The sequence below is a fragment of the Ciconia boyciana genome, chromosome 12 (assembly GCF_034638445.1).
Source record: "Ciconia boyciana chromosome 12, ASM3463844v1, whole genome shotgun sequence".
Taxonomy (NCBI): domain Eukaryota; kingdom Metazoa; phylum Chordata; class Aves; order Ciconiiformes; family Ciconiidae; genus Ciconia; species Ciconia boyciana.
This window is the reverse complement of record NC_132945.1, coordinates 2404031-2547039: the sequence shown is the minus strand read 5'-3', so window position 1 is coordinate 2547039 and position 143009 is coordinate 2404031. Positions and strand designations below refer to the sequence as shown.

The 143009-nt window shown below is 45.5% G+C and overlaps 4 protein-coding genes and 1 long non-coding RNA gene across 8 annotated transcripts; 2 read left to right on the top strand and 3 right to left on the bottom strand.

The window, feature by feature from the left end:
* Positions 1–9249: 9249 nt before the first annotated feature.
* Positions 9250–39317, bottom strand: LOC140658682 (sodium/hydrogen exchanger 2-like). The gene is made up of 12 exons (XM_072877368.1): positions 39152–39317; positions 37194–37657; positions 35980–36230; positions 30971–31188; positions 26873–27069; positions 22033–22122; positions 19875–19945; positions 18526–18690; positions 17723–17825; positions 16249–16383; positions 11780–11846; positions 9250–9386 (listed from the first exon to the last, which is right to left on the bottom strand). The coding sequence occupies exons 1-12, from the start codon at positions 39315–39317 to the stop codon at positions 9250–9252; spliced, it is 2064 nt and encodes a 687-aa protein (XP_072733469.1).
* Positions 39318–55115: 15798 nt separating this feature from the next.
* Positions 55116–61188, bottom strand: LOC140658490 (uncharacterized). 3 transcript variants are annotated; one of them, XM_072876984.1, is made up of 4 exons: positions 60548–61188; positions 59819–59973; positions 58540–58643; positions 55116–56605 (listed from the first exon to the last, which is right to left on the bottom strand). In XM_072876984.1, the coding sequence occupies exons 1-4, from the start codon at positions 60548–60550 to the stop codon at positions 55635–55637; spliced, it is 1233 nt and encodes a 410-aa protein (XP_072733085.1). In that variant the 5' UTR covers positions 60551–61188; the 3' UTR covers positions 55116–55634. The 3 variants fall into 3 exon arrangements, with proteins under 3 accessions (XP_072733085.1, XP_072733087.1, XP_072733088.1); XM_072876986.1 differs by having other exon boundaries at positions 60586–61188; XM_072876987.1 differs by having other exon boundaries at positions 60933–61188.
* Positions 61189–64651: 3463 nt separating this feature from the next.
* SH3BGRL (SH3 domain binding glutamate rich protein like) lies at positions 64652–102259 on the bottom strand. Its single transcript, XM_072876666.1, has 4 exons — positions 102048–102259; positions 75079–75264; positions 71687–71767; positions 64652–67511 (listed from the first exon to the last, which is right to left on the bottom strand). The coding sequence occupies exons 1-4, from the start codon at positions 102090–102092 to the stop codon at positions 67479–67481; spliced, it is 345 nt and encodes a 114-aa protein (XP_072732767.1). The 5' UTR covers positions 102093–102259; the 3' UTR covers positions 64652–67478.
* A 9174-nt stretch (positions 102260–111433) lies between these two features.
* LOC140658718 (uncharacterized) lies at positions 111434–114402 on the top strand. Its single transcript, XR_012044831.1, has 3 exons — positions 111434–112009; positions 112373–113177; positions 114190–114402. It is a non-coding gene; the product is annotated as an uncharacterized lncRNA (long non-coding RNA).
* A 741-nt stretch (positions 114403–115143) lies between these two features.
* Positions 115144–124428, top strand: HMGN5 (high mobility group nucleosome binding domain 5). Of its 2 annotated transcripts, XM_072877281.1 has the most exons (6): positions 115144–115415; positions 116778–116807; positions 117371–117400; positions 118337–118387; positions 122389–122532; positions 123841–124428. In XM_072877281.1, exons 1-6 carry the CDS (start codon positions 115401–115403, stop codon positions 123886–123888), a joined length of 318 nt encoding a protein of 105 aa, XP_072733382.1. In that variant the 5' UTR covers positions 115144–115400; the 3' UTR covers positions 123889–124428. The 2 variants fall into 2 exon arrangements, with proteins under 2 accessions (XP_072733382.1, XP_072733381.1); XM_072877280.1 differs by lacking the exon at positions 115144–115415 and having other exon boundaries at positions 116581–116807.
* The last annotated feature ends 18581 nt before the right edge of the window (positions 124429–143009 follow it).

The following is a 143009-nucleotide window of genomic DNA, read 5'->3' as shown; positions in this document are numbered from 1 at the left end:
CAGGTCCACATCTAGCTAGACCAGGAGCATTAAAATGAGGTGTACAGACCAACATACCTAGAGTGCCTTGCTATGCAGTTGTAGAAAGATGTTCTCTCTCCTGCTACCGAAGAGTGGACTATATAGCTTCCATACCCCTCCCACCACCCGAGCCTGCTGTGGAAGAAGTCTCATGGGGACGAGGACATTCCTGCATGGGATTTCATTGCCATTTGGTTCCTAATGTTTTTGTCTTCTGCTGGAGCATCTGCTGTAGATCACTGCCAGGAACAGGATGCCAGACTAGGAAAATTATAATTTCTGTAGGGCAATAACTATATTCCTGTGACATGCCAGGAGGCTGGGGGAGGAAATTGAAATTACAGTGAAAATTCAAGTTCTGATTTTCTAACCTTAGCCTAAGTCATGACCTGTTCTAAAAAGGGGGAGAGATGAAGATATTGACTTCTTTATCCTATGGGATTTTGTGTTGCCAAATTAATTTCCAAATCAATTTAATAGTTAAAGTTAACTGTGAACATATGGGTATCTCGGAGAAACTGCACACTGGTTAGGGAAACTGGAGAGGGTTGGGTAAAATTCTGACTACACTTCTAGCCAACTGTTGAGGCATATGGACTGATGAATATGCTCACCCTTCTTCTATGAGCGCAATAGACTTTAAATTATAATAATTTATTCTATCCTCTGCATTGTCCTTAAATATTGCCGGCTGGGATAGCTTTTAAATAATACATTAGACCTCTCATCCTCACTGTCGCAGGGGCAGAGCTGCTGTTTCTTTAACCTGACCATGGGTGTGTGAGGCATCTGATAGGATCCAGGAAAGAGGTTCCTGCCCAGAAGAGTCCCCTCACTGACACGTGGAGAAAGGAAAGGTGGGCCAGGCTGCAGACTTACCGTCATGCAAGGTCGAAACTCAGCCACAGTCCCCACAGCCCCATTAGTGAGAGCTACAGCAGGGCTGCAAGGGGCAAGAGTGCAAGGAGAGCAGAAGACGTTGTTGCATCTGGCATGGCGGGGCAGGCGGTGGGTGAGCAAGGCAACAGGGAGCTGCAGGACAGGGCCAGTGGGTTGTCTCAAAGGTTAGGTTTACATCTTGGTTGGTCGCTAAAATGGAAGAATGCCATCTGATGTTTGTATAACTGGATGAAAGTCCTCACAGCAGGGCTGAACGCTGCTCTCAGCAGGTAGAAACATCATTGCGTGGCCTTCAGACAGGGAGCAGTGGATGTGCATCTGATGGGCGAGCTGCGGTACAAAGGCCATTTTCAGGGAAGTGAAAATATACATCCTGTCTCTGGCCTGCTTAACCATCCCTTTTCTTCCAAGCAAACTATTTAGTCAGCTAAGGGAGAGGAGAAATCATTCTGACATGATACAGCCTCCCACTGAAAGCCTTGGCGAGCCCATGGGGGAGCAGCCAGCAGCTCCGCTCCTCCCGCGCTCTCTCGGCAGTGCTGCCTGGGAAATGAGCCCTCCTCAGCCCTGTAATTCTCCGTGAATAAACACGCGCTGTCCCTCCTCAGCCACTTACTCGCCCTCCCGCATTTAGCTATCATCTCCGCTGGAAGCAATCCCTGCCACTGCGAGGTGTTTGCATGTAGGTGCTTCCGGCCAACCCGCCCATCACCGTGGCTCTTCCCATTCCTACAGGTATTAACCCTCTCCCAGCCCACCCCTGGGCAGCCCAGCACATCCACTCTTTTCCCATAGTTTCGAACTGCAATACCATACCCATCTCGCAGTCATTTGCTTACTTCGCAGGCAACAATTGCTGCAATGAGATGACTTCTTTGTATTGAACATAAAATGGCTGATTAAATACGAAGTGCAATATATCTATCACTTAATTAATCTTCAATAAGTGTCATTTCAATCAGTTGCCATTTAACTAATATGTAATACTAGTTAAACCTGTCTGAAGTGACAAGGAAAACCAGTTGCCGTCTATTCTTGTGATCTATATCTCAAAGCTGAACACGACTGATGGGGGAGCTTTGGCAATACTTGAAGGAGCTCGGTGAAGACAAGGGTTTGCACACCAGAACTGAGGACTTTTTTTGCAGATTGCACTGCAATTGCATAAAATTAAAATGCAAAGTGGGCACTTGTGTATTTTAAAAAAAAAGGGATTAATGCACACTTCTACATTTATGTGTCTGCTTTTTAGTCAGCTGTATTTGGCATTGCTGTATTTATGCTAATGTGTATTCGCAAGTTAGCGCTGTTTGCCATTTGGAAGGTGTCCTCAGCAATTCTCGGTCCCATTGGCAGGAAAACCCCTGCGTGGCTGCGGCAGAGCAGTGCTGGTGCCCAGCCTTGGCTCTTCACGGGCTGTTATGTGCCCAGCCAAACATGTTCCAAATTCCTAGGCTGTGGAACAGGAATTGAGTTTGCAAGGTCAAAACGTCTCTCCATGCAACAAGCTTTCCCTTCTCCTTGGCCCACCCCCGTGCTCATCACCATCAGGATCTGAAAAATTCCTGGACACGATGGACAATAAGACCGTGCCTGGGGCACTGGCAGCTGCAGGGACGGGGCAGCTGCCCCAGCAGCATGTGGTGGGAAAACCCAGGCTTGCCGGGGACGGCGAACGCACGTGATGGGGGTACGGCCCCCTTACGTTTCCTTCTGTTCAGCTTGGTTCTTTTTTTTAATTAGGCATCAACCCCATTGCATCCAGCCAGCCCGGAAGGTGCTGGCTCCTCACATCAGCAGGCTGTGGGGGCTACCAGAGGAGCAAACTCCTCTAGGCCTGCTCAGCCAGGGTTCACCTAACCTCTGCACCCCCTTGCTTCTCTATTTCCCCGGTGCTTGGGGAAAAAATAGATAAAATTAAAATTCTTGTAATAGGAATGTTTCTTCATATGACTAATAGAAAAAAATAGTTCCTTTACTCTTCAGAAAAAACATCTTTATTAATTATAAGATTCAGACCCATTCTGGTTTCGAAGTGTAAGTTAGTTTTTTGGTTTTCTTTTGTGCAAGCATTTTGTTCATATAGATTTTATACAATGGAATAGACAGCCTTGTTAATAGACAGGACATACATACACTAGAAGAAAAGAAAGGGAAAAAAGAAAGAAAGGGCAAGAAAGCCACCAGTAAATCATTCCAGTCCTCCTCTCTTCCTCTGCAGGTAGAAAGGGCTGGGGATTTTCTGATGCACTAACCAGAAAATGTGGGGTTTAAAAACCAAATAATTTTTGAGGAAGGGCTGGGGTGAGTGAGTATCTCTGGAAAAAAATTTAAGAAAGGTGTTTCTTAATTTTGAATGTTTCATTTCAACATTTTCAAAGAAAAAGATCCATTCTGGAGGGCAAAACACCTTTTGGTATCTATCAAAGAATGAAAGCAATTCTCAAATATCTAAACTGATGTAAAATTTTTAATAAAATGTTTTTTAAATTACGATCGGCTCATCCATATTTTTTCATCTTATCATTTCCTGGGTTGCTTTATGACGTTGCCTTTGCATCTGAACTCTGTGTGGAAATGTTGCCCCTGTGGAAAATGTGTAGAGCGTTGGGGGTCAGACTGCAGACCTGGGGCCACACTATTGACATCCAACATCCAGCACTTGTTATTGGGAGGCCATAAAGAAAACACAGAGGGGCCATAAGGATGGCCCAGTATCTGCCCAGCCTGAGCTCCACAACCCTTTCTGTGTTTGCAACATGTTGTAGGATAGGGGGGGAGAAAACACTAATAAAATTTTTGTATAATACCGTAGAATAAATCCTGAAATCGATAGTAGAGTTTCAATTTCCCTGACATAATGGGATTTCACTCTCCATCTCTCAGCCTCACCAAGGGCTCAAGGAGCCCTGATTTTACTCTTCCAGCAGAGAGGATCTTTAATTTAGAGAAGGGAAGAAATGATTTCCCAGCCAGGAAGAGCAAGCCCTGGTACTGACACTCGCCCCGCTGGCCCCAGGTCCCACAGATGCTCTGCCCGGTCCATCCCAGCCCTCAGCACGAGGTCCGAGAGGCACCTCCAGAAGGTGATGCAGCTCTTGGTTGGCCTGAACGACCATTAGGACCACACTTGTTTCCTCCTCCAAAGCAAGTCTTTGTATGTCAAACAGGCTACCTCAGACACGGGTGCTGGGCAGACCAGGAGCTCCTCTGCCTGTCTCCCCAGCCTGAAGGCAGGTGTTTGTGTGGGGGAGCCGTGGAGGGGAGCAATCATCCCAAACTAGTCTACAGCCTTCTCTCATCACTAGCCAGTGCCTGAGTTAATATAACACCCCTGGAGCACTATAGCTACAGGCTTAGGACCCCCACCCCCCTCCACCCCCCAAAAAAACCCCCACCACCCTGCCAGGCTTTCTAAGCCTATAGAAATGGGTAATGATGTTAGTTGTCCTCTGTAGCTTGCATTGGGATCTCTGGAGCGCTACACCAAAGCTAGGCAGATGTATTAACCGGCCATCACCATGATCCGTGCAAAAGTAAGACACAAATATCATTTAATTACCAAGGAAAACGACCCTCCCTTTCCTCCCTTACCTCTTCTGGTGCCAGCGGGGAGCTGTCCTCAGGGTCCTCTTATCCAGAGAGGACAAACGAGGGTGCCACCACGGACAGCACTAGGACCTAGGTGTAAGGAAAGGGAAGTCATAGCCTGGGCATTTTAGTGACCTTTATTTCCTAATTGACCCTGATAATGTTTTTTCCCTTAAGCTTTTAAACTGAAATTGTGAATCTTCAAAACATACATACTCTAGCAAGGAGTTGGGGCTAGGCAGCTCAGATTTTTCACAGAATCAGTGTTTTACCTTCTGATTGATCAAAGACTCCATCAGCACAGTCTCAGTTATCATTATTTTTTTGTTTTGATCCATGCTCACAGAAAAATTATATATCGTGTAGATAGATGGACATATTTTCACTCTCTCATGCTGAAAACAGAGGATTTCTTGCAGTTTTATAAACAGAGGTGATTTCAGGGCTGCCTTCAGAGCCTTCCCCAAGTCCCTTTGGAGATTGGCATACCTTTCTGCATTGGAGTTTACCCTGACGATCTGTCATGGGATGCTCTGAAAGATGTTCCACATAGTGTTTCCTTAGGTAGATGGGACGAATATTTCTCGGGGGTCTCTGCCTTTACTGTTGTCTCCACAAACCTCAGAACAAGGAGAGCAAAGCCATGCAGACCATGACAAGTGCTACCCAAGTGCTACCAACTTTGCCTTGGAAATGCCACCAACATCCCCGGACAGTTTTGCAAAGAGCAACCCCCCAGTATGAACTGCGTGGGAAGGGAGAGGAATAGATATCCATATTGACATTTGCCCCCTTAATTCTGCATTAAAATTATAATCACCAGTTCATCTCCATCACATGCTCCTTTTTCATCTCTCCCGTCTGCATGTCTCTTGGAAGAAGCACATAAGCCTGGATGTTGAAAGATCCTTAATGTTTCTTATGAGGTTGAATACCCCCAGTACTTGATGTCAGGAGAGAAAAAAGCTCAAATTTGCCTCACCTGCTTCTTAAGTGTTGCCAGTACTTTCCAGAATTAAGCCATTATAATCTCCTTAAGCAGTCGTGAAATAAAACTAAACACAAGTGTGATTTTCTGGTCCAAATAAAAATAAAAAAAAAGTCCACGTGCTGAACACAAATGCTTTTTGGAGTTGCAAGTGCAAGGGAGATTTATAGCCTGATTTTTAAATGCGGCTGCTTGATCTATGTGCCTAGACTTTTCTGATGTAGTTTTTGGGCTCTCGCTTTGCCATTGAGCTACTCCCCATCATTAGCAACTTTTGCCTATTTTAACCTTAACTTTCAAAAGACTCCTATAAACTTCCAGAGTAAACACAGAGCAATAACTCTCTGAACTACTAAAGGAATCAAACTGATGCAATTTATTTCCACAGAACCATGCAATATTCAATGATACACTGAATCCATGTTTTTAACACTTTTTAAAGGACTAAAACCCTGGAAAGAATTAATTAGGCATGCTCTGAAGCCTGAGCATTTACCAGTTTTCCACTCGGTTGTAGAATTTTAAGACCACCAACACTGGATACTGGCAAAGATTATCAAAGGTATTCTGGGCTGAAATACATACTGGTCAGAGGGCTTGGCCACTAAGCAACTGGAAAATACTTCATGAAAGCTTTAGCTGTGCTATTATATTTTGTAAAGAAACTTTAAGAAAAAAGCCATAGTATCTAGAAGGTTAAATTTGGGGCAGAGTGACTCATTGGGAAAGTATGTACTGTACAGAATATTGTCTTCTCTACAGATCAAGCAAATTGTTAATAGAGCAGAGAGGCATTTATGGTCCCAGCAGTGCAAAGCAGGGTTGAAAGGGATTAATGGGCTGGGATCGGCGCAGGATCCAGCCAGTGCATGTGCACAGGGACGCGGGGCTGGCTGGAGCAGCCTCTGCAGCCACGAGCCACCAAGCCGCACACCTGGAGCCGAGCAACATCTGGAATTGCTAGAAGCTGGGAGATCCTGGCATCAAAATGTCTCTTGTTGCGCTAAAGTGAGATGAAAACGTACAATTTTGAAAAAATGCAAGCAAAATGGTTTTTTTCTTTTCTCCACACCAGATAAAATTTCAGTTCCATTTTCTGGAATTGTCCTGATTTTTCCAACCATTTCTGTTGCCTACTACAGTATTACAAAGAAATCTACACATGCCAAAACAGCCACCATTTGATAAGGTCCTTGGTAGCCCATAACAATATTGCAAACAACTCATTTTACATGACGGGAAACTCAAATGGGAAAAAAAAATATCATTATTTAAGTACCCAATGCCCAGAAGCATGATGGATGCTGTACAAGACAAAGAAGGTACAGACATCCAGGTATTTCAGACAAAAGCAAGACAGTTCAGAAGCCAAAAGTAAAAAAAAAAAAAAAAAAAAAAAAGGCAAGAATTGGCCAAGGGATTCACAAAGTTTCTATCTTTGATTTAAAAAAACTTGATTAAAAACTCCTTGGCGAGCAACCTGATTTATTTTCCTTTTTGCTCTCCAGTTACAGAATCAAAAGGACCCCATCTTAGTAAATCTTTCTATAGCTATTTACTGTGCAGAATTTAAGGAGAAATTTTAAACGCTGTGGACATTAAACTGCAGATAAACAGCGGACGTTTCAACCCAGGTAGCCAAGGACCTTCAGATTCAGTATTTTTTTTCCTCTTACTTGTATGCAATTGCTTATGCCAATAAGCAGAGCATTTTTCTCACTCATTACAATGGCTTGCCTCGCTCGTCATCTTGTGATCACTGACCAAGGGTTGCACGGGGCAGAGCTGAACGCACCGCTGTTCAAAGCGGATATGCCGGGCTTGCTGTGCCGGACCGATGACAGCCGGAGAGACACCTCCCCGTGTCACCAGCTACCGCTGACATCATCGTGAGCGCGTTGCGGATGCAAGGCGGTAATAACTCCAAGGTGATCTCATAACACAGCATATTTAATTGAAATAGAAACGTAGTACATTACAATGTATTCATATATGTTGTATATTACAACATATTCCAAGATGGGCAGTTTTTCTAAACAAAGTGTAGACAAATGCACATGACTCCCATGAAAGACAGATTAAACTGAGAAACAAACCAAAATTTTAATAAAGGAACTGAAGACAACAATGGACTTATACTAAAATCAAGAAATATGTACATATATATGTATGTACACACACGAAATACACATATAAGGCTAAAAGGTCACATTTTCATTTGCAAGGAGGTGAATTTCCAGGGATGGGGCAGTGAAGAGTGGCCTTCAAGTCAAAATGAACGACATCAGCTTATGTCAGGACATTGTAAAGGAGTTTGTTCAAATGAAAATGAGACCTCCACGTTTGCTCAAATGAAAATGAGACCTCCACATCATTGCAAAGCAAATACACACAATTTTGTGTCTTTAATTTAAAATGAAAGCCCCAGTATACCAGGCAGCAGTCTCCTAATGGAGTATTTCTGCACACAGGAGATTGGCTCTGGAAGTCCAAAAATATCATGGAGGGGAGTATGCAAATTCCTCCAGTTTCTTTTATTTTTATTTCAGAAAGAGCCACTTGTTCAGATTCAATACTCTTGGATCCTTCAATGCAGAGGAAGAGGAAGAGAAAGAAAAATGTCGACGTTTGCACTGCTAAAACTTACCCTATCAGGTTCAGCTAAGGACAAGAGTTTGAAGGCTTGAACACTTACCTGGAGTTTCAAAGACAATTACCCAAATGTGGAGCTATCTGTCTTCCTCGGGTACTATCCCTGGAGTTTACCTGCATCTGCTCTGCAAAGGGGATCGCACCTTTCCTGGCAGAAGCGCTCCACAGCAGCGAGGTTTTGGGTCCCTCTCTCTGCCGCGTCTTCTAAGGAGACACATCCAAACCTCCTCTGACCCTGCAGCTCTCGCCTATGGCAGCAGAGATCGTCTCAGAGAGTCTTTGCAGGCTCGCTGCAAACAACCAAGCACAAGGCTTGCCCATCTCTTTAAGGGCTGGCACGCTCATCTCCTCGTATCGCCACTGCATCTGGAGCTCCCCCATTTTATTTTTTGAGGTGATCCATTCCTTAAATAAGTTTTTAAAAAATCAGTAAGAATATATTTTCCCCTTTTAATGCAGCTGTAATGAGTTTTCATTAAAAGAACTGCGTCTAGGTGTGGGACAGTCCCTCTGGTAAGACCCAACGCCTTACTTAACTATATGATTTAACTTTGAACATTAATCACATGAAGTCCATAGTCAGGACCCATCAGTTCCTGAGGAGCAGAAGAGATCTTCCGCTGTTTCTGCTGTCTTTCCTGGTGGCATGCTCCATCACCTAATAAAATCCTCCTTGAGATTATAAAGTTTTTCCTAACATATAATCTAAATGCTCCCTGCTGTTTAGTCTATCCCTGCTGAGTAATGAGAAGATCTGATATCTCACCTTATTAAAACATCCTTTCTTGCAGCTGTAGACAGTTTCAGCAATTTTCCCAGGCTGAACAGACTAATTTTTCCTAGCCATTTCTTAGAAATTCTCTCTCAGACATTACCTTGCATTCCTAGTGCTCAGCTGTGCATCTTTTCCCTTCGTTCCCATTAAAAACCCAGCGCTGTGCAGTAAGAGCACACGTTTCGATGCAAAACACTCAGGATATTTTGCCCTGCCCATGCTGTCCTTTCCAATATTCATCTTATTTACATTATCTACATGTAAAGTAGCCATGAAACAGAGTCAGATCCCGCATGGGAAGCCAGCAGCTTCACTTGTGCTTTTACATCTCCAACGTCAGCTCTTTCTCCATTTCCTTCTTCTCACCCCAGGCTGTACTGCTGGGCTGCAGCGGTGGGATGACACACACCGACTTCGACCGGTTCTGTTTCACTTCCCGAACCCTTTCTGCATTCCCCACTGCGGGAACAGAAGAACACCAACTTGTATGAGAAATGATCTCTCTCCTTTGTGGGTCAACAGGAATGAAGAAATACCGAGAGCTACCGAGGTGGCCATTTGCTCATTGGGGATGAGCTATTCCACTGCAAGGATCACTTTTCAATTATAAAACAGAAGACAAAGATCAGTGTTTCAATGGAAGAAAAAGAAAAAAAAAAAAAAAAAGACAATTTAAACCCTATTCCGTACTTTGAAATATGTTACATATCAGGATCAATATCATAATTCTTTTGTCAGTCCCCACCAGCAACTTTGCAGAACAAAAATTCATATCAGTGACTACCTTAAAATAGCTTTTCAGGATGCAGGTGTCCTGCTGGAGAACTTATAATTTCACCTTGCCACATTAAGTGATTTGGGGGGGGGATGTACATGCAATCATGATGGAAGAGTTACAGTCTCCTTCAGCCCTGTCGCCAGGGTATCTCAGGGGCCGTTGGGCTCACATTTTCCCTGGGGCAAAAAAAACCCCACCCAGAAACACTGCTTTTTATCACTTTGCTCTGCTTACACTCATGTTTTCCTTCAGGAAGAACACAGTTTAAACATTTATAATAAACTGTGGATTAAAACAGCTGCATCCCCAGCAGATGTCCATGTCATGAACACACGAATGCCACACAATTGTGTCCCTTCCATCTACTCTTGCAAACCTGTAGTAAGACACCTTTGCGTGGAGAAAGTGCCAGCTATTCTACAGCGCTCCATTTAGCAAGTTTTTAGTTAATTGATTAAAGAAAATTACAAAGGAAGAAAACATTAGAAATAGAAGAACACAAGAAGGTTGAAAGGAAACTTTCTTGCTGCTTAAATATTTTTCCAGTACATGTGTAGTAAAGAAACATTCTGTACGTTAATGTTAGACCCATCCCCTTAAACTATCTCAGCCTCTATTGGGAGGCAAAATGATTTTTTTGTTATTTTCAACAAACACTGAACCTTTTCAATCATCACTTTTACAGACGTGATTGTGCTAAAGGTGTTGTGCCAAGTATTGTAAAAATTCCGTGCTCAGTTGCTCACTGAACATCTCATTGTGGTTCAGAGGCTAAAGTGACTCTGACTACAGTTTTGACCAGCTACACTTTGTGTGAGGCTTCACTGATATTAAACCTTTTTTTTTTTTTTTTTTAAGTGTGAAAACTAAGCTTTCAGTTATCTAAAAACTGAGCTTGGGCTTACAAAAACATGAGGTCTTGAGCCACTGATCTTTCCGTAACAGATATTCAAAACAGGCAGTGCTGTTAATGGGGCACTCGAAATGCATTTTAATAATACTTAGCAAGCAAAAAAAATAGATCGTAATTTTTGGAAAGCATTTGGACACAAACTTCATGTTTTGAAGTATCATTCAATTTTATAAGGTTTTAGTTTATGCATTAGCATCGCCATAGGCAGAATGATCTGCAATTACTGCCAAACACCTTAGTGCTTGGTGGAATATGAAGAACGGTACCCGTTTCAAATGCTTGCCTGGCTGGACATGGGAGACGAGAAAACTCTGTGTAAGTTCACGTACGCCCTTGCAGCACACAGGTAATAAGGAGGCCAAACACCTGGACTGGGACACGCTCCTCACTGCTACGGTTCCCAGCACCACTGCCTGGAGCACCTTGTGCTCCACGTGCACCAGTGCATCCCAGCGCAGGCTGAATCTTGTCTCAGGTCAGGCTGAGATGGGGCACTGGGGCTGGGAAGGCTCTCGGCTCTGCTTGCTCACTCATGGTGCTCATTTAATGATTCTGAAAGGAGGGTGTAGTGAGGTGGGGGTCGGTCTCTTCTCCCAGGTAACAAATGATAGGACGAGAGGAAATGGCCTCCAGTTGTGCCAGGGGAGGTTTTGACTGGATATTAGGAAATTTTACTTCACTGGAAGGGTTGTCCAGCTTTGGACCAGGCTGCCCAGGGCAGTGGTGGAGTCGCCATCCCTGGAGGTATTTAAAAGCCGTTTGGATGAGGTGCTCAGGGACATGGTGTAGTGGTGGGCTTGGCAGTGTTAGGTTTATGGTTGGACTCGATGATCTTAAAGGTCTTTTCCAACCTATACGATTCTGTGATTCTGTGATTTAAGAAGCCCCACTTTGTCCCCCCAGCTGGAGCAATGTCCCTGCTGCCCTGCCTGCTGCCGCCCTGCCTGCAACATACAGCCCAGCTCTTCCTGCTGCTGCCTGCAGCGAGGTAGGGAGGGCAGGAGGCTTTGCCTTGGCTGTCTCCCAAATCCCAGCCCCGCAACAGACATGCCATGGCTGCACATCCTCCCTGTCACCTGCTGGGCCACCCCACAGGGACGGGGCAGGGCGAGCAGGGGAGGTAGGAAGTCACCGCCGGCACCCACCAGCTGCCCAGCTTACCGGTGAAGGAGCGGCACAGCTTGGGCCGCGTGCTGGAGTCGCCCCGCGCTGAGCAGGAGTCATCCTTCTGTGATTAAGGAAGAAAAGTACTTTAATGCATTTATGAAGATTGCTAGCAAGTCTGTTAATGACTCTCCTGCTTCATAAACAAGCCATTTGCAATCCCCAAGGACTCCGTGTCCATTTGTTTTACTTTTGCCAAGAAAAACAAAAAGAACTATTGCTAAAAATAGACCGAATAGATGGCAGGAAATATTTACAGATGCAGATTTGTTTTGAGTTGGTAGAAGAGGTCTGAGCTCTCCAGAACTGATTCGGCAGATAGGATGGGAAGGAGCAGCCCTGGAGCAGGCGAGTGCGGGAGGCAAAGCCCATCCCCAGGACACGGGTGTTTCTCACCTTGGCTGTTCCCCACCTTGGCTGCAGGCCAAGGAGGCAGGTAACGAGCTCGCACTAACGAGCTCCCTGTCCTTTCACTCCAGTGCTAATCTCCACCCTTCAGGGGAAAAAAAAAAAAAAAATCAGGTAGCACAATGCTGCCCGAATTGTTTGGTGCTTCTGTAAACTGGGAATAAGTCTCTTACGCAGCTGTGATTTGGCACCTCGGTCCAGAAACCCAGACTGCCAAAATAACTCTGGACACCTCCCAGCCTGGTTTTCTGTTTTGTTTCGGTTCGTTCTCCTCCCTCCCCTAACGAGGACCGATGCCCTCCATCCCTTGTTCACACTTTTATTGACCATTTTAATAACAATGCCTTCCCGGCTGCAGCAGCAGCGCCCGGCTCCCTGGAAAGCCATTCCCAGGGGCATTTAACGATTCTCAAAGCATGCTCCATGAAAGGGCTCCAACATAATTACCAAAGGCAGTATGTCATTTACGCACATGGCTTACAGGCAGCTCCAAATAAGCTCCTTCTGGGGGAGTGTACTCGTGTTTTGGCAGAAGAAAAGAGGACGAAGTTGCCTGGCTACAGGTGCAAGGATTTTGTGGGTGCTCAGTGGTAAATAAAAGCTATCCTGGGTCTCAGAAACCGCCCTGCCAGGGTACTCCGTGTTGGATCCTTGCCTAAAATAAGGCAAGCCCAAAATCCGGACGGCGTTCAGAGCCAGCGTGATGCGCAGCTCCAGGAAGCAGCAGCATTCGGCAGGAATTTTGTCCTTAGGCAGAGGAAGGCGAACTTTCCGCTGGAAATAGATAGTCTTGGAGTTAATCCTCTGGGCTACGATTCAGATCTGAAGTCACCTCATAGTCTTGCCAAGGTTTTTCTGCCTGGTGTAAATCATTTAACCTGCACCGTTGGCTCGGGAGGGATGAGGATTGTTCTTTTCTTGCTTCTTTTCTCTGCCTTCCCTATTCACTCTCCAGCCTCTCCTTAGCAGGGGCTCCTAATGCAGCCTAAGAGCCATCTCTCACTACTGGAGAAGCAAAGGTAGACACCTAAAGTGCAGTAGACCCCTAAGGCACCTAAAGCCACCCAGGGTAGAGAGAAGAGGTGATTCGTCCTGGCTGAAGCCTGGTGTTGGCCACGGACCGGTGCTTGTCCTGGCGAGGGCACCGGTTTCTCCGCACCGACTGTGGAAGGAGATGGATTGTCCATCAGGCCAGATGAACTTCACTCTTGGCTCCTCCCCAGCCTGGTGGAGCCATGGACCTATAGAAAGATGCTCTTCCATACATACCTCATTTTGTGGTGACTGATACAGGGGGAAAAGACCAACCAGCACCTAATAAATTATGAGATGAATCTAACTGAGCTACAACAGCTTCATATTTTGACAGCAAAGGACTAGGCAACTTCATTAAAAAAGCAAAATATACATGCAGACAGCCAGCGAGCAGAAAAAGCAGTGTTGCTGTACTGAACCAAAGGGATTTTTTAATTATTCACTCAGCTGATAACACCTCACTGATTGAATGTATCGCCAAAGCTTTTCTCAAGTAGCCTGGCAATGGAAGAGGCGCAGGCATTTCACCAGCACCTGAGGGCTTCCAGCAGCCCTTTGCTTGAAGTTTGTTTCACAGATCCTTGATTTCCAGTTGGGTTTGCAAACACAGTTGTAATGCTTCCATCTCGTGGTGAAATGCAGAATAGAAAAACGTGTGGCATGAGAGCGTCTGTTTTTCCTTGCTGACTCAAAACCTGTAAGGCCAAACCCTTCCCTTTGGGACCACAAAAGATGGAGTATCTGACAATTAGAAACCCTCAAACATTAACTAGCTATATTTTTCATTCATCTGTTTTAAACAGGAAAATGCCATTTGCTTGTCAACTTGGCATGAAACTAAACCTGAGTGGCTTAATTTTTTCCCAAAAATTTAAAGTATTGAGCTGCTTTTAATGGACTGAAATCTACTTTTTAGCACAGCGTTCCTTCTTTCTGCTGACAAATTCTGCAATCTGTCCTCCTACAGCGTGAAGTAAGAGTGTTCACCCACCCTCCCACCTCATGTTAATGTTCCAGGGCTCTTGTAGAACATCATCCCATCACTTTTGGGTATCACCTTATTTCTATTCGCAATAAAATGAGGCAGCTATTCTAAAACATTAGCAGATAAGCTGCTGATCACACAAAGCATGCTTGATTTTTCCTTTTGGGTTGCAGAGGGATGCTTCTTGGGCTTAGAATCACCCTTACAGATGTCACTGGAATCAGCTCTCGGTATTTACATCTGCTTCACGTAGACTGGCACAAAGCAAAGGTAGCTGCTGTAAAGAGGTGTGATTAGGACCGACAAATGACTCCTATCAGACAGCAGTATTTAGCATCAAATTGGCATTTTGCATAACCCATAGCAGCATTCGCCACCCCCCGTAGGGCATTAGCCACCATCCACGAGTCAGCATAGAGACAGAGTGAATTCTACTGCTTTCGCAATTTCCTCCAAAAATTTTCTGTCCACTGAAAGACCAGCTGTAAGCATCCAAAGTAACAGGAGAAACAAGGCTTCCCAAAGGTGCTAAATTGCCTACCAAAAGCACCACAGTACCTAACGGGAGCAGCAGAGAAGGGGAAAGCAGGAGCACAAGGGTTAACAATCAAATGTCCTTAAAGTACGTAACATCATGCTCAAAATCAGCCCTAGTTTTGATGTTGTTCTTGTGAAGTTTAATTATACCAAATGTTCTACAGGAATGTGCCATGTTCTTGCCTACCTATTTTGAATTGTAAGTACCAATCAGCATGTAAATGATCAAATTAAATCTTTTAAGTTGTTTGCAAGAGCCGGAACACCTTTCTGTGAATGGAGGGCTGAGAAGCAGCATTTGGTGCGTTACTGCCGTTCTCGGTGGGCTCTTCAATGACTGGCATTTGAACAAAGAAATCCGAGTGGAAGAAAGCCCGCAGCAGTCCCGAGTTCTTGTGCTGTCGTGGAAAATTACTATCTAAATAAAGAAAGATAAATTAATTTGTTTTAAAAGGTCATTCTGTTCTCCTCAGTGATGGAGTCTTGCTGCCCAGATTAGGGACCACAGGGCTCTAGCTCAAGCCAACAAAACTGAAGATTTGGAGAAGTGGGTGAAATTTAGGGATGGCTCCGCAATTACTGCTGCTGATCTGGGGGTTTGGGAGCAAAATACAGGGGGAGGGTTAATTCCTTTTCCTCTAGAGTAAGAGTTACAGAGGATGGGAGGAATTGAAAAGACCAAGCCTGCTCCTCATGCACCATTCCTGGACCATTTCATCTTTCCACAGGGAAACGTTTGCCCAGCTTCTCTCACTGATTTCCAAAGAACTCGGCAAAAGTCTTCACCAGCCACAGACACTGTATTTACCTTGTTTCTCCTCTAATTCAGAACATGAACCAATGTGGAGCTGTGCCAGCAGTAAATTTGGACTTAAAGTGGTTCTCCCAGGAATCTGGTATGCAACACTTCCCTCTATTTTACTTTCTTCAAGTCTGCCCAGAACTGTAGCTGCTTTTAAAAGCAAAAAAACTCACCTCCAGAATAAATAGGAAAGCTCACAATAATGCTTCTGTCCTTCCAAAAGAGTTGGGGGGGGAAAAAACACCGAACAGTTTCAAATATTTACAGTCCATCTGGAGCACTGACAATGGGTCTACCAAATTCCAGCCTTTGACAAAATCTCCCAGAAAAGAAAACATGGGAAAAACAGACCTCTGAATCTACAGACTGAAGCCCAATTATTAACATTTGCCCAGTAAATAACTTTCCTAGCATGGATGGAAGCCTGTATTCACAAAGCACCGAATGGTGCTGCACCCAAGATGCCCCGTTTGTCTTCCAGGAGTTGGGTTGGGTTTTTTTTTTTCCTCGGTATTTCCTACTCATTGGAATGCAATTTAGGACTGAGACACACTTTTTTATAAGGCAACAGGATTCGTCTTTAAAAGGAAATACCACCAGCAATAAACAGCACTATTCCTAGCGCTTGTTATACCTGCATGGGGAAAGCAGCCCATGCATGGTCTCTGCAGGTCCAAAGCCTTCCCCGCTCCCTCTTACCTCCTTCCTGGAGCTGGCCGTGTCGCTTCCACTCACTTCCACCCGCAGGCTCTTGTGCCGGAGGATGAGGATCTCCTTGGCACGCTCCACGGGCTCGGTCTCTCCGGGAAGGGTGTGCCTGTTGTACGCCGGCCCCTGCATGTTGCACCAGAGACCGCTGTCGGAGGTGGGACCATCCCTCCCTCCGCAGCAGCATCCCTTCACTAGTGCCTGCATCTTCAAGGGTCCTTCAACCCCCCTGTGACCACCCTGCCTAGTTATGGGGATAAATGGATCCACCCAAGTATGAGAGGTGGCGATGGAGGGAAAGAGCCAAAGGAGGAAGATGGGAGTTCAAACTCTGCTTCTTTATGCGAAATTGCCCAAGCGCTCACTGAATGACAAGGCTGAGATGCATCTTTATTAAGTCCAGGTGACACACCAACCTCGTGCAACTACTCTGTTCGAGGTGTCTTCAGCCTCAATGCCTCTACTAGCCCTCCAATATTTTATATCAGCCCCACCTTCATATATTAACCACGCAAGCAACAGGAACCATAAAACCTGTTTCAAAAGCCATAAACCAGCTAAAGTTAAATCTCCCACTAACATCACTGGGAGTTGGGATAAGTCTGTCACCACAAGGGTTGAGGCTGGATTTAGGCAGGAGTAAGTGCAAACAGGAGGTATGCCGCCTTCTTCATCCCATTCACCATTTCTATAAGTCTCCTCCCAGCCTTATCTAGTTGCTTCTCTCGGCTCAGCAAGGGGACAGGAGGGGGTGGTTGATCCCTCCGTACTGAGCTGCCCACACCAGCCACATCCCCAAGGACTCAGTATTTTGTGCGTAATCCATAAAACAAAGGCTTAGGTGGATTTTAAGGATAAGGCTCCATGTATCACCATGTGAACAGCAATTAAAAAGCGCAGTCCTGGGTGCTGTGTAAAACCTCAGGCAGATTATTCATGAGTTATTCTGTAAACAGCACATGGTTTCTATGCTATTTACCAGTTGTACCAGTTTCACGGCAAAACTGCCGAGCGGCTTTAAAACCTCTGCAGATTAATTCTCACTCGCACCTCACTGACTGTGCTCTCTTCTATAGGGAAAAAATGCAACGTGAGGATAACGCCATCCCTGCTCTGCGCTGTAGGTAACCAGGAGCTGTTGCAACTGCTGGATCTGCTAACCTGATGCCTGAAGATCCATGTGCTCCTCCTTTCTCCTTTCTGGGTCTGGGTACTGATGCCTAAAATACTTCATGAAATTATAGGCTGACTGGGTGAACCTTTCAAAAGCTGTCATGCTGCAAACAGAAATGTGCCACTGACTTGGAAACTGGATCTGGCTTCACACAGCCAACTATTCTCTGCTCACAAAGAGACATCATTAGTAATTATGTAAATATTCATAACATCTGCTCAGGCTGTTAGGATAACTGAGATAACTTTTGTTATTGGACATCTAAAATACAGATTGAGGGGAGAGTTATACCGTTCTCCTTATTCGGTACAGGTTCCTTGCCAATATTTCCTGTATATTTTCCAGGACATCCGGATTCAGAGTATCCTCCAATTTTTTGTTGGTTATGATAGTCCTGTCGTTGTTGCTGCAAAGAAAACCAGAACGCCTTATTTTGGAAGACGCAGAGTAGCACCACCAGTGCATCCCCAAAGCCCGGTGTTCACAGCAGCCCGTTCGGATCCCACCACCAGCAGACATGACCAATGGCCAGTCCTTGCAGATGGAGCTCAGTGCAGAAGGGACATTTGGTATTTGCATCAGAGCTGTGCCATCCGTGTGCTCCCTGGTAGATAAAAGAGCTGCGGGGAGCTGTGGCAGAGCAGAACTGTCTGTGAGAGATGAGATGGCCGTTCTGACATGCAAATATTTGACCCTGCTGTCCCAGCCCATGCTCATTCTCGCTGTTGGTTCCTTCAGTACACGTAATGGTGCAAAGCCATCAAAAAAAGGTGCAAGAGCCTCTTCCTCAGAGCATCATTTCTGTGTAACTTCAGGGGGGATACAGGTGACCCTCCACGTACAAGATCAGAAACCATGTTCATCAATGCCAGTAGACTGCTCATCCACCTGATCTTTTTTAATACCCACCTACTAATCTTTAAATAGCATTTATATTGCATTTGTCCAAGCTATGTTGCTCCTTCCCATGGGATAGCCCAACAGGGAAGAGCAGAGGAGGCAGAGAAGTTTGCAAAAGCTTTTCATTACTGTTCCCTCCGGTGGGAGGGTTGGGAGGAGTGCTGGAAAGGGGACGGCCGCAGGGGAGCACTTACAGCAAGGATGGGTGAGACGGCGCATGACCCAGCTGCCCTGCTTCTGCCAGTTCAATGGCATGTTTCCGCTCCAGCTTTTCATAGAGAAGCACGATACTTGATTTTGGCTGGTCGTATTCTCGAAGTAGGATCTTCTGCAGGTATTTGCTGTTGAAATACTCTAATCTGTTTGAGAACAAAACAAGACGGGCTTAGCCTCCTCCCACAACTCCCCAGCACCAAAACGGACCTGAGCAAGCCAGCAGGTTCATAGTCCATGACTGCCCCATATTCCGTTATATTCCATTACCTTCTTTCCAATGGTCCCAGAGGTCAGTCCCTAATTATTTCTGCACTACAGTACATGAGCTAAGATATTAAAACTTTGCCAAATACAATAAAAACTCCCCAAAGTGCCAGATTTATCATGAACTCCACTATAAGCGCTACAAGTACATGCAGTAGCCCCAGGGCATGCAACAGATTTAAACGCTTCCAGATTCCCTCTCAACCATTTCCTCTCACTTTCTGCTCGAATGCAGCACAACCTTCGGGAAAGATCTAGCCAGTCCCAAATACTGACGCTCAAGTTTGGCCCTGGTTAGCTATACACAAACCTGCTTACAAGGAGCCAGGACACTCGTCAGCAGCAACGATTCCCATACCCTCTAGTGGCACTTCCAAGCACTGGCATTCCTAAGAAAATCCCTGCCAGCTGTTTATCAGCTACTGTGAAGTTAGCTGCATCTGTGTCTGCACAGCCAAGGAATTAAACCTGGTAGATTTCTATTAGTACATTTTATGTTATCTGTATTTTAAAAAAGTCTCCTATGTGTACAATCTACCAGAACTTCATGAAAATTGAACACTTTGCTACAGAAATCTGTAGCCATCCTCTATAATTTGTCAGTCCACAACAAGCAGTTGCCCCTCCAAGCGCTGCAAGCTCATGTTTTTAATGTTAATTGTGCACACGCTGGGTTGGGGTCCTCAGCTCCCGCACGGCAGGACAGGCAGGAGGGCACGGGCAGCACTGCTGCAGGCAGGGCAGGCTGAAGCCACACAAGCTGTGTGCTGTGCTGGCATGGCCCTTTCATTTCCAGCACATTTCTTTGGACAAGAAGGAACAAACACAATAGGAGAGGAGAAAGGATTCTTTTTAGAGTGAAGAACAATATGTGACCTGCAAGTGGGGAAGCGCCCCGAGAACCCGGTCCCACCTTGGACAAGGAAAAGCTGCCCCTTCGTCACCTGCCTTGTGCCACGAGGATGAACAAGGCTCAGCTGCCCACAGCGGAAACTTTAGAGAATAGAAACCAGCCTCGTTTTTTTCTACACATGTACACAGTTGTATTTTGTCAAATCCTTACTTGTCTTTCCAGTAATACTGTCCCCAGTGTCCAGATATATCTTCAATGCCAGCCAGCAAATGATCCAAGAACTAAACAGAAGAGAGGATTTTGCTATACACCGGTTGCATGTATTGCATACATGATGAACTCAGTCAGCAAACATCAAAAGCCAGCAGACAAAACAGGAGATGCTTTCAGCTCGGTACACAGCGCCGGTAAACAAGAAGAGGGGATGTCGGGCTAATTCCCCATCCAGTCATCCACACGTATCCCTCGGTTCTGGAGTACAATAAGTGGTTTGGCTGCTTGCTTTCAGGTCTGTGCGAGCAAAGAATAATCGCTGAGGGACATGGATCTGCTCTCTGCGATACGTACAGGATGGCTGATGGCTTGCACATCCTGCGTATTGGGCCTTGATAAGCAGGAAATGCTCATATTGAGGTTTTTTAGGACAATTTGTCTCAGGTGATCAGTATCTTCAGAATATAGATGTAGATAATGTTCAAATGATGCCTCATCTTGAATAATAAATACTGCCTTCCCCCAGACACTTCCACTAAATGAAATCATTGGCCATATCATGCCTTATACAAAACCATTATTATTGTTTAAAATTATATGAAAAATCCCAGACAGGTTGATTTTTCCACCTAGAAGTTAAATCTCTGTAATTTCCCAAATTGTTTTCCCTCCTACTGGCATCTCTAAACCGGGAGGTGTCTCTGCTCTACCACGGTCAATGCCTCTCCACACTCAGGTACCGATGTCCCTGGAGCTTCCTCCAGCTCTGATTTGAAAAAAAGAAAATTATTTTTTGTGGGGTCAGAGACAGAGAAGTTTCAGAGCGGTTCACTCAGCCCTGCAGCCTGGTACAGGTTGAGAGTCCTCACATGGCTATTAGCTGCCGTATGGTCTAGGACCAACAAATGACCTGCCCACTGATCATCGCTCTTGAGAGTGAGAATGTCCCAAGTATCTGGACGGAGAAATAAATTTGAGGAAGAAAGCTGCTTCTGGCTTCTGTGCGCCTGGTTTCCAACTATCTGCATTGTTACTTTCTCTGCTTAATTGGTACACAGCCATTTTCAGCTCACGTTTCCTAATAAACACATTTCCAGAGATGATTTACTATTCATGCACTAACAAAAGAAGAAAGTATTCTCTGTTCATGATAGGAAAAGCCTCTTCAGCCTATTGAACTGTTCTGTTAACCTCAGACAAAGCCCTGTAATACAACCTAATTGTGAGGATGCCAAACAGTTTTTATAAATGTCCTCAGACCTAATGTCTTTATTTCCAGCTACCCAAAAAGAAGACAAAAATATTCCTGAAGGAGCCATACCTACAGAAATGTGACTGGGCATAAACAATTAGATTCGGAAACATAATTTTACACTGGATGCAGGGTAACACTGCATTAAAAATCCCAGGCCACAGCTCCCTCTCAGGTTGTAAGTCTCAGACTGAAGGAGACCTGGTGCAAAGCCTCTCTGATTTGCTCCTCGGTGCACCGACAGCACTGCGGTGGGATCCAGCCAAGCTTCCCTCCAGCAATGCAAAGCCTCAGCTAGGCGTGCAGAGTACCTTGCCTTCTCATGGAGCTGACCCACTCTTTGGAGAAGTCCTCTGTAACTAGAAAGGCCAATGTTTGGATGGTGAGAGCAAGGTGAACTAAATTCCACTTTTGGGTTATGGTGACTTCAGTGGTTCCTTCCAAAACAGTGTTTTCCTTACCCTCCCTTTTCTAAATTTTTTTGCAAAAATATCCACACTGATGGTGGTGAAGTGACTGGTGAACACATGGAAGATCCCAACCCTGAAAGTGACCAAGTCTCATTTGCTTTCTTTCACTCTTTTCAGAGAAGCAGAAAAGTTGGCGTTAGGTTCGAGTATAAACTTTTAGGTGTGACTATCTTTTCCTGTCATGTTTGTGCACCAGCTAGTGCAACACCAGCCGGACCGAGTCAGTGGCTGCTATTCCAATGCAAATAATAACCCATGGTTAGGAAGCTGCATAGGACTTCAAACCTGGAAAGGGACTGACCTGCAGAGGATTCAGGTAAAATTGCCGATCTGTAGAGTCCCTGGAGGTACATCACATTTCACAAGGACCGCAGTGCTATCAGCAAAGCAAATTGGAAAGCTCTGGCTGTGTGTTGATGGATGCATCACTTACCCGAATATGGATCTGCTCTCCCACTGTGGGAGCACTCTCTCTTTTCCTCTTGACAGCTAACAGGTCAACGAGAGGACGGATGGTCATTCCCTGCAGCATAACCACAAACACAAAAATCAGCCTTTCTTCACATCAAGTGTTCTTAGTGTCAACAGGAGCTCACATACAGGCTTCAGGATGGGGGTAGGCAGAGAGGAGAAATGCTCCACGCTCCTCATCTGGCATCTCAAAGACCACAAAAAGTCAACCAATAACTTCAAGGTCAAGCCTGTGGTTTGCTCTTGCTTGTAGCCTACCAGATGGAAAGGGGCTTGAAACATCCAAAGTTCAAATGCCTGAAACGATGATAGTCCTTGAGACCTCACAGCGCGCAGCCTCCGCCAGCATTCTCTGCTAACTTTTTGAGTATTATGTGTCACAGATCATTACTCCAACGATCTTTGATGGCTAGCCAGTGGCTAAGTTTACTAATCAAAGTATCCACCTGGGGGGAAGGGTCAAGGGAAGCGTTTTAATGTCCTTTGAGCCTCGTGAGAGAACTTCTAAAATGCTGCTGTGGTGCGTTTCTTAATCTGGCTTCGGTATGAAATGACTTTTCTAGGACATGTTTACAGCAAAAATGATTGAGTAGTTGATGTTTACGACTTCTGAATGTCACAAATGCTGGCACGGAGGAGAGTTGAACACATTTTTAATTGCAGAAACAATTAATGTGTCATTTTAATAGCTAATAGTAATAAAAAATGCATCACTATTCAGAGTAAACAACATAAAACTCACAAATTCAGAAATAACACATATTACAAAAATTAAGTAGAGACTATGCAATTCCATCTCTTGCCTTCACTGGATAATCAGCTGCATTTGTTTTCATTTTAAAGTGGCATTTTGGAGTTTTGTGACCAGGACTCCCAAATTTAGAAACACCTAAATTTAGAAACACCTGGCCCTTCCTGACCTTGGGAGCATTATGGGAATCCCACGTGTCATTCCAGGCCACATGTCATTTCACAACACACCTGTAGGTCCCCTGTGATGCTCCTCCACCCACCAGGGATAACTCATCTGAAGTGCATCCATCGCATGATGCTGACGGCTCTATCATGGCTCACACAAAGTTTTTCTACCGCCAGCGATCCAGTAGCTAATGGGTCAGCATAGGCAGCAAACAAAAAACCCCACGCCTCTTCACAATTATTGTATTTGCTAACAATTTCATGGAGGAGGTCAGAGGCCAGCAGGCTAAGAGAGTGAGCTTCAAATGGAGAACGTGGTACTTCATTTTTAAACTGCACTGAAAGGCAGAACAATGAGGGCTTTTTGTGACATTCCAGACAAGCCCACAGCTCCTTGGAGGACTTTCTGGTCTACGTGGCACATATCCAGGCCTGCCTGGAAGCACTGAGGGCTTGACAATTGCTCGGTCAACCTTCTCAAAATCATTAACCAGGCTTGTTGTGGGAAGAGCCTTATGCAACTGAGGCCAAAATAGATTAGCTTCCTGGGTTGCGTAATGCACTGATAGACCCATGTACGGACAAGCCCAACTGCTTACACGTTGGTCATTAGTCTGTGTAGCACGAGGCTTTTCAGACAGTGTGGTCAGGATTTCCAAGAAAATGAAGTGGGTCTGTGCTCCAACAAGATGCCTTGCTGGCCCTCACCAGCTTAAAAGGGCCCAAATCATCTCTCCCCTAGTTTCTGTCCTATCTTAACACAGACACCCCCTGCCAAGTCGGTATTGATATCACTGTGAATATAAAGAAAACTTATCGCACAAAATAACAACAACAACAACAGTCCACTATCCACAGAAGTTGGTTTGCAGCCAATATTTCACTTCTCTGCCACCTGAAGTGACATGCACCATGAAAGATGCTGGGATATTAAAAATATTCACTCTTCAATCCTGCATCCACCAACGTGGCTGGCAGCAGTGCCACGGACTTCAGAAGCTGTAGGACTCATTTGCAAACCCAAGTTTCTGCGAAGGTCCATCTTAATACCTGCCTCTGTTATATTTACCTATGTTTCTGTGCTGAGCTACAGCAATATCCTTCTGGTTCGGCTTTTAAGCAAGTTTACCACCCCCACCCGCCCCTTCTCGTGGTGGCCTCAGCTGCACAATACTGCAGGTATCTGGAGCCTGAGCAAAGTCTGTCTTTATAGATGCTATGTTCCCGCTGAATGGCTGAAGGTCAAGGGGTCGCCCCGCCGACACGTACCCACGGGGGACCCTGTTTAACTCTCACCCTTTTGCATGGAGATGACATCACCAGTTGAGCTTTGAGGTTACACAAAAGCCCTTTTCCCGGTCCTGGGAAGGATTTTCCGAAGCCTCGGCAGAATGGAGCTGCTGCCTTAGAACAACCTTTGTCTGAGACTCAAGAGCGTCTCTGCATGAGCGGACGTGCCTAGTGACCGTATCTTTTCAATTTCTGACCCACATTTGCATCTTAAAACTTGTCAACGTCCACCTAAGTACGCTTCCCCCACCCCTGGCCCCTGCTCTCTCCTTTCAGTCTGAAAACTGTGCCCGGTCCAGCTGCCCTGCAGGTCTCAGCTCCGAGCCCATCAGCACGTCACACTTGTTGACCATTTTTTCAGCTCATGATGGACAAGGGGAAGCAGAGAGTGGACAAGGTGGACAAGGGGAAGCAGAGAGTCAACCCCAACCCTCCGCATTGCCCAAGTGCCCAACACCCACACCTGAGGGGTTCAGGGAGGCCACGTGGAAGGAATTTGCTCTCGCAGGGTGATGCTCAGCCATGGGGCAGCTGTCACTGTGACCCACCATCTCCCAAAGCCCCAGCAGCTGCTCTGCTCCCTCCATCCGAGGGCAGGAGGAGGGCAGCCCTGGGTCGGCAGCTCTGCATGGACCTCATGCCCTTGAGCAGGAGCTCCCAGGGAGCTCTTCTGCACGGCATCTTTCCCAGACCCCCATCCCACTTCCTTCAGCCCTATGGAGACCCACTCTTAACTTTTGGGGATAGAGCACACCAGGCAGACATCAGCCTTGCTCACTTCAGGACCAGACGACCCCAATTTTTCCACCACATCCTCCTTTACATGTGACAGCGTTTTCCAGCTGAACTAAAAGGTGTATTTCAGAGAAACCCCCAAAGGACCCTCGCCCTTACAGACTTGCTGCTGGGCAGAGAAGAGCAGGCAGACACATCCAACATCTTCATCCCCAGAAGGCTGCAGGAGTGGTTTCACCACTAGATGTCACAGCAATGCCGAGAGCTGCTGCCTGCCTGCTCCTCCCGAGCAGGGCTTCGCTGCGCCCTGGAGCACAGCAACTCCTCACAACCTCAGCCTGCGCCTAAGGCAGAGGAAACCCTTCTCCATCCTACACCTGGAGCGGTGCTAATTAAGAATCCGTGAGAAATAAAAGCATATTAGTAAGGAGAGCAATACCAGCACCAAGTTCTGCCCCTGCCCCAGCTGCAGGCTGACCAGCCTGGGTCCTTGCCCGCTATGCAACTGCAGGCAGGGGTCAGATGTGGCACCCCCCATATGCTCCCCAGGAGCAGCTCAAGCTGCAGATGCTCCTATAGCTTTTCTATAGGATTGGGCTTTGCAAAAACACCCATGGCAGAAATCAGTCTTTAAAAATAAAAATAAAATAAAATAAAATATAAAAAGTACATTCATGCTTTAAACAGTAAACCCAATATCTCAGAGCAACCAGTGCTGTGAGGGCCCACCTCCCTCTCCTACCCTGGCAGCAGGGGGTTAACACGGCCACGGCCACCCCGGGAAGTGGGCAGGTTGCAATCACTTGCAGAAGCTTTCCCACTGGGTAGGAAACCACCCAAGAATCACTAGGGCAGAAAGAGAAAGCAGGTAGCAACAGGGCTTAGGGATCAGTTATAAAAGAAAAGTTAGAGGCAAATAAATCAAATGTGCTATGACTTTTTTGTTTGCTTCTGATTTTCCTTGCTTTTATAACAAGTAACACACCCAAATTTTTTTTCCCGTGGAAGAGTTAAAGCAATCCCCTTCCTGCTGCATCATCATAAAATAACTGCAGCTGCTTTGCTGCATGAATGTGAAAACATCTCAGACATACATACAAAATATTTTGATAAACAACTAATGACTATTCTTTCTTCAGCTGTTGGATGCCCCAATAAAATGGAACTCATTCTCAGAAAATGTTAAGTCACTCCTTCAAAATTAGGTCCCTTTAAATCGTCCCACTTGTGAACTACCAAAACTGAGATGGCCAAACCACAAACGTCTTTTAAGATTCTTGCTGCCCATGTTCAGAGGGTTTGGAGTATCTCCAGTATCTTCCATCTTCTCACCTTTGGGATCAGGAAAACTGACCTTCATTACTGCATGGCTCAGGTAGCATTTCATTTTGTGACAAGGCCTACAATAACAAGTAGTTCTTACCTTGCTCAAACAGCAAACTAGTTGTAGAGGTTGATTTGTGTCGGCTTTGCTCTCATGTAAAACACATAAAAGCACTCCTTCAGAGAGGAAACCTATGCCAGCATCCTTCTTCACAATTTTCACCACTGCTACTCCAATACGGATGGACCAGATCAAAGATGGGACAAGTTATCATGGAAGATGCTACAGCACATGTTGTAAGTCAACAACTGCTAGTCAACCTCACGAGCGTGTCACACATTCTCACACCTTCTGCCTCTTTCTTTAAAATAAAAATTTTAACTTTTTATATGCCTAACCACTTGTAGGAGGGAAAGTTTTAATGACTGGTAAATCCTTGTATCTTTCTAATGGTTTAGTACTGGTTATTTGTCTGGAAAAAAAAAAAATCATGCTCATTCTTTACATCTGCTGATGACCCCCATATTGTTTTTACCTGTACGAACACGGTGAAGAAGATGACAACAGTTGTTGCTGCAATGAAGAGCTTCTTTCTGGGAAAGTCAGGAAGCAAGAAAACCAAAGAGAAACAAATGGCTCCTCGGAGACCCCCGTACGCTATAATGAACTGGTCTTTGCTGGTGATGGTGTTCACGTGAAATCTGTTCACAAAGAAAGTCAGCACGAGAACCCCTGAAAAGCAGGAAAGAAGATGGGAGCACATCAAACAAAAAGAGCAATTCGATAAAACTCATACTCTTATGATAGATTTTATGATACCAGTAAAACATCACTGAACTGGTAAACACCAATCACGAGGAACTGGCCGGGGCCCAAGGTGGTATGTTCCCAATATGCCACTGGAGAAGGGCTTTTCTTCAAACCTGGTCCAACAGGTTTGCATTTGATTTGTCCAGATAAAAATTAATCCCCAGCACATTTCTGATTTGGGGGGTCACAAACACCATTGACTGGCCACAGTTCGGGGGGTTTGTACGACTATAAAATTTTAGGTAGCTCATCTTGTAGCAAATTCTCTTGTTTTTTAACTCAGCCTTGTGCTTATCACAGTCCACCTGCGAAACAAGAGTTTCCTTCAGAAGGACTCTGAACTCTGCAGGGGAGTTTTAGTGTCATCCCGCTCCCATGACCAGAAAATACCGTTTACCTGGTGACTCAGTGTTCAGCATCAGCTAAATACTGAACAAGCAATAACCACTGGCAACATAGGATGTATTAGCACATTTATTTTGATGGTAGTTAATTAAAGTTTTTAGGGCAAATCTATAGTCATGTGCCAGCCGAAACTTTACTCGTATTATGATACGGAGCCAGATTCTGAGAACTGAACTGAAATATTGACTGATTTATTCTAATTGGCGATAATAAATGCTTGAATTGCTTGGATTATAAATGCTCTCAAGGCAAACGACCAGCAACAATTTAGCCACAAGTTACCCTCCAATTTCCAAAAGTTTCCAAGCAGTAGCTTGGATAAGTAGCTATATTCTGCCTGTGTTAATGTTGTTTCTTCACAAATCTTTCACTCAAAGATTTATACTGTATGAATTCAAGACTACGTAAGGTGACACAGCAGTTGATGTAATTTATAGTCATTTGCAAATACATAAACAGATGCAGAAAGGTACAAGAAGTTGGGCCTTAAATCAGTAAGCCACGATCATAATACCAACGGATATGATAAGCATCTTATTTCCTGAAGATTGATGGCCACGTTGAGAACTGACGACACAGACTGTCATCGGCTTTTGCTAGGAATTAGCTGGATCCACATCACTATTGCTTTTCTACAGGGTGTTTGTAAAAGAAATAAACCTCAGAAATAGTGCACTTGTAACGTACATAGCAAACATCTTCCCGCACATGTACAACTAAAAATATCCGAACTTTGATTGCACATCAGACCAGTTTGAAGAAAACAAAAGGCTGGGGATGGTCAGGAATAGGGGACTCAATTAACTGAACCTTGCAACACCTTCCCCATCTCCGGAGCTCCGTGGAGCTGGTGCCCAGACCAGCAGATGTGAAGTACTTTGGTTTCAAGGTTCTTTGTAACTTAAAAAATAAATAAATAAAATAAAGCTTACCTCAGATCACATCTGCAGCTACTGTAAAGCTCAGGCAGTGCCGATGATTTAAAGGAACAAAATTTACTTCAGCTGATATCCTGGCCTTTGCCTTAATTAATCCTTCCTCATAAATTATTATTAGCATTCCCTAAACTAATTCAAGGCCAGTTTGCTCCATGGGATGACACACAATTAATCATTTTGAACAGAATGTATTTTCTTCTGGAGATACACCTTGACAAAGAGCAGAAGGCAACCTTCCTAGTGCTTGGGTAACAGTAGGATACTAGTGCTGTCATGCAATTAATGTATTTTGCTTTTTAGATCCTTGTAATTCCAATCCTTGTATCAAAGTAATTCCAGGCCCCAGGCTTCAGCAGAATCATTTCTCATTTAAGAGCACTGGGAGGGTCCAATAAAGGACTAGAGTACAGTTTACACACTAATCCCAGCACTGTCAACCCAAAAGTCCCCAATTCCTGCAAGCAAACTCTATGGGTGCCTCCCATTTCTGGATCAGCGCCCTGAGCACGTCCGGAGCTGCTGGACGAGTCTGAGCAGGTCAGGGTCTAACCTCAACCACCACCTCCACAGCAGGAGTTTCCCAGCCCGGCTTCCTGCAGCACCCTGCCTGGCTCGCGTCCTCCCGGCACACCTCCGGCTCTCCAGCAAGGTGCTGCGGAAAAGGGACACCCTACTCAGGATCAGATGTGCAAGACGATTTTCAGCCCTGGTTTGTATGTTCTTATGTAATTCAAGGGGGATTTTTGAACAGAAAGAGGGTTTTCTTTCCTGGCTGCAGCGCTGAGCCCTTCTCTAATAATGCGCTGCATAATTTGAGAATGCAATCAGAAGAGCTGTGTTTAGAGAGCCAGAGGATTTCCGGTGTGTTTTTGTAATGTTACCATGTTCCTTATGTCTTGCAATGAAGACTTTCTGAACCAAAAAAAAGTCAAACTCACTCAAAACTTCTTTTCATTTGAGCAAATAATTTAAGAGAAACCACTTAATCGTAATAAAACATTTGCATGTATGCACAACTGACTAATAAGCATGTTTCCAAGTGCATTTATGGTGCACAGTTACTAAAACAAACCTTGGCATGTATTAACAGCAATAAAAACCATTCTGCTATGTCTTGCTAATCATGGCCTATCCTATTTAAGCAATTTCTTGAAGTGTCTATCAAATTTGAGTTCACTCTGTTTGACTCAGTAGTTTGTAAACATAAATCCTGTTGAATGTTTTTTAGCTTTCAAATTCTTCGCCAAAATGTGTTCTCTGTTGTATTTGCAGCTACAGTTAATATATAGAAACACCCATCAATGAGAAGGGAGGCACTCTGCACTCACTTAGGTGACAGTAACTGCGCACTATAAGAGGCAACGAAGAATCAGCCTCTCTGAACACCAAATCAGCGCAAGATACAACTGGGGACAATGGTAAAACAGTGCATCTATTTTTCTGGTCATTTACAATGCATGAAAATGGGATCCAGAGTATTCTGGGACCAGGACTCAGGTTTTCATTGTAACTGGTCTCCACAAGATTATCTTTAGCCACAATTATCAAGAGTGTATTTTCATGCATAGCTCTCTTCCTCTTGTTATCACTAAGTCTTGGACACTTTTTCACTGTGAGGTTGGTCAAACACTGCAATAAGTTTCCTAGGGAGGTTATAGAGTCTCTGTCCATGGATAATCAAAAGCCATCTGGACACAGTCCTGTCTAGCTGACCCTGCTTAAGCAGGGGGTTAGACCAGATGATCTTGAAAAGTCCCTGCCAACCTCAGCAATTCCCTGATTCTGTGCAATTCTCTCATTCTCAATCCTTATCTGAAGTTCTTGAGTTGGAGCAGAAGCATCCTCACATTTTAGGTCCCAATTCTCATCTACCCTACTAAGCTGGGTAAATGCTCTTCTGTAAAGCAGAACAGCATCTCCAGGGACAGCTGTCTGCAGGTTCCTCCAGTTTCCCATTTAAGGATGCTGCTGTACACAAACTTGTTAAGGAATCAAATCCTTTAAATCTCTGCAATTCAGAATATGCAGTCAGAGGCCCCACGGTTTTACACGGCGCTCTGATCCCAAGCTATGTACTTACAATCTCCCTGCTACTGTGAAGATACCAAGGGACTAAGACACACTGAAATGGAAGAGGAGACCATGGCAATCAAAGAAGGGTCTAAGACAGAGGTATTGATAAAGTAGGTATCACGAGTTAGTTATTTAGCACCAGTGCTGCCTACGGTGAGTGCACAGACTAGGAAATCGCAGTAAAATGCAAGACTTACTACTGAGCAAGCGATGGAGGAGGAGGGAAGCATTGGCTGGGGTGTCCCACTTCAGTCCTTGCATTCACATCTGGAATGACCACACACACAGAGCGAGCAGGAAAGGCTGATGGTGGGGGCAGGAGCATTCTCTCATTTAATGGAATCACATTTTTCACTCCCATAAGTAATAATATATATAAAAAAATAAAATCTATAATTTCACCATACCTAGCGCTCTCCAAATGAGACAGAAAATGACAGTGAAGCAAATGTATGGCCAGTTCCACTCATGATTTTCTCCAATGGTGGAAACTCCAAGAAAGATGAAGATGAGGGTATCACTGACGCTGCTCCACATCTTCATGAAGTATTTAACTGTGGTGTGAGACTTCAGAGAGATGTTGGCCTCCACGTAACGTTTCATGCCCATGGCGCAAGCAATGATGCTGAGAAAATGAAAACGAAACAATAAATTTTTCTACTTAAGCATACAAAATCGACACATTGTCATTTATTTAAAAAAATAGGCTTCTTCAAGTCTTGGATGTCTGCAGACATCTCACTGGGTAGTGATTCGCTTCCTACATCAGTCCAACAATACCAGGAGGACCACCAGGACAGTAAGATACTATATAGGTTGACCAGACTGTCTGAATCTGGTTTTTAACAGATAAACAACTCACCATCTATTGCATTTATCATAGCCATACAGCAATACCTACAATTAACTACACCCAGCTCTTCCCATCACAATACACTGTTTTCTGTTCTTTAACTTTGCCAAACTCTAACCATCTGGGCTGAAGAGTTTCATGCTCAGGAGCCCACACGACCTATTTTGCACGGATGAGAGAAAGACATTTGAGGGAACGGGCGACTTGTTTTCTCAGGATGAGAAATGTGTAAATAGGAGTCCTGTGAGTTTGGCTGATATCTGGTCGCTACAGCAGATTCTTGTAGGACTCAGAATCAGTGTAGTTTAAGAGCAGCCTGGATGCTGTGCTCCTTCACCCAAGGGACCAAAGCTCATCTGAAGTTGGAGAAACTCAAGCATACAACACACCTCACACTGTATATTTCTAAGCCTGACCAGACTTGCACTGTATATTATTTGGGCCCAGTTAGGAAGCCATTGGCTCCATGGAACCAAGAGATAATAAAATGCTCAAGCACACTCAGGAGGACGCACAATGAGCCAAGAAATGCTGTTGCTATTGTCGGAACATCTGACCTCCTCAGGTATCGCATATCCAAGGTCACTTCAGAAGTGTGCAGCACCAATTAAAACTTCCGCCTTGCAATTTTTCATGGATAATTGGTTCTTCAAGTTACAGGGTACATGTGGTTAGCCTAATTCATCAGCTTTTCAAATCAATACATTTTCAGGCCAGCAATCTTAGAAGGTCAAAACAATTGAGCGCTCAAAATGTCGAAGCTCCATTTTTTATATTTTATCCTGGACAGAAATATTTTGTTCTAAACATTGTACCAGCAATAGCAAAACGGCTTCACGTTTCCGAGATCTGATTTCCATCCGTATTTGGTAAGGCCATCCACACGGAGCTTCAGCGCATTAAAAATTCCTTTCACGAGGGACATCATGGTAACTCTCTTTACATTATATCACACACAGACAAGCCCACAAAGAAGTAGATCTTTAGCTTGCAAAAGTGCACCTGGGTCTGGCAGACTGACTTGAAACACCAGCTCTGACCAGGACAGGAATGTGACCCCTATAGATGCAAATAGGTGTTAAGATAGGTGGTGGCCTCTGCAGCACATTCTCCATAACGTATCCTCTCATTAGAATTATTCAGAAAACAGCCATGCAACTACTGCTTTACAGTGAAAACATCACATTTAACTCCAGAATTTCACAAAGGAGATTCTTTGCATTATTTGGGCTTTGATGGAAAAAACCCAGGGTTGGCCCTGACCCCAGCAAACAGGACAGTTCGCAGATGGGCAGAGCTGGCTGTTCTCTGGTTGTGGTTTTACAACCTGTATGAAACCAAAGACGCTGATTCTCCCCTCCACAGCTATTTCTTTATTTCAGGAAGAGACTGTCGGCCATTGCATTGCTGCTCCTAATCTGCACCGCTCTAACAAAGGCAGAGTAAGGGCCACTTTCCTTCTGGCTCACCAGCGAATCGCTAACACATCTTCACTGCCACAACTCTGCATCTATTGTTGGACCAAGACGAAGGAATGAACAACAGCTACATTAATTTCTGCTCTACTTAAAGCACTAAGAAAATCAGCAACACTATTACGGGAAAATATTTACCAGATATTCAGTTGGAACAACAAATGAGAAATTACAAGGAAAAAAGATTTTTTTTTTAAATGAAGATGCACTTCCACCCACTGTGAGTTGCTGATTACTGGGCTTTGCATTCAAACAAAAAAAACCCAGCAAACACACACATTCCTATTTCTTTCATTTAAAAATAATTGTTATTTTGTTTTCCTCATTGCCTTGAAAAAAACATACTTTTTTAAAGGAGAAAGAAACATTTGGGTTTGTCTGAAATTAAAACTGGGCTTCAGGGAGAGGACCTGTAGTAAAGGCACAGGATACGAAAGGTCGGACTGGGAAAAGCCACAATGCTCTTACTGGGGAAAGAGATCCCCTTTTAGCCAGCAGCATGAGACCAAGATTCAAGTACCCTTTTTCATCTAACGTTCTTTGAGTTCCCATCTTTCTTCTCCTAAGAAAATGTACCAATACCAAAAACATTCTGAAATTGGTCTTTTTTGATTTATCCTTTTCAGACTGACCCACTTTGCATAAAGCACTGAGCCAGAAAGAGTAACAGGGATGGAACCACAAGTGAAGGAAAAAAAAAATAATAAAAAAAATCTTCTGTTTCTGTGTCTGCCTCAATAAAGAGTGGATAAAATAGTTCCAGCTAGGAACGAAGAAATCCAACAAATACTTATGGGAAGTCACTTCCAGAGCCGTGGTTTGGGAACACTTCTTGGGAAAAGAATATGGGTTCACACCAGATTCACAGATAGGGAATAAACTTGACCTGTTCTGTCACAGCTTCAAAGATGGGCAAGGGGGGGGGAAAAGAAAGAGAGAAACCAAGCTAAAAAACATTTGCAGAACTGTTTAGCAGATTGGGTTGTGTTCACAGATTTTTTTTTTGGACTATGTAGAATTGATTTTTTTTGGCAATCAATTTATTTTTCAAAGAAACAAACTGCCAAGATCTGCTTCTTATAATACAGTATTCCCTGGTCACAAACGAATGAATTGTTTGAAATCAAGATATATAAAAGAGGCATTTATAATTTGGCAATTATAAGACTGGCAGAGCAGGAATCGGCTGCCTTTGCAGTTGTTTTGCTTTAGAAACAATGCATTATTCAAAAGAATAGAAAATGGGTTCCATAATGGGTACAGTAGACTGTGATTGATAGCAGGAGACACCATTAGGATTGAATGTTTTCTGCTCCGTGATGATTATGCAGCATATTTATTCCACTGTTTTGTCTTACGCTCCTATAAATAGGCTTTCTCTTACCTATTCCCGGAGCTAGAATTGTTTTCAGTAATGCTAGAATATTGCTCCTATTAACCATTCGAGGGAAAAAAATCTGCAAGATATAGGAATGGTTTCTATCCAAAGCAGTATCCTTGGTTTTCAAATAGATCTGCCAGATACTCCTGTGTCTAGCTGGCACCTGACTTAATTTTTTTTATTTTCTTTTTATCTTCATTATTATTGGATTTACAGTTGTTTACACTGTAGCTATCAATGCAGCCTAAGTGCACTGCATAGTCTTTAGGGAAATATTAAATAGGTGGTGGTGATCCTCAGCACCAGCTGACTTAGTTCAGGCAGGAGAACCAAATGCAACAGATATCAGCCCACAGAAACCAGAAGGACTGAATCACTCTGGTTTTCATCTGTCTCTGCTTTCCAAGGTGAGCTTTCTTTGACCATTAGGATTGTTACATCTATTTTTTTCTCAGCACCTGCTCTGCAAGTGAAATGCACGACGTAAGCCCAAAGCTCAGTTACCTCTCTTAAAAGGGAAGGATCTGTCCCAAAATTATTCATTTTATTGAAAGACCTACCCAGTAAAAAGAAAAATAAATTAACTGTATTATCTATAAATTACAATTTGTGAAAGACTGAATTTACAGAAACAAATAGCTTCTCTTTGCTGATCTGAAAAGTTGCATGGGAATACGCGAGGTGGTATCTGATACAGCGCGGGACTCGGCTGCGGGACACAGGCTGTCCTCGTCTGCCCATGTTGCCGTACCCTGGTTGCACAAAAGCTTCGCAGAGTAAACCCTTCAGTGCTCTAAAGTGGTTTTTAGATTGAAGAGTGTATAGGACTGACCGCGCTGTAGTAAATCGCAAGCAGTTTGGGTTTAGTACCTTAGCAACCCTGATCTCCGACGACTTTGGCTGAAATTGGTCAGCAGATTTCAAACGTAACTGGAGACAGAGAGATGATGGATGACACCCTCACTCAGGAGGCCAGACAAACTCATGAGCCGTGTCTGAACAACTTCTGGCAGTAAGTCTGAATCTCCAAAGCAGAGGCTTCCACTAGAGCCCTCCACCCCCGAGCAGCAGGAGTATTCCCAGGCGTCAGCTCTGGCGGGGACACACAACTCCCACCCCATCGCTCTGCTCCCTCACCGTAAGGTCTGTCTCAGCACGCCTTTGGGGCCACCGCCCAAAGCCAGCCGGTACGGAGGGCATGCAGATCAGGAGGAGGGTGCTAGAACAGACGTGCTCTAAACTCAGAGCAAACCTTTCTGAGGATGTGATTAAATACTCCTTGCAGCTCTTCCAGTGTTAGTTTTGACTGGGCCAGACGTGGAAAATAACAAAATATGCCAAGAAAGCCTCTTCTGGCTCTGCCAAACTCTCTAGACATCTCGCTGCTTGAACGTTCAGGGTTTCCAAACGAAAAACATAGAGCTCAAATAAACGTTCCTTAATAACTTACATAAGCCAATCAGCCATCTGAAGCTTGCCCAGCAGTAGTCATCTGGATGGCTTGTGACTTGCAGCGATTACCATTGATGTGTAATGTGTGGAACGGGGTTACACCTCCCAGCTCTTCCACAGGCTTTTACACTCGCTGTTCGCTGCCATATACAGATTTCCAACTAAGCAAACTTACTTTAAAACTTTTTCTGATACTTTTCAGTAAATATAGCCAGAAAGCCTCCCCGGACAGATGAGATGCTGGGACATACTTACGCCACGATCCCTGAAAGGTGAAACATTTCGGCAGTGAGGTAGGAAAGATAGCTGTACAGGAAGACAAAGAGCGGTTCGATGACACGGATATCCTTGGTGAATCGTGTGGTAAAGGCGGCAGTCATCCCAAAAATAAGACCTACTAAAACTCCTCCTAGCCCAACCACAAAGAATTTTCCAACTCCAGCAAAAACATCCACAGTTTTGATGGTTGGCATTTCACAGAAAGATCGAAATAGCTTGTAGAGCACCTGGGTGAAAAATGAAAGAGGAAAAACAGCCGTTAATGAGATGGCCAGACATGGCCATACGTAACATACGTTAACCACACATGACCATACATAGCAATGACACTAAAATAAGCTGCTGGGATTTCTGCCAGCGCAGGGTCAGCATCCTTCTCTGGAGGTCAGGCTCCTACCCGGGGGTGCTGCGGCACTCCCATGCATTTCTATCTCTGTCCTGGTTTCAGCTGAGATAATTTTCTTTATAGCAGCTGGTATGGGGCTACGTTTTGGATTTGTGCTGAAAACAGTGTTGATAACACAGAGATGTTTTAGTTGTTGCTGCACTGGGCAAGGACTTTTCAGCTCCCCATGCTCTGCCAGGTGCAGAAGAAGCTGGGAGGGGGCACAGCCAGGACAGTTGATCCAAAGGGACACTGCCCAAAGGGCTATTCCAGACCACATGGCGTCATGCTCAGCATATAAAGCTGGGGAAGAAGAAGGAAGGCGGGGACGTTCGGAGTGATGGCGTTTGTCTTCCCAAGTCACTGTTACACGTGATGGAGCCGGGCTTTCCTGGAGATGGCTGAACACCTCCCTGCCCATGGGAAGCAGTGTATGAATTCCTTGTTTTGCTTTGCTTGCGTGCGCGGCTTTTACTTTCCCTATTAAACTGTCTTTATCTCAACCCTCGAGTTTTCTCACTTTTACTCTTCTGATTCTCTCCCCCATCCCACCGGGGGGGAGTGAGCGAGCGGCTGCGTGGTGCTTAGTTGCCGGCTGGGGCTAAACCACGACAATCTCCAGACACACACAGAGATGTTCACCTGAAAGCTTCTCAGGACCTCAGGCCAGAGAAGTGGACCAGGAGCCCTCTGCTAGAAGAGGTTGTTGATGCCTTTTCCCTCTGCAGATCTCATGTCCCACCTCTCAGCACCTGCCCATCCTTCCTCTGAACATTAAATACTCAAAATAAAGGCTAGTCCTTACCACCGTCACCGCGTCATTCAGGAGCGATTCGCCAAAGACCAAAATGTGTAGCTTTTCATTGACGTGTATCTCTTCAAAGACCGCTAACACCGCCACGGGATCCACGGCGGCAATCAGGCTGCCGAAGAGGAGGTTGTGGAGCAACGACACGTCCTGCAGGTGAAAGGCTTTCACCTGGCAGATCCCGTACAAGGAAAAGCCGATCCCAAACACGTTCCATACCGTCCCCACGACGGCGTAGAGGAGGATAGTGCCGATGTTCTCAAAAAAGGGACGGCTGGGCATGAAGTACCCTGCATCAAGGACGATGGGTGGCAGCAGGTAGAGGAAAAAGATGTCGCTGTCCATAACAGGCGGTGACTTGTCGTTTAAGCCGTAGATGATTCCCCCCATGATGAGTCCTACAAATATCAATAAACAGCTTTCGGGAACGACAGAAGGCAGCTTGTTATATAGATTAAACCCTGGAAGGGGGTGAATAGGAAAAAAAAAAGTATTATCTCATCAGCCCAAACTGGCTGAAGAGCACCAAACAGCTCCTCGCTGGGGTGAGGAGGCTCCCCGTGCTCCCACCTCCAGCGGGCTACGCTTTGGAGTAGCAGTAATAAACGCGCACAATTAAGGTGAAGTCGCTCAATCAGAAATTGGCTAGAAAATCTGAAAGATTACTGAAAACACCAACCTTTCTAAAATTACTGTTGGTTCAGACTGCATTTCATCATAGCATAAGGTTAAAGATATATTTTTAGGTAATGCACAAATAGAAAACCTAAATAATCTGCATAAATAAAAAGATATTTGGAATTATTTATGACATGATTTAGTTAGCATGCCATCTTCAGCGCTAATGTAAATAGCAACTGCTAATTTTAAACACAATACAGATTCCATACATTAAAAAAAAAAAAATCACAAAAAGCATTCTCATCAATTATAAATGGTGCCACTTTTAATTTTATTTAATCATTAACACTTAAAGCTAAAGGCAACGTTGAAAAAAGTCCAATCAAGCCAGCCTTGTACAACACCCAATGTTAGAGAGAAATGCTGACAACCAATACAAGTACTCGAGGTGAGTTATTAAAAGAAAGAAAGTAATTGAAACAAACCAAACCAGAATAGGAATAATAAGAAAAAAAAATCTGTGATCATTATTATTTCTTCATGAATGTTAACAGAGTTGAGATCTCATCATATAATATGCAGAATAGTGAAACGAAAAGACCATTTCCATCTGAAAGAAATTCTGATCTAAATGAATCTCAGAGACTTCTCCCTTCTGAGGAAAAAAATTAAAAATGCTATAAAATAACTTCTATAGCAGTAATTTAACAGAAGTGATCACAATTCCTGGAGGGAAAAAAAAAAAGAATATATCATTTCCACTTTCCCATGCCCAGTTTTGCAGAAAAAAAGAAAAGATAGGTCCAAGTTATATGAAATATAATTTCTTAGGTGTCGTTATACAGATAACCTCCTTGATGCAGAGAGATTTTATTTTAGGCTGTATAACACCCTGCACATGGAGTGCATTATTCCTTGTGGCTGGCCAGATGCAGTACCCTTTTTGAGGACCAAGGAGTCTTCATTTTAAGATGAAGATGTCAGTGGACAACCTGCACGTCGTGTAGGTGGCAAGCTAATGGAGATGAAGGCACACCGTGGTGTGTACTGCAGTTAAATAAAATTCCTGGAAACCCTGATAGTTTTCCTTCTAATGGCAACACCATGCACAGGTGTGAACTTCTAGATGGAAAACCATCATTTCCAACCTAAAATGCAACTGGGTAGTTATTTTCCGTGCGTGCAGTATGTCTGGCACACAACATGTGCATCCTTAGGACTTGGCCTGTTATCTCAGGCTCTGAGATTGGAGAAGAGGTGAAGCAAAGCCCACCCCTGCCCGCACCATCCCCACGGACACCCCCGTCCTTCCTCGCCCTCTCAAGATGCCTTACCTATTTTGGCCAAGGATGCAAGCATGATCCAGAGGGTGATTTCAAAGGGGACTTGAACATGCTGATAATCCAGAGAGAAAAACGCGTGTTCTGAGGATTCGTTGCCCTGGGCTTCCTTGGCAGCCCAGCTGACGTTCTCCGGGATCACGTCCTCCAGCAGCGGCATCGGTGGGGAGCCTCGCAGGGCTCTGACCCTGGTGGCTTGGAGGACGGGGGAGAGCAAGGACCCAGCTAGGACAGCAGCTGCAGCTCTGCACCCTGGCCTCTGCCCCTCCATCTGCCCTGGAAGCCGTCTGCCGCAGGGATTTGGCTGCTCCCACTCTCCCTGCTGCGGGCCAGCGGTTGGGAGTGCTGCTGGAGACAGCCGGGCTCGCCTCGCCCTCGTCGCATGGGCTGCTGCAAAGAGAGAAGCAGCCGCTCCGCCTCACGCTGGCTCTCCTCCCTGGTCCATTAGTTTCCAGCTGGGAGACCCTGCGGGAGAATCGCACCCTTTGGGACCACGCGCCCGGACAGGCAGAGGCTCCTCCCGCTGATGCTTCCTTGAAGAAACGCTTCATGCGCTCAGACCAACTGCACATCTAGGCATGCTTGAGAAAGAGGCAAACTGCATTTTAGACCTAACTCTTGACATATTTTGCCTTCCAGTCTCTCAGAAACCCTTCTTGGAGGGGGCCAGGAGGAATTCTTCACTGCTGCTGGAGCAGCCAGGCTTTGCTGGAACAGGTCCCACGTGAAACAGCCCCATCCAGAAATGGATCCACCTTACAGTGGACTTCGCCAGTGCCCACAGAGAGAACACGTGGCAGCAACATTACTGATAATCACAGTTTCCATTTGGTAAATCAAGCAGAGCGCCCAGCTTTCTCATGCTAAATACAGAGCTGCAGCGTTGTGCTGGATAGAGGTCACCTGTACTGGAAGAATAAGGTTCAACAGTTGCTTAAAGCTTCTTCCTATAATAAGGGCTAACAGGAAAATTTATCTTCATCTTTCTTCACTACTTGAAAACGGCATCAAAAACTGAGTGAGCTTGCTTAGAAAAGTTGGGGAGACAGAAAAATAAAAAGTTATTTGCAATAGCGTCAGATGTATTAATAATACAGAATAAAAAAAACCATATTGGGCCAAATTCCCCCGTTGTGGAGTTTCACTGAAGTTGATGATGTTTCAACAGGGATGAATGTGGTCCAGAGAACACATGTAATTAAAATACAGAGGCCCCGGGCTGCTGCTAGACTGATCGATGGCCTATTTGTTTCTCTTCAGCTGCCTAAATGACACCAAAATTGGGCTGCCAATAACAAGCTGGTGACCCACTTTGCTGCTGTAAAGTCAGGACCCAACAGCATGCAGCCACAGACCCTGGGTTTCTCAGTGCCACGTGAGCTCCCCGTTTCTCATCTGATTTGTAAAGCAGGAGGAGGATAAACTTTGGGAGACAGGAGAGATGCAGTGATACACTCTAGGAGTGACTTCTCTCTGCTTTACCACGGTTCACTTGAATTTATAGTGTGCCTTTACCACACTTGCTGACTTCAAAGCAAAGCAACACTCCTCTCATTAGAGCGGTCTTCTAGCAAACTAAGCTTTTTAAACTTGGTGCCACTTCTCCCTTTGTATATTTAAACAAAATTGCAGGACAGACACTTGGAGGACAGAAATTCCACAGGGTTTTCCTCCATCTTTGTTCCATAACACAATTCTATAGGGTCTAGGATGGGGAGGAGAGGAAGAGGTGAGGAGACGGGATCCCTTGTTACTCTGAAGGAGGGAGAATACAGTGCTCTTAACAGCAGTTAAGAAGTAATTAAGAAATTACTCAGCCAGAGCTAAGAGCAGTGGAAGCAGTTCTGAGCCTGGGCTTGCATGCCAAGCCATCATATTTCCTCTTTCTGCTGAAATATTTGGTGCTGAACTTGGGAGTTTGAAGACTTGTTCCAGTTCGGTGGCATGGGAAAGGAGTTTTGCCAACGTCCCATTCCCCCCACCCCAAACAATCCATTTTGATTTTTGCTATTCTCAGGAAAAACACAAGAAAATTAATATTTGCTTACATTTACCTTATGCCAAAAATGAAATGTTTGTGTCTTGGACGGAAAAATGATCTGCAGCATGGAGCTCAATAGCACTATCTGGAAAATGCTTTTGTGTGTAGAATCAATATCTATTTGATAATGGAACCAGAAAAAACCAGCAGAGTTGGGACAGTATTTGAGGAAGGTCAACGGAGAGGATAACATTAAAATATGCTCCATTTTTCAAATAAAGTTAATTTATAAAATCAGGACCTTAAGGACTAAGCAACAGTTAGCAGGTGAAGCAAAAAGAGACACATGCGTACTTATTTACCTTAACTGCTCACCAAACCTCCCTGTCCGAACAGAGCAAAACACACCGTGGTTCTTAAGAAAAAGATGTAAAATGTTAAGAGGGGAAAAGAGCCTGAGCCAGTACCCTGTGCAGAGTTTTCAATGAACCCGTTTCCCTCGCTTTCTTCTCTGCTCCCTTCTGTAACGATGGTTGCAACCCTGCAACAAGCCCCCCGCAGACGGATCCGTGCAGCCTCTCTCTGCACACTGGCCTTCATCCTGCAAAGCTTCGAGCACCTCCTCAAACGCTCCCTTGCCCTTCTCAGCCGAATGACTGGTTCGCTGTACCTAGACCTGTGCAAGCATAACGACAGGCTCTCTGCAAATATTTTGGACGCTGTATTTCATCACAGTGAGAACCTTCAAGTTTGATTTTGAAACTCCTCATTTTTCTGTTTTGAATTGTTTTACCCTAAAGTTCTACGTAAATAAGCTTGCTCCTTCCCTTAAATTCTTATATGTATCACTGTTCATTATATATTAGTTATAAATAAACAAAAAGCCAAAGACAAAATGTTTTTCCAAAGTTCTATGATAACAGAATACATGTTGTTCCTCTTGTAATGGCTATTGATATTATTGAACCACTTTTTAATGCGAGTACCATTTGATCATATGTTTATTGGCACGCTTTCATTTTTTTTCTAACGTAATGTGCTTTCTCACATTTTAGGTTTCAGGGCTGGATTCGGATCCCCATAATCTTATTGACGAGTACCTTGCTCCTGCTGGAATGAAGAGGACTATGAGAAGAACGGAGTATTGTGTCATATGGTAACAGCAACCAGAATTCAGGCTCCTGCAATGAAAAGGTTACATCAGATTAATGGTTTTAACTATTGCTATCATACTCTGTAATCAGTTGCAACAAATTATTTTTCTTTACTTACTTTGAGAGTGAAAGGAAAGATGTGCAGTCTTTTCTCTTACCTTCCTGATGTGTAATTACCTCTAAGTATGTTCTAACTTATGCCTTCTCTTTTTTGCTATGAATGCACGTATCACTTCATGAAAAAATAAATATTGTCAATTAAATCCCAATTTCCATCACCTCCTGAAATTCATATATCAACCACTGAAATTTATGCAAGAGAACTCTGAATAAGCTCATGCCTTAAATGGGGGGAAAGAAAAACAATTTGCGGTGCACCTTCTAGCTACGGTACTGCAAAGCCTTTCCATATTATTTGGGCCTCAAATCAGGAAATCATTTAAGTATTTTACTCAATTACAAGTACTCAAAGTTTCACAGTTCATGGTTAATAACATGTGAAATTCTTACGTTGGGTTGGGGCCTCCCAGAACCATCCAGCACAAAGAATCACATTGTATAATCCTCTCAAAAACTTTGCCAGGCTCAAAACTCATCGGACGTCTTCCTCTCACCGCAAAGGGACTGCAGGATTTCCCACTGTTGGGACCCCCGCTGAACTCCACTCTTCAGTGCAACTCAGGTAATCCTAGTAGAATTATTTCTTCTTTCATAGAAGAAAATATACTTCTTCTCTCAGAAGAAAATGCCAGATCTGCGGCATCCCAGGAAAGCAGAGCCCCAGGGCCAGCTGCTGCCAGCAGGGACAGGGCTACCTTTGGCCACAGCAGCTCCACCTGTGGTTTCATCATCTGTGGCAAGAATGAAGAGATTTTCAAATAAATACTTGTGGTGTTTACTGACCTCAGAAAGGCTAAGACTTCTTTTTCTCTTTCTATACTATGAAAGTTTAATATTTCCAGAAATTCTTTCGATGCAGAGGCATTGTGTCCGTTCTCAGTGTGGTTTTGTTTTCTCCTAAAGAGAGAATGCCTTTTGATTGGGCACAGCACCCTAAAGAGACAACCTGATTTCGGAAAATAGCCCACACTTGCCTCTGCTAACTTTCAGACTTTGCAGTCTCCGCAGGACCTCAGCAGGCACTGCGAACGCTCCTCCGCATTCCTCCTAGCTGTTCATCACCCAAACACCCGGCAACACCGCCCGCCCCGCGGCCACCGAGCCACGGCCACTGAGCCACAGCTCCCGGCAGCGCAGCAGGGATGCTCTCCCCTACACCAGCAATCCTTCAAACGTAAGCTGCCCTTCTGCACCTTCTTTCCAAAAGTGATTTTGGCTCCGACGGCGTTACCACTCCTGGCAGACCTGGGACAAGTCTAGTTCTGTAAATCCCCCAACTCTTCAAAATCCATGAGTAGATCCTAATCCCTTACCTACCCTACACCCGCTTCCAAGACTTTTTGACTCTGACGCTATAGGCATGATATAGCAATCAATTTTTCAGCTCATACACTTTTCAGAAGACAAATGATTTCTGCACCTTTCCCCCCAGGGAACACTTACCTTCTGACCACAGGCAGCCCCAGAAGTAACGCAGTGGATTATCCCTGTGGGAGCTCTCACCTTCCTCTGAGGAAACCCTTCAGTGTGCCATGCTGGATTCTATGAATTTTATTTAGAGATCACCCAGATGATGTTTGGGATCACCCAGATGATGTTTTAGTGTTATCACCTTTCTTCCCCCCGCCCTTTTTGAAGTAAACCTTTTTTCCAGCTTACCCTAAAAAACCTTCCTTTTTGCACAAAGCAGCCAACAGATTTCGTTAAAAGCATCCTGCTCCACAAGCAAATTAATATCCAGGAGCCTCTCCAGAAAAGCTAAACCAGGAGGGCAGTTTGATTCCCTCTCCACCCCAAGCAAAAATTCAGATATACATCCTCACGGAGCTGGTTCTGTGCTGTAATGAATACAGCTCTCCCACTGAAGCTGTGGGACACACGTAGAAAAGCTCTTAAAAAGTTACCCGTACACTCCATCTAATCAGCTCGTTGTGAAAAGATAAAATATAAGCGTTAATGAGATCTGCATTTGGTATGTAAATATGAGTTTTCCCCATCAGAGCGTCCATTTGTTTACATGAGTAGTCTAAAATTTGAAGGAGAAAGCCGTTCTCATTTATGAAGGTGCAAAATCTCTTCTTCCCCCATCAGAATGGAAATTGCTCATATTTTCACATACAATCACCTTATTTTTCAGCTTCTCCTCCTCATTGCCTGCATTTTCCATTACATTTTAATATGGACAGCGAAGACCACGCATAAAATACTGCTCTTCTTTCTGAAGAAGCAGGGACAGGAGGGCATGTATTTCCATCCATACGCAAGCTCGCGAGCAAACACAGAAAACACGTAAAGCAGACAAGCAGTTTAGCAAGATTTAATCGGAACTGAAATTAAGACCAAGCCCTTCAACACACTTCCCTTGCTGGGAAGCATTGCACTTGCAGCTTTGCTGGACAGCAGGAATGGAAAATCCCTTAAAATTGAAAGCCACAGCATGGGTTTTTCTCAGTATATCGCAGGCCGTGAATATATTGAGAAACTAACTTTGCGTTGCAGCGAGCTGGATGAATTGATGTGCTGCTTAACTCGTGTGCACCCCACAGAGCCCAGGCAGGAATGCATGTTTAATTTAACATCAGGGACTTCATTCAAAAATCTGGCTTTAACAAGAATTTGAACAGAACTACAGTGAGGAAATTTGGTATTAATAAGAAATGAGTAAAGAAGAATAAATCAGAAGAGTAAGACATTCTCTGTACCCGCACACTCTCTCATCATCAGGAAGCTGCAGAAAACATATACAGTGCTAGATGCAAATTTTGTGGTTCATTGCTTAACTTTTCGCCAACTTGAAAATCACCGATTTGTCACTGATACCTTGCCTAAATGGAGAGAGTTTGACAAATAGCCCCTCCCGTATCAACATGAGGAAGATCCAAAAGATCCATATTCTCCTTGCCTTGCACCCACTCTTTTTCCATACAGCTTCCACATAGTTTCCATACTGCTGTCATCGCAGGCAGCAACCTGGTTACGCTCCCTGCGATGCAGCATTCGGGCGGCAGACTTGCAAACTGACTGCATTACAGCTTTACATTTAACAACTGCCTAATGAACATGGTCTTAAAGAATTCCTATAGGGCAATTCCAGGCTGAGTACAGCTTTAATCATTTTGGCACTGACTTCTGTTTGGATTCTGCTTTTGTCAATAACAGCTTGAGCACTTTGAGCAATTATTGCTTAAATGACTTGTAAACTAAATGGCCTTTAATATTTTTCTTCATCATTATAACCGGAGAAGCCTGTAACTGTGGCCTCAATAAAACAACTAATATCGTCCTTTTTAGTAATCTAGAAACTATTTTTCTAATTTAAACTGCAAACTTTTAATTCCCAGAGACACATCCAGAACACACACAATTGCAAATCAGTTTCATATTCAAGTGGTGGTATGAGATTTCTCCCATTAAATAATACTTTTAATACTCATTATTTTTTAGATGATCAAATTAGAGTCAAGTCCTTAAATCTCTGCAGAAAATCTCTAGGTCACGGTGCTGTACGGGGGGTCAGTCTAAGAGATTCAGAGGCCGAGTCCAACCAGAAGCAGCACAGTCCCCTTGAATCAACCAGGACATGGAAGTTAATTAGGAGCCCTCATTAATTAGGAGCCCAAACCAGTAGGACTTCAAGGATCCTTCAAACCCTCCTCATGAGAGCACAGCTGAAGGTTTTTCCTGCTCTGGCCTTGAGCATTACACATAACAAGACTGGAAGGTGTTTCATGGTGTGAGGAACAAACTCTTGCAGGAACCTGTCCTGGTAGGATCAGCATAGGCCGTGCCCATGGGTCACGCCAACGTTTTCGCAAAGCTCCATCCTTTCTTCAGCTGTGGTCTGGCTGCTGGGAAGAGTGAGGGATATCAGTTGCTTCCTCTCCGTTGCTGCTCTTGGTGCTTTCCCTCATGCTCACACACGGCCTCAGCTGCAGGGGAGGATGGAAGAAATTATTCTCGTTCACCATTTTCTGCCAGTTTACTCAACTCTTCCTGTCCCCTGACCAAACTGCTGACCACCCACTGGGAAAATACACAAGCCTGGACAAACCAAACGCTGAATATTACTGTTGTCATTGTGCCTCGTCATGATAGTTCTGTAATCCCCAAATAAAGCAAGAGCCAAAGAGGAAAACGAACCCTGGGAATCAGCAGAAGAGATTACAGCAGGCAAACTGCAGTGCCAGCTGCATGAAAACTTATGACTGTAAAATGTCGTGTAATAAAGTTGTAGTGGATCCAATACACATGAGCACAGTATTTCTTCACCTCAGACAGAGGTGTGAGCACATCCTGCCTCCTGAAGATTGAATATTTACTAGTGTTATCACAGATATTTTAATTCAGGGTCTTCAACTCAGCGTGGAGGTCAGCTCCCATCTGTTGGCTCACCAAGCACCACGCTGCTCTCTCTGGACACCCACCCGCTGGTCCCACGCACCGCAGCGTGCTCCAAGGTAGGCTGGAGATGCACCATTAGGAGAGGTCTACTTTTTCTGAAGTCCTTTATCTACTGAATGGAGCCTTTGGTTTCTTTTTTGGAAGAAACATAAGCAGGTGGCTACTTCCTAGGATGTATTTGTTATATATAAAAATATTCAATATATCTGCCCGAAACCCGTTTCAGTGCAATGGCATCGCCTACGATCAGTGACCTGTACATCATGTCTAGTAGCTGGGCTCGAGTGGTGAATGGCTAGCAAAGGGAAACGGAGTTGTGTCGGCTTCCTTTCTGAGCATTCAAACACCACCAGTGCAGATATCCAAGCATATTATCTTACAGTTTAACTTGCACAATTTTTGCATATGCAACACGAAAATGTCTATTTTCTGTTCCAGGAAAGGTTTTTTGTAATTCAACTCACAGAAAAGCGGAATAAGAATGAACAGACTCTGTTAATTTAAAATTTCAAGCCAAGATTTTTTGGAAATTAGTTTGCAGTTCCTTGTTCCATCAAGTTCACAAATGTTATTCATTTGAAACAAATCAGTAAAATAGTTTACGTACACAAAAAGTATGAGAGCAAGTATGAGTCTGGGTTTTCTCTCACTCTTCTTTGTTAACTTTGTTACATCTCAGAGTAGTAATTAATTATTGAATCACCAACTTTATAGGGTTGAGCAATGGACAGAGCAACTAAATAAATGGTCATTGTGTTTTACCAATTTGGCACTGGAAAGCAGAAGTGTGTAGTCACTACAGATGGGGAATGAGAACAAAAATAGCAATGCAGCATATTAAGAAATTATATTATTGCACAACACAAGAAATTTTTTGAGGAGCATCGAGGACTCCTAAATAGTAAGTCAGAGCTTACACGTCAGCAATATTCCGTGAGTGCATTTCTGTCACAGGGAACTCTAAGCATACGCTGTGCCTTAGAACTTGGGAAACCTACGTGGGGCTTCCTACAGCTGGGTAGGGTAGGACCTGCGAGTTTGCAGAAAAGCCTAATACAAAAGCATGAGAAGTGAATTAGAGCCATACCCTGGCTCTTAATGTAAAGCGAAGAACTTCAGCTTCGATGAATAAAACTCCACATTCACAGCAAAGCTAGGGTTTCCAGTCCTCTGTAAATGGCAGAGAGAAATTACAGCTCGCAGCTCTCTTTGGGGTTAATTCAACTGCAGCGACGCTACCAAAATAAACACGTAAGCCAGCGTCGGCTAACTTGCCAGCACTGCTGACGGACGGAGCAAACAGAGTTCCACAGAGTTCAGAGCCACAGATTTCAATTTTACATAACTGGAGCTGTATTTAGGAAGATGCTGTTTCCACTTACCCTCAAGGAGAAGCAGCGTTACTGAGACATGGAAAAGGCCTGCGAGTCTTAGGGCTTCTTCTGTGGTTGGTTTTGCAGACACAGCTCTTCTGGTCTCCTGCAGTTCTCATTCACCAGGTGAAGTTCCTCAGCCCCTTGCTCACCTATCTTTCAGCACTTAAGCAAACATCAATAAATAAAGCCCCCAGAAAAGGGACAAGATGCCAGATTGTTTCCAAGAATTGGTGATTTAACAAGATCCTAACAGCAGTGCCATATGTTCTCCCTGAAAGAGGGCCCAAAACAAGCATCCCAAGCACAATAAAGTCCTGATAGACATAATCCACAAAAGAGCCCCAGCACATTCTGGGCAAGTTTCAGTAATTCAGCTCCGGACAGCCCTGCTGCCGATCGATGCACAAACCCCCGCCGGCTTGCTCCACTCCGTCAAATAGTCCTCCAGCCTTTTTGCCTCCCCCAGACCACAGCCCTCAAGTGAAGGGGGAATATCCGCGGTCCCTCCGTGGGACAGGACGGCAGAAGGTCTTTGGCCTCTTGGGATTCATAGGTCAATACTAAACACTTTTATTTCCACTTAGAAGCCCGCAGGCAGCCAGGACGTAATACGTGGTAGTGGCAGAGTTTGTTAGCAGCTGGGCACTCATTTACCAAGCGGCTGCTGACCCACGCAGGTGATTTATATTCCCAATAGATTGATGGGGTTATCACAAATAAATTAACTCAAAGGAGAAGCAGGCAGGAATTAAGTGGTGAGCTTCTTCTGGTAAAGAAAAAGCAAATTAGGTTAATTAAAATCAAACAGCTACATTTTTGTAAAGCTGTATGTAAACCAGGAGCAAAACAGAAGAAGATCAGAAGTGCAATTTCATATATAAACTAGTGGAGAGAAAGCTGGATTCCACCTTTCTAGATTTTAACCTGCAGAATAAAAGAACATCAATTGATGGAAGCTGTTATTCTGTGCACCTGGGCATCTGTTTTTGTGGGAAATAATCCTCCCTCCAAAGAGAGCTGGGCTTTGAGATTTATTTGCAAAATGGTTGTAAACCTCTGAACTAAAAGGTACTAAAGGAAACCACCACTAGATATCATCATTTGACTATTTAATAGATATCAGAAAAATTGTTAGTGTTGACCTGGCACGTAAAAATCCCTATTAAACACCCAGGCAGATTAAGTCACCTTCTATAGGGGCTTATATCCCACAACAGATAACAGGCTGGGGAATGACATCCTAACTATAGGTCTCAGTTAACTGGGTAGATTTAACTAAAGAGCCCAGCTTATTCCAGGGTCCTGGTCCCAGTACCTGGCGAATATTTCTCTGTGGGAACACGGAATGAGAACTGGAAATGAAAGCAAAAATTCCCTGCCGGTATTTCTCCTCCAATTTCAGATTTTCTGGCACGTGGATAAGCATAACTGCCAGCCCAAATTTGGCCTTGTGTCTGACCTGTAAAATGTGGCACTGCTTTCATTTGTAATAAAATACATCTGCTGTCCTTCAGCAGTCTGGAAAAGCACACCTTTTAAGTGATTTTCCCTATGTAATTTGAGTTCACTGAGCCATTTTTCCTGCTAGTGAAAACGGGCACGGCTCCAGTGCAGCTGATGGAGTTTTACTCACTTAAATTCAGAATGGGGCTCGGTATCTTTCAAACATAAATAAATCCAAAGCATGTCATGGATTGAAACATGTCAATTAAAATAAAATTGAACTAAAAATAGTATCTAAGTGAATAACAAATCTGTCTCATCTTCCCAGAAATCACCAGATTTTGCTCGTAAAATGTATTCTGCAGCAACACCGCAGATATCTTTCTTCCTACAAAGAGAAGTGAATTTTGAGAAGCTATTTAAATTTTGGATTAAACCAGAGTAACAAATGCTGGGTGGAAAAAGTACATAGACAATACTTTACCGTGGGCAAAACTGCATAGCATCAATAACGAAACATAGTCTGTGGTACTATAAGTTGACAACGTGCATTTATCTACATCTTCATTTGCACTGCTACAACATGCATTATTGTGCTAAGCAGCTAGATAAATTAGCTGAAAATTCATTTTCCCTTTCCCTCCTCCAAACTGTTCATTTATTAAAATTCTAAAAACTAAGTCATCTTATGTTTTTCTATTAGAAAAACAAAACCCCAAAGCATGCCTGCGATAAAGTCATGTATTATCCTTACAGGCGCTAGACATAGCCTTGCTTCACCTGCATCCATAATACGGCTGCTTTCAGTATAGCTGCTATCACGAATTATACAACACGCTCCTCGCCTCCGTCAGGTTGTAATACAGGCTATAATTATCATAAGGGCTACAGATAACAAGCTTTTCCTCATAACACTGCTTGTTGTGTTTTCTTTTCATTCTAACATTTCCATTATAGCTAAAATTGTCCACATATTTGATAAGGCTAATTCAAAAAGGGGCTCTGAAACCAGTCCTGAAAAGGTAGGGGATGGACACAGCTTCACAGTAACCTCACACTGTGCCAAATACAGAATATTCATTTCCATACTCTCTTCTGCCACTCCATTTCTTTACCAGTGATGGGAGAAGCAGGGCCATCAGGGTTTCTCCCACTGTAGCAGATGACGATGCTCAGGAGCTTCTGCTGCTTCTGGTAACATCAATATTGAAACCGCAGTTGACTTTAATATCTAGGGCTAGGATTCTGAGGTTAGCAGGAGAAAAGAACAGGTCTCCTCTAACGCATTTCTCAGGGCTGGGAAGGATAGAAAGACGACCAGAGTCCGGACCTCAGCTTTAAACTCTGACTTCCACACTTCCTGAGGAAGAACCTTGTGCAATTAACTTCTCCAAGACTTTGGTTAGAACTATAAATGCATCCCAGGGGAAATCAAAGGCTAGGGCAAGGCAGCACAAATGCCACAGAGCACTTTTTTCTACAGTTAATTGCGAACCCTTTGGTTACTGATGCCCTTTGGAATATTTTTCCTCTCACCCTCGGTTAACTTATTCTCTGCACCTCTGTCAAGGAAGACTTTAGAGCGCTGCCCACTCTGGACTCCTCCAGAATTTAATGAAGTCATTTGGCCTCTTCCAAAGGACTCCTGATGATTTTGAATGCTGAGAAGGGGATTAATGAGACACACGTGGAGTTAGGGCAATGCATAGTAAAAGCAAAGCATCCTTTCCTATCATCCTCTTAGAAAACAGGGACCACTTTCAGTTTTACCTACACTCCTTGCACCACTAAGGTCAATGGAATTTTTGATCAGGCAAGGAATGTTCACTTAGGTCTTGGACGTGTATGAGTCCGATTTTATTTAGTTATTTGCTACGTACTCAGCAGGAATTGTCATTGCCTGTCATTTTAATCAGGAGAGAGAGGTTCTTTCTCTGGCCACCCAGATCACTTTTCCCACAGGAGCGGATTCTTCTCAATCCTGCCAGCCACCAAACTACAGCAAACTCTCTTTTCTTTCATCCGCCTGAAAATACCCATCCTACCACAATGCCATCATGGAAAAGTCTACCTCAGACCAAAGACTGCCTGCAAAAATAACATAAAAGATTGAAAGTTGGGTATTCAAGATGAGAAACAAAGAGCAGGAATTGGATTTTCAAAGGCAGCTGAGGGAAAGGAATGCACACCTTTCAAGGCAATTCCAGAGAAGCAGAGTGCCCATCTTCCTACAGCTCTAAAATCAAAGTATATAAAAGGCTGGGCAACACCTCAAAACCAGGGGTATTCATCTGCTCAGATGCTGAATTGGCTCGATCCTCAGATAGGCTCATTCAGGCCATCTACCAGACCGAGCAGCCTTGCCAGCCAATTATTTTTTCTGTGCTTTATTTTGGAGCTTTAAGGTTTGATCTCAAATTTGAATACTCAAATTTGGCAGAAATTTGAGGGTAGAAGGATGAGTAGAAAGGAGGACCCTGGGAACTACCAACCTGTCAGCCTCACCTCTGCGCCTGGGAAGATCATGGAACAGATCCTCCTAGAAGCTATGCTGAAGCACATGGAGGACAGGGAGGTGATTCCAGACAGCCAGCATGGCTTCACCAAGGGCAAGTCCTGCCTGACCAACCTCGTGGCTTTCTACGATGGGAGTTGCCACATCAGTGGACAAGGGAAAAGCAATGGATGTCATCTATCTGGACTTCTGTAAAGCCTTTGACATGGTCCCACACAACATCCTTCTCTCTAAATTGGAGAGATACAGATTTGATGGGTGGACTGTTCAGTGGATAAGGAATTGGTTGGGTGGTCGCATCCAGAGGGTAGCGGTCAACGGCTCAGTGTCCAGATGGAGATCAGTGACGAGTAGTGTCCCTCAGGGGTCCACACTGGGACCAGTGCTGTCCAATATTTTCATCAATGACATTGACAGCGAGATCGAGTGCACCCTCAGCAAGTTTGCAGATGACACCAAGCTGAGTGGTGCAGTTGACAGGCCAGAAGGACGGGATGTCATCCAGAGGGACCCAGACAAGCTGGAGAAGTGGGTCTGTGTGAACCTCATGAGGTTCAACAAGGCCAAGTACAGGGTCCTACACCTGGGTCGGGGCAATCCTCAGTTCCACTACAGGCCAGGGGATGATGTGATCGAGAGCGGCCCTGCGGAAAAGGATGTGGGGGTACTGATGGACAAAAAGCTGGACACGAGCCAACAATCTGCGCTCGCAGCCCAGAAGGCCAACCGTATCCTGGGTGCATCAAAAGAAGCGTGGCCAGCAGGGCGAGGGAGGGGATTCTGCCCCTCTGCTCTGGTGAGACCTCACCTGGAGTACTGCGTCCAGCTCTGGAGCCCTCAGCACAAGAAGGACATGGAGCTGTTGGAGCGGGTCCAGAGAAGGGCCACGAAAATGATCCCAGGGCTGGAGCACCTCTCCTACGAGGACAGGCTGAGAGAGCTGGGGTTGTTCAGCCTGGAGAAGAGAAGGCTGCGGGGAGACCTTATAGCAGCCCTCCAGCACTTACAGGGGGCCTATAGGAAAGACAGGGACAGACTTTTTAGCAAGGCCTGTTGTGACAGGACAAGGAGCAATGGTTTTAAACTAAGGGAGGGCAGACTTAGACTGGATTTAAGAAAGACATTTTTTACAATGAGGGTGGTGAGGCACTGGAACAGGTTGCCCAGAGAGGTGGGCGATGCCCCATCCCTGCAAACATTCAAGGTCAGGTTGGATGGGCTCTGAGCAGCCTGATCATGTTGAAGATGTCCCTGCTCTGGCAGGGGGTTGGACCAGATGCCTGTAAAGGTCCCTTCCCACCCCAACCATTCTCTGATTCTATGAATATACATACCCTGTTAAACCCCACATGCTTGCATTTGAATGTGTTAGACATTATGTACATACATTCATTGAGCCAGGCACTTTAGTCAAGTTCCACCAATCCTAACAGGCATTGCAAAGCATCAGAAAAGGTTAAAAATCTTAAGAAACACATAAGTTTTGTAGCTCCCTTTCCATTACACACACTGCTATATTTAGCGGACTGTTTGACATCACATAGTGACACACACAGCGGCAGTTGCATCATCCTCCTCCTCAAAAGAAGCCCCACGCCATGAAGGTGCAGTCTTTACACAGGTACAGCTTATTAAGCGTCCAGTACAGTTTTTTCTGCAAGTTTCCTTCTCTGTATAGGCCAAAACAGGCACAATTTTAACTCTAAGCCCCATCACACAGTTTCTATTATAGTAAATGCAACTAATTAATAAGCTAAATTACTGGAGTTAAGAACTTCAAGGTGAATGCCTTGGGCACTCAGATCTTCTGAGGCATTCTTTCAAGCCCACTGATATTTTCATTATAAATGCCAGCTCAGAGATGATTTTAAAAAGCCCAACAACTCAAGATGCTGAATTTAAAGTAAAACCAAGCAAAAAAACCCAACGAAACCCAACAAACAACTTTCATCTCTTCAAAGGACCGATCAGATGTCAAGGCCCTTGATTTACAAACACAAAGATGTTTGTATTTGATGTATTATTACCTAGAGATCACAAGATCCTTCATATTCTCTCAGAGGGTTGACAAAGATTTACAAAGATTTTAAAAATGCACATTACGCCTCAGAGTTTGAGAGATGTGTCTCAAAGACAAAGAATGTTCTGGGTTACATTAGTTGTTTCATAGCAAGTTTCACTGAGAAGCTCTGCTTTATAGCTCATCCCATCCTTATGCATGGAGCGGCATCAGGAACCGGATAAAATGATTTAACTAGCACCTCAGCGTGCATTACAAAGCTTACAATTGTATCAGTATAGTTTGTTGCTAGATTTTGGATTTGGATTTCATGATTGCAAAGGCAGAACTGCAGGTGTGTCAAACCGCACTTGGTCATAGTGCGAGTGAAGAACTGTCCTTCCCAGAAGAAAACCTCTGCAGACCAGGTAACAGTCTAATTTATCTTTTTACAATGGTGACACGGTGATTAATTTCCAGTTGAAACACTTACTGAGAAGTAGTAATAGAAAAGGAAGAGAATGGGTTTGAAAGCTAAGTAAAGAAATTTCCATATCAAAATCTGCATTTAAATTTCCAAAAGAAGATGAAGAAAGCTTGCACTACCTTTTCAGGAACCTTGCAGTTGTCCTAGCTTGCTGAGGTTGCAGGTGCTTCGTTGCCAAGGAAATAAAGGCAGAGTCTATTTACTAAAAACGCAAATGGAACATACAATAATAATATACTGACAGAAAGCTGAGTGGATTTCCTCAAAGAAGTAAGGATTTATTTAAAAGGAAAACATTTTTTACAGAAAATGAAATACTTTTACAATCTTGATCAGCTATTTCACCTAGATTTTCATTGTAACATACTTCACCTATGCAGTACAAACACACATGCAATAATATCAGCGTCTTCATTCATGTTTCATGTTGATACATTTCCTGTGTACGATAATACACACAAAGTAATACAGAGTCCTGAACATCTCCGTCTGCTGACAAGATTTTTTCAAACCAAAGAAATATTTTTTTCAACCACTGTCACAAAGCTTCGCAGGAGCAAAATTTGAACCTGAACGTCCAGAACTTGGGCTTCAACTATATAGCCCAATCCAAAGTCCAGCAGAGACAACTTGACTCTTACTTACTGGCTGGATCAGTCTCTTGGATCAAAGTTTTACCAGCACACGTCTGATTGATTTTTCTTGCAGGAGTAAATCCGATGGTACATGAGTACAATTGCTCATACAGACAGAGTCTTTGGAGGAAGACATATACATTATAAAAATATGGCTGACTAGCATTTTAGAGAGAAATTCATTTCAAATTCTGTATTGAAAAGGAAAAGTGACCTTACTTCCTCTGCTAACAAAGTATGGTTTAAGTGTTAAAATATTTATTTGAAAAAGTCTGTAGTGTGTAAATGTTTTCATTTCTCAACCTAATCCTTAGAGTCAAATATTCGTGTCCAGATCGTATTCATCTCTTCAGCTAAGCAGATCAGTCATGATGCAAACTGCATCCTGCAGCTCTTTTTCACACATGTTGGGTTTGAGATTTGTAAGTTTGGAGTACTGAATTCGGAGCTAGTTCTATTGGTAGTGTTGTGCAAACTAAACAAAGCTAAAGAGTGCAAGAGCACTTCTCTGGCTTTTGATGTTTCTATATTCTGCTCCTGGGATATCTGAAAGCTAATCTGATTCAGGTTATTCCTTATCAAACTGCAGGTGAGGAGGTTTGTTACAGAACCACACCTGGTCAAGTTTTCTTCAAAAAACTGTTTATAGAGCTCTGCCACTTTTGTTTCCATGTACTTGTTGAGTACGGAGTTTGAAAGAGGCTCCTCACAGAGCATGATACTCCTTTCTCCAGCTTCATCTCCAGACAGGGACTTTATACTTGGCTTTTCGAGATGCTCACATAGAGGGGACTGACCTAGAAGAATATCTACGGACAGTAAAACAGGGCCATCAGGAAGTTCATCGCACACATGGTCCAAAACACAACCTGAATCACATGTATGGTCCCCCACGCGGTCTCCCCCAATCTGCAAGTCAGGATAGTTTTGATAAATGCTGTTGCATGACCAGGATCTGTACAAATCCAACTGCTCAGTGTTTTGTTCTCTTTTGGGGATACGTAAAGCCTGTGATACGGTTCCTTTAACAAGCGTTTTCTGATCTTTTGCAGGTACCTCTTTTATGGATCTCCATTGAAGACTGCTCCTGTGTTCCATTTTGCTACTTCTAGCAGAGATCTCATCCTGCTTCTCATGTCCATCAGCAAAGCCTTTAATTGTTGGGTTGTCTACAAGCTTCTGTCTCCAGATTCCCTCTTTATCCTTTTTGGATGCATGAGATTTGCAAGGCTTATCTTGGTGACAGCTTTCCTTATATATGAGACTAGTTAAGATGCCTTCTGCCAACATGATGACAAGTGTGAGTAACAGTCTAATCATCAGAGTCCCATGTAGTCCTGTGAGTGAAAAAAGACAGGCAGAGTACGTCAAACTTATTTGGAAAAAGAGGAATAATAATAATAAAAACTAACAAGGCACTTTTTATAAAGACTGTCTGTGATTTTTTGTTTTCACCAGAATATTTATTTTTAGTAAACAGTAAACTGCATGCTTTTCTACAATTTTAACCTCTATATCATGGCAACAAAAATCATTCTGAAGATATAGGAAGGTCATTAATGGGGTTCTTCATCTGTAATAGCACTTCTGTTCCTAGGTATCTCTTCTGCATTGTGGCTAGCTGAGAAATCATACTTACGAGCTGTAAAAATCAGAAAAATTATTTTGTCTATGTCACTACCATCAGTTGCAAATCAACTTTTTCCATTGAAAGACAACAATTTCTAAGAGCTAAAGAGGTGACATAGGAAGGAAATCAAGATGAAATTCAGACAGAGAGGCTGATTCTGAATTGGCCTGAGCTCTCCTGTGAGATGCCAAGGAGCTTCAGAAGATGCTGATAGTTCTTCAGGACTGCATCCAAAATGCAGTTCACATATACAAATGTTTTTAGAGTCCCTCTTAATGATGACTTTAAAAGATATAAATAATTAATTTGTCTTCCCCAATAGTGAAGCGATGAGTAATATGTTTGTGTACCTATAGGCTCCACAGTTTTACTAAACGCACATGAATAATTAAAAGCTAGCCAATACGTCTCAAAATAATCTACCACATTTAATGATTCCTTATCATTCCTTTTCAATTCACCTACTGTTAAAAATCAATGGGAATCTTCCCATTTAGAGCCAAGTCTGACCTAAACTCACTAAGGAAAAGATCATCACCACTCCTCTCATGGAGTGGGAAAGATGAACACAAGAAAAATCCCTCTGTTCTTCCAATGTCTTTTTAATCTCCGCATATTTCAAGCACCTTCACACACCTCTAGTGTGCTCATGGCTTGAAGTGGTGGGGAGAGGCAAGGGATGAGGCAGTTTTACTGAAGAGTACGTAGTAAATCTCCCAAAGAACATGGCATGCTGTTTGAAATACACCAGAAACTCTACTTATATCATAGACAATTAAGGCTCAATACTTTCCACAGTGCTGGCAGTTTGCATCAGTAGTAATGCCATGCAAGGCACCAGATAGCTCTCCACACAAACGAAAGCTCTGCAAATTTAATATGATATTTGATATATAACTGGAAAGATCCTCCTCACTCTACTAATTTGCTTCTAACTAGCAGCAACCAAACCATATACCCTGGCTTATTTGTTCCGCAATGAAACCTGATACACTGGGTCACTTTTTTTAATCCCAGTCCTCCTTCCAGAAAGCTATTCTAAAACTCGTTACTTGAGAGATGGAAATTTTAGACTTCCCTCCTAAATTTACACATTGCCACAGTACAACTGTTTGCTTTTTTCTTTTTCAGGGTTCTTTTTTAGCTTAAATCACACTGTTCCCTCCCTGAAGCTGAAGGTAACACTGAAATCGTGATATGCCTGCAAGTGAGACCAAAGCAGACGAGAAAGGCAGTACACCATGCCTTCTCCTGGTTACATTAGCATAACTGTTTATCTACAGAATCATTTACATATGCAAAAAGCAGGACAACATTTTCTTAAGTACTTAAGGGACTAAGGAAACCAAGTGCCATTTTTGAGAGAGACAAGAGTACTTGGCAGTCTAAATCTTGCTGAACATCAATGGGATTCGGAATGCTGCATGCCTCATTTGCTTCTGAAAAACAGGACACAGGTACCCACATCCTTATACGCTAAAAAATTTTGCTGTATTGCTTTGAAAATGCTCATAGTGCTAATGTAAGAGCTAAAATACGGTAATCTTAGCAAAATTGCTCCCTTTCAAACAAAGTAAATGGTGCCTGCATTCTGGAACAAAGCATAAGGAAAAAAAGGGGGCACAAAAAGCCCAGACTTACCAATCCTAGTAGGGTAAGAGAGGCAGACAACCACATAGCCCAGAGCTCTCCTACTACAGCTGCTGCAAGAGGATAGATTCTTACATACTCTTCTTCTCTGCTGTCTGTGTGGAAAAAAAGCCTGACGTACACATGATTTAGTTCCCCATTTTTTCCCTTTTAAAACAGAAGTGATCCCACTGGAAAAGTGTGTGGTTTTTTAATACAAAATGACAGCAAATCTAAAAGAGGATGTTAAAAAAAATGAATTGAGATGTTTCTGACTGTGGTGCAATGCTGATGAGTTACTAACTGCCATAATACATCATTTAAAAACAAAGACTACTAAAGGATCGGGGTGCCTGTACTTCACCAGGCTGGTCAAAATTGAAACTGAATTCCACCAAACACTTCCATCTGCAGAAGTTCAGTTTTGTACTATCATCCACCTGACTTACAGAGGCGATGTTATTTACACCATTTCCCCTTTTGAAACAAACATCTAAATTTATAGTCTTGTGACCTTCTTCTGGAGGGGAAGAAGTTGACAACTTCATTTCATCAAGATTTTGATGAAGTATCATTTGTCTTTGATGAAGTATCAACACAAATATGAGAAGCTGCCTCTCTGAAAGCAGTAGCCATCAGACAGCTGTGGACAGTCTTGTCCATCACTGATCAAAGATACTTTCTCTGGGCTCAAAAACTGCCTTGGTCCCAATGGCATGCCAGAGGTGCCCCCACGGTGTTTTTAGCATGTCCTTCTCACGCAGGCTGAAACCGAGCCCGTGCACTGAGCCACACCACTCCTCCAGCGCTAGATCCAGTCCATAGCCAGTTTGAAGAGTTTTCTGTTGATGCCTTTTCTAAATTTCCTTTTTCTCAGAAGATAAAAAAAGTCAGAAGCAGAATCTCATCCAAGTACTAGACAAAAGCTCTTAAATAGACACTGTTTAGTGTAATGACAGGAGCAATACACAAATGAAAAATAAAACTAGAGTGTAAAGATAACACTAGAGCAACATATTGATTGCAACCCGCCATTCAACATGTTTTGGCAGTAAAATAATGATGTGCCTTAGAAATGAATTAGTGTAAGGTCTGAAGTAACTCTGATCATATAGGTCCAACAGAGTCTCTTTCAAATCATTCCTCTTCCCTCCTCATCACCTATATTTCACAAAAGACTTCCATTTTTAAGGAGGCAAAATGAAAGCTATTTTTATTCCCACTGAATTTATATAAAACTCATTTCATATTTAAAGGCTGTTCAAAATTACTTTATTTTCAATCATCTTACATGACTAATTTCTGCATGGTAGATGTGGTTGTGACTTCAACAGAGTACTCCTGCCCCAGTCTTGGAGAGCACCAAACTTCACAGGAAACAGGGGGGTTCAAATTCCATGTCCTTTTAAGCTTTGCCTCCTTCACTGAGCTTATAATTAGTGCCAGCTGCAGCCATGGTTTTTGTGTGGCAGTTTCCACAAAACACAAAAGTAACAGAGAGGGAGAGAGGAAGAAATCAAGTAAGGTAATTAGTCTTGAGTGATTAAAAACAAGTTGCCTTTCACTTCAGTTGTACTCAGCTGTCAAATGCATCAATGTTCAAGGAAATTAATAACTTTTGATCGATAAGATCTTACCAAAAAAACCCCTTATATTTACAAAATCAGAACAAGGCAAAACCAAAGTTGTTTCAGAAGCTGAAAACAGACTGCAGTTAGAAGAAACAGTCAGCAAGACAAGTGTGACTGAATCCCAAGGCTAACCTTAAAGCAGAATGTATAAAGAAAAATAAATTTGACTGTATCATACATATATGAAAAAAAAATATAGCATTGTGTATGACCATACACAATTGTCATATTACATTAACCATAGCAGCATGTAAACAGAGGCCCTTATTTCAGCCCAGACCATGTATTTTATGTGCATATAAAGGTGAAAGAGAAGCCGGCTTCGTTAACCGGTTTTTTTTAAGCACAGCTATTGCAAGTCTTTTGTTTTCCATCTAAACCAGCAGTACCATTTTAACAACCCCAACTTCTTGGAGTTTTCCAGCACCTTCTTGCACACCAGCTCCTCATTTACCCGAACATACGCTCCGGCTCTTCGGCAATGCCTCTTCTGCCTGATTTAATGAAATACCTCCCCAGCCCGCCTCCTCCTCCCCGGCAGCGCCCGCGTCCTCCGCTGCCACCTCCCGGCCGCAGGGAAGGGCCCACGCCAGCCCGGCCGCACGCTGCATGGGTCATTTTGCAGCTGAAAGGCACTCCCGGATCTGAGGGTGCTAAAGTACTTTTTAAACGTAAAGAAGCCGAGTTTCACTACACAGCGGCGGACAGGAGGCATATGGGGAGGGCACAGGGGAGCAAAGGCAACCGGTGGGGCTGGATCAGAGGAGAGCTCACCCCGCAGCCCAGAAGGGACACCCTGAGAGGGCCCCCGAGCCCGGAGCTGCCGGGCGGGACCGCTGCCGCAGGCTCAGGTGCCCGGGGACGAACCCCAGCGCTGAGGGGAGAGAGGCGGCCTGGGCTCGGAGGAGGCTGCGGAGAGGACCCGAAGGGCTCCGGCTGCCGTTCCTGGCGGCGGGGCCGCTTGCTGGTGCGACGAGCTCCACTAGAAGGGGTGCCGGGCTACCGGCTCGCCTCACGCGGGGCCCCGCTGCCCAAGCCGCCCCACCGACCTCCCGCCGCACCGCCGCTCGCTCCGGCCGCCTCAGCCCGGGGGCCCCAAGTACCGAAGGGGGCGGGCCTTCACGCTGACTGACAAGAGGAGCGGCCAATGGAGAAGGCGGGGCAGGCTCGCCTCGGTCGCTGTGTGGCGGTTGGTTGCCGCAGCAACGGCACGAGGCGGCGGCCGGCGAGGGGCCGTGGGCGCCATTAGGGTCCGTCAGAGCGGCGCGACCGGGCCCGGGCAGGTAAGCGGGGTCGGGGCGAGCCCCCGGCTCTGGCGGCGGCCCCTCGGCTGCCTCCCGCTCTCCCGCCCGGCGGGTGAGGCAGAGGCAGGCCGCAGGCGCTCGGGGTCGGGCGTCAGCGGGCTGCGAGACGAGTTACTCGGCGTGTCGGGCAGCGAGGGCCGGAGAAGGCCCTCGATAGTCGGTGGCGGTGGGTGCGGCGGAGGAAGGGCAGAGCCGCGGGCCGGGCCCCTCTCGCTCTCTGCCTTGTCCTTACGCTGAGCCCGAGCTGAGGGAAACGGGACTGAACCGTGCTGAGAGCCACCGTGCGCGTCTTTGCCGGGATTTACCATCCATGGGCTCGGCATTGTGGCTTCACAGAAGTTAATTTGGGTTTAATGCCACTTTTCGGGGTTATGAACCGTATATCTGATCACGTTCTGTTTGCATAAACAAAAAATAACTTGCCCTACGTGCTGGGAAAGAACTCAAGAAGGAATTGAAGTCAGATGGGAATTATGCTGCAGTTGACAGTGTGTTAATGATGCTTTTTTCCTTTTTTTGAAGGATTTTGAGATGTTACACCAAGCAACTGAAGAGGAAGAAGTGTCCAAGTTCCTGAAGACGTCTTCAGTAGAAAAACCTGTGAGAGAAGGAATTACTGTATATAGGACCAATTTGGATACTTCATGAACACAAAATACTAAATATATGTATTTTGCATACTCAGAACACTCAGAGTACTCAGTACTTACTATGACACAGTGCTCACCCCCTGTAGTAAGACAGCGATTTCTACTTCATCACCTTACGCTGACTTTTAGAATCCTTTTGCGTTTCCCAGCGTTTTCCCAAAAGTTTACCAATACAGTTCAAAATTGTTCATAATAAACTTTTCAAAATTGTTAATAATGAACTTTTCAGTCTAAAACATTCTACCAAGATCACATAATATGGACAAATCACAGAATACTTCTGCAGGAAACTCACTAAAAGATAATTACTTGGTAATTATTTGTCAAGTGGGATTATTTTGTGTAGATAGTGCTACCTGATCTATTCAGATGGGCTTCACGCATCTGCTTTTTTCTATGCCAAGTGTAATCTGTTTCCAGAACAAGTGCAGATGCTGTCATGATCTCCATGAGAAAGGGGAAAAAAAGGAACATGGAAGAAATGTGATGCCAGTACTGAGATCTGGAATGGGCTATATGAAATGAGCAATAAGCAAATGCTTTCATTTTCCCCTTACACCTTGCATCAGCTCGACATCAGAGGCTGGGGATGAGGTGGGGAAACGTGATCACAGAATGCCTCTCTCTAGGCAGTATCATACATGCTTTCCCACTCTTGCGTTTACATCACCAGAAAACCCTGAAAAGGCAAGACTGGGAAAAGAGGAAACCACTAAGTCGGGAAACCTTGATGGCTTGTTCCCAGGTAGAGTTGTCTCAGTTTCTTTTTAAATGGGCTATTAAAATTCTCTTACCATAATGGGGAGAACACAGGAGAGATGAGGTCTGATAAAGTTCTTAAGATCAGCCTGAATCTATTACATCAATGGATTTAAATTAGTCCTTTGAAAAAAACTTAATTACGTTGTTCTTGGCAAGTCTTATTTCTTGCATTTCTCCAATTGTGGGCCTGAGTGCACAGGACTAGCTAACTTTTTCTCATGTTAAAAGAGAAAACCAAGACACAGAACAGATCTTTTTATACAGTGTGTGTGTGTGTGTGTATATATATATAGATACAGTCTCTTACCAGTAATTGAGCTGCTCAGGAGCCACTTACTCACTCACCTACTTCTGCTGACTGCAGCTGTACCTCAAGTTAAGCCGTTCTGGGCTTTGTTTTCCCTGAAGTTAACCTGAACTGACTCTTTGAATGAAGCCTCTTCGATAAGGGACTGGCAGGCACCTGTCTCCACTACGCACACCTCAAATTTGTATTGCCAGATGTTTCTGGTATTTGGAATAGGTGCAGCACGAGCTGAAGGATATAATCAGACTTTACAGAATTTTCCATGACATACAGATTAAGAATATTAAATGAGAAATGAATAAAATCCCACATTAACTGGTAGAAAAGTTTATTATTACAGTGCACACCATTGTAACCTCAAGCAGTAAGTTAAGTAAACATATGCCAACATGCAGTTTGTTTTTTAAACAGATTTTTGAAAACTATTTGTATTGAGCTTTACATTAATGAATAACAATTTGGTATTTTAAGACTTTTTATAAACAAGCAAGAAAACCAGAGATTTTTCTGGTTATACAAGTGAAGTGTACAGACAGGGAAAGTAAATGGGATTCATAATAATTAGAAATGGCATCAGATGCCCTTTTATCTTACATTATGGACCATTTTTTAAGACACTAAAGAAGGGCAAGTAAGTGTGAGAGACAAGCAATAAACACCATTAAAAGACTTCAGCGTAACCGACGGCTCTCGGTTGTGCTTTCGTTGTTCAGACAGAAAAAGGTTGATCCTATAAATGGCAAGCGAGCGGCCTTCTCGCAAACTACTCTTTAAAGAATTAAGTTACTGGTTCCTTCAGAGGATGTGAACTGAAGTCTGGGATTTGGGCAAATCCTAGTGCAGTTTAGGGGCTGAGAATGCATCTTCTGTAGCTTGACAGCAGATCTTCTAGACGGTGCAAAACTTCAGCGTGTAAAGCTTAAAAGAATGTACCTGCTGGATCTACCAGGCAAATAGAGAAGATAAAAATGAATAGTTTTGGTTTAAAAAATTATCCTACACCGCCCTCTGGCAACACAAATATTAAATAACATAGTTCCCCTGCTGTGAGCAGCATAACGCTAATTAATTACACATTGCAAAAAAAGCAACGGAGACTGTTTGGCAATCTCTGCAGGCCTGGGGTGAAGCTGATTTGCCCTGTCTGCTTTCAATTTGTAACTGCCTTGGGCAAAGAGTGGGAAAGCAGGTTAATGAGGAAGCGTATTCAGTGCTCTCCTAAAACCCCCCAAACCTCCAAAGTCTATTTTGTGTAGGTGTATCCTAAGTAATTAAAACCTGTTAGTTGCAACAGGTGAGAGATCCAACCCACCAGACTTAACATGCAGCAGGAGGGGATGCATGACGTTCACTTTGTTGTATAGATCCTGTACTTTTAAAATAAAGCAGTATTTTCACTTGAAAACTCCACTTCCTTCAACTTACGGGACCACTTCAAACCGTGAACAAATCATGCAAACAAGTCAACTGTGTGAGAAAGCATTCTAAAACAATTTTATTGGAATGATACAGGAACGGTTAATATACAGGTTAAATCCTCAATGCCTGCCTTCTACATAGGAAAAAAAAAATGAAATGAACAAATTCAGGTCTTGCACCCATCATTAACCTAACACAGGTATGGGAAACAGAAAAACAGCATATAGGCAACAGACTCCTAGCACTCCTAAATTCATGCAAGATATCGGCATCAAAATGAATGCAAGTTTTACACGCAGCCCCACAACAAAGATATTTTCGGTATTTTTCAGTTTGTGTTGGTGCCTTGTTCCCCGGACAAAGAAATAATTCAGTCTGTCTCAACAGAGCTTTCTTCGGAATGCTGATCCAGTTTGAACGCTACCATATGGCAAGGGTGGGGGACCAGACGAGGGAAGTGACTTTGCTTTCTTAAACTTGGCAATTTTCTTCACCCTCAGAAACAGAGATTGACCTCATTTCAGAATGTTTTGGGTCGCTGAACTGCCAGAATTTGGCAGCGACCTTCAATTACAGCTTCTCCAAAATAATGACTGTAATTCACAAAACTTACACCATATTTTCCTTACACAGGAAACACAGCACATTGGCATGAGTATAGTGACTTGTGTGTCAAATTCCACTTTCTTCACAAGACTTCACTTAGTATTCTTACATACTTTCTCAAAAACTTGACCACTAGTGTCACAGAGAAAGATTACGCCAATATTAAGAAAGAAAAATCACCTCAGTTCAGAAAGACGAAATCGTAGTGAACAACAAAAATTGGACGCTGGATTTAAAATGTAACATAACTTCCATCCCCAAAAGATCTTAAGAAAATAAATGTCACAAAATTTCACTAATTGCTGATAAAGCTTGTTAATGAAAAAGCACGAATGTGCGTGTTAATCGTGAAGGTAAGGCAACATTAATCTATCCCTATGCCTTTTGATACTGTGCTTGCTTTTGTAAGGACAAGCTTCAAACGGACTCCCAGGCTCCCAAATCAGCAAAGACAAAACGTGAGTTAAATACCATTTTAACTACCTTGGCTCCACGCTAGATCCTGCTCACTCGGACATCGGTGGGAGTTTCATCATGAGCTCTCCAGAAGCAGAGCTCCTCTCCAACCGAAGCAGGTAGCTGCATTTCTCTTTTAACAGATGCTGACAAAATCATCAGTGGTAGTGAAGGGAACAAAAGCCCCAAAGAAATGCTGGTGAGGGAAGTATTTAAATTACTGCACTTTAGAACATCTTTGGAAACGTAAGGTTTTACTTTTATCCTGTTCCTAATTTCAGACTTCAAAACTATGAACTGTAAGCTGTTCCAGAAAGCATTTCAAAAGCACTGCACGCATTTTACAGCATCAGTGCAAAATAACCGCATGGCGCTGATAAGCTGCAGCCTTTTGCTCCTCTGTACCGCCTGTTTCTCTGTCTTCATAAAGCAAAGAAAATCAAAATGTGTGTGTGCAGAGCTATTAGACCCATCCTCTAACTACAGCAAGGACTAATTATCTTTCTTACTGTCTTTTCATGCTTTTGGGGAATAAGTACATTATGTGGTGCAAAAATGCATTTTAGATGACCCACATACTTTTTAAACCTGTTTCTTATCCTTCAGGGCACTTGTAATTATTTGTATTTTTGCAGAATATGGCCAAGAAATACAGTCTATCTCATGAGCACTGGGAGAACAGCCAGGTTAATATTGCACATGGAAAATTCACCAATACAAGACACTTTAATAGATTCGCAATTCCTGTAATAGCTTCATGATATGGCAATAACAATGGAAAATAAGTTTTTAAACCTTAAAAAAAAGAAAAAGGTCTTCCTTAATTACAATAGTTCTTGCTATTCAAACATTTATTTCCTCATTTGAAAAAAATACTATATGAATCTAATGACTACTTGAACATGCAATAAGATGCCTAATACTATAAGCAGTGTGAACTGGTATTTTTGTAGAGAAATACATTAAAGGCTTTCACCCTTACACAGGTAAGGAAATGCCATTTCTGGCCGTTTTGGCTTATTTGCAACATTGCCTGGGAATTAGCGCCCACTTCACTGAGGTGCACTGCATCTTGCACACAGACATGTCATCGAGTCGTGCTTAGGCAGCTGTGTGATCAACTTGCCAATGGAAAGGCCGTCCATTGCCCAAATCCCTTTTTCTTTGTCAAAAGAGCCCACACGGATCACTTAAATGAGAAATACATGGCATTATTTTCTTTTTATCATCTGTACAGTGTGTTACAATACAAATCTTAAATATCCATTCTACAAAAGAACAAACACAACTTTCAAAAGTGACTACAATGGCTATACTACACGATACCACCTACAATTTCATCTGAAACCAGAAAAGACACTGAAAAATTACTGTGTAATTCAGTAACATTTTTGAGGCAACTCAGGCACTACAGTTAGTATCTGACAAGGTTTTAGATGCTGTTGCTTGTTTTCCGTATTTTAAATAGTTGGGTCCCTAGGTATAACCCCATCTGTATTATTAGTACTAAAATAAGTTTCTTGAAGTTTACACAAAATGGACGAATTGCCAAGACGGTTTAAACTACGTGAAAATCATTCATGTCTAATTGCTTCAGTTTCCTATGCTTCCAACTTTGTAATAATACACTCCGTGCTCTCTACCTTTACGTTCACATTTTCATCTTGTGTTCGAATTTGTATTACGTACGGTGAATGCTGCAAGCACCAATCAAATGTTAGAAATCACATCTACGTTTCTTGAAGCAGAGACAGTTGTACTATTTTATAAAAAGCTGTGGAAATTCCCTTTACAGAACATTTAAGGCAGTTGAAATTCATGCTTGCTGCTTTGCCAGGGCTTCAGCTTCCTGAAAGAGCAGAACAGAGTTACACGTATTAGTACTTTATGAAAGGCGACAACTTACACATACCTGTGTTAGGCACCAACATATGACACAACAAAAATTGCAGCAATACATGACTAAGTACTGAGCAGCACTGAACCCAATTCAAGAAGAGAGTCCCCACTGCCTACGATGACGTTATAAAACAAGTCCCATACGGTGCTGGCTTTAACTCCAATTCTAAGCTAGCGCAAGTAGGACCTGCAGGAATATTCCAACCTGTGGCCAAGACCAGTTTTGATCATAAGAGTTTAAAACAAAGGATGATCAGATATAATGAGTTATCCCTGATTTCCTGTTAGGACACAAGAACTATTCAGAGATCAAAGATTATTTGAAGAACTATGGTTAAATGGAAAAGGAATTCTTAATTAATAAAAATCACCATGTAAAAAAAAAAAAAAAAAAAAAGAGGTCTCAGCAGAGACATAATTTACTCTCTGAACTAAACCCTACCAAACAACCCATTTAGCTTTTGCCTTCCAGAAGGGTGATCAGAGCAGCCTGCGAGTCCTTAGTCAGACACAGCTCGGAGCTGCTCCAGCAGAAGACCCATACGTGAGCTCCATCGCAGGGCTGGCAGCAGGTCTGTCCTGGCACCGGCTCTGCTGAGTAATCCCAGCTCCCCGCTGCGGGGGGAAGCGAGCCAGCAGGGACGTGCTCCTTGGGAACCGCTCCTGCCTACCACCCGCTCTCCATGCCCAGGGCTCCCAAACCACACCTCTTCCAGGGACCTGGTATAGATCTGGTGCCCTTTGCCTACATGAAAACATTCCTATGCAGCTTCTGAGATGAAGGAACAGCTGAAGCAGTTTAGCAGACATACCAGCTAACCTCTAAATTCTCAGTGTTTCAGAAGGAACAGTAAAAAACAATAGCCTGCATTTCTCAGTCTTCTCTCAGCCTTCGTAAGGTGGTCACAGATGGGAACAGAATGACAAGAGAAGAAATGCAAAAGGAATTTTTTTCCAAAGATCGTTTCTACAAGTGTACTTTTGACTGAAGATGAATTTAATTACCTGTTAGCAGCAACATGGCCTACAAAAAGATGAACAGTCACAGCGCTCTCACTGCAGCACTTCAGGGTGGACAGCATGGTTTATTTTAAAGGAAAAAGTTCTGCTAAACTCAACTTTTATGTAATGGAGTTGTTTGCTTTGGTGACTGCGTAGAAACACTGGAGATAAGAGACTTAACAATTATCATTGTTAACATAAGCCAGTATGCTAAACAAATAAAAAACAAGAGAAAAAGGACTAAGAAGGGAATTTCCAAGAAGCCTGTAAGACTTGTAAGAGAGGGGACACAGTGGGTGACCCCAGCTCGCAGGGCAGGAAGTACCACGCATATCTCCGTTATCTTAGACGTGGTGGATCACTCTGGTTTTCCTGGCTATCTGCCCAAGTGCATTGCATCGTGCTGCCTTTTAACTCAGGGGCGTGGGAACAGCCTTGCTTGGACCGCTGGCTCAGGTCTGCCGCGCTTCCAGACTGCGCTCTGCTCCTCTGGCCGCATGTCACGGGTCAGAGTGGAGCCGGGACGTCACCATGCAGCCACGCTGCTTGTGCGAGGGCATCCTATCAGTTCACGGCAGAAAAGGCAGGTGAATAATGAAGGAAAGATTAAAAACGTCTACAAAGCCTGACAAGAAAAAGGATGTCTGATATTCTCTAACAGATGAGTGGTTCTTTGAATGGTAACAAAGAGGAGATGGCTCCCTTGGCTTTGTAACAACTCCATTAACCAGTCGTGGGCACTGCGGAATGACATCTAGCTCTTTTCTTTTTTTGCCAGAAAATGGAGGACAAAGTACTTCTCTTCAAAACAGGCAGTGGTAAGCTGGAGAGGATTCCTGGTATTTCCCTCATCCCCAGGAAAGTGGGTACAAGTAACTCAGAGAACATGCTAACCTATTTGTCTGGAAGGTCAAACTCCATTTCCTTGGGCGTGGTCCTGCAAGTTACCTGGGAAAGGCTCAGCTTTTCAGATCTGACACTATCCTTCTTTCCTACTTTTCCTTTTTTCTCCCTCGAGGCCCCTCACTGAGCATGCTCTCAGTCCTTAAATAATTAACCACAGCCTTTAACTCACCAAATCCTCTCCCTTTAAAACCAATATTGTTTGAAGTGGGGATACTTAAGATAAATTGAATGCCAGCCCTTCCCAGGGTTTGTAGGTCCATTTGTACTCTCAGTGCCCAAAGCACAAACCAAAGCACCAGGGCTCAGTAAATAGTTACTTGCATTTCCCACGCTCACTTCTGAGCCCTTCTTGTTTAGCATTAATATTGCAACTCTGTGTTCAGAGTCAAACAACTTTCCAAATCTCTCATGATGACATTTAGTAGAGGTTTGCTGTCAAGGTCCTCTCTTGCAATTGCACACAGGTTGATCCCAGACTCCTTCCATTTTATGTAGCAACATACGCAGACGCAATGTCATTAACTACAGTATCACATCCAAGCTGCATGCTGTAAATGCCAATTTCAGCATCTACAAATCAGTTTCTTCTCCTCAGCAGCAGGCCATCAGCTTGATTTGACATCACGTAATTGTGGGACGGATACCAAAAGTCAGACTAACAGCAGAATGCACTGGGTACGAGGTCACTTATGTAAAGGTTATCTTCATCGGCTTGGACGCACCTCCCCAAGCTGTAGCAAGCAATACGAAAATTCAGCAGAGTACAACTGCGTTATGTTTCTCCTTTTTAAAACTCACCTTTTCCTTAGGTGAGGACAGAATCAGAGCACCCCTTAGGACAGAATCAGAGCAACTAACAGCCATGGAGACTGCTTCTGCAATCTGGCAGGTTAAGTAAGCAGCAACGTTCATAAATGTTATCAAGACAGATGACCTGATTCATTACAGCAGCAACTGCTCTCCAGTACCACTGCACTCCCCAGATCTCGGCCGCGAGGGGAAACACACGGGCTTTTCTGTGTCCCGTGGTCTCAGGGCTGCTTTCTCACTCCTTGGTTCTATCCCGCATACTCTTTTGCGCAGCGCTGTGCAGATGTTCCAAGAAACTTAAATAAGATTTGCATGACTATCACACTGTGTGCAGCTGGGCTCCTAACGCCGGTGACGCATGACACTGGGGCATGTATCACAGGTTTTGCTCTCTGCAGTTCTCTGTACAAGGCAGAGTTTTTCCTCGCTACACCATTCACATTAGTGGAAATTAGTTTGGCTCCCAAAACTGTTTCAATCTGACCCACAACTTGTAATGCTTAATACTGATGGATCATCATTCACCTTTAAAATTAGGTCTCTTCGTGATGTGCACTGACCTTCAACTCTTACATGAATAAAGTTGAAAGGAAATGGCATGTTTATCCATTGGAACAAGAAAGCTGGAAGTGACCTGGAGGATCCTGCTGCTGTCAAGTGAAACGTATAAAGCAGGCTTGTCCTATCCTATCAAAATCACAAGGAGAATTCCAGCCCATTGCGTCCGCAAAGCAGCAACCCAGTTTGTAATTGGCAAAGGAAAACAAGGCTTCAGATAACAAGCTGGAGGAAAAAAATTACTCTGAAGCAAGACCACATTATTTCAAAAACAGCAACTCTGGTTTCAAGTATTTTCTAGTACAAAAATCTCACCAAAACTTCACATGAATTAAGTTTTTATACTGAATTGAAATAATTCTTTGGTTTTGCGACAACTTTTTTCATCTAGATTTCTTGTGCATTCTTCAGTGCAAATATTAACTACTCTTTCACTTGTTCCCAGAGTCTACAATTAAAGAGAAATCCAACGGTAAGAGACAGTTATTACTAGTGAAGAACTTGACCCAGCTCTTCTTTCCAAAGCAACAAAAGCTTTTCCATTAACTTAAAAAAGAGCAGTGAGGATACCAAAAGAGCATCTGTACTGAACACAGAGTTTTTCTGGTAGAAGGAGGGGGAGGAAGATGCCTCCGGGGAACACAGCATCCTCCAAATAAACCAGCACATAACAACAGCATGTCGCTGTGATGTTGAAGCCTGAAAGTTAGTCTCTGGAGACTGAATATCAGACCAGCAGGTAGATTGATTGGGGCAACCACAGAACACATAAAAGATCCTACTACGAGCAGTGAAGAACGAGGTGTAAAATACAGGTTGTGATTTAGTGTGAGAAACGTGCACACCTACCTTTGAACCAGGCGGTGCAGTCAAGCCTAAAAACGCATATACCGCGTTGTTCTCTCGAGCTTCAAAGAAAGCTTCATAGTCCTTCACGATGGGAGTCAGAAGATGGGGGTGGGGGGAGGAACAAAAGACAGAAGTATGAATCGTCAGAAACAACTGCAGCTCAGTTTGGTGTGCTACCCAACCCGCACCGAGCAAACTGCTTCCTGTGGCCGAATGCAAAATTCAGAGCATCACCTCAGATATTTATCATTAGCACTGATATCATAGAAATTGTACTGTCGGAAAAGTGACAAGCTGGGAATTTCAGTATCTGTGGCCATAAGATGCTGCTGTGAGGTGCTTCCACCTTTCCCAGAGGGACAGCCTCCATAGCAAGGTAGTTGTCACTGGTCTGGCGTGGATGTCCCTCCTGCAGGAGCAGGCTGAGCCCATACCTTGTCATCGGAAACACTGATGTCCACGGGCGCCACTGCTAATTACTGGTTAGTAATGGCAACTGTGCAACCATGGACATTAACTCTTAAACCTGTTAAAAGTTAAATTTAAACCCGTAAACTGAGAGTATATCCTTTCCCATCATGTTTCCCATTAATGATTGGTCTACACAGATGAAGGAAATAAGGTGGCACTGTTCATTGTACTCATAGTGCACTACAGTTGCTCTAAATATGCACACAGCCACTTCCCAGGAAAATTACAGTAAAAACAATGAAATAATACAAGAAATACCAATGCTTCCTTCTCTGCCCTTTTTTATATTTGAGGCAGAACGCAGTGCTGTATAGAGTACAAACAACACAGCTTAGTTGTCTGCTAAGTTAGGAAAGAGCAAGCAAAAAGCCCACAGTGTGGCTCAGCAACAGCAGTTGCCAAACACGGACCAAACTAACCCAGAAGGTTTGTGCAAGTCCACCGTTGTCCGAGTTACCACATACTTCCCTCACTCCGATTTCCAAACTCAGCACATATCTGTCCTATGACTTTCCTTCTCTCCCTTTCAACTGAAGCAACAGTACCAGCTTTCTCCAGCTTTACTGGGGAATGTTTTGATGCAGGAGTCCTGGCTGAGAAACCCAAGGCAAGGCAGCAGCTCAGAGCAGGCTCAGTCTCAGGCTGAAGTCAGGGAGAGAGCTGCCATTATGGGCACCCTGCTTCACATGCTTGTCTGTCTGGTAGGCAAAAACCTAAAAAAGAGCAAATGCTGTTTGAAAACAGCAGCGTGTTCAGGACAGGGGCAGCTCTATGAAGAGGCTGTTGCAGCTGGAACAGAAGAAAGTACAGGGAACACAGGATTCAAGCTGCCTAGAGATCAGGGACGTCAAATTATTAATGCATGTAAAATGCATACAATACATGTAGCATTCCGGTGCTAGTTTGAGAAAAATGTGTATGGTTATGTTAAATCCTCCCTGAAGCCCTTCTGTTGACAGTACTGGGGCTGCTTGATAACAAAGGGGTTGTTTATCTTGCTGGTGCATAGTCCGGCAGTCTGCTTCGTAGCATCTACCAGGAAAGGAATGCCTGTGACTAAGGAGCAGGGTTCATGCCAACTTGCATGGCATCTACAGTTACAGCCTTTCTGCTGTGCACAGGCCAATAAAAGGCAATTTGCTCATTCCTCTGCCAGTTATGCTGCATCAGATGAAACAAACAGGGAAGTTCACGCTTGAGATGGATCAGATAAAGACATAAAGAGGTTCAAGCGTGTGGGCATAGAATTACCTGTTACCTTCCTGAAAGCTAAACTGTAGTTAACTTGAATCCAGCTACACAAATTGACGGAACTTCAAAAGTTCAAAGTGACGTCAACCAAAACTTTGGGGATGAAATAAACCCACAGCAAGAACTGGTCTGAAGCATCTATACCCCTCTCCCCAAAATTACTGTATACAAAACTGTCATGGGTTGCAGTCGGGGGATACATTAGAAGCACCTCTGATAAGCAAGCATCCAGATCTAGGTGCATACAGCTTTTTCTCTTCCTGTCCCACACCACCGCATAGTAAAGCCCTGTTCTGCTGCACAGCTACAGCAATGCAGCAGAAACGTGGCAATGTTTCACTGATAAAGGACAACTGCACGGTGATCTGCTTGCATTCCTCAAGCTCCAGTACACCAAGGGAGAAAGGTGATACCGTTGCAACTGGACTTCCTACTGGTACAGAAATAGTTGCTTCTTGTTTGTTTGTTTGTTTGTTTTTTTAAAGAGAGAGAACTGAACAGAGATTTTCAGCTCTCTGTGACTAGCCCCTTCTCAGCTTTCAGCTGCAGACAACTATTGATCATTACATTTGTCACTCTAAACCAACCTTTTTCCATGTCACAACCACAGTCAGTAAAGTTTGGAGAGCCAAGCGGTACATTAGCTCACTGTGGATATTGTTTCAAGTTCTGCTTTTATTACAAGCAAGAAAAACATCCTGGCGCATTGAGAATAATTTCTTTCAGTAGCTGCAGAATCGCCTCACAAAGGTCCAGAACTGGCAGATTCTGACTTACGGACTTTGCGGGTCAGGACCAGACTGCAAAATGACTTAGAAACCAATACACAGCACCAGAGGAATGCATACTGTGAGCTCTTTTCAGAAGATATTAAGTTTTAAAAATAAAATTAACAGTTAATCTAATAATAATTCAAGCATGGCCTGCTGAGTAGAACTGCTTCAGGGCAACTTACTTTTGATCAAGCATTAAATTACAAGTAGGAATTGTATTTGCAATATGAGTTTTAATCTGTTCAAGGCATTGGAGTAAGTGGACTGCAACAGCCTTCATTTTGCAAGCAGTACACAAAAACTGATCCCAAGAAGGATCAGAAAACTGATTTATGGTCATGGCAGACATCACTGCATATGAGCACTTATTTGGGAAGATGAACAGACTACGGAGCGATCTGGGATCCACACATATTGGCAAACCCCATGTAGACAGAACACATCTCTGAACTTGCTACAGAACATAAGGTTGATGCAACAGTGACAGATTTCTGTGAAGTGTTAGTTCACAATCATGGTGAATGTGAGAATTAAAAAAAACCTGTAAACTTTCAGAGCCATAAGATGGGAAAAAAAAACCACAGGGAAAAAAATATATATACACTGCAAGCTGGTGGCAGGGTCATTCCAGTAAGTAGCACAATGATCTGAAAACCAGGAGGTCCCAATTTTAATCTCTCCTCTATGGAGAAACTGGAATATTCAAGAATCAATTATTATTAAAAGCCCAAGAGGAGGGGTAAATGTGTAACACCTTCCGTGCCCTTCACAGTTTGCATACTTGAACGTACAGCTGGCCAAGTCCTTTCTTGCTGATCACAACAGCAAAGCACAGACTGTGGCAGCGAGTAAGAAGACTGGGACAGGAAGAGATGGAGACCTGGAGCCGTCCCTTACCCCGAGGTACCGGCTGTCATTGAAGAGCCGGGGCGGCAAGGGGTTCCCGCTTGCTGGCCGGCTGTCTTCAGGGACGTTCTCGCGCATCCATTTCCGATTCTCCTCATTGGCGGCGATATCCTTTTCCTCAAATTCAATTTTGTTGGCTTCCAAGAAACCTAACACATCTTGTTGCTGCTTTTTAATCTGTCACAAAAGGGGAGGGGAAGAGAGAAAGCAAACAAAATCAGTCAAACCATTTTTTCTGCTGCCAATTATGCAATTCAATGTGGAAACAAGGGGGTACAAAACAGGTTGAAAATGGAAGCGGTAAGAAAATTCTTAGAATAAAAAAGTATCTTCTAAAGAGTCCTATCTGAGCCTTGACTTGGCTCCTATATAATTGAACAGGCTGAAGTCTAAAGACACTGTCCTTATACACGTGGGTGTGGTGAACCTTAAAGGTCTCCAAGCAAAAGCAAAGGTGCCCCCTAGCAGAGGCTGTGTTGTCCAGGCCTTACAATTAATTTGGGGGAATGTTGTTTTTTCAGGTGCAGTGAAGTTTGCTGGAGGGACATCTAAGGTACAACCTGCTTCCTTCGTGCCCCTGGAAGCACAGGCTGAACCCACCCTTCCTAAAGTCCAGGTTTTTGTCCTCCTCATGTAGGCTATGCACCTGGTTGCAGGGACTTCCCGACAGAGATCTCATAAAGTCATCATTAACAGTAAGATCTCAAAGCAATTTTGTCTCGTGTTTCTTTGGACAAAAAAAACAAACCTCCTCTTCTGCTCTGCTCCAGGTTGCAGCAGCGGCAGGTTTGGTCTCTGGAGAGCTGCGACCCCCCACCCCCCGTCCTTGCTCGTCTCAAGGAGAAGTCTCGCGGGGCCTGACTGCACAGGCTGGATGCGATCCCGCACCTGATGCAGCCCATCCTCTGCGTACTCACACAGCACCCAAGCGAAAAGCAGGATCTGTGCGGCAAAGACTGTGCTGGCTTTTTACGGGAAAGGTGGGTTTTATTACTGTCATATATGAATTATTGACTTCCTGATACACAGATCTTCTGCTTATGCTCTGTTCTTCCTCTGCGTGACTTTACCACCATAAAGGAAATTATAACCATGCGCATCCTGGCAAACAGTAAAAAATGGGATTTAATGGGAAATTTGTTCTCTTCAAATTATTCCCTTCACTACAAAACCAGTCCAAGGCCTGGCTTTAACCTAATTAGCTCAGTGCAACAAAAGCAGCGCTTCATACAGATGTTGCACTGCTTCTAATTCAGGTCAGCCACCAGCTCCCCCGAGCAGCCTCTCCATATACGGTGAAGGGAAAACAGGCAGCTGCCGGCGAGCAGCGCCGAGGTCAGGGCAGAGCCAGCCGAGAGCCAAATATGGTTCCTGCGCCCCCGGCTCGCACAGCCCCACACCCACGGGGCACGGAGCTGGACCGGGAGCTGGAGGGAGGGTGCGAGGTTTTAGCGTAGGAGAAGTGCTGCCCTGGAAGGGTGCGGTTTGGGAGAGCAGAGCCTCTCCAAAGAGGAGACTGCCATGCCTTGGAAGCCTTTAAGCATCCATCGACTCGTTCTCTAGTGGCTCCTTCGGAGCCATCGCTGCTGGCTGCGTGACAATCCGTGATGGCGAACCGGTCCAGGTTAAACTAGATCTTGGGTGGGGTGGTTTGCTGCATCTCGCTCAGTGTAGTGCAAAGGGACCAACCCTGCTCTCCCGACGGGGGAAAAACGTGCTCCCAGCTTCAGGAGGGAAGCCGCCTGCCCAGGGCTGCAAGAGCCAACGTAATTCCTCCTAACACGTCAGCAGAGGAGCCGCTGAACTCGATTAGCGAGTACCCTTGTACCCCTAAACAGAAGAATATTGCTGGGCATTAGCTAATTTTCATCATGGCTAAAAATAAATAAAAATAGACAAGTTAATACCACCCCGAGGAAATAATTTATGTTACAGGCTGCATAGAAAAACGTTTCTCAGCAGACTCGAATCTACTGGCAAGAGATTTCTTCGCTTGCCTTTAATAACAGGGGTCACAGCAGGAGGGAGCAGTCAGGGGAAGTTTTTCTCCACCGTGCCATACAGCTCAGATAAAAAAACAAAAGCGAGCACTTCCTTCATGAACTATTCTGTAGGACTAAAATAAGGGAAAGGTCTTTGTAATTGTAAACTCCTCTGTCAGCGGTCAGTATCTAAGGCAACATACTGACCTGGGAATAAGTGGGAATTTTTTTCTCCAAGCTAGTTCTATTTTAATTAACTGTTTCCCACCATTGGTAAATTACAGATTCAGCTAGTTTTCATTAGTCTCGGGTCCTTAACTTATCCAAAATCTGCTGCTTAGTGAGAACACATTTTGAGATGTCCCAGAATTTATAAGAAAAAAAAGAAAACCAAGTTTTTACCCAATCCACTATTAAACTATACACTCTGCCGTGTAAAACAAGAGCTCGAAGTTTTGACAGTAATTAGCATTTTGATCTCCTGAGAAGTTTTGTAAATCATTTCTACTATTAGATTGCCTCCTAGCCATACACACATCCTCACAGCATCTCGGCTCAGTCTCACAGTGCAACCCCTTCGCAGGCAGACTCCGCATATCCAGTCCTTTCGTGCAGCACCCAGTCTGACAGGGCTGGACTATCTCAGCCATTAAGATGCTTCTTCAACATGAAGGAAATGCCTCTGGCTACCCTATGTTACCATTATTTCATATGATGAGCTTAAATAGAGTTTTTCTCTTAGACATACGTATGCAAAACATCTCTCTGTACACTGCCACATTGCCTGTTTCGCCTTATTTTCACTCACTCTCCCAGCTTCATGGAGCAAGGACAGTCTCTGGGTTGTTTTTTCAGCTACAGGTAGCACAACTAGATCCCAAGTTCACAACTGCGGCTCCGAAAGGCTATCACAGCAGATAACCCTCTCCGCTTGTTTATGAAGAGCTAGCAAAGCTGGAAATGTATTTTTTCTGCTAGAAAAGGCACCATGTGGAAGGCAAGCACGGCAGTTTGGTCTCTGTGCCGCTCTCGGTCCGTCTGTGGTCAAAGGAGGTAATTCTGTTAGGAACTTCAAGAAAAGCAAGGAGCTGGTGTTGATGCATGAGTGATATTCATTTGAAACCCTAGTTTTCTGGCTGAAGAAAAAAAACAAGTTGGAAGATTAAGAGGTGATGTCTTCCTCCTAGCTCCTCAGACAAGTCTTCCAACCACGGTGACAAGCATTTACACAAGAGCATTAAATGCTCCAGAGAAACATGGCACCAACTGCTGGGCGGAACAGACACCGAGCTGCCAGATCGCATTATTTTATGGGATTTTATTTAGAAAGCTTCTATTAATCTCAGGCAGTGGAATACCACTGGGAGGAAAGTGCCTAAAATAGAGCAAGAGACGCCTGCTGCTGCTTCAGGGTATTTCGTCTTACTCGAAAGGGCATACTTACCCGTACATACCCTTACTCAAAAGGACAAGAGCCTGGAAGATGGTTCCTGCTGCCCATGTTTGGGAAGGAGCGAGAAGCTTTTCTTCAGGATGTGCCTGTCAACACGCAGCACTCGCTTCCCAAAAAAACCTCTCCCAGTTGCCTAACCGGGCATGGACACCGGCCAGTGCCTTTCCAGATACCGCACCTCATCCTACGCAAACAACTGTCTTGTCTAAAGCTATTTTGGCCTGTTAGGTGCAGCTAACTGCAGTTTGCAAACATGAAAATCCTTGTTTATACTGAGTGCTCCTGGCACATTTTGCAGGGCAGAGAGCACTAGCGGAGAGCCGGGAACGTGCATACAGTCAACGCAGGAGCCGGGGAGACAAGGGCAACACCGCTGTGGCAGGGTCCTGAGCACTGGAGAGGCAGAAGGACTCGTACATAGACACAAAAGCACAAGAACAACAGAGAAATCACAGACGGGGATGGGTAGACAAGGGGATGGGTAGACAACTGCACGGAAGGAAAGAGCCTGTGGGCAGGAGCGGACGGGAATGAGCAAAATGGATGGATGGAGACGGGAGGGAAATCCCAGGGGTAGAGGTGGGATGGAGACAGAGGGACGGAAGGAGAAGGGTTGGGGTGGGGAGCAGCAGAAGTCAGTACTGCCAAGAGAAAGGCATCCTGCTGGAGCTCACCGCTGCCCTGCTTGGGGAAACAAGAATGCCCTCGTGAAAGCCAGTTTTGCTCACAGATGGCCTTACCCCCCACCCCCAGAAACACATCCCTGGTTTCTTAGCCTGAACACACCGACTCATGCTTCGTGGGGCATTCTTGTGGAAAAACCAGCTAAAATTACTCAGGTGAGTGGAAACATTATACTTTTTGCTGACGTTCCTAAGATAATGTTGAAAGGAAACATTTAACCAAATGAATCGATTTTCACTTGGTTTTGGCTTTCACTGTCTGTTCCAAAAACAGAAATAGCTTTATGGCAAGTGCTTGGAGGTTAAGCAAAGTCTCACCACCAACCTATAATCTTCTGCATACAAAATCTGCACAAGCAACATTAGAAGCACATGCTTCCAGCAGGCTTTTAAAAAAAAAAATACTCTCATGTATCAAGATTCTCTTCCTTTCCAGTTACAAGACAATCATGAAACATTAGGCTTTCAACAGAGAATGTGCATAAAGTAACGTTATGAAAATGAGTAGTTTAGGATTATTGTCCCTCACTTGAATACACATCAGAAGTTAAATTTACTGTTCTAAGATCTAACTCGCATCAGTGGATGACATCAGTAACAGAAGAGAAACCACGTCAAAGCTGCCAAGAGTAGAGACGGAGGACATTTTCCAACGAATCACAGTCCATCAAAAACGGAGCTTTAACCCTAAAGTGGGCAGAAAACTTTCCAGAAAATGCTGCAATGGTTTAGACTCAATATTTTTTTTCTCTTCCAAATCTTTACTCACTGGGGGGAAGGGGGGGGAAAAAAAAAAAAAGAACTCAACTAAAAGATAATGAACAGAAAGGAGGCAGGGGCGATGCTGCAGGACGTTGGTCCAGCAAGCAGGCAATACTCCATCCCCAGCTCCGGCCAGGATTGTAAACCAGCTATCCAACAGCCAGCCTCTCTTAGCACTACCCCACTGCAAGGAAACAGCTGTTTTAAATGCTTTACTGAAATGAACTTCAAAGAAGTTTCTATCTTATTTGGTATACACAGGCATACACATACAAAAGAATAGTCTAGTTTACACTGCTGGCCAAGGAGGGGGTTTGGTTTTTTTTTAAATCTTGTTCTTTTTTTCAGTTTATAAATAAATTCCTTGTTGGACAATAGACATGTTTTGGAAATCTATTTATGGACCCCTGGAACCCGAAGTAAGTTTACAGTTTGAGTGCTGCTGTTTTGATCACACAACAAACCTCCCCGTGCCGATAACACGGCTGCAGCTCTGCCGTTCTGGCACTCGGCACGGGGCGTTCTCTGCCATTTCTGTGGGTCCTGTGCCCTGACCTCCATGCAGGGAAAAAAACCACAGATATTCCCCCTCCCCCCCCCAAAGATGCAATTAAATGGCTCATACATTGTTGTGAGGATTTAAAAGAACTTTAGAGAGATTTCCTATAAAGTTCCTGGCCATGGTTATATCATCGCTTATAGCATCCAGCTCCTGCTGAACATGTGGCCTGAGCTGCCTCTCCCAGCCGAGAGCCAGCACCAGGACAACAGAGAAGGAACACCTTCCAGCAGATCTAGACCTTGCACACTTCTCAATTTAAAGACAAAACCAGCTTTAAAAGGTTTTTTACCATTTGCAATTCCAGCCTTCTGGGTTCTAGATAAGGAAAAGCAACTATGTCTTTACAGTGGTTGTATTTTAAGCCACTGATGATTTTAAACAAGCTGTTTCATCATTAGAGGGCAATTCTTTAAATCACAGAGGATATCTGCTTTGTGCAGAATAGTGAAAAAGTTCCAATCCCCAGATGATGCTACCGTTTGTAGACAGACTTATAACCATCACTTCTTCAAACAATTCAGTACCTTTTGAAGATTGATAAGCTCAAATTTAAACAGCAAACAGGAAAAGCACAGCATAAGAAATCTTCAGCAAACTCCGGTGGCAGCCAGCAGCGCTGTCCTTTTGCTCTGCGGCCGAGGTGAAAATACCCAGAAAGTGGTTTTCTTTGGAGGGAACGGGGCAGCATGAGGAATGACGTGCTGCTGCCAAGACAAATTAACTTGCTGCAGGACATCCCGCAGGCTGAGCTGCGCACCGTACCCCAGCCCGTTCCCCTCCAGCCCCTGCAAGAAAGCAAACTGGCCAGCTAAAATCACCAGCCAGGCATCAGTCCTGCCTCTGGGCATTGTGCAGGGGCATGCTATGCAGCCAAGTAAGTCAACTAGCGAGTAAAGAGAAATAAAGCTGAATAAGTCCATTAGCAGCAGTGTTTATTCTCTATGGTCTAGTGTCAGTGACTCTAGGACTTGATCACCTCTGCTGCTGTGGCTGGCTAACACTATGGCTATTCACAGCCACTTTTTGGAATTAAAAAAAAACAGTTGGGTGGGGGTTTTTTTTGTTTTTTTTTTACATTTCTCATCTAATTTCTAAAATTATAATGCCTTCCTCATGTGAGTTGCTAATGCAGAAACTAATACTTGCAAATTAGCTGCAAAACACTTATAATTTTAACTCCTACAAATTATGTTGTTCTGGGAGGCAAACAGCACGGCAGCTCAGCTATGCATTTAAATGTCACTGATTCCTGACGGCCCCCCTAAGCTTGTTCTCCACCCCCAGGACACTACAGCAGGACTCCCTTCTGAGACAAAACACCTCTGAGCCAGCTTGGTCCTGGTCGCCATCAGAGTTTTCTCTGTTTTTACTGTGCTATTCAAGGAGCCAGTTTTTTGTATAAAGTGCTTTTGTTGTTTTTATTTGTATGAACATGTCAGATTCACCCCCCCCCCCCAATTAGCTTAAAATTCAGAGGTGCCAGTTCCAGTGGTGCTGGTGGCCACCATCCGCTGTAAATGGTGGTCAAAGGGTGGGAAACTTGCAGGCACCTACAGCGATGACCTGCCTGATCAGAGCTTTGCAGGCTGTCTCTGAGGTGTCGTCTCCCAGCGATTCATGTCTCACTCATACTTCCCTCTGCCTGGTAGAACATCTACCTATATTTAGGTCTAGGCAATTATCATTACAGAACTCAAACCACTTCTTTGTTCCGGCTATTTTAAGCTGAGCATTACATGTAGGAATGTCATAATTCTCTCTCCCAGTGCTTGGTTTCTGGTCTGTAAAGGAATGAGATTGAGGACAAATACAGCAAGACCACCATGATCTTATGTGACCTAAATCAAAGACAGGAGGCTAGAAAAGCTCATGCTGTACTTGTGCTGCTATTTTTTTTTTTTTTCAGCAATTAGGCAGCATCCAGATGGGCTCCATATGTACTTACTCTCTCCCTCCAGGGCCCTTGGGGAAAGCCCATGGCATATCAACATGTATACTGCATAGCAGCTACAGCAGCCCTCTCTTGATGTGGTTTGCCCCCAACAGCTTAAAAGTTGTTTATTTGGACATGGTTCTCACCACCGGGTGCCCACCAACCCCAGGCTGCATTAGCACCATGTGCCAGCCCACAACCCAGGGCAGGAGGGAACGGGCTCCAGCTCGCAGCAAGAGCACCAACCCGATTGCCATTTTTCAGGTATGGTTCTGGAAGACACTTTTTAAAAGCACGAAAAAGTCCTGGGGTGAAAGGATGCAAAAGGACCACCACTCAAGAGCAAGGCTGGGGGAAAAATACAGGCTACTGAAAGGTTTTTGCAACCTAACCTGGAGGTTGCATCACGTCTGGAACACATGGTCTGCCTGCAGTGGGGCATTTCCCAGGCATAAGGTACCACACCACAGATCAGATTTTGCAGCACAAGCCAAGAATACAGCTAGAACAAAGGACAAAGTCTGTACTTCCCAAAACAAGACCAGAAACGGTAGAAAGTTACATAAATGGAAAAGCTGATTCATGAGAGCAAAAATAAAAGCTTCTCTTACGGATTATAATGTCATTCTAAGTGCACTCATTCAATAACCCAAGGCCTAAAAATTTGTTAAATCCCACAACGACAAAAGCCAAGTCAAAAGATCCTAGTGCATTCAACAAGCTTTTTCCTACCAGAAGAACCAAACACGAAAGCTCATGTCACCTCCATGTACTAAAGTCCTGGGGATCAGGATCCTCAGCAGAGCCCAAGGCCCTTATGGACCCAACTCCCACTCACTTTTATTTACTCTTTGATGCAGACTGCAAAGAGAATAAAATCCCCAGTGGGAGTTTGGCTTTTAGTCCCCTTAGCCTGCTTTGGAAAGTTCAGCCAGTAACACAGGCCTGGCTCCTCGGTTTGGTACAGCCCAGCAAAGCAGCCTGCTGAGCAGGTTCCTAATTGCTATGTCGCTGACTTGCTATTGAAGTTCAAGGAATTAGTTAAGAAAAAATAAGAAACCTTTTCTCTATTGCTCCAAAGGAAAGAATAAAGTAATATAATCATCATTTGGAAGATACTAATATAGAAAACTAATCTCAACCTAATTCTGTTCGGAAGCACAGGAGAACACTAAATACAGTATCCGGCACATTCACTTGTGCTGTGAAACAGCATCGAGAGCTGAAGTAACCCACACAGACTCACTGTTCTGAAAGGCTGCTGAGCTGCCCGCTCCCTCCTCATCTTGGTTAGTGCTCAGCACCCAGCTGGATGGTGCCTTTGCACTATGTATGCGTGTGCATGCGCTGTGCACGCGTGTATATGCCTGAACGGTGGGACAGCACACACTGCGTACGCTCAAGGCAAGGACTTTTGTGCCACGTAAAGTATGATGCACATTTAGGAAAGGTAATGGTGTAAATACCACTAATGCCTGGTTTTTATCACCTTTGGATGCATACAGGACAGCGTTACTTCCCAAGAGGGCTTCCCTACCCAGGGGAGATCCAGGTGAGCACTCAGTGTCACACCACTTCAGGCAGAGGTGTAAATACAGTGCTGTGAACAGCGTGCGACACAAGCTGAATGGTCGTGGAAAGCAACTGCTCAGAAACAGGATTCCAAAGGCTCTTTACAGTTACACTACATGGTGATCTGGGGTATTTGTCACTTGTAGTGAAAGTAGACATCTGCTAGCAAAACTCGAGGCTGGAGTACATTAAGCAACCCCTTAATCATGTTGTGGGCATAATCGCTCAAGCAGTTGACAGAAGCAAATCTATAAGAAGTTCACCTTTGTTAGTGTTGCATGATATCAACAGTCAAAAATATTCAGACTCAAATGGCATCGATTCTTTCATTTTAATGTACACAGGATTCAAGTTTAATGTTGCAGCAGGATTTCTGACTGTCGCTAGTTTTGTGTCAGACGTGCAATACAGCCAGTTCTACCAAAGCTCTATTACAGTCAAATTCTAATAAGAAAGTTACTAAAAAGCCATAAATAGGTCAGAACTAACTTGCTGCATCGCATCGAATGTCTGTTTAGCTACTTTCCTCCAGCAGCGGCCAAAAGCAGATTCCTTTACCCATTAGTCAAGTATGAGGACAAGTAACATTTCCTTATTTATATCTTCTCCGCTTCTGGCAAACAGCAGTAGCAGCACTGCCTAATGAAGGCTTGATTACTTTTTAATGCGTTTTAAGTTTACTTTCTATGAAGACACCTTAAGGATCAACATATTATCACAGCTTAAGTCAAATTCAGCTCTTAACAAATAATATGCAAGCACTGGAAGAGTCAGGGGGTGAATCCATTCATCCCTTTATACCCGCTTGTCAAGGAGTACTGTGGTGCTACCAGGTTTCTAACACAGAACATCTTATCATTGGCAACACCTGAAGACAATGTGGAAAAGTACCCTTTAATAAACTTCAGATTTTGTTCCAGTACATGAAAATGGTTCTCTGTCAGCAGAAAACCCACCGCTTTTCCTCCCAAAGCCACCAAATTCGGAAGCAAATCTTTCTCTCTTTTGGCTGCAAGGAAAAGGAGGGTGACATTGTGCATTCTCCTTTAACTCTTCTCCTTACTGGCCACTCCCCAGTATTTTTTTTTTTTTCAGTTGCTCATTTAGCATTTCCTGGCCTGCCAAGGCTCATGTACCACATTGGCAGCATCCTACTTGTTTTGCCCGAGTTCAGCTCAGCCCCAAGTCTACTAGCCAGATGCACAAAACTCACAGGAGTGTTCTGGATGGGCACGCAGATCAGATGCAAGATGACTTCAGTCAGGATATCTGTTCCCTCACCCAAAAAAAAAGTTAAACATCCCTCTACTGTCTGCTTTAGATGCCTTTATTAATTCTGTAAAGTGCTTAAAAAGAGTCACTACTGCCAAATCAGAGTTATGCAGAAGTCAGGATGCCAACACTCTTCTCCATGGCAGCCACTGCCTGTTAAAAGGCTAGAAGCATAGAAGTAATACAAAACATTATTTCAAGGTTTTATCACAAATATGGATTACCTCGTTGTGCTACAATAAACATGCATTTCTCTCATGTTTCGCTTTTCTTAAGGAAAGGTTTTCCCTAGTTACCTGTGGATCCTCAGCTGGAAACACATTCAGAGTTCATCCTGGAGGAAGGAGCTACATGGTTAAAACTGAGAACTCCAATACAAAGGAGTTAATTTACTGCTGCGATCTGGTTCAAATAACCAGATACTCACTCCATGTGTGCTCATCTTTGCTCTTTGCTTATAAGCACTGGGCCCAACACACTGACTTACACTGACAATCAGGTTATTAATTGTTGTGGGGAAAAGAACCACCATACATTACATGACTCGAAAGTGATCTGTTTCTAAATCCAAGGGGAAAAAATAAGGATCTCTGCAGTCCGCACCACGGTCCTTGGTAACCTGGATTTACCAAACCCTGCGTGACACTACTTTTCAATCAGCAGGTAAGGGGCATTCCTACAAAAAGCTTTACATCTGGCCAACGACTGATACTAGTGACTAAAGTGCAACAACTAAAAAACCTTGGCTGCACCATATGTCTGAACAACTCCCACCCCCCACCACGCGATTCAGACGAAGATGTATATACAATATGAACACTTATCATATATTATCTGGATTTTTAAACCGTGATGCTTTTGGCATGCCAGTACCCCTGAGCACGTTACTGCACCGGCTGATGTACAGTGCCTGTGGGGACCATCAGTCACCTCTCCAAACACAGATCCCTCCGTAGATCAAGAGATTAGTTTTTCATTTGTTTGTGGTTTTCCTTTCTTTTTTTTTTAAGTTATGTGAAAAGTGACAGCAATGTGCAATGGGATTATTTGTCTGGATTTCAAAATGTCATGGTTTAACCCCAGTCGCAACTAAGCACCACACAGCTGCTTACTTACCCTCCCCACACCCCCCATGGGATGGGGGAGAGAATCAAAAAAAAAGTAAAACCCATGGGTTGAGATAAAGACAGTTTAATAGGACAGCAGAGGAAGAGAAAGTAATAATAAAAGAATGCACAAAACAAGTGATGCACGATGCAATTGCTCACCACCCACTGACCGATGCCCATCCCATCCCCGAGCAGCGATCGCTGCCCCCCAACTCCCCCAGTTTCTATACTGAGCATGAGGCCATATGGTATGGAATAGCCCTTGGGCCAGTTGGGGTCAGCTGTCCCGGCTGTGCCCCCTCCCAGCTTCTTGTGCACCCGATAGAGCATGGGAAGCTGAAAAGTCCTTGACTGGTATACGCACTACTTAGCAACAACTAAAACATCCCTGCGTTATCAACATTATTCTCATACTAAAACCAAAACACAGCACTATACCAGCTACTAGGAAGAAAATTAACTCTATTCCAGCTGAAACCAGGACACAAAACAAACAATCCCCACCAAAACTTCCATTTTCAGGGATTTTAAAGCAAGATTTTAACATTTAAAACTGCTTTCCATCATCAGCCAAAAAATAGAGACGTTTGCTTATGGGATGGCAGCAAGCCTTTTTACACTCTGTATTTCCATGCACATGAAACACAGGATCCCCAGCAGTTGGGCAACGGAGGAGTTAAAACCCAAGAAGTCACAAGAAGGGGCTGGCAGCACCAGAGCTGTTACTAGAAGAGGCACCAAACCTCACTAGGTGCATGCTTTTTGTAGACAACCTAACAGCCCGAACACAGAAAAACAGTGAATGCAAATGAAGCTTCCCACTGCTGAACACTGGGCGAAGTGTTTCAGCTCTGGAGAGGTGTCAGACTTACACTTGTTCTCTCTCAAAAGGAAGGATCTGAGCTTGATTTAAAACAGGGGGGATGCCTGACTACTGCTTAACTCTCTGCTCACGCTGGGCTTCAGGCCCCTGTGGGCCCGGGGAGGAGGGACAGCAGCTCGATTTGATTCTCCCCTCCCTTCACGTGGTTTCTGCAAACAGCCCCACCAGGAACTCTGTTTGATTAAGGATGAACTTTGCACTTGAAGCAGCCTGGTGCCTCTGGGCACTGGCTGGCAGCAGCTTGAAACTCATACGCCCAGACCTCTCCAGCATCGAAAGCCTGCCCGTCCTCACGCGGGGGCTCTGCCCAGGCTGCTCCCAAACCTCACCTCCTCCAGCGCTGGGTCCAGGTCTGGTTATCCAGGAGACACCGTTAGGGAAGCACCACTCATCACTGGGACCGTATACATTCAACCTGCATAAATCAGGGTTACAGAAAGAGACCGTCTCCTTGAATTCGAAAGGCTTGTCTCTGAGCATGTATTCGCCCCTTCTTGCACCAGCGTATGCCTTGGTGCAGCTACGTGGAGGTCAAGATGGAGAAACTCTTCCAGTCGCACAGCAGTATTGTTTTGTGGGGCCTCAACCCAGGGAACAAGCCAGGGGATGCAGGACTGCCTCTCCCAGCAGCAATACCGACTGAAAGCAGTATCAAACCGTGGCCTCGGGCCATTCCGGTCTCAGGTCTTTGCTTCATTCAGCAACAGGAAGGATTTGCAAGTGCAAATATTCACATATCAGGATTTCTTCTAGCTTATTTTGTGACTAGACTACTGAAGTTAGCCAAAATAAATATATGTTGCAAAATCAAGCTTCCAGACCTAAGCCTCCCTTTATCTTGCTTTAGATGAGAATGTAAAGAAACGCTGATGTATTACAAAGCCATAGCTTTAACCACGTGCACTGATACCATCCACGAACCATCACAGCACCCAGAATTGTCATAATCAAAAGGAAAACACCACCATTACAATACAAAATAAATTGACCCTTGGCAATTTTCTAAGTCAATTTTGTGGCATTTGACTTTCATAAGCCTGAAAACTGCTCGTCTGGTCCAAAACCAACAGAGAGATAGCTTCCTACTGCGGGAATACAGGCTCCATTATCTCGGTTATCCGTTAACAAAGCATAAGCAGCAGCAGAATATGAACTCCTCATTTATTACGCACAGTTGTTTTCCACAGCAGACTTGAAGCTTGGCAGGCTGTATTTCCCTGGACGCCTAAGGTGCGCCTAGTCACAGCATCCAAACTCTGCACAGGGTTAAATAAAAACAAACAGATCCACTCCTCCCAAAAACCAGTATAAAACTAACATAACTCCTGAACATCACAAATATGAGAGCAGCAGGAAAAGCAGACCAAGGAACCAAACACACAATGCATTATCCTGCAGCGATCACCAGGCTTCCAAGACTACCTGGGAGAAAGAAGTGCAAACCCCAGCACCTGCTTAACCAAAACTGCCCAAGGGTCTGGAATGAACTCGTGCTGTACCAGCCAGAGCATCTCCAGCAACTCCACTTACCTGAGCAAGGTTAGCAGGAAAGGAGAAATCTATCAGCAAACCTGTTGTCACAGCTTCTGAATTTTCCCTCATTAATCATTACTGACATTCGCAGCGTTAGTTGTCTGGCACAACTCAGGCAGAACAACAGAGAACTGTTAGCTTCAAGAAACCTCATGTAATGTTCCCACTTGTACACCAACAAAGCTGTTTGGGTTAGTGCCAGTACCAAGTCCCGCACTTGGTCCATCCCCGGAGGGAGGAGATGCCGTCCCACCACTGCTGGCCCCGGGAGCAGCCCCACAGCCACCCGCTCCCCACCCAACAGTCAGCACATGGGCCCTCTGTCACCCCTTCATGTCCCCTTTTCCAGGCAGTGCCAGCTGGGTTAGCCATGACGGAAGGTGAACTCATTTGTGCTCACCCCCTCCTTCAGCCCTGGGATGCTCAATGGGCAACTCAGAGAGGACCTGAGCAGAGGGCAGCCTCCAGCAACAGCCTCTTCTCCTGGCACGACTGTTCAGTGTATTGACGGTGTCTCTACAGCCTCAGCATCTCACCTTAGTCTCTCTGCTGTAGTCTCTTATCTGAGGCACAGAACAGCCTCAGGAAAGGGGACCTTTTGCTATGTGGAAGAAAAAAAACTTCTTAAGTCTAAGCTACCTCTGTCACAGACTCCTTGAACAACTTTGAATGCACCCTTTGCCTCTCAGAGCTTCCTTTCCTAAGCTGTTAGTCAGCAGGAATAATTATTTTTTCAAATCACTGCTTATTTACTTTGTTGTTTGGGTTAGGGATCATTTCTGGCTGTTTCTACAAACAGTATCAAAAACACCACAGCCCAGCCTCATAGACAGGCTTTACGCCCTGACTATAACACAATTTAACACACAGAAGACTAATCTCCAACAAGATAATCAGGCTCAGTATCACATGAGATGCAGAAAACTCTCTGGAACACGACATATTCCTAGATATTCAAAAGTTCTCAATGTGGCTGAGAAAAACAGGGGGAAAGGCACTGAGGGTGCCAGTGAAAACCTGACTACTTGCTCTAGAAGCTTTAAAAAGGGCTTTAGTCCTGAAAATCTGGACCTCACTGCCTTTGTCAGGTTCTGAGTCTGTTTTTTTCAGCCAGTCTCCCTCTGAAAGCCAGAACAATTATTCCTCCTTTATCTTCATTTTCATAGAGGGTTCCAGGACAGGTCTTAGTAGTCCATGCAATGTTGGCAGCAACTACACCCTATGACAACTGGTGGCTGTCGTGTTACGTCAGTTAAAACAAAACAGCACAGGTCCCACCTCGTTCCACCCTGAAACTTCAGTCTCCACGGTCTGCAATAGCACTTGGCTAATATTTACTGGGGAAGCAGCCCAAGAAGATAGCCTTAGATCAACACGCACCCTAGACAGCAGAGCGCTACAGTTTGGGGTGTTTATTGAAACAGCTGCTCATGTAATTTATTTTTCAGTACCTGTGGATTTATGCTGGAGATGAGGAGCCCTGCATAGCAAAGAAAGTACAGAGGAAAAAAACGTTTTTTGTTTTGTTTGTCTGACGAGAGCTGAACTCTGGTTAGGAAAGGGGTTAAACGCACAGACAAGTATTGCACAAGGCTCCTGTGGTTTGCAATAAAAAGAAGGTTTATTTCCTGTATGGTTTAGCACACAGAGAGACTAAATTAACTGACAAGACTAAAAGTTTACAGCATTAATTGCTGTTTCACTGCCTTTATACTGCCAGGCATTTATTATCTTTAAATAAAAAACTACTTTAAGAAGAAATATAATACGACCTCAGGGATCCTACACTAAATCCAGGTGCTTCTGTTCTGTATTACTTTCCATTGTTGAAGAACTCGTATAACACAGACATTATTTAGCAAAAGAGTCTTTTTGATGACTGCTATTCTAAAAGTAAATGAAACAAATTTTTCAAGAGAAGAAAGCTTTTTTTCCTGAACTAAAATACCTAAATATCATAACACAAAGGAAGAGGGGATTAAGAGAAAAGCTATGGATTAAATACAAGTTTTTCTCCCCTTTCCAAAAAGAGTCAGGCTATATTGAGATAGTACAGCAGGTCCGTACAGCCACACCAAAGCATCCCAGAGACAAAAGGTTTAGCAGACAACACTTTGTATCGGCACCAGCTTTCTGACCAGTTAATTTGCCTGGGTAACATTTCCAGTGCACATCATCCTGGGGGGCCCAGATCCCCTCTGGGGATTTTAGTGCAGACTTGGACAAAATATTATAACTTCAGAAGCTGTGTCTTTAAGGGGGGGAGGAAGGGAGATAAGTAGAAAGCTCACAAGAATTGGCCACATTGCAATTTCTAATTCTTTCGGTAGCTGAAGCAATACAGGAGTTGGCCAACTTCTGCTTGCAGTAGCCAGGAAGGCCAACACCTGGGGGTCTGCTCTCAAGATGACTTCTCAGGAGACATCCTGAAGTCACTCTTTACAGGAATTTAAAAAATTTTCCAACACAGTAAGGTCCTTCCCATCAACAAGCTATTCTCACCCACTGCACCACTGCAGCCCAAAGGGAAGTGCCAACTTCCACCCCAGACCAAGGGCACTAATCCAGACACTGCCCATGCCTCGGTGGCAGGCAGGGCCACCAACAGAGCCATGACCTGGAGGCCACTCTGCAACCCCCTGCTGTCTTTTCTAAGTTTCTAGATTGCTCTTGTCACCATGGTATCTGCTTGCTTTTTTTTTAAACCACAAGCTTCCTTCTGCCTCCGTGCAAGCTAGCATCTGCATACCATGATCAGAAACTAAGACAAATACACACTGCATTTTAGTTTTTAAAAGATTAAGTCCCCCAGCTGTTTATTTGCTGTAGGATGGAGTTCTCCAGGCCTGGGCAAGCAGCCAAAATAGCTTCATTCCCCTGATGTTCTTCAGTCTCAGCCTAATGCTCAATGGCTGGCAGTGTGAGGTGATGGCTATCCTAACGCCTTCCAAGCTGCTAATTTTGGTCCCCAATCATTATATGGAAGACATAGCTGTCTGTCCAGCTGCTCCTCAGTTTACACAGGTGTAAATTCCTGGAAGGAACATTCCCCGAGATAGCTTTATGGACCTACTTCGATCTTTTCACAGCATGCACAACTCAAACCTCAGTCCTCTGCGGGTGGAGCAGAGGCTCTCACAGCTACCTCCTGGTACATTTTAATGTGATGAAAGGAAACAGAAGTTTAGAGAAAGATTGCTCAAGTACAAAGGTTTCATGGACTTGGCCACCAGAACCATGAGACTTGCTTATCTGCATTACAGGGTGGAAAGGAATTTCCAGTTCTTAATCAGGATTATCAGGTCACTAACAAGTAAGTTTGCAAACCTGACCCTTTTTATTTCTACTCACATATATGGTATTTTCTGCCTAGGGGGAAAAAAAATCCTACATGTATTATCCATAAGTCAGCTTCACTTGAATTTCATTTCTATCCATGTCCAGTGAGGACATTTTGGGATATATTTTTAGTTCATTCATTCTGCTCCTCTCCCATTCTGCCAGTTGCTCTGCAGCTGCTGCTCTGGCTGAGTTTGTAACATGTGCACAGGAATGATCTGGGATAAGCAGCATTAAGTATTTCCTAAGGAGTAAAATCTTGTCCTGCTGTAGTCCATGGCAAAACTCCCAGTGACATTAGCACAGCCAAAGGTTCATCCCATGAGGTGAATACAGATGTGCTTTTTAAACCTGCCTGGAAACTACTACTCTCATAAAAACGTGGTTTTATGTGAAAAATATTGTTATTTTCCCCAGAGGCTGCCTGCTTTCTGTTTACATTGGGCTTTGCCAGTTTATTTTGACCTATGCCTACGGCGGCAGGGGTTTCTGATACACCTACCTTATTACCTAGGTCTAAACATGATGTATGTCAGCATCTGCTGTTCATGCTGCAAAATCATGTTGTTTTTGGAATCACCTGCTGTCTGTATCACCAAATGCTGATGTTCTGTATGTAAGAAATGCTGAGATTGTGACTGGCGGCGAGACACATGAAGAACAGCCATGTTCATCCTGCAAGCTCTCATTCACGTTTCCCTGTCCACCCAAGAGCCCAGGAAAACAGAGTGACGTTTCAGCTTTGCTTAATGGAAACCCTTCCCCAGTCATACCCAAGCACAACATCCAACTCAAACCTTGGACAGAGAAGCTGTGTATCACCTGGCAGAGCTTGCTTCATGCTGACTCGCCCAGTTACTAACACCCCAATCCCGATCTGGATCCCACGGTGCGTTTCATTATATGTAAAATAGAAGATCTGATGACAAGTCTTCCCTATGCAAAGCCTTACTCAATGTCCAAACCTTGAGATTTCAGTGTTTCTCTCAACAGAAGTTTTGAGCCTGCCAGCATCTACTCCGTAACAAATAGCTTCATACAACTTTTCTTACAGCCTTGTCCTCAGCTCCTGACCTGAACTGCAGTTGTTCAGAAGGAAACCAAGAGGAGAATTATTATCAACTTCTGCTTCCCCCCCACCCCGCCCCAGTTTCTAAGATACAGGGGACAAATATAGTTGAGTTCCTCTCATATCTACAGTCTCTCACAGCATCCCAGAGTTTGCAAAACAGAGAGAGGTAACATTTCAGTCGCATTGGTATGTCTGAATATAAAACAGATAGAAAATCTGTTTACATTTCAGAGGAAATTTCCAGTTACACCTAAATGTCCAGAGCCTTCTAATACTTTTACAAGTGCAGGCATTTGTAATAACTACCAAATCAAAAACAAACCAACACATCCCAAATGCACACATATATTCTTTATTCTTTTCCATCAAACATTTTTCCTGGACAACATGTTCTTCTATTTTTAAATGCAAACTGTTAACATAATTTTGGGAGCAGAGTCAATTTCATCTAAGAACAGCTTTATTGGGTTAGATCCAACACTTGTCTACCCCAATATCCTGTCTCTACCGGCCACAGATCCCAGGGAAGAGCATGCCAACAGATTGAGCGCAGAGGGCTACACCACATTATACTTTCCCAGGCTCCAATAATCCGCAGTTTTGAGTCAGAGGTGTAGTAATTATGTTTAATAGCCCTTAATAGACTTTCCCCTTTAATTTGTCTCACTGCTTCCTGAGCCCATGCAATTTTTGCCATACACGACGTTCTCTGGCAGTGAGTTTCTCCATAAAACTACATGTTGTCAAACAAAGTACTTCATTTATTCTGAACCTGCCACCTGCTAGTCTCACTTGCTCTCCCCCAGTTGTTGCGTTAGGAAGTTATGGATAATCATTTCCTATTTGTTCTCCCATGCCCGAGATGATTTTACCACTTTTCGTACTTTTTCAGCTTTCCTTCTTTCTCAACTGCAGAATTCGACCTTTTTTGGTTGTTCTTCCTACAGTGATCACCTCACCCTACTTAATATCTTTTCTCACTTTTTTATATCATTTAAAGACAACAATTCCAGTCTATTAAAGGTACAGACTCACCACAGATTTATACAGTGATATTGTTTGTTTGGTTTTTTCCTTTGTCCTCTCCCATCCTAGAAAAAGCTGACATTTTGTTTGGGTTTTATGACCACTTACATGACATTTTTGTAGAATTACCTAGTATGGCTCCCAGACCTCTCTGCTAAACAGTACTGGTTAGTTTAAACCTCACTCTTGCACAGGACAATGATTGTTTCTTCCCACTTTCCCACCCGGGACAGGTACAGGAGGCTGCTCTCGCACTATGCAACCTCATTTTACCAACAGCCTTGTCACCTCACTCTTTCTCCAGATTGCTTAGGGTACAGCACCAGTCTCTGTAGGATCTCCTTGTATCTTCAGCATATTGCAAAAGCTGCCTATATATTTCAAAGTCTTGATTGTTATCTGGTTTATGTAACTGGTGTGTAATCAATTACATAATCCAAAAAGAAAAAAAAATTTAAAAATCCTTTCCTCTTATCCCACAGCAGCTTAGTTTCTTCACAAAAAAGAGATTTTTAACCTGGCCAAAGCTTGTCCAAAACTCTCTGGAAGTCCAGGGATTCAACATTAAGGGATCACCCTTATTCATATGCTCAGCGGCTGCTCCAGGTAACTCAGCTGTGAGGCATGGCTTTCTTCCCCGACAGCGTATTGATTCTTCCCCCCATTCTGTCTCTGTCCACGTGTCCGCTGGGAAAGTCTAACAAAGAATAACATCAATTTGGCTAGCACAGGAAGACAGCTTGTAGCTTCTGGATTTCCCGAGATCCTTTTTTAAACCTCTGCGATTCAAACAATAGGTCCCTCAACAGGTAATAGTTAAAATTTTATGCTCAAGCGCCTTTATAATTTAAAGCAAGGCAGGATTCACGTAGGGAAAAAGAGCCCCAATAAAACTAAACTTCAGATACTTAATTAAAGAAATCAAATTGCCAAATCCACTTCTCACAGGGGAAACTAAGCCCAACAGGAAGAAGTTGTAAGTCAGGATGCAAAGACTACTTCAGCTGTGTCCAGACAGCATTAACTTCAGTCAGTCCAGTTTGATGTTAATCCTTCACATTTTCTTCTGGTGGCTTAAACCTCGGTCTCACTTTGCTACCCTCCGAATTTCAGAAAACAGGCCTTAACAGTCAGCTGGAGGTGCTGTGCTGGCAAGGACATGCTCCTGGACGGAGGTTTTTTTCTGGGACAAATAATAGTAGATAAGCATTACAATTAAAACTCTTCCAGGCTTGATTAACTATCTGACCAATGAAAGTACTTTAAATTTAATCATAAACTGAAGGTCTCCCCTGCATATGTCTGGGGTTAAACAAATGTCATTAACACTGTATTTTCATGTTTGAGTAGAAACATTCTCGAATAGCGTAATATTGATATAAGTTGTGGATTTGGTTCAGGTTTCCAGATCACTGATTTGAGCCAGGAACTACGTTCAGTGGTTCCAGGGCAGCAGCTCAAGGGCTGGAGAGCATGAAGAACAGCTACGTAAGGCAGAGCTCATCTCTCTCTGGCTATGATGATGACGCATGCTTAGCTCTTCTTTTTATCATATAGGGGAAGATTTTAGTTCTGTTTTGAGCTTGAACAGATGAAATCTATCAATGTTTGTTTACTTCCATTTGTCTCATCTCTCCCCAATTCCTCCTCTTCTGGGAAGAATAGGAATAACCTTGCAGAGACTCTTGTTTTTGGCATTCTCTGCTCTTTACACGCATGCCAATTCACTAACTTCTACAGGAATTTTCTGAGTGTAATTTTAATACCTCAGGACAAGAAAAGTTACTTGCTCAACTCTACAAATATTTATTAAAAAAGCACCAGTGCTTAGCACTGACATGACACTGTATGGATCATATCTGAAAGTGCTGAGGTTCAGGGTTCAAGCAAAGCCAGTGCGTGCTGATGGCATTCAGCTTCTTCCCAAAGTCAGCCTTTTCTCCCCAAGCACTGCATAAGAAGGACATAATCCTGATGTACCATCTCAAAATAAACAGTCATACCCGCATATACAATCTACAGATATTCTCAGCAAAACGCCTTTCCCAGCCTTAACTGTGGAGTATTATTTCCCATCTTTCTCGAGCTGTCAGAAAACTGTTTTTATTTAAGCACAGTAGAATGTTTTTTGTTTTGATATATTAAAACTATTGCAACAACTGCAGACAATTTAATCTCTGGCTCTATTAAAAATTTGAATGTAGTATTTTAAGAAAAATATTTGACTTATCTAGAGTTTGGAACAGTGACTTTAAAAAAACAGCCCACGAGGCAGATGGAACGCATCCTAGCTAACCGCTTTGCTAGATTCACGTTACATACTTTGTCTTCCACCCTGAGAGCTCTAATTCAGAACAATTCATCCCATTTTATTGAGAGAGATTAAGTCTGGTTAACACTGGGTATCCAAAAAAGTACTTCATGCATGTTATGTTTACACAAAAGATGGGTTTAAAAATCAATACCAAGCCTACTAACAAGTCAGTTCTCACCCACAGTATACAAACTGCATGAGCTAAGTATCCCAAAAAAATATATATACACTTGTGAGATTGTTTTTAAAACTACAGATGCAGCTTATTTTCCCCATAATGCGTGGTTTTACCCAAACTTGCACTGTATTACAAGGCTATTTATAAAAGATTCATATCATTATTTTCTTCTCCTATTAACTGCACTGATACACAACGCCATTTGGACCAACGGAAGTTTATTAGCAGCTCCAGAACGTCTGCTGCCACTGCTCGGGGCTTCCGGAATGACAAATGTGACCACACGCATCCGGGCTTTGACAACACATTCGCAACCTTGAACATGACTGCAGAACAAAGCACACTTATTATACACACCGATAAAAACGCTGGATGCAAAGAACCACCCTGCTGTAGCTGCATTTGCCCTCAGCAAGGCTCAGCACAGAGCCACCTCCTGCTACGGCCCTGCACCGCTGGGGTGGTCACACAGCAAAGCGCCAGCCGCTCAGAAACCTCAAAGCGGCCAAACAACACAGAAACAGAAAGCACACAGACTTTACTCAATCTTAGGATGGCAATATTTGCATTTATTGTGATAGGCAGAGGAAAAAGGCCCTAGAGGGATTTAAATGCAAAATATAATTTTTTTTTTTTTTTTTTTACAATCTCCATCACTCCATGTATTACTCCACTGGGATTGCTTCAGAAGGATGAAACAGCTTCACCAGCCCTCCCAAAGCCCTGAGTTATTGAACAGGGACAAGAGCTGATGGTTACACACAACTCTGCTCATTTCCAGCCACTCTTCTCCAAAGCTGTTCTCAGTTGCAACCTGTAATGCTCTAGAAAGCACTTACCTCTGGCTATATATCCCCAGCAGCACCAGAAAGTGCTCCTGTGCCTTACTGGGTTATGTGGGGGAAAAGAAAAGTGTAATTGTGTGCAAATGTTCACTCTCCAGACTACAGGCCACTTTCTTCTTCATTTCCTGGTGGGTGGGGAGGAGAAGACCTAGATGCTTTCCCAAGCAAGAAAACAATACAAGAAAAACATGAAACCCCCCCCACATCCCTAACTTTGTGAATGAAAAAATAAACTAAAATTTCCTTTCCTCTCTAAAGCCATCCCTAAACAGCAGTGAGTCTGACGTGTAACATGGGACTCTGACACCAGTTCTGGAGATCATCTCTTATTTTTGCCGTGTCTGCAGTCGCAGTAGGAGGCGCGGAAGGAAAACCACCCACGCAGCCATCAAAACAAGTGAGGGGGGAGAGCCCAGAGAGATGAAGCATGGGCTGTAGACCACAGACACGAAGTTCCTGGCTCTGAGGACCGGTCTGGACACCAGGGATTCAATGCAGCAGTTTCCACAGCCCGCAGCGCCGGCAGCAGCAGCGGGAGAGCTCAACCCACCATCTCTAGCGCTGGCACTTCACTTCCATAGCCACAGCCTCCAAGTTTCATCCATACTCCTGGAGCTTGCAAGGGGACATCGGATGAACGAACATAATTCTCTCGGACAAAGTCCATAGTCAAGACCAGTGCAGTTGTTGGCAACAAATGCACGCTCATAAGACTGAGAAGAATTTAAACAGCTGGCTCCTTTCAACATGAGATCAACAAAACTGGTAATCCAACTGCCGTCAAGAAGACGCACACAAGTGCTTCTGGTGCTGCAGGAAAGCTGGGGCAATCTCTTACCCCAAAACCAACAAAATGCCTAAATGCTAATGGAGAAAATCACGAACTGGACTTGTGCAACTCAGCATCTTCCCTCCTTGTATCCTTTTTCTTCCAGGAGCAAAAGTCTAATTACTCTTTGGCCTCTCCTCCTTTCATCTCTTGAAGGATTTGAATAGAAGTCTACAGTCAAATCACTCTCACAGCCTGCACAGTCCCTGCTCGAGTCAACGCCTGGGTGCTTCTGAATGCGGCATTTGCGTCTGTCATTTTACGTTCATAGCCTCCACCACTGTCTCATACTAAGTAACAGAGTTCACTTCAACTGTATGTCATGCAGAAAGACTCCTAGACAGAAGCTACACATGCATATTCCCACGTTCGGTGTCTACAGCTCATCTTCATAATTACAATCCCCTGTGCATCCTTGCCCCAGTCCACAACTCGCCAGTACAACATTCACACTGAGAAAGATTAAAGAGAAAGGGCAACTTTCCATGCAAGACTTCCAAATACAGCAAGAAACTGGTGCTGTGGCTATTCCATTATGATTTCTGGGGTGAAATTCAAATAGGAGGCCAGACCAAGACTGCAATCATCATATTTTGGCCGAGTCCTTAATTATAAACTTCCAGTATATTCAGCTATCTCTGCTTATAAGAACCATGGCAATGAACCACCCCAAAGCAAAGTCAGCTTTACCTTTACCACACAGAGCACAAAGCAAACCCCATGACTGAGTACAAATACAGGGCTTTGCAATCAATGAAACACAGCAAAGATAACACTGAGCACTAACTCCTTGTGCTACAAAACCTGTCAAGGAGCAGCTCGGCAGTCACACTTTCCACTGTAATGCCCATGCCCAGACTCTGAACAACACATGTACACGGGAATTAAGTGAACTTCACCAGAAATCCCTTGAAACATACTTGTAAAAAGCCTCTGCTTCGACATGAGCTTCATACGGTTTTTTTCCTTCATACATATTTTTTCCTTACAGATACATACTACTGAATATAAACCTTATGGAGAACAGTGCCTTGGGGAAACATTTTATATACTATGATGTGGCAAATTATACTGCATAACGAAGTATGACTTTGCCAATAAAAGACCACAAAATTTGGGCACCCTCCAAGACTTACAGCCCCAGGCTGTGAGGTGTGAAGCAATCTCAACCCCTTTTCCCTTCAGTGGGAGACGATGCTTTCCGGAGTCTCACAAAAGCTTCACAAACTTACAGAAACAGGGTGGTTGTTTTCTAGGAAGGAGGAGATTTTATACTTATTTCTGGTTTGCTTCTAATCAAGCAAATTAGCCTTTTAAAAACCAAAATAACACAGTGCTGGGCGTCACTGACAGTACAGAGCTGACTTAGCAGGAGTGAGAGCCCTTTTAGGGCTGATGTTAGCCAGTTCACTTACTTTGCTGGAAACAGCTTTGACTCTGTTCCATCTCTCTGTAGCAACCTCCTCTGATGCGGATTTTCCATTCCCAGAGTGGGTTATTTCAAATTCAGCACCCAGAAAGGCTCCTCTGGTCCTCCAAGCGAAGTCTGTCTCACCAACGGCTTAAGACCCACAAAAACGACTCATTCCCATTGAGCACATTTCCCTCCGGATAGGTGCCTCTCTGTCTTACTTCACGTTGAAACTTCGATTAAAATTCTTATACTAGAAAGAAAACAGCCACCCGGTGAGGTACTCGCCTGATCCCTGCCAACAGAAACACCCTCGGTGTACTCAATAAACCAAAAACGTGCAAGTCCTGCTCATTACCACAAGATTACTGGAGCTGCACTAGCTTTAGACACAGGCATGAGTGTGTGTGTCTATATATATACACACGTCATAAAACTGGCAATTATGTGCATGTTACGCTCAAATTCCACAAAAACAGACTACGCCAACGCTATATTCAAATTCCACAGTCAAGGATGCACAAAGGAGTCTAAAAGGCAGCAGTAAGTCAGAATCGAGCCTTGTAACGTGTACAATCCACACAAGGACGACACAGCATCGCAGAAACCACTAAGCTAATAATTAAAAACCTAATTTAAAAACAGGAAAACATAGTCAGGATTGACATCAGTGGTTGTACCCCTGGAGCTCAGTATCACCACACAGGCAGAAATCAATAACTGCCATTAAGAGGTCACTGATAAAAATCTATAGCAACTGAATCAGTCAACTTGAAACTTATTAACAGCTGTATTAGAAAGAAAGAACTACTTTTTCAATTTGCTAATGACCACTTCTTTCCTTCCAGATGATCACTTTGTATAAACCCAACAGAAGTCCCTTTGGACTGCCGTATGAATGAACTACGTGGGATTTCAAGACACTCTCCAGATCAGCATCAGATAATCATCTGCTTTTCACAATCAGCATCAGCACATCGATGTCAGCATTGACATCAAGATTAACAAAAACGACACGGGAAGAGAGCGACAGCAGGGACACCCAAGGCACACGCTCCCGTGCCATCTGCACTCCATCACTGCCTCTGTCATTACAGCTAAACGAGGGGTTACAGCATCACGGCCACCAACGGCAAAGCTTACCAACGTGGTATTTTATGTGAAGACCGTAGATCAGTGACTGCACTCAACTGGAGAAGGAGAATTCAGTGAGGGTTTTTTTAATCTTCTGTACATCGCTGTCCTCTGAAAGTTTGGGAACCTGCACCTGAAGTACACAGCCTAACAGTGACATGAAAGGTCATCACAGAGCCACAGCTTAGTCTCTTTATCTACTTGCAGTAAAAGTCACTGATCATTAACTGCAATAGCTGGCATTTTCTAAGTCTCTGGCATTTTGTAGTTCTCCAGCACATTCATACTAAGTGCAATAAAATCTCCTCTATTTTAGACTCAGAGCATCTTCCACACAGATCAAACAGAAATCAGACGATCTTGAGGACACTACCGCTCTGAGCTACATCTGAACCTAGGCACAAACCCCCAATATTTTTGTTTATTTGTATTCCTTTTGAAAAATACAGTCTTCTGACTGAGCTCTGCCTACAACACACTGGGGCCGTAAGAATTGAAACCCAGTATTGCCACACAGCAAGAAACTGCAGCTACTCGGACAGTAGCCACACATGCCTGCCACCATTAATAATTCAATATAAGCAGAATAAACTCATCCAAACCAAATACTGTCAGGATGGGTGACACAATTTAGAAATAAACTACAAGAACAACAACAAAAGAAAAAAACCAAACCCAAACATTGTTGGCTTTGCCTTCCCAGTGCAGGACGAGGGGTGCGAAAGCGTGCCACCCACTCGGACCTGCTAACGCCAGCCCGGCCGCGGGTGTGGGGGCAGCACACAGAACTCACAGAACAAGCTGCGAAATCACGAAGGAAATGACATTTTATTTTGGACGGCCAGCTGCAGCGCACACATCTTCCTACAAGCGCTGGATGCTCCTCTCGGTCCGCAGAGGGGGGCGAAGCCCGGCTGCCCCAGCCTCCCCTCACGCTGCCCGGCCGGAGACCGCCGCTCCCCAGGCGAGGGGAGCCCAAGGGAGCCCGCACCCGGCCCGGCCCCCCGCGCCCCCAGCCCCGCGCCGCCGCCCTCCCGCCCGGTACAACTTTCCCGGGGTGCCCCTTACCGCCGTGGAGCCGGAGGAGGAGGCGATGTAGACCTTGATGACCATGCTGGGAGATGTGGCGGCGGGATGCGGAGCCGGGCGGGTGGGTGTGTGCGGGCGGCACGGCGAGGCGCGGGCTGAGGCTGGGGCTGAGGCTGGGGCTGGAGCTGAGGCTGAGGCTGAGGCTGAGGCTGAGGCTGAGGCTGAGGCTGAGGCTGAGGCTGAGGAGGAGGCGGCGGCGGCGGCGGGAGGGAGGGCGGGAGGGAGGGAGGCGGCGGGAGGCCTCGCCCCGCCTCGCCGCGCTCACTGGGCTGCCAGCCCAGCAGTCACCGCCGCCCGGCCCGGAAGAGGGAAAAATGGTTTTAAAAAAAAAAAAAGAAGAAAGAAAGGGGCGAGGCGAGTTCTCGATGAACCACGCGAGACGCGCGGGGGAGAGCGCGCCCGCGCCATGGCGGCGGGAAGGCCCGCTGAGGCGACGCGGGGGCTCGGGCGGGGCGGCCCCCCCATACCTGCGGGGAGGCAGGCGGCGGGGCCCGGGGCGGGCGGGAGCCGCGGGGGACCGCCATGGCAGCGGCCGCCTCCCCTCACGGCCGCCGAGCCGGGAAGGACCGAGCCATCCCTGGGCTCCGCCGCTACCGCTCCCCACCCTTCAGCAGCTTCCCTCGGCGCTGGACACACGCCATCTCCTTCACTCGAGCAGGGGGTGCCCCTCCCTTGCCTTGCCCTTGGTGTGAGAGCACCAGGCGGCACCTCCCTACCCCAGAGAGGCTGGAGCCAGCCTGAGGCTTCCTGCCCACGGGCTCCCATTACCGTGGCCTGTCACTTGGAGGGGTGACAGAAGAATGAGTAGATGTGACTGGGCAATGACATTTAGAACTAAGAATTTCCTTTTAAAATCTATTCCAGCGTGAAAGTTACTGCCCAAGTGACCTGTCGGCCCATGCCAAAACACAGACTGGGCATCCAGTCGAGTTCTTCGCCTTCCCGTAGTGGTTGTAAAGTACCTTCCACGCAAATACAGCATCAAAGAAACACATATCAGCACTGCTGCTGTGGGTCTGCCCGCTCCCGAGCTGGCCCCTCTGCCTCCCTTCCCTCGCCTGCTCTTGTCTGTGCCATGGCCGGGGACTTGGTGCTCTGCTTGGCTAATGCAGGATACCGGGGCTGTGCAGAAGGCCCGAAGGGACACTGCCAGCCATCATGCGCTGCAATTCCACGGCATGCTATTTCATCATTTGTATTAATTAGGACCACTGGATGAGACCTCGAAGAGTTCTTAATTGTTATAGTCATGGTGACATGTTATTTAGCGAAATTTATATTCAGCACCTGCCTTCCACTTGCCTCTGGTACTCCAAATTACCTTATATATATTTTATTACACATTCTGATAGTAACTTCACAGAAAATGGAAAATGCAGTGATAAACATAGCAAGCTGAAATTTTATCACCTACAAGCTAAGATGAAAGGAAGACGTTTGTTCTGCTGTTGGCAAAGAGGGGGGGAGGTATTTCTGAAATGATTTTTCCAAACAAAATAAGCCTTCCTGTTTCAGGTGTTTTTCCAAACCACAGACATGATTTTTAAAAAAGCCTGCTGAATTAAAAAGTCTATTGAATTAAGTCACCTATATTAATTTTATTAATTTGCCAATAGTAAGAGGAAAGAGAACTATTTTGAGGATGACAGGCCTAATTTTGGTATTACTTATGATACTTATCTGAATCTTTGAAACTGTCGTGAGTTTTATGTATGTTTTGAAAAAGCCATAAACCAAAATTTATTTAGGATGGTGGTATACAATAAAATTTCCCTGGTTCAGGGAATTTCAAAATTTAATAAAAATAAACGGTGTACTTTTTAATCTCTTTAAAACAAATCAAGTCCAGGAGATTAACATTCTTCAAGGAATGTTTCTTCAGATGTGTTTGTACAGCCCCCTTCACAGCTGCTTGAGAAATGCACCGATAATTCCCATTTCCTCCGAAGCACCACGCTATGCGCCAGCCTGTAATCTGATTCATGGCAAGGAACACTAGAGGTAGAAACCACAGCTGATCAGAAAGAATGAAAAAATGCAGGTGGAGAACGGGTTCGATAGGTTTATCTGAACTCTGGGCTCACTTGTCGTTCTGCTGGCTGGCCGCCTGCTCTCTGGCCAGCTCTCGTCTCCTCCTCCTAATGCACTTCAGCTCCCCGGAGCTGAAATTCTTCTGGAGCGAGCTGCACCTTGTCTTTCTGCCTACTAAAAAAACTGGTATAATCATTACTCTCAAAAGTGCACTCTAGAAGGCGTTTTATCTTCATGAAAGAAGATTTATTAAGTTAAGAGCAATACATGAATTGGGTATTATTGAAACAACTAGGTTTTCTTCACTCATAATAGTAAATTTTCTACTTTATTGGAAGAAAAGCGCCATGTTTTCTATTCCCAGGCTACTCATGTAAAATCCATGGTATTATTTTTGTTTTCACTATTAAACAGTTGTGAAGTGTTTGATTATCCTTCTCAAGGTAGACAAAATGAACAAATTGATATTATGCCTCTAAGAGGAAAACCTCCTGTTCTCGTGCGGCGAACAAAACCGCACGTATGTAATATTCAGCGACGATTGTTGTCTCCTCAATTCCCTTGTGCACTTGCTGTAGCGTGTGTTTGTACAAGGCCATCTTGTCAGGCTGCATCTTTTATTACTGTCTCTCGCTAGAAGGAAAACTAAACAGTTGAATTTTGGTTTCTATTAATTTATATGTTATGAAGCGGCAATATTGAGTAAATGGCAGCACTGGCACTGATTTCAGTGGCAGCAGGAGTGTAAGTGCTCCCCGATGGGGAGCCCAATGGTTTGCCCACCCCGGAGTCATCCAGGGATTTCAGGTAAAAATGTTGCCAGTAATGGCAAAGATCTACTCGCTTTCTTCTTAAACCACAGACAAGGATGGGGGCTACTGAGTACTGGCAAATTAAGCTATTTTAAAAAAAGAAATGTAGTAGAATCTCACAATGAAAGATATTACAGTAATCAACTGCAAAATCCCTCTTGTACAAAAGGTCAGGAAGCACATGTGCTCCAAATGCTCCACGGCTTCTTCGTAACCACGGAGAGAAACACATCCAGAATTCAACTGCAAATATTTGGCAAGTAACGTGAGAATGTGCCAGGTTTCGTTCTCTGATTGTGCTTGTAGTATTGCTAGAGAAGATGATCTGGATCTGTCTGAACTCCTGAAACGGGGGAATGTGTGATCGGTAAGAAATGTCAGCTGAGCGCTCTCAATAGGAAATAAGAAATCTATCCTTCATTTCCAATCCCAGCCTAGCAAGCTTGACAACAATTGGAGCCAGGAGGCAAACGGTGACTCAGAGCGCGTCTTCTGACTTCACCCATGCTCTGCAAGAGCCACGTCCTGCTACAGCCTGTGCCAGCACACTGCTGATTTATGGTGGGTGGAAACGCCGCTCCCCTGCTCCAACACGCTCCTGGAAGAGGGTGGGGAAGTCCAGGAGATCTGCTTCTCCTCCTCCTTCTCATCTGGAAACAGAGCAAGGCCGTGTTTCCTTGTTTTCGTATGTAATTGTGCAAGACACACGGCAGTTGGTTGCATGGGGAAGTAAACCACGCCGCACAGAACATGGCGCTCGGTGTTACTGCTTTTCGTCTCTCAATTGCCTCTACGATGGAACTAACGGAGTTCTGCTAAAATCCCTCATGATCTACAGGTGCGTACCTGTACGCCATAAATCGCGACATAAACCAACATCTACTCCGGGCCTCACGCTTGCACCGGTGCTCGTTTGTGCGGGGCGTTCACCGTACCAAACGCATCCCTCCGCATCATCACTGAGAATATTAAAGGAAGGCGGAGGATCAAGGCAAGGCCGAACACACCTTCCCCGTAGTGAAAGCAGCGCCGTGTAGCCGAGGCGGCGGTTCGGCTCCCCGCACGACACCCGCCGGCTCCAGACGCCGCGGCCGCAGCCCCCGGCCGGCCCCGCCGCTGCCTGCCCGGGCGCGCCCCCTCCTGGCGCACGGCGGGGCCGGGCCGGGGCGGAGGAGAAGGGCTGGCGGGGGGGACCGCGGCGAACGGCGGCTTACAGCAGCGCCGAACAGTTCCCCCTGCGACTGCCGACCCCGTTGTCGAGGCTGGATTTTGGCTGGGGCGAAAGAGGGCGGCTCATGCCGGAGGAGTGGCCTGCGTGCAGGGGATGCAGACTGACCTTCAGTTTGATTCTCAGCTTGCAAATAAAGGGGGAATGGGTGATTTTAATTTCTGTAATAACGCGATATTGCTCTGAGCATTTATAGAGCCGAGGCTGCCTGAAGTAACTCCACTGTGGGGACCTGGGGTGCACCCGCATTTGTGCTTTGGTTGGGATCAGCAGCGCGCTCTCAAAGAGAGTCTCCCCGTAGCAGGTCCCGTGCTGGGACGTGCCGGCGGCGTGGAGCAGCCTTGCAGCGGGCTCGCTTGATGGCATTTGGATGAAACCAAGCTGGAGGATGACTCCAGGTACGCACACACTGCGCTGCAGCAGCTGCGAAACGTACGTCGTGTGGGTCCTCTGCATCGGCTGCTTCGCTTTACCGGTTTGTTCCTATTGCACCCCACTGCCTGCCAGAACTGATCTGGGCAGGTGTGCCAAGCCTTATCCAAGGCAAAGGCCAGACAGCCCTCTCAAATATTTTTGGCAGAGTACATCTTATGCACAAAAAAACCCCCCACACAACTAAACTTGAAGCCAGAGGTACCAACTAGTCCAAGGGCTGGAGGTTCTGCATTTCTGCTCCAGCAATACGTTTGCGCTGTCAGGTAAGACGGCAGCAGAGGCTACGCTCTTGCCAGGATCACCTCCTCGGCCAGCGCTGGTTATCAGCAGCCAGATCCTGCTCCGGCTCCTTGCTGCTGCCTGCACAGCCGGCCAGGCTGCAACACGATTACGGACAGCAGCGGCACAGGACTCAGCTACAGCAGCCGGCGTGGGGATTGTCACCGTTCCCTGCCCCTGACACCTTCCCGTCCCTCTGCTGACTTCTGTCCAGAAAGGGGCTGGCCATGCACAACTCCCTGCTTCGGGTTTAATCGCTCCTTCTCCTTGTGCCCCAGACTGGCCGTCCATCCTACTGGCCCCAAGCCAGCAGCCAGCCCTGGCTCTGCCAAGCCCTGCGCGTGCTCCTGAAGTGCACTTAGTTACCCTGAAGTACCTGGGGGAAGTACATGGAAGGGAATACTACAAATACCAGGATTTCAGCCAGAATAACAAGAATATTCACTCTTTTAATGCCGTTTTAGGCCAGTTTGTTCAACTGGGCATTCTCAGAGGGCTGCTGCCCTGAAAGGCAGAAGATACAATCCAGAAGTCTGGCAACACCCTTGCCTGGTCCCCAGCTCCCGCTGACTCAGGACCCGGACTGCACAGAACACATTTTTGTGCTCTGAATGCTAAATCCTGCCTTCCCTGAGCCCGTCCAGCGAGCAACCTGCAGTTCCTGCTTGCCATGAGCTCAGAGCAAGCTGAAAGAAGGGGAAGTGGAGCTGCAAATCAGTACATGATGCCTGCCATGCCATTGTTTGAAGAGAAGTTTTTACATACTTGGAGATAATCAGGACATTCACAGTTGAAGAGGGCTTGGGGTTTCCTAGGACCAAGACAGTTTTGGTCAAAGGGTCCGCTCACAGGCTTGCTCTCCCCCTTCTCTCTCCTTGTGTTCCGGGCATCTTCAAACGACTGTTGGAAAGACTTGTTTAAAAAAAAGTGCTAAAGGTAGCGTGGCTTTGTAAAACTTCACTGTGCTTACTTGGTCACAACCCTCTCAGGTGCCGAGTCTCCCCAGGAACGGATTTTAAAACCCGGTGGCATCAGCCATCTCCTAAGGCTTTGTGTGGAAGCAGTTTTAAAGGAAGGCATACACCCTTCTGCGGGTGTGGTGAGGACCATCTGGCAATGGTTAGTTTGTTATTATTCGCTTTGTCGATTTATTCTAACCCTTACCGATGCTTCAGCGCGAGACAGATCCTCAGGCGAGCTTGTGAGTTCCTGTCTGGGAACTTCCCCAGCCTCCTCCACAATAAACACAGATGCAAAAAACTCACTTGGGTTTTCTGCTCCAATATTGTCTTTTCTACATATTCCTTTTATATCTCAATAGCTGATTCGTTCTAGAAAATATCTTTCAGGCTTCCTGCTCCTGACGAGACTGAAACAGGACTTATTATGCTTTTTAAGTCTTTTTGCTAGTTGTGTGTCAAACTCAATTTTTTACACAGCCATTTTTACATTTCGCTTGTTTATAATCTTCTCTGTTTTCCTCATTAAAACACATCCAACTTTTTGAAGGATGCCTTCTTGTTTCTGATAGCCTCCCATGTCCCGCCTTTCAGCCATGTTTGATTTTTTAGCCATTTTTTTAGCCACACTTGATCCTCCTACGCGCTTTTTTGACAGGTCAGAGCTTTGCATTTGGTCAGAGCTTCCAAGGTGACATCTTTCACTAGGCTCCACGCCGCATAACCCCTTTTTATTCTTTTAGCTACCCCCTTCAGCTTTTTTCAAGAAGCCTTCTCACTGTTACAGAGTTCCCCTTTCCAAAATTAAGAACAACAGGGGATTTCTTTGGCTTCTGTTGCTCTGATCAGAGTGCTGACTCTTAAGTATGTAATGGTTACTGATTCAAAGACTGGTTCGTTAGGTCCTGTTCTCTGCTCTCAACCAAATCAAGAGTTGCTTCTCCTCTCTTCGCTTCCCTGACCAGCTGCTCCATAAAAAGTCATTAATAGCGTCTAACCATTCACACTTGGACATAACACCTACGTGGTCTACATCGAGCCATTGGACATTTCCCATTGCAGTTGTGTTTTCTGCCCTTGCTGCCTCCCTTGTTTTCATCATCTCTGTTGAGTTGGCTGATGGAGTTAATCCGATGTTATAAGGGTAGTAGACATTTCCACTTATTTCTATGTTGAGAAGTCACCTAACCTGTTAATAATCTCCCTTGTGTTAGGTGAGGAAATGTATTTTCTGGTTTATAATGCCTGATTGATCTGTCCTAGAATGGAGTGCACCAGACCCTGAAGGTGCCTGCTCTTCTCTGCCGACTATAGAGGGAGCCCAGACAACTAACTCAAATGTAAGCATCTGCTTTTGGATAGATGAATCCTGCCTGTAGCTCCCTGGGAGTTGTTGTTGTTTTGCAGATTATATTATTTACGCATCCCAGTATGGCATTTGCATTTTTTGCCACCGTGCGACCTTGCAGTAAAGGTGTATCCCAGTTTTGGGGACAGGACTCCATGCAGCGCTTCATGTAAGGCCAGGAACCGGCAACACTTTGCCCACGCACGTGACTCCTGCCGCTCTTCAAACTTGCTTTTCTCTTCTCACATGTACTACCGTAACTTCATATTTTTGAAGAGAGAGAACAGTTACTCTAATGGCAGTCGTCAGGCATTTTAGACCTGTACAGCAGTGCATGCCATGCGAGAATTGTGGAGGAAAAGGCAAATAAAAGACAGTATTGGCAACTGGTCAGCTGATGAAACTACTCATTTTTCTTTTGTGCTTTTTCTGGCTTCATTTTAGTAGTAGTCTCAGTTTTGACTGCTTTTCCAAATTACATCTTCTTTTAAAGAACCAAAACTGGAAGAAATAACTAAAAGACAAACTTGCTGCTGACAGTCTGCTTGTCCAACTGCAATGGATTGAAATTTCTTCTTATCTGTGTTTTCTGTTTAATAAAAGTCTGCGTTTACTTTGGTGCTTGCAGTTGTCCCCTTTACTGTGGGGGACTAGGTAGGAAGCTGCAGCCAAGCCAAAAGGTTTTACTGAAGTAAAGATGAACAAACAGACTCAATGAAAATCCTAAACCAACCAACCGAGTTACACCCTCATGTTCCCAAATTAATAAGCACTGAATATTTCACTGCAGTCAGTACTGAATTTGACATACAAATCAATTTTTACCCAGGACAAACCATAAAACTACCCAGGACAAACTATAAAATTAACCAAGCACAAACATCTCCTATAGATCGATAATGCACTCATCTCAAAAGTTATATAAAATAAGACCAACGGACACTTTAAATGCCAGGTGCGTAATATGAAAATGAGTTTTATGATATTTTGCCACAAAACAATGTACGTATTAACATTGATTACTTGCCACGTGTGCCATGACTATGAGCACATACAGAATCCTAATTTCCCTTGCCTCTGAACTCGTGATTATGGGGCGGTTGCATAATTAGATGAACCAGGTTGAGAGCTGGACGTGTCCAAAGCCCATGTCATGCTTGCTTCTGGTTTAACAGAAGTTGTCACGGCAGACGTCAGCAAGGCAGTCAGGGCAGCCTTGCCATGCCATCAGCCACGCTGTCAGCGCCTGCGGATGTCTCTCATCCACCCTTCTGATTCCAGAGATAGTGGTGCTGAAGAACGGCATAATCACTGTATCTTCAGTAAGACCAAGTCTTTACGCATTAGAGACAAATGAATCAGGGAATAAAATGCCTCGGGTCTGAACAGCATGACTGTGACAGCTGCAAGACTACTGAGATCCCATGGTGGAAAGGAATCTCCTGATGTTCAAAACTCACATGAATTTTAGCACAAAGGAATGACAAAACATCTATCTAACCACCAGTTTGGGGAAGACCAGAAATCAATCACCCAACAGTAACTTTGGTGTATTTTGCCTTTATTCAGGAATACCTTGATCTGCTTCGGTTCAAGAAGGTAATCCAGGAGAACATTCATTAAGAACTACGTATCTTCTCTGACATCAGGAACAGGCTCTCCTCCTCTGCAGGACATTCCTGCCTTGGGCAACAGCAGAAAAATCTGTATGAGCTACTGTGAACCAGCAAACATCTTGAAAATCATCCAACATTCAAGATGTGGTTAACAGCACCTCGGAGCATGTTGGAGAGATGTAGATCCCCGAGATGACTGGTCAAGAGACACAGAACGGCCGGGAGTCAGACCACTGAGGTATCAAAATTGAGTTGACTGAGTCTTGCCCTGTTTTGCAAAGATTAGGGGGCAAAACCTAAACTGAGTTGTGATAGTTTCAGCCTGAAAGTATTTTCTTGCACTTAGGTTGTCTGCAATTTCCTAATTTTCTAAAAATTTCTCAACATTTGAGCATTGCTCTGTAAGTTTAGTGTGGGCCGTTCAGACTGACTATCCAGAGTGCCGCCTGTGTTGGTTAGTTTTGTTTTGACATAGTCATAGGTTTCTGTTTGTAGACTGGATGTTTTTATCTCTGGAGTCAATACCCTGGTTCAAATATCTGTGCTTATTGAAGCAGAATTCAAACTTTAGCATGAAGTTTTCTCATGGAAACAGTAGCACAAAAAAGATTAATTTCTGGTTTGTTGCTTTGATTTACTCTTGACATAGTCTGGTGAGATGATATCGTGAACTCAGGTTTAGGTCTTTTAATGACTAAAAAGACTATTTATTTTCTAAAGAAAAAATGCCAGTTTTGGCAAAAATGCCAGAAAAGGTCACATAGCGCAAACTAATCCTCCAAAATAAACTTATTCTCCTAGGTCTAATTTATCAAAAAGGTTTCACTGGTTAGTTTTGTACCAGCAGTCTATGTGCCAGATCAGGCGTATCAGTCCGTGCCATTCTAACGTGTCATCAAATCCTTTTTGTCTTTCCACGCCCAATGTAAAGCTACTGTACAGTCAAAAAGCCACTGTAAGCTCCATACGGTGCGGGGTGACTAATGTCGTAGTCAGCCTGCTCCCTGCCTGGATCAGCTTTGTGCTACTCTAGTAACGATGGTGGAACCACGGTCTCCTTTGCTTTAACGCTGAGGGTGAACAGCAAGGACAGAAGGTCTTCATCGCATGGCTGTGCACGGCAATGTTGCTTTTACCTGCTGCTTGGTTTTGGTCACAGATAAACATAGAGCTGCTTGTGTGATTTAGAAGAAAATTCAACCAGCCGTGGCCACCTCCTCGTTGAGTTGATGGGTAACGTACTATTCTTTCCAGTTATTATTGCATAAAGGAATATTTAATTGCTCCTTCCACTTGGCCTGAAGGAAGGGTATTTAGAATATCCATAGGCTACAACCAGGTCTGTAATTTTCTATAGGTCTGCACAGTAACAGCCATTTATACTTTCAGCGTAACAGTATCTCACAGCAGTTTATCCTATCTATCTATTCAGAGGGAAGTGATCTTCTAACTAATGATTATTAAGGTAGGTTTGTGGTTTAATGAACATTTTTAGAAGAGTCAAAATGTTTGAAAAAATACAAAGGTGAAAAAAAAGGCATAGCAAATGTAACGCAAAAATTGGTAGTGAATTTTAAATCTGTGCTTAATTTGCAGTGCACATTTTGATCCAAGCTTTCAACCAAACTGCTTGTCATGCAAGTTGTTCAGGAGAAGATGTTGGCAGCCTCTTCAAGGAATTCCTGTTCCTTTTCCACAAATGTACAAAGACTTCTCACAAATATAGAAAGAGTGAAACAATAACTGCAGGGAGATGGATGAAACCTTTCAAGGCAACTGTCAAAGGCAACTGAAGCACAAACCTTCTTGGTAATGGAGAACTGCTATTGGACACAGACCCTTAAAAGAAGACCAAGAGCTCTTGAAACGTGTTTTAGCCAATTTTTAGTTCAGACGATGGAGAAAACTATTGGAAATGCTATTTAAAATCTTGATTAATACAGGAGAACTTGAAAGTGGCATGATTAACAGCTAATGAGAGCGAAAGAAACCCACTGATCGAACAGAAAACCACCCTAACGTGGAAGAAAGACAGGAAGCATACTAAAGACTAACATAAAGATGAACAAAAGTACAATGTAGCTGTAATGGCAGCTTTAAAAATGCATAAGCAGTCTTTCTAAATTGTGCAAAAAGTGGAAACAAGCAGATAACTAAGAATTAGTAGAATGGAATAGAACGGGCATGTAGGAACAAAATGAGAGACAAAGGTCCAAGATTAGTTGCAGTGAGGAAGGAACGGAGAAGGATATAGGAAGACATTCTATTTATACACATTGGAAGCAAGAGCAAAACAGAAGAAGATCTTACTACTGACAGAAAAGGAGAACAAATAAAGGAAGGCACAAAAAAGGCTGTGTCTTCTTTGCTTCAGCCTTCAAATAAAGTGAACTGCCACCAGGTACTAAATGCTACCTTTTAAGGAAGGTGACAGCAACAGGTAGCAGCAGGAAAGAACAGACTAAATTGCATTTGGTTGTGTGGTTACATTGAGGTTGGCAGTGCCTGAAAAATGCACTCCCCCGTATTTAGGAGGCCAGTCATAGATATTTTTAAATAATTGGTGTGTATCTACAAAAAAGTGATGGCATTTGATGGTTCTGCATTGACTGGAAGAAGGGGGAGAAAGGGGTGGACCCGTGGATGGAAAACTGCTCAGCTTAACTCCAAAGCCTGAGAAGATAATAAACTACCAACACAGAAGCAGTTTGAGAATGAGGTAACATAAAAAGTGACAGATCAAAAAGTCACCATTAATTTGTCAAGAATAGGGGGAACAGCTGTTCAGATAGCAGCACTGAAAGGGATCTGGGGATTACAGGGGATCAGAAAAAGAATCTGAACCAACATGGTGATGCTATTGCAAAGTCGGCAAACGCCAGGCAAATGCCATGACATAGGTTACCTAATTAACCTGATTATTGGATATAGATGTAAGGAAGAATGCAAAGTTGAGTAGAGTCCGGAGCAGCCTAAGAAATATAAAAGGTTTAGAAAATGTGGCCTATGAGATCATGAGACCTATGAGAATTTGTTTAGTGTAGAAAAATGAAGTTTACGGGAGAGCATAATATTATGTGAAATGATAACAGTATCTAAAATGTTACTGTAAATTGATGTTGACTGTTCTCTACATCTGCTAGAGGCTGGGCAAAGAAACTTATTTCATTCACAACCAAAGTACAGTTTAGATGCCGGGGAAAACTTTGTGGTTTTAAGGACAGTTGAGTGCTGAAACAGGCTATCTAGGAAGACTGCACATCTCCTTTATTGTAGGTTTTTACAAAGAGATCAGAGTGGCTTTTGGCAGGAACAGTCACACCTCAGAGCAGCAGCTCCTGCTTTAAGTCTTAGTCGCAAAGTCCTTTGGCCCTAAAGGTGATATTAATACATGCCTCGTGCTTTCCCCAAAGAAATAGACGGAATAGACAGCAGAAAGCCTGGTGGAAATTGCACTTATGATGGAAACCGGAGCAAATTTTCCTTAATCTGTGCAGAAGTCTGAGACTTGACCTTATGGCCTACCTCAAACTCATAGGCCCAGCTCCAGGAAAGATCTTGCACGCTTCAGCCGAGATGTGACAGACCAAAAGGCAACTTAACAGCCAAAACTGGTCCCGAAAATGCCCGCCCAGCCGTTGCCCAGCCCCAGAGGCGATTACACCCCACGGTCACCCCATTTTTACCCCGCGGGACCGCGGCGGACAAAGGCCGCAGCCCCCGCCGCTGGCTGAGGTAACGGGGGGGCGACGGGGGGGGGCGACGGCCCTTTCCAACAGGTACCGCAAAGGCGGGACGTGGCGGCCGCCGCCGGCCGGCCCAGCTCCCCCCGCCGCGCCCCGGCCTCTGCCGCCGACCGCCCTCGGCTGCCAGGCCGCAGCGCCCCGCGGCATGGCGGCCCCCCGCAGCCCGGCGCGGCGGGAGGGCCGGAGCCGCCGCCGAGGCGGCCATGTTGTCGTCCTGCGGCCTGTGGTAACTTTCGGGGAAGTTTCTTTCCCGGCCTCTGGGGGGAACGCGGGGAAGGAGGCGGGGAGGGAGGGGGTGGAATCTGCGGCCGCCAGGGCAGGACGCGGCGTGCGCGGAGGCGCCCGGAGAAGCGGCGGGCCGGGGGCTGCCCCCGCTCCGCCTCGGCTCCCCGCCCGCCCGCCGCGGGCCGCGCTCCGGCTGCCGGCGGCGCCCTCCCCGGCGCGGCGGCGGGGCCGTATTCACCGCGCGCTTTAGGCCGGCTCCGCTGCGCAGACAGCGTAGAGCGGCCGTCCCTCCGTCCGCGAGCGTCTCTCGCGCTACGGCCGCCGCCCCCCCGCCCGCGCCCCGCCTCCCGGGCCGCTGCCCGCGCTCCCATTGGCCGCCGCGGCCGTCACTCGGCGGCTGGGCCCATCTCGGGCTCCCCATTCATGCAGTTTGGTTGCGTGTTGGTGTATTTTACTGTTTGCAATAAAGAGGGGGGGATTTTTTTTTGTTCAGTTTCTGCTGCAATTAACTCTTGGTCCCTTATACATCTTTTTTTTTTTTTTTTTTTTTTTGCAATTTTGCAGAACGGTTGAAACAGTTTTTTGGTGGTTACGTTTATTTTTTATATATATCTATATCTATATATTTTGCAATCAACTATTAAGGTGCAACTATGCCCAAAAGAAAGGTAAGTACAAAAAAAAAATAGGGGAGACAGATGGGGAACGAAGGGGAGAGATTAAAGCAGCGTTTGCAAAATTATCCGTAAATTTTTGCGCGCGCGCGTGTGTGTGTATGTGGAGTTTTTGCATTTTTAATTTTTTGTCTATGTCCTAAAGTGGAGCTGGGACTGGAGGGAGAGGGCTAGGGCGTGTGTCGGGGCTGCTCGGCGCGGGCAGGGGAGCCTGTGAGTTCACTTTGGGCTGTTTTGTTTGCAAGGAGAAGGCTGAGCAGTGTCTCCATGCTGGATTACAAACAGCCATAGTGCTGCTGCTGCCCCTATGGAGAACACAGGCAGGCAGCGCTAGGCACGGAGGGCTCTGCCGCTCGCCCAGCGCCGAAAACCCCGGGGCCGAACGGCCCCAGCCCTCCCGGCCACCTCCGGGGGCATTTTAGGGCGGATCGGGCCATTCCCCGGGAGGATTTGGGTCTAAACGGTGCCTCTTTCTCCTGCGTTTGCCTTTGTTCTCCTTTTTTTTTTTTTTTTTTTTTTTTTTTCCTCCTCTCCCACTTCTTGTCATACCAGATGGTTGTGCAATGATAATTTGGAGCCATTAGGCGGCGCAGAATTTGAAACTGTCCTTGAAGGAAAGCGGGGAAGGGATTCACCACCATAATTAGTAACTTTAGCTCGGCGGGACCCAACACCCCCCCCACTCCTTGTGTCCCCCCCCCGCCCCCCCTCCCCTTCCACCTCCGCCAGCCCCGACCCACCGCCCGTGGGCAACGAGGCCGGCCCCGCGACCGCCGGCCGGGCCAAGGCCCCGGGAGGCCCTCAGGGCTCGGCGAGGCCGCGGTCCCGGCGCCCCACGGCCGAGGAGGAGGCGGGGAGGCGGCCGCCCCCCCACCCGCCGGGACCCTCGCCCGCCCGCGGGGCTTCGGCCCGGCCCCGCCGCCCCCCGGCCCCGCCGTTGGCGGGGCCGGGGGGCGGCGGGGCCGGGCCGAAGCCCCGCGGGCGGGCGGGAGTGACGGGCGCGGCCGGGTCGCCGGCATTGTCCTTGCGCGGGGTCGGCGACGACCTTGTTGTGGCAGGTAATTTGGCGGGAACTTTTTAAACGCGGGGACGCCTCGGCGCGGTGACGTCGCCTCGGCGGCCCCGAGGCATTGTGGGAGTTGTAGTCCGTGAGGCGAGGAGAAGGGGGAACGCGCCATCGACATCCCTTCCCGCTCCTAGCCCGGTGGCCGGCCCAGGGAGCGGGGAAGGGAGCCGGGTGGCGTTGGGGGTTCCCTACCCGCCCCCGGGCTCCCCTCAGGGCTCCGGCCGGTGTCAGGGAGCCAAGCACCAGGGATGGCGCCGCCTTCTCACCTCGGTCTCTCGCTTTCCTTGCAGGCTCCAGCTGAAGGCGAGGCAAAGGAGGAGGTAGGAGCTGCTTCTTCGGTGCCGGTTCCCACTCCTCCAAGAACTTGTGTGGTGCTCCACATAAATTACGAGGCCCCCGCACCTTGCGCGGAGTCTGCGGCCTCCGGGGGTGGGTGCAGGCTCGGGCCCTGCGCCTGGGTTGGGGGTGCCCGGGCCCATCGCTTGGCGTGTCACCCGAGGTGGGCGCCGGGTGTCCCGGCTGCAGCCAACAGCTCTGCCGGGCTGAGGCCAGAGGCCATCGGTTCCAATGGGAACGTGTTCCCTTTAGCCTTACGGACAACGGCTCGGTGGCAGAGCCTTAATGGCACAACTCCTGGAAGCAAAGAAACTTTATCACTTACCACCTCAGTTGGGTAAAAGGGCGGCGGCATAGAGTGAGAACTATTGAACAAAGCTGCACTTTTGGGAATTCATCTCCATAATGCCCGTAATTTCATAAATCCTAGAATCTGTATGGGGCTTCACGACCTAGTGTACGTGCCGTGTTATTCTGGGTTGCAGTTCTGAGAAAGCACTGCTTCGTATGCTCTCTGAGTTTTAGTGACACATCTTTCTTTACACAGCCAAAGAGAAGGTCAGCTAGACTATCCGCTGTAAGTATCTTTATTTACTCTTTTGATATTACATCACGTGGGATGCTAAGTTCTGGGGGACAGTTATAGAGAAACTATTTTGGTTTTTTCCACCGGTATTGTGAAAGGCATCGTTAGAGTATTGCAATATTTAAAAGTAAAATTCCTATTGTATGTTTCCAGTCCCTGAGTATCAACACATTACAGGCTTACTTTTAGACATTTCACGTGACATACAACATCTGTGTTAGTTAACATTCAGTCTGGACGCGTGAGTATCCAGAGTCAAGGAATATTGATTTCAAGATGCACTTGTTCTCTGTAGGTCTTCTCCATACAAATACCTGCTCATAGCTCTATAAATTACCTGCTCTCTCCTTATACTTGTAATTTGGCCATTGATTTTGCGGGCCCAACTGTTGGGTAAACTGAGACCTGGAGGGTGTAAATCTGTGTCATGCAGTAGGAATCAGCCCAAAGTCACAGCCTTAAACAGGCTCTTGCCATCCTTTTCCACAGACACTTTGTGCACCCAGCCCTTTTCTAAGCCATCTTGGAAATGCCAAGTGGATAACAGTTGCTATTTAAAAAAGAAAGTACTTAATTTTAGTGAAAGCTAAGATGTGTATTCATACATAGAGTTATGTCCAAATGTTAATACCTTTCGTTTTTGACAGCCACTTGCCTTCACAGCAGACAGTAACACCCAGACACAGTAATGGTCCACTTACTACTACTATCAGCATCTGTACCATAACGACTGTAACACACATGAGGAAATGTGGGTTTGGATAACAAAAGATACTGATCTGTCTCTGACATTTACTCCTTTTTACTACAGAATGAAGCAGACAGCTCTAAACTATTTTTTGTTTGAATAGTTTTCAGAAGTTATCAACATATTGCTAGAACACATAGCATTCATCTGACTCTGATTCTTATCTATGTTTTGTACAGAAACCTGCTCCGCCTAAACCGGAGCCAAAGCCCAAAAAGGCAGCACCTAAGGTAAGTGTTCGAGATCTCTTGAAGTGAAGTTATACTTTTCTTTCTCAAGGTGTTTATAGGGGGGGAAAAAAACATCCACAACTAACCATTTTGGTGTTTCATAATTTTATTTAAAGATTTAATCATGTGAGTTAAAAGAATGTGAAAGATGTAAAGATAATTTTATCCAATTCCTAGTGAAGGAATGTGGTAAACTGAACGGATTTTAAATCAGTTGTGGTGAGGCTTTACTGCTTGCCTTGCAAGGCCGTTCTGAAGTTTCATATAATGCATTGTTGGGAAAACGATGCTTTGAATAGAGATCAGAGACTCAATTAGAGAAGGCATTGAAAATCATGCTTTTAATTACAGTTTCTTACTATGTTTTTCTTCAAAGGCACTCTTTTCAGTTAGTTATCAGTTTATCAAATTTTAATCCATGGAGATAAAGTTCTACATACCCGTTTCTTTAAGCTGGATATCTTTGGAAATGTCAAAAATATTGGCATATCTGACAGTGTAGTTAAAAAAGAAACTATTTAAAGTTCCTTTGTGCTTTGGAGCAACAGTTTGAGATTTAAAAGGGGACAGTTCTGCAACCCATGAGGTATTTCTTTATACCCCCTTCCTGTCACAAACTTCCCCAGTGGTCACAGTTTGCAGTGCTTTTTTTTACATCTGTCTGTAAATATTCAGATTGTATTAGGATTTTGCAGCTGGGAAAAAAAAAACCCAACGACAAAACTTTAGTGTTCTTTTTAACCTGTTCCCATCATGCATTTTCCGTTGTGGTTTTGGATGGTCATATGGGCAAAGCGCAGGTGCGAGAGATGCTTTAGTTACAGAAGGGGGTGATGGGCTGGGAACCAGGAACTCTTTTCTGTGCATTTAAAAGGTCTTGCAATTGCATATGGCACAGCAGACTTCCAGATGATGAAAACTATTCTGCCTCCAAGTCTTGCTATGTGGAGCAGCAGAGGTGTCATGAGAAATGGACAAGAAGGGGAACCCCGCTTGTCGTTTTGGGGCCCCTGTATCGCAGCTCTGTAATCTCAGTGGTGTCCAGAGCAAATTTTTCACATCTGCATCTTGGTCATGCAGCCGGATTTCTAGATCCCATTCCGGAGCGGCAGGGGAACCTAGGAACCCTGCTGCTCCGCATTCCTGTGGTGCGAGCGGCTGGAACACTCTGGATTGCATCTCCCTCTAAGTGGCTGGTCCCCCGGGAAGGGGAGAGCCTCCCGCTGGTGGTTGCTCTTCCAGCCCAAGTGGCAGAGAGCAGGCTTGGGGATCTAAAAGTTCTGGGTTCAGCCCCTGCTGGTGACCCATGCAGAGGTCAGCGCGGTTGCATATGATGCACGTTGTTGGTATTTTCTTTTTTTCAAGTTTGCTTTTTTATTTTTATGGAAACATCTCAGGGTTTACACACAAAACCTGCGTTAACCGAATCTTAAGAGTTGTGAAAATAAGCATTCAAAAGTTAAGGACTCTAAGTGACTGTCAAAACTTAGTTTGGTCCCTTACTGCACAAGCAGTCTCCCTCTGGGATCATAAACGGTTTAGTTCTGCTGGGACTGGTGCCTTGGGCATTGCCCCCACATTGCCCCCAAGTTGGACTTAGAAAGCGTTGGTCCTCTTGCTTCTAAGGTGCTGGTTTGAAGCCAGGATACTTGAGTTGCATTTTTGGCTCTCTAGAGCTCCTAATACTGTGCAGAGGGGCATGTAATATGAATTGTTGCAGGCATTTTGAATTCTTGTTTCCCCCAAATGCTTAACTTTATGACCTTCAGGTTCTTCAAGTGCTTTTTTGTGTGTCAGAATAGATTTCCCCTTTTAAACTTAGCCATATTGAAAAACATAGAGCTGGGAAAAAAGTTTTATCACTTTATAAAACTCATGACCTTATTACTGAATTGATGTTGCTATCTGTATAGAAAAATTATTCAGGAAAATTAATACAATGGTATTAGCTCAGAACTAGCTGAGAGGATGGAAGAAGCTTGGAAATTGAAAAATAACATTGTCTCCTTGGGTATTTTTTTTCCTGGACTCACTTGGTTGTGGAAGGGGCCTTGATCCCTTACAGAATAGCCGTTAGCTTGTCCCCAGAAGTCACGGGTCTTGTAGAACAGAGCAGAGATCCTGGGACCCTCACTCACAGCTGTGTGCTGCAAGACACTTTCTCTCCGGTCAGTCCAGCCATGGAAGCCAGTTTCTGTGGATTCTCCTCAAACGCTTTCTTAAGAGGGGCTTTACCAGCAAAGAGTGGGCTGCAGAGAATTACAGTTTTAGCTCTGTTAATACTTTGTTGTCTTTTTTTTGTGGGGTAAGGGAAAAGATACCCTTCTTCAAACAACCCCAAGTCTTTAAAAATCCTTTATGGCTTCCATGGGAAGAGCAAGTGACTAACATGCCTGTGCTCGTGAGTTTGCAGCATACTGGTGCTGCTGGAGGGAGGAACCCTTCACAGTGGGCTACTTAGGTGTGCTTCAAAGGTCTGATGAGGTCTGTTCAAGTGACAGAGAGCAAACCAGTACCATAGTAGTGTTGCAATTCTAAATCTTACTGCCAAACAGTACCAGAATACTTGGGTGCTGATATTACTGTGATATTTATCTTTTTTCTGCCTCTCTTGAAAGTTGGAGGACTGTTCAGCCAAGGGAGGGGAAAAAGAGTGAGAGGAGGCATACTCTTCTCTTTCCTCCTCTGGTGACTCTCTTCCTTCTCTTGGAAAGAGCTGCTACATGTTGCTGATAAGTCAGTCTCCAGAGAGGAGGAGAGGCTTGTTGAGAGTGGGCACAGCCCAGGAGAAGGTGGCTCCTAACACCATATTGTAGGAGAGTTTCCCAGGTGGGCTGAAATCCCTCAGCAGGGTCAGGCTGGGGAGCGGGAGGTTAGAGAGGAAAGAGACCCTCACCCATTTGAGTGCTACTAACCTCCTGTCTTAAATTTTCTGCATTATTATAGGAGTTGGTGTTAAATTTGGTGAATTTTTAATCATCAGTATCATTGAAGAATCAGGTGACTTTGCCCCTTATACTTTGTATCTGAGCTTACCCTTAGCAAGCAGCTCATTTTTAATGTGAATTCATTTTGTCTGCGAATAAGCAAGGTGTTGAAATAAGAAAGTATACTTGTAACTTCTAGTCACTGAGACAACTCTCATCTTCTGACTAGAGGTACATATATATTCAGAAATTATCTATCTTCGCTTAGCTGTGAGTAGTAATTTTGCAGATATTTATGGTTCCTTTGTTGGAACTAGGTTAATCAAGCGAGGAACTAAGCTAGTTTGCTTAGTGCAGTTGCTTATGGGCAGCAAGAGGCAGATCCTGGGAAGTGAAACTAATGAGAGTCGTGCTAGTTACTGTATTGGGGTCAGGATCTGACCTTGCCACATAGAAAACCATTACTGCAGAAGCTGTAGCATCAAGTTTTGTTTTGATTTAGCCCGATCCACATATAAGAAACGGTGCTTAAATAATAAATGCAAAGTTCTCGTTGTTACTGAAGTGATGCTGTTGAGCCCCCACCTTGTCGATCACACAAATGGTTTATTATAGTGAGGAATATTTCTGGCAGGGAAGGGGGAAAGTCCTTTGACTACAGCTTTGTTACAGTTTTCTAAATAGGCATTAATAGCACATCTGAAGTATTCTGGTATTTCCACTAGTTGTACATGTTCTTTTTGTTCTGTGGTATGCCTTTCAGCAGCACAGCAGAAATACAGGCCAGTTCAACTCCAACATTTTTTAGCTAATTTAATTGAATGCCTATTTAAAATAGGAATTCTTTTAACCCCAGCCATGGCTGCTTTTATATTATGCACTTCCCAGTAGCACATTCAGGACAGAATAGAAGGAAAGCACTTCTCCCTAGAAACTTTCATCACATCTTTGTCAATAGGAAGTTCAGTGTGTAGAAGCAGGTTGTGTAGACAGTTTTAGAGTTGAGAATGTGCCTATGCAGATGTATGACGTGGAAATTAGCATTTACCGTATCACGGTCTGTTTTCTTAACAGAAAGAAAAGGCAGCAAATGATAAAAAGGAGGACAAAAAGGCAGCAACAAAAGGGAAGAAAGGAGCCAAAGGCAAAGATGAAACTAAACAAGAGGATGCTAAAGAAGAAAACCACTCTGAAAACGGAGATACCAAAACTAATGAGGTACTTTAGCTACAGTAAACATGGGAATAAACACAGATGTAGTGGTAATACATCTGCAGGAACTAACGGTTGGGCCTCCTTGTCAGAAGGGGGTGTGTTTCACTGCCATCCTGTAAAGACAGACCAGCTGCAGTATCTGCACAGGGCAGCTCCCAGGGAAAGCCTGAAAGAATAGCATTCTCCTTCAAACTCATTCCTGCTGTGTGATAGAGCCCTTCCACAGGTGGTCTGTGCTATCGTAGTGTCCCTCTCAGGGTTGGCACAAGAGCAATGCAGAATATTTGGGGAACAATAGAGCTCAGTAAGATTGCTATCCAACCCTGAGTTGACTTTGCATATCCTCTCTGGACTGCTGGATTGCCTCTTCTGCTCAGCACGGGTTGGTACTGTGCCAGAAATCTGGTTTTAAGTTTTACACAATTCTTTAAAACAATTCTTCACTTCAGAACAATTCAACAAGAGATCTGCAAAAGAAATTTGGTCTTGTCTCCTGATCTGCAAGTCTCTTTCTTACAGGTTCTTACTGTATCAGCTACTTACCTAAGAGCTGCCATTTGCTAGGACTAGCTATAAGCTTCAGTCAGCTCCTGATGGCCTTTTCCTAGCAGATTTCTTGCTGACAGTAGAAGCGCCACGTTTGCTACGGGCTCCCTTTGCCCCTCTAGGCACAGACTAGCCTGTTGTGTTCTCTTGCTTTTGATTTACAGTGATCTTTCTTCATGTGTTGAGTATCATTATCCAGTTAATGGGTCGTTTATTCTTTCATTTTAAAAACTAATTCAGGAGCTTCTTTGCTAAAAATTAATACGGGGCTAATGTACTTCAAAGGATCTTTGATAGGAGCTTTGCAATTTTGATGTGTTGACTTAAAAAGTAATAGCAGACATTTTTATAGAAAACAGGTGAGAACCAATTTCCCCAAAGTCTGGACAATAGAGAAGTATTGTGGTTTTATGTGTAATTCTTACGCTTCCCTGTGACTTATGGAGATGAGGACTTGGAACTTTCCCTAGCGAATGATTGATCCTAATCTAAAATACATTCTAAAGTTCTGCCTCTTTGGAGGCACTTGACATTCCAAAATTAACTCGATCATCAATTAATACTCGTCTGTATTTTAATTTTTAGCATTATCAGCCGACATGTTGTTGCATTGGTATTTTCCATAGTAGCTGTGCGTTCTTGTCTATCTACACAAAGTGTTGTCCGTGTGTGTGCTAACAAACTAGTCTCTCTTTGATGCTTGTTAGAATGGAATCCGATTAGCATTACGAATAATATTTCTATTCTTCCCAAACACTTTTATAGGCACCAGCTGCTGAAGCATCTGATGATAAGGAAGCCAAGTCCGAGTAATGTTAACCCTGCCCTATATCTCCATCATTTGGTATCCGTACCTCCATGCTGTATTGTTAACAGAGAGGAATATTTTTATCAACTATTTTATAAATGCAGGTTTTTTTAGCATGAATTTAATTATGGAACATCTTCATCTCGGTTACTTGGGAATTAAATCCCTAACAAACAAAACAAAACAACAAAAAAAAATCATTGTTTTTAAATTTTGTGATTGTAATAGTTTGTATGGTACATGGAAAGAATAAGTGGTGGTAGCTTTTGACTTCTGTCAGTGTGTCCCTTTTTGTGTAAGTCATGCTTACAGACTTCAGATTTTAATTTTTCCCTTGTATGTGTTGTATGGTTTCTTAAAGTGGGGAGGTCTCAAAACAAATAACCGTGTTAAACATTCCAGTGGTTCTGTGGGTTGCTTTTATAAAGAAGGTGAGCTATTTTCATGAAAAACCTAAGAGCTGGAAATCTGTTGTTTCCCAAATGTAATTTTATTTTGTCAGTTTTGAAAAAATAAATAAATAAAAGTGTAATCATGTTTTTAAATGAAATACAAACATTTCTTTTAAAAGGGCAGGTTGGTTGTATGTACCCACTGTTAGGAATTTTGCTGGATTTATCTTAATAAAAAAGACTCCTCAAAAGCTGATTGTGGTTTGTTGCTTGTGCTGCAAACGTACTGCTGGAGAGCTACCAAATTCCAGACGAGTTGCAGTAGTACCGAGCTTCAGGCTGAGAGAACCTAGGCAGCTAGAAAGCTTTGGGCCATAGCATGGCTGGGGCTTGGGCCCCTGTCGTCTTCTTCTGTAGACAAAAATGGCTTTATGGGCCAGCCTCTCAGCAGCCGAAATGGGAATAGGTGATTTCGGTGCTGGCTTACCCCAGCTGGGAGCTTCAGCCAGCGCTTTCAGGTGAAGGCTGACCTTGTAAACTCTTGTTACTTACTCAAGTGAAGGTGGGATCCTTAGTGTTGTCCAATACGCCTTAAGCATTATAGACGTTATTAGCACTTTTGAAGGGTATCGTCTGGTTTTCTTTTATGTGCCTATTAATTGATTATGATTTAGAGGGGGGTGCTTTCCTCTTAGACATACTGCAGAAGCTTAGAGACTACCACGTTTACATCGAAACCTTCATAGTATGAAACAGTTTTCTGTTCATGCAGGAATGTTCGTAGTCCTGGTTAAAGTGCATACTTCCATAACTGTTGTTTATAGTTTTCTTCTTTAAACTGGTATTACTCACAAAATGTTTTCTTGGACTCACTTAGCTTCTCCTAGCATGATAACATGTATGTGTGCAGAAGTGCCTTCCGTTAATGCAAGCTTCATTATTCTGGGAAATTACAACTAGACTAGACAGTAGTTAAATGGGGGTTTAGTATTGGTTTTACCTAGCCTCATTTTGGTTGCTACAGCTATTCTATGCAACTTTATCAAGGACACTTCAAATTTTCCTCTTAAAGCCTCCTTTTATATAAAGTCTCTTCACAGTGATGACCAGATACATTATACATTTAATAAGAAGAAAAATGTCTGCAATGCGGAAACCTTATCTTTTGCATTAAATTGTTTCGCAGCCCAGAAATGTGAAATTCCAAGAGCTTGCATATTTTATCCCATACCCAAAACCTAACTCAGCATCTCAGTGCATAGTGTCTTGTATTAAATGTGTGTTTCAGGATCAGTACCCCAGGGCACTGGCTACTGGATGATGTTTAATGTGGATTTAATTTTCAAGGCCTAAAGCACCGGGGAATTTTATTCCTGCTGCACCACCTTTTATTTTGTAGAACTGCTCTATAAAAGCATCAGGGTTAACTGAGCTAGATCTTCCTCAGCGGTAAAAGTGAGAGAGTATTTAGGGGCCTTTTCCTTTGCAGTATGTTCCCTTAATCCCACACAGCCTAGACACAGTGACTTTCAGGTGTGCTCTGTAGTCTCTCCTGCAGTGAAAACTGATGGAGAGAAGTAGCTGGAATCCCTTGCCTGGTGGAAGTGTGGTGAGATGTGGGTAAAACCAGGGAGATTCTGAATGTCCCGGTTTGAAGACGATCCAACAATAGTTCAAATGTCAGCCTCATGCTTTTACATGTAAAAAATAATTTACTGAATGTAGCCTGCTTTGGAATAATGAAAGATCACTAACAAGCACAGCAGCGTGCTTTGGACACATGGTACAATCATTTTTAGGGTCTGACTGAATGCTGCTTGAAGTCGATGAGAAATACCAATAGAGAAATGCATATTGGAATGAAAAGTTTTACACCTGCATATTTCCCCTGCCCCCAGTGGTTTCTCTAAAAGGGCTTAAAATAGCAAATCCAGTTCTGCAAGGAAGGTGAGCTCCTTCTCCGAATCTTGGTACCATCGAACCGTTTCTCTTGGCTTTAGCCTCTAGTCACTGAGCGTTTCAAGCACTGTTATTTAAATAACGGCAGACACTATGAAGATGGTTGATATCTTCTTCTTAGCAAAGGGCTCATCCATATGCCAAGGTATAATCAGCCCAGCATATGCTCATTGAGGTCATTCTGTATGTCAAGGCATGTTTCTCCATTTTAATACAGAGGTTGTTATACAGAAACATACAATTGAGTGTTTGGTTTTGTTTATTTCTTCCTCTTCTAGTGCCAGGGCGAGAGTTGTTCTTAATTCTATAACTATTGTTATAATCAGATTCCTGTTTCAAATAAGTACAGAAAATTGCTTAAGAACTTTTCAGACAAACCTCCTTGCCCAAATTCATAACTTTTCTGAGCAATGGGGTATTGAGCGAGTTGCACAACTAAATAGATTGCCTGCCTTCTGCCAAATCCTCCTCATCTGTTGGTCCTGATGTCTAGATGCTGAATCAAAAATCCACATCAGCTCACAAGCTTTGCTTAGTTTATGGTGGTCTGAAAAGTAGCGGTTTCGAAAGGAGAAAACTTGTTCACTGACCAGTCGGTTGGGTGTACCTGCTTTCAGGTTCAGCTGGAATATGTGGAGAATCTACCTTCACCGCGGTCCTTGGCTGGCTGTTTGGCCATGCTCTGGGTGCAAGCAGTACGTGTTTGCCTATTCTGATGCTGGTTATGAAAGATTCGTAGACTTGCTAGGCAGGCAAAATCGGCTGCGGGAGTTTGATTATCATTATTAATCATAACAATTACGGACCTGAAAAGATGCAACGTGGCAAACAGATGCATGAGCCTAACGATAGTGATGATTCCGAGGTGGCGTAATGATATTTTTAGCTAGGGGAAGAGATTTAAAGTCAGGTTGGCAACAGCTTGCAATGGTGAGATGCCCCTGTAGCTCATCAGTTATCGGACAAGATACAGGTACAACTGTTGACTTGGATTTTGCAGTGAAACCTGGTGAAAGGAGGCGATGCTGCTGGTTATGTTTTAGATACCCAGTGTCGCTTGAGTTAGTTTAACAAACTGTATGTCCTGTTTAACAAGCAGACGGCGAGCGCTACCGATGCTGTTACCTGCTAAGCAGGAACCCTACAAATCATTAAACCTCGCATGCAGAGAAAGCCTGCGGGTCGAGGTGAGTGCAGCCTGTGGGTACGTCCCGCTGTGCTAAGTAGCGTTGGGCGTTCGAGTGACCAGTGCCAGGCCCTGGTGTCGAGAGGACAGCAGAGTGGTTTGGGTGGGAATCAGGGTCTGGGGCCACGTTATCCCGTCCAAATGGAAACACTGATAGCGTGCAGCTATAAAGTCAAGGTTAGTATAGTGAGATGACAGTGAACAACGACCCAATTTTAGTGCAACACTGGAGGGGTCACGTTAATGCTTCAGACCTGTCTTATTGCTAAGGAGGTTCATCATAATGATTTTATTTAGTAGCAATCATTGGACAAAGCAAGACACTTCACTAGGATTTTTGTTTTGTCATTCTTGCCAGGCGTGGTGCATTAGTATGACTCAGGATGTAACTTTTGGTACAAGCTCCTAGTGCAGCATGGGGCTGAGGTAACCTCAGGATGCCTTTAAAGTTTAAGAGAAAGTACTGAGACTTCCCATTCCTGACAATAATGCATGTTCTTACGGGATCTTCAACAGAACTTGGGCAGGCGTTTGCTTATTGCTTTGTCAGAACAATGAAAGGCTTAGAAAAACACTGCTCACTGTCCTGGAAAGTGAGGTTTGAAATGAGAGGAAGAACCTCTAGACTTCTTCCTGGTGTCCATCATGAGCAATGTGCTGGAGCAGCATGGGGAGGAACGGGAGAGAAAAAGCATGGCTGCCATCAGCAAGTAGAAAATGAAAATCACAGTGAGGTCCTTGGGATTTAAAAAAAAGGGTAGTTGGGGGGAAGAAAACAAACCCCAACCCCCCAAGCCACACAGAAGGAAGGCTTTCGTAGGTCCGTCCTACAGCCACCTTCACTCCTTTGAACGAAGTGACTGCCGGCAAAAGCCAGAAAATCCGACGGGTCTGCTTTTCAGATCAAGAGCAACTCCCTGGTAGTTAATGGAGTTACATTGGTGTTAATCTGATGAAGTAGAAAGAAAATTGAATCCCCTGAATAGAAACGGATGGCTCTTCTTTCTAATTGTCCCAGTGGTGATGTTCCTTCCCCATGCAGCTGGCGTGGGAGCCCCTGCTCTGAAACCTGATGCCCTGGACGGGCTCCAGAGAGCTGAGAACACCCCTCGGGCCCCGCCGCTGCGTGGCTTTGGAGGAGCCTCTCTCATTTTGAGAGAACGATGTTGACGTGGCTCCTGGCCAGAGACCGTCCCAGTGCCCGAAAGAGAGGGGAGCTGGTCACGAGGGAGCGTGGAGGTGGGTGACAGAAGTCGTTGGTGTCTCATTTGGCTACCATCCCCTGCTTTTGAAGGAACGTGATTAGGACTGGGCTTGGGGCGACGCAAGGAGGGGATGGGGAGAGGACCCCTGTGCTGCTCCCGCTCCCCTCATCTGCCCCGATTGAGCCAGCTCTGCCAACGCTGCTGGAAGAGGACAGTGAGGGAGAGGGTCTCGGAGGAATGAAACGCTGCCTTTCTCCTGTGGTGCCAGCGAGGGAATTGCTCGAAAGGTGTCAAATGGAAATACGCAAGTCATGTCCAAATGCATTAGCGTGAACTTCAGATTGACGTAACACCTGGAAGCAGTGAAATGAAGTAGGTGCTTATGTGATATAAAAGGAATAAAATCGCAAATTAGAAAGCTCTGTTTCTAAAAGGGTGGAAATCAAGTTGACACCATAAAGCTCTCAAAGGCCTGTTAATACAATTGGACCCATCTTAAACATTTCCAGGCGTTCTTAAAAAGGGGAGGGGAAAGCATAAATAACTCAGGCAAAAATGCTGTATTGAAACCTAAAAATAGAGTGGTCAAGATTGAAACCAGTTTCATCTCACTGGAAATAGGAAATTCACCTCTCCCTAGGAGAGCCCAGCTTCCTTTTACTCCTCAGCCAGGCTCCCCTGGTGCAGGGATGAACCTAAAGTCCCTCTTAGAGCAGAAGCGAGGAGCGTGCAATGCAGAGCCTGTCCCAGAGAGGTGCAAGAGCTCCGGCAGAGCGCTCCCGGGGTGAAATTTCTAAGGGATTGTCCCAAATTGGAAATGCCTCCCGGCGCTGAGGCACAAACCGCTTCTCCTCCCGGCGTCGGCGTCCCCAGCGCGCAGCCGGTGGGTGCCAGCACCCGCGCGCGGTCCCAGGGCACGGCTTTTTGCTTTGCTTCCCTCCCGGCCAAGCGAGGTGCGTTGCTTTTACTAGGCATGAAGGGTAGCGCTGGCCTGGAATTGGCAGTCAAAGCTGCTTGTAAGTTATCTGAGAGCTGAAATCCAGAAAAATCGCCGGGGTTTTGTTTGTTTAACATTAACAATTCGGGGAGAGGGCGGAACTGCATTTCTTGGAGCTAAAACCAGATGTGAGACATCTTAGCCACAAAGCTTTCTGGTTCTCTTCTGTTTGTTTTCCCCCTGGTAAGATAAAAGCAACTGCAGAGAAGGTTTAGATTGCGGCAACTCTCGGATTTCATCCTGGCTACAAGGGTGCTGGCAGACGCTGCTTGGCGAGACCACAAATGATCTTTTTTTGTTTTACTGATACGGGGGCTGCCGATCCCCTGGGCACACCTCTTGTAGTTAGAGGGAGGCTGTCGCTAAGCCTAGGACTGAGCCACAGCTTTCCAGCCGGGCTGAACCTTTGCTTGATTTGATTTCTTCCTTCCTATACCCGTATCTACCATCACAGAGGTGCCGGCCATGACGACATCGCCAAGTCGCGGTTCCATTTTGCACTGAAAGCGTTGTCTCTGCTGAGGAGGGAGAGGCTGGAGTCGCCACTCCAAGCCTCAACAGCCCAGTCCAAGGGAAATCCTGCAAGATCTGCCTTCCCCTAAGGCCGCCTCCTATAAATCTTTCCATGCTGCAAACAGAAATTTGCAAATCTAGGCCAAGCTTTCCCTGCTCCGGTTTCACCACCCATGCTGTTATAGACCGGTTATATCAACGTAGCTCTGTCTTTGGAGTAAACGCTGACTTTTCTGCTCTGTGTTTATGCCTATGTAGCCCAGTGAGGTCCTCCTCTATACCTGGCCCATTACCCTGGGAGTAATTAAAATAATTAACAAGTGTAATTAACTGTTGGAGGGTAAAGGCGAGTTTTAACACATATCAGCAACAATTAAATAAATTACCCTTTTTGTCTTGCGAAGAGTTGACAGACGGGGGAAAAAGGAGGCGGGAGATGTATAGGCTTATGCAGTGGCACGGAGAAAGTGAATAGGGGTCGGTGGCTCTTGTGTTGGAAGACAAAGCGAACAAAGAGGCACCAAATGAAATTACCAAGTGGCAGATGCAAAATGAACATATTTCGCACAATGTGTAATTAAGCCGCGGAACTCATTGCCCAAATGGATCCCAAAAATCATAATGGTTTAGTAAGTGATTAGACAAATTCTTGGAAGACGACCCAGTGGGGCTGTCGAGCACAAAGAGGCGTCTCCAGTGCTGGATGAGCCGAAGTTGCAAACTGGGGGAGCTGGGAGAGGACCTGGAGCCATCCCCTGGCTCTGCCCTTCCCCGTCCCCTCTGGCCGGAGCTGGAGGCAAGGGGGACCCAGGCTGGTACAGACCTTTGGTCTGAGCCCCACTGGCCGTGCTCCTGGCACCTCAAAAGGAGAAGAACTTGCCCGCTGTCAAACTGCACGTCTCTGGCTGTTGGTGGGGACAGACACACAGCCGTGACTTCAGCGTGGATGTAACCGAGGTACCGGAGACTGGCAAGCTGCTGCGTGGGTCCCTGCCAAGCCCTGCGCTGCCGGACCTTGGCTTCTCAGCAGCCAAAGCCGAGGAACGCAGCTGCTGCGTACGTCCCCCGGTGCGAGCGCGTGCCCAGGAGTCTGAGTCTCCATGGGAGCTGAATTACAGGCTCCTCCTGAACCCCCCTCATGCAGGGGAGGATGCACGGGAGGAAAAGGGCACCCCATCCTTCTGCCCTTTGCACAACTCCTTCCCTAAGTGCATCCCCCCAGGGTGGCAGGTCTGCTTGGTGCTGCCAGCGGCTGCTGTCGCGTCGGCTGCAGTTGAGGTGAAGGCCACCACTGGGTTGGAGGAAGGTGGTCCAGATACCCAGCTCTCATTGTTGCTCGATTTGGGCTCATGGAATATTTCTAACCCCCTTTTTGGACCATCTTGACTATAAATCTTTCTAGCTTCATTTAGTGCTCTAGCCTCTAGGTGGTGGTCATGTCTGAATATTCTTGTATAACTGCACCACAAACGTAACTTGATAATTGGGGAGGACCCTGAGAGTTGGGGGTTAATCAGCTGGTTGGGGGGGTTGACGGCACTGCGAGCAGGAGCATGTACCACAGCTCCCGACGTCTGCTGCTGGGACATCGAGGTATTTAGCACCCTGTCACCGGGGAGGCTGCTCCACAGGGTTGGGTGCCGTGGTGGGAGCACCCGCGTCCCAGCTCCCGCGGCAGAAACTCCCGGCGAGGCTGCACAAGGGCAGCAGAGACCACAGCAAAATGCATCCGCGATTCTCCCCCATCACTCGGAAGCACGGCGTCCGTGCGAGAGCCTGAACCCTCCGGGGTGACGGGTGCTCCTCCTGCCCTGCAACCTCTTCGGCATGGAAACTTCGGGTCTGCGTGTCCCCATCCTCCGGTCCCCGCTGTCAGGGACCAGAAGCCAAGTTTTGGACAGCCAGCCTGCTTGCCCTCGGGATGCGGCAGAACCTGTGGGCGCTGGCTAGCGGGTTCCCAGCGGGATGCCCACGCTTTCCTGCTGCCCTGGTGACGGGGCAGCGGCTTGTGCCAGTCCTGTGGTGGATAAGAAGCAAGCAAGTACTCTTGTTTCGTTTCGCACGTCCTTACTGAAGAAGTAGGTGAGCTTGGAGGAGAAGCAGCAGCAGCTTGTAGAAATCTGAGTGGATACAGAGGTCATCGCTCTGCTGCAGTCAACAGAAGTTTCTCCATCAGGTTTAATAAGGTGAGGATTTCAGTCTCTAAATCTTTGTATAAATTTAATGTGCTGGATAAATGGTGATAGTTATCATTCGTAATGAGAACTATGGAAAACCAGGCCAGCTGTCCAGTGAGGCGGCAGGGTCGTCCATGGAGGACATGGAAGTTAAAGCATAGCAAAGCCCTCCTGGTGCCCCGCTCTTCTTCCAGAGGTTTTCCACCTATAGCAGGTGGAAAGCAGCACCTGTAACTTTCTATAAGTTGACATCTAGGTAGGATCATACAGGATCATCCCAGATCTACCGGTTCTGTTTCAAGTGTGCCAGTTCGGCTCAGCTGCCTTTTTTGATTGAAATCTAATACCGCTCATACGGTCCAGGTCTCATAAATAGATGTGTTTTCTTTTAATTTCTTCCTTGGACTTTTCAGTCAATGGGCAGCTGGGACCAACATCATCGAGGCAGAAAACTCGGTCCTGCCCTGGCTGGTTAAGCTTTGGTAGCACCAAACCCTCTGCCATCCCCGGGGCTCTGGCTGCAGAGCCCCCATTATAACGCAGCCATTATAGCACTCGCTGATTTATTTTTATTTAGTATACCTCATCTTCATCTTCTAGGATTTGCGTAAAATAAACTTCTTTAATAAAACAGGGTGACCATACAGGAGCTAAAAGAGAAAAACATAAGAAAAAAGGCTGTTGTAGAAAGGTGTCTTGTGTGTCCAGCCCCGCTGCCTCACGTGTCACGGGAAATTCATCCGTCTGACATGAAAACAGGGTTGGAATCATTCAAAGAAGAGATTATAGCTCATCTTTCATTAGAGATTTATTTTAAAGATCCCTATCTTGGCCTTAAATGAACTGCAGGTGCCAACTTGCCGAGCTGTCCTTTGATCTCGGGAATCAGCTTTGTCCCATTTTCCAGAGAAGGAGCCTCTGGTTTCACATCCACGGTGAACAGTTGGGACGCAGGCGAGCGTGCGGGCGCTCCGCTCCGTAACTGGAGATGCGCACTCTGGTATCTGAGCATTCAAAGCCGTAATTAATGGGAAGGAGGGAGCCGAGTCCTGCACCGAGAAGGGCCTGACGTAAACTGGGCTGGAAACGATCTGCGCTGAAACGCCATGAGAACGAGGTCCTGCAAGAACAGCCTAATGAAACCCAGAGCAGTAAGCACTGGGAGTCCTAAGGCTGTTAGCTACGAACAACCGGAACAAAACAACCATCTTTCTTTCATAACTCTCTCTCGGCATGCAGCTGCGAGCCCGGCAGTGAATTCGGGGCAGATGGTGTCCTGCCGGCACTGGGCTGCCCTGAGCCGGGTCCGACCCGCCGCTGCGGTCTGTATGAACATGGTGTAGAAACACGGCCTAGAAACAACTGGTTTAAAGGTGTTGGGGGACACGTGCCGATGACTGGAAGGAGTCTTGCTTTGTGTTTGCAGAAGGGGCCCTGGTTTGTGCGGAGGTCGGTGGCAGTTGCTTGCGTGCCATGGTCAGCTGCCGGGGACGTCGGTGATGGCCGCGGTGCAGATCGATAAATTAAGCGGGCTCTACGAAGGCATCTCACCAGCACATTTTCTAAAAGCCAAATATATTTTATGGAGCAGATAATAATTGCTCCATATATCTTTTCCAGCCCGTGGGGTAGGCTATGCACATCTTAAAAATGATCCAAATGCGTGTTCGGACAGCCAGCAGCATGAATTGGCTTTGAGCCATCGCAGGACATCAGATGAGGACTATGTGCTGTAGCAGCTCCCCGAGTAGTGCACATCTTGGTTAGAGCGAGTGGTTGTAATCTACGGGGCCAATGCACCTCGTTTCCAGTGGCTCCGGCTTTGCAGCAGGGTTTATGCTGGGGCTGGAGCCATGCCTTCAGCCTGGAGAGCCTCGTGCGGGTCACGAACCCCTTCAGCGTTCTGTAGATTGGCAATACTTCGCCTTTTATCCATAGAAACCTCCGGTCATAACTTAAAATTACTTTATAAACGTGATTCAGTGCTATCACCCCTGGTTTTAATCCAGCCCACGCGCTGCACAAGTCAGGAGCCGGCTCGGCTGCGTGCGCAGCTGGCCGGGAGGGACGCGCCTGTCCCGGGGGTCTGCACATCGTCCCGGGAGCAGCCGACTTCGGCGCTCGCCGACCATCTTCCATCGAACTTGTTTAGGCAGATTTTTTTTTGTTGGGGCGAAAAAATTGCCTTTTCAATTTCCTCTCCCGTGTTGCGGAGCGTCATGGTTCCGTGTTCCCTGCTTGGCCTCGGCTCGTCCCATCAGGAGCATCAGCACCGCAGGAGCAGCAAAGCCCACCCAGCCACGCGGGCTCCCAGCCCCGGTTCTCATTCCCAGCCCTGTCCCCAGCGTCCTGCCGCTGGGGTCCCTAACGTCCCCACGGCTGGGACCCATCCCCTCCCCAGCTGGGACCCGAGCCGAGGCCGCGGCGCCGGCTGCAAAGCCTCCTGACCTCAGCATGCCGGGATATCCCTGGGAACGCAACAACGTGCCCATTGCTACAGCAGCAATGGGTGTTATTTACCATATTTTATTTATAGCTTATATATAATATGTTAAATATACAGATACATATATATATAATGCGGTCGTAGGTCACATTTCTTAAAACAAGAGTGACTCCGTGGTGGATGCTGAAAGCCCTGTTTGATGTCCCAGCACCCAGCTGCGCCCAGGGGCTGTGCACCCCCTCGGCGGGTGCCCCGGTGCCCCCGCAGCCGCTGCTGCGCCGGCGTCTCCCCCGCGCCCGGTCTCCTCTCCCTCGGCGAGGCCGAGGTGCAGAGCCCGGCAGGTTTGGTTATTGCCCAGTTCGAGCCCTCGACTCTCCGGCTCGCTTCAATCGAGATCTGCATGACAAAACCGCCGGCTCGAGCTCATTTGGGTGATCGCTTGCACCGGGAACCTTACGAGCTTCATCAAAAGCTTGGATGATTTTAGGGTCTAGGTTTTTATTCATTACAGCATTGGCTGACAAAGCCCATGACATCATCCGTTTGGAAGAGAAATTCTCTGCAGCTGCTTGTGTGGCGCGGGGGGTTTTGTTTAAGAAATAAGACAGATTTTTGTTTCTTTCTTTCAGGGCAATTTTCTTTCCAATTGCTGCAAAAGTGTATGCTAAAAGGCTTAAAAAGCGGCAAGGAAAAGGGCAGCGCGCAGCAGTTCGAACCGTTCTTTTTTTTTTTTTTTTTTTAATTTCCTTTCCAAAGACCTAGGAGGGGGGGAAACAGCCCCCTTACCCCGCGCGTGAAAAGCGAAGCCAGGCTGGTGGCAATGGCAGATGGCACGAAGCAGGAAGGAGGGCTCCGGCCCTGGCCCCCGGATGGACCGTGCTCCTAATTAGCTCTGGAGCAGAGAGTAATTAAACCTGCAGGTAAGGCAAGTGATCGCTTCTCCTTGGCGGGCGCTTGCAGGGGCCGGGCAGGGATGGGGAGCGGGAGCGGGGCTGTCCCGGGGCCGGACGGAGCCGGAGCTGGAGCCGGCCCCACGTTAATGCTGCAAAATCCTTTTCACCTCGCTCAGCCCTCCTGCGCTGCCGGGGAGCAGGGACGCTACGCCAGCTACGCCGCCTTCTTCTCCAAATGACCACAGGCTGCAGAAAATGAAATAAAATGTGGCGTTGCAAGGAAATACCGATGGAAAGGAGAGAGGCAGCGTCTGGACTCTGTGCCGATGACGTTAAAACGTGACATACTCAATTATTTAGCATTGCGACGGCACCCAACTATTCAACGCACCGACTTGAACTAGCCCGATGTCAGAGCCGTACCTTTCCTTTCCTCCTCATCAGTTGCTTCAGAGTATTTTTTTATGCTAGATAACTGTGTTTCTCTTAATCCACTTTCCTTGGTTTGCTATGAAAGAAGCAGTTGGAATTAAATTATTTTTGTTGCCGTCAAAATGGGTGCAAAGCTCTCACGAAGCGAGATTTATAGGGTAAAATGCACACACAGTACTATAAAAAAATATTTAAGTTCTTCATTCACTGTAATCAAAAGAGTACTCAGGGAAGAATCCATAACTTGGTAGCTGCGTGTCGCCGGATATCACCGCTGCTTTTAGACTTTTAGACCTGGAAAAATGCAGTTAATGAGAGCAGGACCCCCCTCCTGGTGAGAAGCACCAGCCGGTGGCTCCAGCCGGGGCACTGGGGGTCCCGCGCCCGCAGTTTGACCGCTCCAGCCCACGTTTGGCTCGGTGCCGAGCCCGGAGCCGGCCAGCGGCAGCACCATCCCCTGCACCATCCCCTGCGTCCCCGTCCGGCTCGCAGCGAGGTGGGGTCTGAGCTCGGCTCTGCTCGTCCCTCCCGGGTGCCCGCATCCCCGCAGCTCCCACCGTCCCTCACCTCACCACTTGTCCCTCCTGCGGTCCCTCCCCGGGACCCGCAGCATCCCCGCGTCCCGGGCTGCGGGGCACGGTGTGGATGGGCCCCCTGCGCCCCCGTTGCCGTGACCCCAGAGCGGGGTGGACAAGCGACGTGGCCCCACATCCAGGCCCAGCGAAGTGTCTTCTCCAGGGTCACCCTTGGGAGCAGGCGGTTTTTGCAGCGGCGCCAGCAGAGCTTGCAGCAGCTGCGCGGCCCCTGGGCTTTGCAAGCCCTGGACGGAGCAGGGGCTCTGTGCAGCCCCGAGGACGCGGTGCGGGCGAGGAGGGTGGCCGGGTGGGTGGCAGCGGGGAGGCGATGCTCTTCCTGGGGAATAGAGTCATTTTTATTGCAGAATAAAAGTGCGAATTGCAGTAGAGGAGTCAAAGGGGAGGAGTGTTTTCTGCAGCCCCCAGCACCCCGAGCCATAACGCCAGACACACCTCTTCCCCAGAGATCAAGCCAGCTCATTTGGAAAAATCTCTTTCCAAAAGCGCCTGGAGCTCGGTCGGGGAAGCTGGGTGTCCCAGAGCGGCCGTGGGGCTGCTGGCACCGACCCTCGCCCACGCTGCTGCGGTGGCTGCCTTGGAAGCACAGAAACACTGCAGCAGCCCTTCCATCCCTGCGCCCTTCCACCAGCCCTGGGGCCGAACCGAACGGAGGGGAAAAAAAGGAAGGACTTATTTGAGAGAGCTAAACGCTGGCTGGGAAACAGCCTGACGCTCTGATTTCCCTCTCTGGGTTAGCCCTGGTTCCCCCACCGGCGCAGCCCGACCTGGGGGACGCTCCCACCTGTGGTTCGCACCGAGCATTCAAAAGCCAGGAGCTGGGCTGCTCCAGCGAGGACCCGCGGGGCTGGAAACCCCGGAGCGTTGGGGGCGGTGGGACGCAGCCGGCACCCGCCCGGCCGCGCTCGCCCCTGGGGAGCTGCAAGGACGGAGCCCAGCGAGGCGGGAGGGGAGGACGGTGGAGGGGCTGTGACGAAGGAGAAGGATCGCAGCGAGCTCTGCAAAAGGAGAAGGGGGACAGGAAAGCGGGGAAGAGCAATGGCTTTTTGGGGAAGGAAAGATGACAGGAGGCCTCTCCTTATTCTCCCCTGGGAGGAGCTGAGTGAAGCAGCAGAGCATCGAGGAAGCGCTTTATTATTTTAAATTTATTTATTTTTGCGGCAGCTCATCACTGCAAAAACTAGAAGTCCAGACTTGCTTACGCAGCCGCTTCTGCCAGCGATTCCTGCCGGGGTGCGCTGGGATTTCCTCGGTTTTTATGAACGGGCTGAACTTTGCCAAACAAATGGGAAAAATCGTGGCTCTGCAGAGCCTTCAGCACTTATTTATGCGTTTACAGTCAGATGCTCTGTACCCAACACACACCGAATGGCTGGGTTTGCATAACGCCGGCTGCCTTTTTGCTTGGCTTAAAATAGCTCCGGCTCTGGATCTCCATCACCCGCTGGAGCACCAGGTACCTCTCTCCATCCGAATCATTATCAAAGTCCCTGGGGATAACTCTGATTTTCAGGATAACATCTACCTCTTGCAGCGCATCATCCGGACGATCTCAAAATCAAACGTCACCAGATCTCTGCGTCCTAGCTGAAACGCCGGACAATTTTTATTTCTTTTTTGTACTGGATTAGTCAAGGCTTGCTGCAGGGCAGAAACAGGGGTGCTGAGCTTTCCTGTGGCCTTATGTTTTACCCCATAAATGCTCTTTGCCTTTGAGAAGCAGGAGAGGAGCCCGACAGGACAACTCCTCTTTGCTGCCAGGGCTTGACCCACCAAGGAGCTGCCGGCGCTCTCCAGCTCGGCACGGCGCGCAGCCTTGCCCGCACCACGGCGCGTTTCCCATCAAGGTTTCCCTGACGTAGAGACGGTCAAAGTTATTCACTCCAGTTTAAAAAGCGGCCAGGATTATGAGAAAACTCGGGACCATTTCACCAGCAGTGCTGTGGCTAAGCCACCGTGGTCCCGACCCGGCTGGGATGCTCGTGGGACAAAAAGAGCCTGGGAGAGTTTGGCATTCCCAGATAAACCACTGAATTTCCACCCATTGCTCCTATTTAATGCGGAAACGATGGCAAAACAAACCTGGCTGGAGGGAACAAACATGGAAACGGCGTTTGGGACTGTTTGAAAGAGATTCACACTACGTCCTGAAAAATATTTAGCAATAATTAGGCCCCGCTCAGTGCCTTGAGCTTCAGGTATTAATACTCTGGATCTCACATCTGTCAGAATAACTTAGTTATCAGCAACTATAGGGGTTTCCTGCTCCACAGGAAATGCGTATTAACTTCGGTCTGGTATGGCGTTTGTGATTTTTTATGAAAAGAGAATAAAGACAGAGCTGATGGGCAGCGGCACCGAGGGCCGGGGCTGAGCGTGGCACGGCAGATGGGGAGGGCCAGCGGCAGCTCCTCGCTATCCCCAAAGCAGGCTACATCTGCTCCTAATGATGGTTTTAATAGCCCGATTTATTTCAGTTACTAGCGCAAGGAACCTTCGTACATTATGTCAGATGAGTGGGCTCTTTCTTTTCCTGAAAAATAAGACCCCCCCAAAAAAGGAGGGGGGCAGACAGGCTGATTGGCACCACCGCACTAAGCCTATTTACTGTACAAAGGGGATTTAACTCCGAATTTCGAGCGCAATTTAAGGCTAATGCTGAACATGAAAATGGTGCTAACACCACGCTATTAAGAAATGGGTATAAAATGCATTGGACGTCTAAGTCGCTGATTTCTTTTCCCTCCTTACATTGAAAAAACTGCCCTGTAATTGTAATGTGCGCGAGGTTATTTTTTTACAATCCAAACAAATAAGAAAAGACCCAGAAAACTGAGGCAGAGCTCAGCTGCCAGCCTTGCCCTCGGGCTCAGATCAGGTGTGCTCCCCGATGAACGCGGGCAGCATCCGCCACAGAAATGTCCATTAAAGAGAAGAAACCTTGGGCGGGGGCAGCCGGGGATGCTGCCGGCCGGGGAGCACCCACAACTTGTTCCTGGCTTTCCTGTTGCATCGGCGAAGCCAGGAGAGCAATTAGCGTAATCATCCCCTTTTTGGGTTTAGAGATCAGAGGCAGTTCCCCACTAAACTCCTAACAATTACGTTAATTTTTTGTTGAACACGCTGCTTCTACCACTCACCTTTCCTTTAGGAAAGGCATAAAATGGCAATCGGGTTTCTTCATGGGACTGGCTTGCACCGAGGTTGGGCTTGGCTCGAATCGAGCTGAGCGTGGCCGGGAGAGCCCCTCTGCCTCTCGGGGAAGTTGCAGAAGAAAGGCAGAGCCAGGGAAAGACAAGCAGAACTGCTTGCGAAAAAGCGTTGGCTTGGAACGAGATGCTTAGCAGAGATGCTTAGCGAGGGATGTCGGGCTTTGGGAGCAGGACCTCGTGCAGCCCATGCAGCATCTCTCCCACTTTCTTCCCCTGGTGTAAGAAACCCTCAAGACTTGATTGCTCACATCAAAAAGGGACACAGCTGGTGTCAGCAAGGGAATCCCGAATGCAGGGGGGACCGGCTCAGCAAGCTGTCCGATGGCAGCAAACCGGCGCACCCGGGCAGGCGCTGTGGACGCAGGGATGACCTGAAGGACTGCAGAGATACGGTGAAACACGTGCCGGCTGCTTTCCAGGAGGAATGCAGGGGAAGCTTCCCAAGCCAGGACGGGACATGTCCCACGAGGGAGATGAAAATCTCAGCTGGAGTAGAAAGTACAGAAGATGAGAGGTGCATCAGGAGATGCAGCTGCAACCGCTCCGACGGGGACGGGTGGGACGGGGAGCGTGGGTCACGGAGAGCATCGCTGCCCGGCCATGGACTTCACTATGGGTGATGTCCGAAGGTGGCAGGGAGGTCCGGGGGCTCAGATGGACAGGCACAGCACCCGCCTTCAAAACCGAGGCGCAGGGAATTGCAGAGCAGTCAGCCTAACCCCGATACCTGGGAAGGTAGTGGGGAAAAAATATTAAACAGTCAACTTACAGAGATCCTGGAGATTAATAAAATGATAAAAAAGCAGGCAGTGTGGATTTATCAAGAACCCCGTCAAAGCAAACTAATTTATTTTTTGACAGGACGGTTGGCCCAGTAGTGAAGGGAGAAGCAGTGAGTGTATTGCATCTTTTGAATGGTTTCTGACAGCACCTTATACAGCATTCCGATAAGCAACGTAAAGACAGAGCATATATTTATATATAAACATACAGGGCATATCTTATAAATACATACAGCATGTATTTATAAAGAGGTGACAGGTTGAGAAGGAGAAAATCACTGACGTGGGTGCAACGTGCTCCTCGGAGGGGGAAGGAACGCAAGGGGCATGGGCTGAGCCGTTGCGGTGACGCTGCGGTGGCACTGCGGTGATGCTACGGTGACACTGCAGTGACGCTGCAGTGATGCTGCAGTGACGCTGCGGTGGCACTGCGGTGATGCTATGGTGACACTGCAGTGATGCTGCGGTGATGCTGCGGTGATGCTATGGTGACGCTGCAGTGATGCTGCAGTGACGCTGCGGTGACGCTGCAGTGATGCTATGGTGACGCTGCGGTGACGCTGTGGTGATGCTATGGTGATGCTGCGGTGACGCTATGGTTACGCTACAGCAACGCTATGGCGATGCTGCGGTGATGCTATGGTGATGCTGCGGTGACGCTGCAGTGATGCTATGGTGACACTGCAGTGACGCTGTGGTGATGCTATGGTGATGCTGCAGTGACGCTATGGTAACGCTGCAGCGACGCTGCGGTGATGCTATGGTGATGCTGCGGTGACGCTGCGGTGATGCTATGGTGACGCTGCGGTGACACGGCGGTGATGCTATGGTGATGCTGCAGTGATGCTGCAGTGACGCTGCGGTGACGCTGCAGTGATGCTATGGTGACGCTGCAGTGACGCTGTGGTGATGCTATGGTGATGCTGCGGTGACGCTATGGTTACGCTACAGCAACGCTACGGCGATGCTGCGGTGATGCTATGGTGATGCTGCGGTGACGCTGCAGTGATGCTATGGTGACGCTGCAGTGACGCTGTGGTGATGCTATGGTGATGCTGCGGTGATGCTATGGTGATGCTGCAGTGACGCTGCGGTGATGCTATGGCGATGCTGCGGTGACGCTATGGTAACGCTACAGCAACGCTACGGCAATGCTGCGGTGATGCTATGGTGATGCTGCAGTGATGCTGCGGTGATGCTATGGTGATGCTGCGGTGACACTGCGGTGATGCTATGGTGATGCTGCAGTGACGCTATGGTAACGCTGCAGCGACGCTGCGGTGATGCTATGGTGATGCTGCGGTGATGCCGCGGTGATGCTATGGTGACGATGTGGCAGCGGAGCACAATGTGCAGGCTCGGGAGGGTAACGTTTGGGCAAATGTTTCCAGCGGATGAAGACGTCTGGTCTGGGTACCAACCAACCCAGGCTGTAAATGACCACAGAGAAGAGGAGCCTGCCTCAAAAAAATATTCCTCTGCTCATTTCTTATCCTTTTTGCCCAGCCCTGGCAATAAGACTTTGAGAAGGTCAAAGCTAACGCGGTGGCTTTACGAATGAGCGCTTATTAACCCCACTCATCGGGCGGCGGTGCTCGGCAGCCCTCCTCAGAGTTTCCAGGGCTGGAAACTCTGCGTGTGCGGTGAACTCGCAGAAAACCTTACAGCTGCTCTTTTTTATTCCCTGGCTTATCGGGTACCTTTGGCAAGCTGGCTTTGTACAACGTGCTCTTGCACAAGTAAGATCAGCCTCTTCTGAGCCATAAAGATACCAAATCACGACCGCATGTTGAACACCAAAATGCATGGGCACAAAGCTAGAGTTGAACTAGGTGCCAAGATGGGACTTTGGTGCGGTTCTTTTGGGTTTGGAAGAGTTACACCGTGCCACACAAACTGTAGACGTGGTATTTTTAAAACAATCAAGGCCTGCCCTGTCATACAAGTTGAATTTAGTACAGCATGGGCTGCTCCATGGCCTCTGGGGAGCGGGACGTCAGCCTCCATCAGCTGCGCATCCTCAGCAGCACCGGCCTTAGCACCTCCCTGGAGGGGCCGCGTCTCTCGCCGGGGGTCACGATTTCACCCTCAGAAAGAGCCCTTTCACTTCAGAGTTAAGATAACAGAACGAGGCAACGCCGCAAAGTACGGCCATGAGTTTGTCCATCCACTAAACACAGGAAAACGCTATTTCTTGTGGTGCCGAATGTCCGTCTGCCACTCTCATCGTAACCGTGGCTCTCACCGAGTGTGCTCAGATACTCATATTTTGGGTTGCTACAATAATTACGGCCGTTGCGTTGGCACATCTGTCCCTAATCCCTCTCTGTCGTTACAAA

Bases quoted from the DNA above. Each gene is read 5' to 3' on its own strand.
- LOC140658682 (XM_072877368.1), bottom strand. From the start codon at position 39,317: ATGCCGCTGCTGGAGGACGTGATCCCGGAGAACGTCAGCTGGGCTGCC. The intron at 19,946-22,032 runs GTAAGTGATGCA...TCTTCTGTTTAG, and splicing joins GAGAGCAGATCCATATTCGG to TTCTTGGATCATTTGCTGGC. The intron at 18,691-19,874 runs GTAAGGATTTGA...GTTCTCAAACAG, and splicing joins CAGTATTACTGGAAAGACAA to ATTAGAGTATTTCAACAGCA.
- LOC140658490 (XM_072876984.1), bottom strand. The intron at 58,644-59,818 runs GTAAGATGATTG...TTTTCCACACAG, and splicing joins ACCATGCAGAAATTAGTCAT to ACAGCAGAGAAGAAGAGTAT. The intron at 56,606-58,539 runs GTAAGTCTGGGC...TTTCACTCACAG, and splicing joins CTCTTACCCTACTAGGATTG to GACTACATGGGACTCTGATG.
- SH3BGRL (XM_072876666.1), bottom strand. From the start codon at position 102,092: ATGGTCATCAAGGTCTACATCGCCTCCTCCTCCGGCTCCACGGCG. The intron at 75,265-102,047 runs GTAAGGGGCACC...CTTTTGTGACAG, and splicing joins CCTCCTCCGGCTCCACGGCG to ATTAAAAAGCAGCAACAAGA. The intron at 67,512-71,686 runs GTAGGTGTGCAC...CTGCTCTTTCAG, and splicing joins CTGCACCGCCTGGTTCAAAG to GAAGCTGAAGCCCTGGCAAA.
- HMGN5 (XM_072877280.1), top strand. From the start codon at position 116,736: ATGGCGCCGCCTTCTCACCTCGGTCTCTCGCTTTCCTTGCAGGCTCCA. The intron at 117,401-118,336 runs GTAAGTATCTTT...TGTTTTGTACAG, and splicing joins GGTCAGCTAGACTATCCGCT to AAACCTGCTCCGCCTAAACC. The intron at 122,533-123,840 runs GTACTTTAGCTA...ACACTTTTATAG, and splicing joins GAGATACCAAAACTAATGAG to GCACCAGCTGCTGAAGCATC.